This window comes from Vicugna pacos, chromosome 8 (genome assembly GCF_048564905.1).
Source record: "Vicugna pacos chromosome 8, VicPac4, whole genome shotgun sequence".
Taxonomy (NCBI): Eukaryota; Metazoa; Chordata; class Mammalia; order Artiodactyla; family Camelidae; genus Vicugna; species Vicugna pacos.
The window spans coordinates 78,600,195-78,740,181 of NC_132994.1; the positions used below are offsets into that span (position 1 = coordinate 78,600,195).

The 139,987-nt window shown below is 52.4% G+C and overlaps 4 protein-coding genes across 12 annotated transcripts; 2 read left to right on the top strand and 2 right to left on the bottom strand.

The window, feature by feature from the left end:
- Nucleotides 1-1,329: 1,329 nt before the first annotated feature.
- C8H6orf120 (chromosome 8 C6orf120 homolog) lies at nt 1,330-4,061 on the top strand. The gene is made up of 2 exons (XM_072966253.1): nt 1,330-1,410; nt 1,640-4,061. The coding sequence occupies exon 2, from the start codon at nt 1,682-1,684 to the stop codon at nt 2,237-2,239; it is 558 nt and encodes a 185-aa protein (XP_072822354.1). The 5' UTR covers nt 1,330-1,410; nt 1,640-1,681; the 3' UTR covers nt 2,240-4,061.
- On the bottom strand, nt 3,071-20,964 carry PHF10 (PHD finger protein 10). 4 transcript variants are annotated; one of them, XM_072966251.1, is made up of 13 exons: nt 20,659-20,832; nt 17,805-17,911; nt 15,521-15,651; nt 14,793-14,876; nt 13,759-13,892; nt 13,517-13,666; nt 12,623-12,732; nt 11,207-11,360; nt 9,264-9,419; nt 5,684-5,755; nt 4,775-4,883; nt 4,328-4,516; nt 3,071-3,256 (listed from the first exon to the last, which is right to left on the bottom strand). In XM_072966251.1, exons 1-13 carry the CDS (start codon nt 20,743-20,745, stop codon nt 3,171-3,173), a joined length of 1,569 nt encoding a protein of 522 aa, XP_072822352.1. In that variant the 5' UTR covers nt 20,746-20,832; the 3' UTR covers nt 3,071-3,170. The 4 variants fall into 4 exon arrangements, with proteins under 4 accessions (XP_072822352.1, XP_072822351.1, XP_072822350.1 ...); XM_072966250.1 differs by lacking the exon at nt 5,684-5,755 and having other exon boundaries at nt 14,793-14,870; nt 20,659-20,964; XM_072966249.1 differs by lacking the exon at nt 5,684-5,755 and having other exon boundaries at nt 20,659-20,964.
- An 8,556-nt stretch (nt 20,965-29,520) lies between these two features.
- On the bottom strand, nt 29,521-46,201 carry DYNLT2 (dynein light chain Tctex-type 2). The gene is made up of 4 exons (XM_072966258.1): nt 46,026-46,201; nt 34,303-34,509; nt 31,792-31,950; nt 29,521-29,801 (listed from the first exon to the last, which is right to left on the bottom strand). The coding sequence occupies exons 1-4, from the start codon at nt 46,137-46,139 to the stop codon at nt 29,691-29,693; spliced, it is 591 nt and encodes a 196-aa protein (XP_072822359.1). The 5' UTR covers nt 46,140-46,201; the 3' UTR covers nt 29,521-29,690.
- Nucleotides 32,302-68,585, top strand: ERMARD (ER membrane associated RNA degradation). 6 transcript variants are annotated; one of them, XM_072966255.1, is made up of 18 exons: nt 32,302-32,678; nt 48,287-48,455; nt 49,799-49,938; nt 50,918-51,019; nt 51,314-51,403; nt 53,231-53,328; nt 53,751-53,887; nt 54,644-54,758; nt 55,452-55,554; nt 58,491-58,520; nt 60,015-60,083; nt 62,053-62,226; nt 63,583-63,666; nt 64,867-64,943; nt 65,381-65,503; nt 65,851-66,069; nt 66,868-66,981; nt 68,395-68,585. In XM_072966255.1, exons 2-18 carry the CDS (start codon nt 48,338-48,340, stop codon nt 68,576-68,578), a joined length of 1,977 nt encoding a protein of 658 aa, XP_072822356.1. In that variant the 5' UTR covers nt 32,302-32,678; nt 48,287-48,337; the 3' UTR covers nt 68,579-68,585. The 6 variants fall into 6 exon arrangements, with proteins under 6 accessions (XP_072822356.1, XP_031529249.2, XP_031529245.2 ...); XM_031673389.2 differs by lacking the exon at nt 32,302-32,678 and adding an exon at nt 46,257-46,303; XM_031673385.2 differs by lacking the exon at nt 32,302-32,678 and adding an exon at nt 46,257-46,303 and having other exon boundaries at nt 65,911-66,069.
- Nucleotides 68,586-139,987: the final 71,402 nt, after the last annotated feature.

Consider the following 139,987-nt stretch of genomic DNA (forward strand, 5'->3'; position numbering starts at 1 on the left):
GCCACCTACCAGCCCAGCCCATAAAACTCTACTGCCCAACTCTCTTCTCTCCCCCAACTACTGGCTAAGTACAGAGGTTTGGGGGGGGCCCACTGAACAGGGAACCAAAGGATGGACGGGGTCTCTGATTGCAGCCAGCTCCAACAAGACCCAGCGGGCAGGACACATGCTAATCCGTCAGGGTCCTTCACTACAGCACTAGCCTACCCTCCCGGGCAGAAATCGTTTAACTTTTCTCATCTACAACAACAGCACAAAGCAAAATATTCAAATAATGCAGAAACAACACAGCTAGCCTTTACCCCTTGACCCCCTCTCCTTGCTGTGCCTTCCCCAGGGAAAGTCAATGCAAGAGTCTCCTGTGCGCATCACAGGAACAAGTCTGAAAGGACGCACTACAGGTATCTTTCAATGGGATTCTCGTGTGTCTCAGACGACATAAGCACTTTATGAGGACGTGAAGACAAGGGGCTGTGAAGGATCCCTGTGTCAAAGTTAAGTCAGTAAACACAAAGCAGACGGCGATCCCAGATAACTGGGGGCTGTGCATTCAAGCCCCCGTCACTGATACAGCAGTGCATGTCAACTGCACAAAATTAGAAGATCCACACAAGGAAAAAAACCTAACTATTCTCTCCTTCTCCAGAGGCACCACTGTAAAAACCATGTGCACCTCCTTCTGGTACTATTCCTTGTGTATGTGTGTAGTTTGAGAAAGAAAACTACGCCCTTCCGATTAGAAAAGATCACAATCTTCCTCTTTGAGCCGCTAAGCAAGGCAGGAACACGCCGCCTCACTCTTGAGTTCGGAAGGCGTGGGAGGCGGGCTCGGGCTCCAGCTCCGAGCACAGAACCGGTGTGAAATGGAGCACCGGCTGCAACAGGGGCGTGCGGACGCCACCCACTTATCCTCGGGCGTTTCCAGGTCCTTAAGTCCTTTCCCAAACTATTAAGTGTTTTAAAAGTTTCTACTACTATTTATATTTAGCTGCTTTAATTTTTTAAAAAATCGATACCCTCCTTCCGTTGATCCCCTTAAGAGCATTTCAAGACGTACCAAGTTCTTGAGAGAAACATAACAGGTGACAGGTGCCCGGACAACGGTGTCTCACCTGCGGACGCTCCGGGACCTCCCGCGAGCCGCCAGGTGGACGCGCAGCCCAGGTGAGCGCCGGGGCGCGGCGGCCCCACGCCCCGCCCCCGTCGCCCTGGTTACGAGCCGCCGCTGCCGAGCGCCCTCAGCACTAGCGCCATTCTCGCGAGAGCCCGGAGTCCCACCCCACCCCCACAACAACCCCACTTCCGGGCTTCGCCTCAGTTCCGGGCGCCGTCCCACTTCCGGGCGCACCTCATTTCCGGCGCGGCTGCGCGGCCCGGATGCTCCCGGAGCGGCACCCTGCGGGAGCGGAGGTGAGTCCGGCGGCGGAGGCCAGGCCTGCCTCCCGCGCTCGTCCCCGACGGAGCCCCGGGCCCGGCCCCGCCTCTCCCCTGGCAACGCCCTGCCTTTGCGCCTCGCCCCCCAGCGCGCTCCCCCGCCGGTTCCCCGCGGTGCCCCCCTGTCCCGGGCCGGGGCCCGCCGCGGTGTGCGGCTCCTGAGCGGGGGCCGGGCGCACTCAGCGGGCCTGCCGTCTGTCCGCAGGGCGCTCGCGGATGAGGGCGCTGCCGCGCTAGGCGCCGCGCCATGGCCGCCCCCTGGACGGGCGCGTTCCTGGTCCTTCTGGCGACCCAGGCCGCCTCCTGCGCCGACGGCCTTGCGGAGGAGGAGGAGGTCCCGGCGGAGTGGGTCCTGCTGCACGTCGTGCAGGGCCAGATCGGCGCCGGCAACTACAGCTACCTGCGGCTGAACCACGAGGGGAAGATCGTGCTGCAGATGCGCAGCCTGCGCGGCGACGCGGACCTGTACGTGTCCGACAGCACGCTGCACCCCAGCTTCGACGACTACGCGCTGCAGGCCGTCACCTGCGGCCCCGACGTGGTGCTCGTCCCCGCGCACTTCCGGCGGCCTGTGGGCATCGGCGTGTACGGGCACCCGTCCCACCGCGAGAGCGAGTTTGAGATGAAGGTGTACCTCGACACGACCGTGGAGCCGCCGCTGCCCGGCGCGGCCGCCCCCTCCGACGGCGCGGACGCGGGGCACGCGCGCGCTGACGCCCCGCAGGACGCGTCTCAGGAAGAGGAGTCTGTTCTGTGGACGATACTAATTAGCATTCTGAAATTGGTCCTGGAAATCCTTTTTTGATTCATTGAACATAGTCTGGAGAATGAGACCCTTAGTCTGTGAAGCTGACTGAGGTTCACCGCGAACCTGGCTACTTTGACCTGGTTGGAGTTCTGGTTAACTTTTCTAGTCGGAGATGGAAAAATAAAGCCATAGTTTTGTTACCTCAGTCACCCCAAAGTACGAAAAGCAGCAAGCACGGTGTTTTTACAGATCAGAAGTCCTGTGAAAGGAATATGCACAATACAATGTTTAAACCCCATTCTGATAAGTTTGTCAGGTAGCAAAACAGGTTATTACAGTGAGGTAGGCTTTTCCTCTAGTTAGTGACGCTAAATGCAGTTATATGGAATGTCTGAGCTTTTAAGAGTTGCTAAAAGCAAGTCTGAAATGTAATGGTTTCTCCGTACTTGACTGAGCACAGACAAGAGCCCCAAGCCTGCGCCCCTAGCGGGGACGGCTCCTCCTACCCACACAGGATTTCTGGTGGGCAGGCCTCTTCCCCTGCCAGTTAACGGCAGTTCTAAACCCTCCCCTGCATCACATCTCATCAGGCCATTAGTAATTTTACCATCTTGGGCTCCTATTAAAATTCTTCCATTATTAGATAACTTTGCTATGCTACCCATGGTAAGCCAGAAAGGACAAAGTAATAGTAACTTTTAGGCTAATGGAGAAACAGTTAAGCATTTCAAATTAAGTTGCCTAATACTACCATCAAATTTCTGGAGATAGCCAAAGTACTAAGAATAAAGACTTTCTGGAGGAGGGAACTATTTTCTACCTGAAACTGGTTTCAAAGGTAAGAGTAGCTTATAATAAATAATCAACTTGCAGATTTTAAGCACATAGTTAATTTCAAAAAACTTTTATTGGCATAAAAATGAGAATTGTAAATAAATTGGCACCAAATATCTCATTTAAGTGCGTATTACAGTACTGGGTCAAATTACTATCCCTCTTTGCTGTTTTTCCCCCTTCTGCCCACCTTCCTGGGTGTTGGGGGAGCTCGCTGACAACAGTCACAAATCCAGCGACCTAGGAGAAAAATTGTTAATTAATACAGAATGAAATTTAACTTTTTAGGGCTGAACTTTAAACCATTTAGCTGTCTGTCCTTAGCTATGGCTAATGATAATCCTCAGTGGCTACGTGGTGGGACGGGCACTAAGGAGCTCCTTCATTTAGGGAAAATGATGTAAACTTCCCTTTCAGTAGTCAGTGTCATCAGCGCCCTGTGGACACACGGGAGAGGGAGGGGTCACGGGAGGGGCAGAATAACCACAGGGACCTTCCAAAAACTGTCACGGTCCTTTCTGGAATTCAAACACTATCATAGTTTAAAAGTTCAGTCATACAAATCCTAACATAAAACCTGTTACTGCGTCTGGCTCATTTTCAGCCTTTTCCTCTCTTGCTCACTGGCAGCTGTGTGTCAGCACCCTCTCAAGTCCTGGGGTGCTGTGCTGACAGCACTTAAAGCTGATCAAGCATCTGACAGCAGTGACACGGTATATGACACCCCTGGTCTGAATCACTACAGAACTCTGGATGACTGGCGTTGCTCGCATCTCAGTGATTCCTAGGAAACCCAGTTCTAAGCATATATTTTATAAAGTACTATACAGTGTTAACTATGCAAATAAGTTCTAAAATTACACAGTTACGTGTGTAATGTTTCAGTCCAATTACTGTGATTTACTATTTGTTTATTCTGAAGTTGCCTGGAATTGTCATACTGCCTCAGTTTACAGAAATCTGGTTTAATGTGTATAAATGCGTAGCAGTTATTCTGTTAAGTGTCTAAATGACGCACACAAATAAAATCAAGGTATGAAGCAGACTGAGCTGCTGCTTTTCTGTTTCAGTGGAAAACATGCTACACATTGGGCTTTACTTCCAAAACTTCAGCGAGACAGTCTGCGTCTCACTTGTCCCTTAGTCAGCTTGTCTAGGGGTGAAAAGCAGGTGGACATGGTCACAGCTTTGGTCACTTCTTGTGAACAGAAGGGTCTACAGGCCTTCATGTCATTATGGTGTTCGTGCAGCCTTAAAAAAAAAAAAAGGTCAAGAGCCCCTTTGCTCAAACGCTCCTTTTTTAATCTTTACCTGATGGAATAGCACCAAGGCCCACACAAAAAGTATGATAACCTCTGTCACACACATCACAGAACATCATTTCTTCTTCGTGGTGGGGCTGTCCACAAATAATGCAAGTCTTACACTCCATACACTGCCATGGGTAGGTCTTAATCATAGAAACAAGCTCCAGGGTCATGTCCAGGCAAGAAGGGTGGCCTAAACCAAAACCAGTGTTAGTAGTGTGTCACACAAGGACGTTTAACTTAGCATGGCATAATGAGTGCTAGTCTGGGTTTCTCAAGAATGGCTATGATGTTTAACCGCCACAGAGGAACGAAAATACAACACAGAGGAAGATACATGGACTGTTGGGTATTTGATGATTCTTTGGTTCAAGCCTAGCTGACAACCCAGATCCTCGCGTCGGAAGCAACTGACAGGGTGGGAAAGGTGTTAGGATGCGCCAGTACTCACCGCTGTTATCACACTGGGAGCAGTGTATCAGTGACTCAGCCTTCCCTTTCTTGTTGGACTCCTTACCCTTCAGACAAATTCCACATAGAGCATTTGGAATGACCTTTGGCTGGAAGGGTAGAAGAGGGCTATGAATTCATGCCAGAAGAACTGACTCTGGGGTCAAGAGGAAGCACACTATCTTGCCTTACCTTTTTACTTGCAGCACCTTCCTAACCTTTATGAAAGACATAGCTTGACACGAGTCTCCTTCAACAAAGCCTACTGACTAAAGCTTTAGATTTCATCTTTAAATCCTGTCAATGGCGTGATCTCACTCTGGGATTAAATGTAGCATCTACGCTCCCTACGTGCCTGGTGGGATCTGTATCGTGAACCGGAGGGGAGGACCGACACCCCGTCCAACCACCCTGTTAACTGAGAGAAAATCCGAGTACCAAGCACCATTACATGGAAGTTATTGAGGCTCATTACAAAAGAGAAGACCCCATTTTAAGCAGCTTATATGCCAATTCTGTTTAGAAACCCCTATTTTCCAAAATTGTGAAACTAGATCTATAAAATCAATGTTTTAACATTTTTAATTGAAATGCCTCGTGCATACACTGTCATGTGCATAAATGTTTGTGGGACACAGAGTTGTGCGACACTCCCTTTGCAGACCCAATACATTCATAAAGGAGCCTACACTCAGGGAAAAGGCGCTCACTATGACGCAGGAAACATACAGGCGAAAAGCAGTTTCCAGATAAGCAAAAAAAATTACCACTTAACAAAAGGAGGCCAACCCTGTGCTTTAAGTACCATTCATCCTTCAGATTAAAAACTACAATCCAATAGAGGCACTCTAGGTTTTAAAAGAGCACTTGGCAACACAGAAAAGGATGAAGAAGAGGAGGTTCGCTGCACCTGAGACTCGGGGGTTGGGGAACACTCGGACATCACAGCCTGGACAAGAATGACACGATGTTCACCGTGAACCTGTGTGAATACGGAGCAGCAGACAGAAAAGAGAACAAGCAGGGGCCAAGGGTGAGGTGGGGCCGGAGCGACACCCATTCACTCACTCACTCGTTTACACAAAAACTGGGAGGAGAAGTATTTTAAGTAGAAATATTTCTGTTTTATTACAGCCTGGCCAAACACATCTTATTTCCCTTTCCTCAGGTACTGAACTAAAGAGGAGCCTAAACAAAATTCCAACCTTGTATACAGTATTACTCCAGCTTTGAAATATCTCACTGCCACCTTCCAAATCTGTTCAGCCAAACAATTTGTTCTTAATTCTTTAGGTTTTTTATTTTTTACTTATCTTTCTTTACAAAAGATGACAGAGGCATTCAAAAATAATTTTTGACTTATTTATTTTAAAAAGTCAACCTTATACATAAATATAATAAAAACAGTAACTCTAAACAATCACAAGTGTCTCCACAAAATAATAAATATCATGGAAGTTAAAACACACATATAAAGCTTTACCATCGACTAGTCTCCATCTCCTGTGTGCCTTTCCACCCTGCTACCCCAACAAAAGGACAGTGTCACATGCTGCGGCCCCTTATGCCTTGCAGTGTAGCCACCCTCTGCTGTTACTGCTACATTCTAATGCGTAAGTTCTCACTGTGTTTCCTGCACCTAAATAAAAACAGCTAGGAAGTGCACTTCTATGATCCAGATTTTCTGATTCGGTTATATCAAATCTGTAACTGCCATAATATGCTGCAGAAAGCTACCCCTCACTCCACCAAAATGAAGAACTTCCGGTTGTGGTACCGGCGCTAAACGGAAACGCTACGCTTACTCAATACTTATTACAGTTCGAGGGAAGACGCTGGCACACTACATACTTTAATATTTGTCAGGAAAGTCAAGGAAGTAACCACACGGCATTAAACTCTCAAATGAGAACTCCTCACGGGAGATTCTTTTACAGAAGTCAAAAGGAGTGAGACACAAAGCTAGTCATTCACATTCTAGTGCAGTTCAAGTTCTACAATTACTAAAAAATACATTGAACACCTATGATAAAAGGGACACCGAGAAAATCTTACGTTTACGTCTAAGCTTAAAACCATAATGTTTTGTTAAACCACTTAAAAGTTTTCTTACCCAATAGTCTTCATCTTCATGACAAGAGGGAGAGGTGAGGTGGAGAAGGGAGGGACGGGGTGGGGACGGAGACAGAGCCTTGTGGCATCTCCGACGATGACGATGACGCCACAGCTCGCCACAGCTCGTGCTCGCCAAGCACCCTGACCCCCTAAGGAGCCACACCACTCGCTCCCAGGACTGAACACACCACCCCCAGCTCCAATGCAGAGCTGGCAGAGGAGGAAGGGAGCGGGGTGTGGACTCCCCTGAGGTCAGCGGGACAGAACCCTACGTACGTCTGCTGGAGACAGTCAGCTCTACTTCGTAACAGCGAAAACATCCAAGTTTCACTACTGACAAGAAAATTAAATACTCTCCCTAAGAAGTCTCAGCAACTCAGAGAAAAGGCTCATAATACACTCACTTTCCTACTTGAAAAGTCACCAGAGACAGTGAGACTTTCATGGTAGCACTGTTATAGTACAGAATTTGATTACATACCTATAACATAGGCCTGAATCCTGATAATTATGCTTTAATTCCAGGTTAATGTAACCTAAACAATCCTGTCCTACACATTAAGAGCAAGCACTAGTGAATCTTACTACGCAAGACATCGGATACATTATATTTTTTCTTAGCTCCCATATTTTAAAACGTATTTATGTATCACCTTCAGCTTGAAGTACCCTAAGATTTAGGCACATCTTGGCTTATTCATACTTTTCATAGAGAGGTTAACTTTTAACAAACATGTTCACATTAATGTATTAAGTCTAGATACTGGTTGTTCCAAACTTTGAAATACCTGAAACATTTTTAGGTACTAAAAATGTTCACAGAAAATTATAAAATGTGCATTTTGCATGTCAGACCCCTTGAGGACTATCAATTTAGGTTAACCTGTATGATTTCTTCTATCTTAAGTCAACGATAGGACTGACTAGTTCTTCATTTTCAGCCTGTTAGAACATCTGTTTCAGCCCTCCTTCTCCGTTAAGCCAGGGGGGCCCAGGCCCGAGTCTGGAAGTCCAGCTCCCTAGCGGCACCACGCTCGGAGCCGCAGCTCCCCTGCGAGCCCTCCTCCGCCAGACGCGCGCTGCTCAGCACACACACAGGCTAACTTCCCAGAATGTCATCTTTGGAGTCCATCTGCTTTCAGTTATTAAGCAGTAATTCAAATCTTTAGTTTAAAAAGTAGATAAGCTACTTATGTGAGAACAAGAACAAAGGCCGGGTGGCTACGGCCTCCTGAAGCCGCCCCTGCTGAGTGAGGCCTCGCTCGCCACGGGCTGGTCAGCGGATGCTGGAGAGGCATCTTCTAATTAGGTGCGGAACACACTCCTCTGTTAAGCTGCTTTTTCACTTCGGGAAAAGAGAGGCAAGCGGACAGCTTGGAGGTTCTAGGAGAGGCTGAAGGGACACTGGCCAGGGCCCGCTGGGGCCTGCTCCGGGCCACCCGCCATGGCCCCGGTTCGGACATACTCGGGGTCAGGCAGCTCCACTTCACAAAGCTGTCTCATCACCTTGCTCTAGAACGCTCTTCCAAACACCTCCATGACCAGGTAACAAGCACACCTGATACACACTCACTTCCCTGTCACCACGGCCACTAATTCTGCTCCTTCAGTGACATTCTTCAGTCCCCGTAAGTGGGAAGGCTGCTCACCGCTCACCAGCCCTCTGAGGGGCGGGCAGACAGCGGAAGGAAGCAGTCACAGTGACAGTGCTGACAGCAGCCAACAGCCGGACTCTGAGAGCAACCAGACCAGTCGGCTAACAAGCACACCTACCCAGACCACCCTCCGAGCGGGGGGCCCCCGCCCTGGCGCTGCTCAGGCCCTCTGCCCGGGGGGGCAAGAAATCACCGCCGTGCAAACGACAAGCTGTACCATGTGCCATCACAGAGTTAGCTGAGTCTGCCACGTCAGTCAGATGGTCCCTAGAGCAAACCCAGGCCTTTCTAAACAAAAGGCACCTCGGGCGCGCAGCTCACGCCAGCAGGTCCCCTCCCTGCTTCTCAGCCAGCACCAAAGATCAGGGCACCTTCAGTGTCAGACAACCGGGATTTTCAGCCCGAGGAAACAAGCACAAAGTTCTGCCTGTGAGAGAATTTTTTAAAAACCCATACTTGCCTGGTTATTATTCAAAAGAAAAAAAATTCCCTTATAAATCGTACACATACAGGAAACAGAAGCTACACCATAGCCAGAGTGACAGAAAAGCCACCAGGAAGGTGAAGCGAAAGGAAGGAGGCTGTGACAGAGGACACACACCGCAAAGAACAGCGAGGGGGTGGCAGGCGGGGCTCCGCAACTCGGAGGCTCAAAGTGCAAGTATCTCAGGGAGAGAGGCTGTCGGGAAGGAGGCTGAGTCAGGGGCTTTTTTCTTCTACCTTGTACCCAGGAACTGACTTGGACAGTACAGAACGCTTGGAAGCATCTTTTCTTGGAGTAGTGGCCTTGTCCCTGGACCGCTGTCTTCCCGGCAGAGGCTCCTCCTGGCCGTCTGGAAGGCCTTCTCCCTCGGATGCGTTGCCGGAGGAGCTGTCCTGCAAGTCAGAGGCACAAACAAAGGTCCCTTGCAGCTCACACAGACTGGAGTCCGCTTTGAAGCACAGAAAATATCCCAAGAAGGTTTCAGAGTTCCATCCATTTAAAACTAAAAAGGTAATTCTAATTAAGAAAACATTGTCCAATGGAGACTAAAGCGAGTCATGTTAGAAGCAATTTATCCATCTTACAAATGTATTACAGCAGAAAGCCAGTTCCGTTTACACCAGCAAGGGCCTCAATCAACTTTGCTTTCTGGCTTCGGCAACAGGAACAGAATTACTACTTCCAGTACTGTTCACTACACCGCACGGCTTCGACACCATTTCACTGTGTCACGAGGGAGTGTATCTGCTCATACAAAATACTGTCTAGCACTACGTGGGGTTGCCCCATACGGCCAAGTATTCATAACAGAATCTGACATATTTTAGATGCTCAAAGTTGGGGAGTTCAATGATCGATCATTTAATTCTTCACTTTCTAATTTAAAATTTTCTGATTAGAATTAAAATTTTATGTTCACATAAATTGTGAAAACTGCAAATGGAAAACTTACGTTATCCACAACCACCCTGACGAGCACTGAGACAGCTGCGGGAACGTGCTGTATCGAGGTCTGTGTTTGTACTCACAGACCCCCGACTCGCGCGCTCACACAAACCCTACCCACGCGCGTGCCCTCGGTCTTGAAAACAAAACTGAGTTACGTTGTATGTATGTGTGCATGTGTGTCTGAGCATTTTTAACTACTGTGTGCACTTCATCACGTCATTAAATATTCTTTGACCTCCGTTTCAATCAGGTAAGTGTAACATACTACCCACTGTGGACGACAGATTTATTTCTCATTTCCATTATAGAAAACACTATTAACACTCCAATGGACTTGTTTTCCTCATTAAATTTGGTTGCCAGCTGGTTAGGTTCTTCTGATAAACTGTATTAGTGTATTTGCTAAGTTTCATGGAAGTTAAAAATCTTGGTAAATACTCTCTTTTGGCCCAAAATGAATTAATTTACATGCCTGCTAGTAGTGGGGGAGAAGGTTGACCTCATCACACCCTCACCATGCCAAAGCACTCCGTGCACCAAAGTGACAGGAGAAAAGCATGTCACCACTTGAATATCTGAAGAGCATCTTACTTTATGCAGCACATGCCATTAAACACTTGTCAAAAGCTGTTAGGAGCAAAGAAGTGCAGCACCCGCCTCATGGTTCAGACTGGCGATGGAAAAGTTAAAAACGGCAGCTGGAGAACAAGCAGCACCAAATGAAACCAGAACCCTGCACCGGGTCGCTCCCACACTCCTTCAGTTCCACAGAGCAACCAACTCACCCCCGTCCTGAACTGCACTTTGCTACCACAAAAGTCATGCAGGAAAACCCACCAAACAGCCCAACATACCGGTAACCTTAACGTTTTCCTAGAAGAAGCTGAAGACGATTAATTAAGCAGCAGGAACACAAGTTAATGTGCTCTCCCAACCCAAGATACTTATATATAAGATTATGAACTAATGTTGGGTCCCGTGCCTAACCCACTTATGAAAACTACAAAGAGGCAATTTTAAGTATAAAACTTACCAAAGGCGGCACACAGCTAGTCCATATCAACACACACGATAAATAACTTTTCTTGGTGAAAGCTTTCTGGAAATTACATGCAACCGCCCCTTTCCCAAAAGAGGGCAGTAATACGAACTCAATTTGACACTCCAGGAAAGCAATCAGCAAAAATTCAAAGGGAAAGGAAAGCCTCTGACTGAAGAAAACCGCCCTCACCGAAGTGCCTTTACTTCTCCGTTTCTCATCACCCCGACTGTCTTCCGCCTCGTCGGAGTCACCGTCACTGTCTAGAGCAGGGAGCTCGGGGTCCAGCGGGGGCTCGTAAAGCGCCGTGTTTAACGGCAAATACCGCAGTTCATCTGGTGAGTACCTGAAGTGCAGAGGGAGGAGGTTCAGTTTTCCTTTATTGTTAAATATAAAAAGACCGACTTCTGACTACAAAAATAGCCTGATCTTTTCAATTAACCCCAAATACTTCTGAAAAATAATCAGAGACAATAAATAATTTTTTTTTCATTTTGGTGATCAAATAGGGACAAGTAATAAATAAAAAAACCTAAACATTTTTCCAGCAGACTAAGGGTGTAAAATACACGTTTGATTCTTATCTCTCCTCTGCCCTCAACACCACCTCCTTCTCAAAAAATGTCATCGGACAAGATGAAGCCGTACATACAGAATCATGCACAGACTCCACGTGCCGACCACCTGCACCTCCCACCCTCCCCAGTAGCCAGGGCTTGGGCGCTGCCTCCCTCCCAAGCTCTGGTGTCCCTGAGCAGTGCCCGGGACATGGCATCACTTAAGAAACAGAATTTTCAGGAACAAATTATTTTAAACCAATTTGGGAAGCATATATTCTAACAAACTGAATCATCTGATTACTCTGAACCCGGGGACTGGCAACCCTCCCAGGCCGGCGGGCACTCTGCAACCTGGGCCAGCGGCCGCAGCCTAAGAACTCCCTCCCCAGGTGCCGCGCTGGAGAGCACAGGGCGGGCATGCCGTGGGTCACTCTTCACCACTTGCTTAGCCCAAAGTTCAAAAATTAAAATTTGCCAACCCGTGATTTAAATTTGACTTTCAAGTAGTCTGACCCCAGTCTTTTAAATCCTGTCGTCTAAGGAACACGAGGTTTCTTATGAAGGAAAAGCTGAGACATGACACCGGGATGCAGGGGCCGTTGGCAGCGACACCCAGGTTGGGAAGGGCAGAGGAGCAGCAGCCTGGCAACGGCAGCACCCAGTCCCTTGGAACCCTCGGCGCCCCCTGCGTGACCCCAGCCCCCCTTGGCATCTGTGAATGCAGAGCTCCAGGCACAGGTCGGCATGGGCCCCAAGAACCTGCACGTCCTGGTGGCCAGGCAATACCAGCACGCTTTCAGGGCATGGGCTGGGGAAGCCGGCACCTGGGCACAGACACACAGGTGTGCAGCTGGCTTGTTAGAGATGCTCACGTTCTGGTGAAGAGCATCTACCATCACCAAACCACGGAGGATGGAGACTAGTGACACAAATGTAACATGACATCTCAGGATGACACTTACAGAGCCAGAGACTGCCAGGAAGCAAACACAAGGCTTTGAAGTCCCTCACCCACAGCCAATACTAACAGAAAAAACCCACTACATACCTTTTGTAATACTCCTGGAACTGCCCTGGGATGAGAGCCACCGGGTAGGAACTGACCTTGGTCCGCTCTGTGGGCAACACTTTGTATTTGCCCTGAGGCACCTGAATAACCTGGGTCAACAGAAAGAGAAACACAACCTGATTCCACAGGGGGAACCAAGGCTTCAGGACACCATCCCCCCTCGCTCTTCCCCATGTCCCTCCCCCACAAGTGAAAGTATGGGAGATGCCAGGACGTAAGCCTGCCGGCACAGCTGGTGTTTCTCGTCCCTCAGGTGAGCCCATCTGGCTGGTCACCAGGGTCATCACCCCTGACGGAGGGCAGCGAGTCTGCTCCCCCCTCAACAGCAGGTGACCCGGGCTCTTTATTAACCCTCCAGAGCTCAACCTCCTCATCCATGAAATGGAAATAATTCTGGACTCAGCCCCACCGGGTAACCGTGAGAACTGCGTGATTACCATGGAAATCGCCTCCACCCGCCCACCCAGGACACACAGCAATAGTCCTGGAGCCAATAGGTTCCTTCAGGAGAATGTCAACCAAAAAGCAAGGAAGCACACACACACACGTGTACACACACACACACCACACACATACACACACATACCCCCCCACATATACACTCCACGCACATACCACACATAACATACATACACACACCACACACCCACACCACCCACACACCGTGCACATACACACACACCATACACACACAACACACCACACACACACCAAACACAAGTGAACTGAGCATTATCAGGCACATCACTGAAAGTGACATCTGCCATTCTGGGGAAGACAGGACACCAAGCGGACGAAACACCATCAGCAGTGTCAGGCATGCAGGGTAACGAGCAGCGGGCGGGTGCGGGGCTCCCGAGCCCAGGGCCCTACGTGTGTCTGCAGGTCAAAGTAAGCTCTTCTCTCCTCCAGACGCTCCCGGTTCAGGTTGCTGTTAAATTCAGCTGCTTTTTTGGCCGCTTTCTTAATGTACTCAGGCACTTTGCTGGCTTCAACTTTCTGAGTATTCTGCTGTTGCATTTGCTGAAATAAAAACATTACAGTGGGAAGTCACATAAAACTTTATAAAATGTCACTCTCCCCAAACCAAAGATGCTGGTCACTGCGGCACTTACCGAATACTCTTTATAGTGGTCTGTGATGCGCTGACGCTCTTTTTCTTGCAGAATGACAGAATATTCAGCATGTTTGGCTGGATATTCTTTTATCATTAAATCAATGACTTCATCACTGCGCAATGCTGTTAAACCTATTTCAGACAAAAAAAATAAAGGGTAAAGAAGCTCTTTTAAGGCTAAGTGACCATTCCACTTTTCAAAATCTGCTTTTCCATCAAACCACATTTAAGAGGTTTTCCAGTGGTCAGAGCAAAATATTCTAATACATTCGAAAATGGTAACAAAGAATATCCATAGTACAGTCAAAACTTAAAAAGACACAGCAAAGGCAAAGATCAACTTTTCAATGAAAATCTTAAGATTCTATGTACTACATATAAATACCCATCCCTTTATGAGAAACAATTTCTAAATAATGATGCACACGAACCACTGGTAATTCACAAAGGGCATCAGATGAGAAAGCAAAGTAATGCTTCAATATACTGCAGTTCTCAGTCCTCAAATCTGATACACTGGAGTCCATTCCAATGTCACCAGAAGTGTCAGCACACACGCACGTCACACACACACACACGTCACACAGGCGACTTTCAAACCCATAGTGTCAGGTTTGCACCCACTGCCGAGACGAGCTCCCACGGTTTTACATTAAAAAGTTGCACTGAAATATTCATGAAAGGAAAATTATAAAATACGGAGATAATTACATGTAGCTAAAAATTAAGTAAAATTTGTCTTTTAAGAGATAAGGACCAATACTTTTAAAAAGTACTATTCAAATTTTGCACACAAAATACACACACACCTTGACGCTTTTGTGAAAGTTATCAGAAAACAATACTGTTATAAAATATCAGTCTCCCTTACACTTTTACAATAATCAAAAACAAAGTTAACAATTCAGCATCTCAGTAATTCAATCTGTCCTACGAATTTTGTAAAATACTTTGGGAAAGAAGATAAATATTCATCCGACATCACCTCGTACATGTTCAGCTTTCAAAATGCACATTAAAAGCTTTCATTACCTAAAGTGCACTGAGTTTCTGTGATGACATTTAGCTCTCTCAGGTAGAGTTTCTCCTTATGAGACAAATCTCGTCGCTCTAAATCTCCAAACAAAAAGAACAAAAGACTATTAAAGCTATTAAAAATAGTCTTTTGCATTTGTAACATTATCCATTTGTAAAATTTTAAAAGTTTAAATTTTTTTTAAATTGTTAAAGTTAAAATCTTCATGGATTTTAACAAATAATTCATGTTACATATTTCAAATATTAAAAAGACTACACAAAAAATCTTACAAATTCAAGAAATAAAAGTTAAAGTAAAACTGAAAACAGAATAATCCAAAGCAAGAAGGTAAAACAAATCACTATATCAGAATCGTTGACGAAGTACAACCTTTCTCAAATTCAGATACAGGTTCTGTAGCCACCTCCACCCCTAAAGTCAAGGAGCAACAGTAAGAATCAAAACCCCTGGTTCATAATGCAGCTATAAAACAAAAGTGCCCTGTAATTTCCCAGAAGCCCCTCTTCCTCATTTGCTTGTAAATCAGTCTATAAAGCACAAGAACAAACAGAGCAGAGAGGGACGCTGTGGGACAGCCCAAAGCAGAGTCAGCCAGCAGAAAAGTGTGAAACATAAACCATCCACACTCAGATATTCAGAAGTCGACAACCATCAAAAAGGATTACTACCTAACATGAGCAGTCAGCTCAAAGCCAGACTTAACCCGCGGCGCGGGCGGTACCTGGGTACTTCCGCTTGAAGGAGGTCACGCCCAGGTATTCGCTGACTTGCTCCTGGAGCATGTAGTACTCTCCCGCTTCGTCGGGCGGCCACTTGTACTCGATCAGATTTTCCGCTGGATAGTAGCTGAAGCTGTGCACAGAAATATATATTATGCATTAAATGTGGCTTTTACTGAAGTTTAATCATTTTCATTTTAAAGGACATTCACTTTTAAATATTTTTGAGGATATTTATTTTTAAGGATTTGGAAAAAACTATTTCAATTATTTAAATTCTCAGTCTTCTGAGACTTTGCAATACAAAGAAGTTCCTACCACTTCATTTGCATCAAAGAAAATCACAAAGCAGGTGGAGGGGAAAGAAAGCACCATCTGAAGCACCCGCTCAGAAAGCACAACGGAGGTGACATCTCTGCGCCGCGAAGAGCCAGGGCTCACAGCCGCCAGGAGCAGGGGCAGAAGGCCGAGTTTCTGAAAGAGCGGGCAGTGAGACTAGCTTCGAGCTCCTTCTCCTGGGCTTAAGCTACCATGTCGTCCACCCAAAGTATAAGTCATCAACTTCTGCTTCCCATCTGCTGCTCAGGGAGTCACAGACCGCTGAGAAGGCTGAACTCTCAACGCCTATTCCCGATGAACCGCAGACCCACAAACCCAGGAGCAGAGCGTGAACCCGGTTTGATGGCACCAGTGCACTGCAGGCCAGGCCCAACCCTGAACAGCAAGGACGACACATTTCTGGACCTGGAACGATTCAACGTCCAGCTTTCATCACTGGGTAACACAAGCAGGAATGTAACACGATTTCATGCAGCAGTCCAGTTAAAAGTAACAGACAAAAAGAACAGCTTTGCCAAAAGTGGTGCTTGGAAACTGGACACCCAAACACAACAGTATGAAACTGAACCCGTACCTGACACCACAAAGAAAAGTTAATTCAAAAATGGGTCCATGACCTGAATGTAAAAATTAAAACTAGAAAACTCGTAGAAAAAAACTTAGCAGTAAATCTTCATCACCTTGGATTTGGCAACAGATTCTAGATATGACACCAAAAGCACGAGCAGGAAAGAAAGAATAAAAAATTCAGACTTCAGCAAAATTAAACCTTTTTTGTGAATCCAAGAACACTATCAATAGAGTAAAAAGTCACCCTATAGAATGGGAGAAAATATTTGCAAATCATGTATCTGATAAGAAATTAATACCTGAAACATATAAAGCACTCCTACAACTCAACAACAACAAAAAGTTAAGAATGGGCAGAAAACCTGAATGGACATTTCTCTGAAGAAGATATATAAATGGCTAATAAACGCATAAAAAGATGCTCAATACGACTAGTCGTTATGAAAATTCAAATCAAAATCACAGTAATATATCCCTTAGCACCTTTCAGAATGGCTATTATCAAAAAAAAAAAAGAAAAAACAGAGCTATAGCAAAGCCGTAAAGATGTGAAAGAATTAGAGACTTTGCACACTGCTGGTGGCAATACAAAACAGTGCCTCCATTGTGGAAAACAGTCCGACTGCTCCTCAGAAAGCTAAGTGGAGAGCTACCCTATGACCCACCTGTTCCCCTCCCAGGCATGTAGCCAAAGGGGCTGAAAACGGGGCTCTAAGCAGGCACTTACACACCAACGTCCACAGCAGCACTACTGACACCAGCTCAAAGGTGGAAATGGCCCCAGTGCGATCAACAGATGAACAGATAAACAAAACATGGTGGGTCCACACGATGGAGTGTAACTCAGCCTTAAAGAGGATGGAAGTTCTAGCACGGCCCACAAACTGGATGAACTCTGAAGAAAGTATGCTGACGAACAGAAGCCAGACACAGAGACAAACACCGTGTGACCCATTTACATGTGGCAGATCCATAAAGACCCAGTCGAATGGTGGCTGCCAGGGCTGCCGGAGGGGCGTTGGGGATTTTACTGCTAATGGTTATGCATTTTCTATCAGCAGTAGTGGAAAAGTTTTGGAAACGCGTGATGGTGACGGTTACGAAACACTGTGAATGTAGTTACTACTACCGAACTACACAACTTAAAAACAGTTAAAATGGTGAATTTTACATGTATTTTATCACAATAAAAATTTTTTTTGAATTGCACTGAGTAGTAAAAAGCAACTTTGGTGCCATTATAAAATACAATAAAAAATACTCCACAACCTCTAACAACCGGCTTTGCCAGAGCCAGAAGGAGGGAAGGAGGGAGCTGAGGCACAGAAGAGAGAAACAGACCACCGAAAATACGATTAAGCAATAAAGTGACAGTACCCGAGGTCTTGACTCGAAGTGTCACAGCTCCTGGAGCTGTCTCCTGAGCCCATCCGCCTCCTTTTGGATGGCTGGGTCCCATCGTTTGAATTGTCTTCGTTATCGTCCTACACATTTAAAAGATCCAGAAAATAACAAGACAAAGAATAAAACATAAGAAAAGATTATGTATCTTCCCAGACTTGCTACAAAGGCTTTCTGAGGACAATTGGTTGTACAACTGTTAGCTTTCTATTATATTTAAGAGGGGACAAGAGTTGGCATGGGCAAGACCTGGAAAAAACTAAATCCTAACCTTCAATACAAATCAAACTAAGAAAATCTTCAATAAACCTGTAAATCTCAATCTACTTTTGCTTTCTTCCCAACAGAGGTGAAAGTGCTTCTGCTTCAAATAAACAGAAAATAGCGGCAATACTCTGCAGTCAAAGCAAACCCTCCTACCCTAGCTAGGATAAAAACAGACAGATCATCTGCAGTTTAACTCAGCTCACAGGGGGCTTACTGCACTATCCTAGTTGGCTAGTTCAGGTACATTCCTGTGAAAAGAGGACACACAAAGACTAAACCCAACAATTACCAACCCTGTTAATCTTTTTCTTACATTGTAAAAATTTAGCAAAAATACATCCTAATAAGAATCATCCATCTACATAACCACATTATACCTCCTCAAAAAGAAGAGGCTTAAAAAAATTACGTGACATTTTCCATTATGTGACATCAAGGCTGTTAAGTTAGACTGTTTCATCAAGGAAATGAATGAGGTATCAAATGTTAGGAAACAGATTTAATCATATTAGCTAAAACTTACTGACATAAGGCTTAAAAAATAGCTTTAAAGAATCGAGGTAAAAAATGTGCAGTACACTGTATATATGTGTTTATATGCAATATAATGCATATGTGCAGTCAAACTGTAATAATTCTACTAAATATAAAACTGAAAAAGGAGAAAAAAAAAGGATCGAGGTAATGTAGCTTCTAGGACAAAGCAACTTTGTTAAATACCATGCTTCTAAGAACACAGAGGTGGTAAGGGTGCTGGTCAGGCAGGCCAAAGGTGGACTGCCCAGGGTAGTGCCACCACTGCCCTGCACGGGAAGAGCTGTCCTGACTCTCTCTGAACTGCTCCTCACCTGTAAAACCCAGACAGTAACAATGCCTCAGTTACTTGGCTAATGCGGGAATGAATAAGTGAAGGGGGAGGAGCACTTAGAGCAAGGCCTAGCAAATATGTAAGTGTCCAATAAAAGTTAGTTAATATAATTAAGATGGTGATAATCATAAAGTCTCAAATGGCTTCATCTGTTAGGAATCTGCTCAGATTCTTTACCAAATAGCAAAAGATGGGGCATATTCAGTTCTTACAAAACAAGCATTCAATTCAAAAGCTCTGTACATTCCTCTTAAGATAAGCAGCCAGGTAGCACATGGAGAACAGTCTAAATCCATTCTCCAAAAATTTACATTTAACAAGTCTCCCCAGCAAGGACCTACTGTTCAGCACAGGGAACTTTATTCAGTTTCTTGTAATGAGCCGCAATGTAAAAGGAACTGAAAATATGTATAGGTGTGCACGTATATGTGTAACTGAATTGCTTTGCTGTACACTTGAAACTCACTGACTACACTTCAATAAAAAAGAATTAAAAAAAAAACAAGTCTCCCAGTTGAAACATTTTATATTCAACAAGCATTCAAATATCATTCTTTTCTACTTACTTGCTTCTAAGCACTCTAAGGGTATCTATGTAGATTTGTTTAAGCACATTTCCCTTGGCTAAAAAATTTAGACAGTCGAAGAGACAAAAAATTAAAAATGCAAACTCCTCAGAAAAGCTCAAACCACACTTTCACAGTGTTTGAATCTGTTATTGCAAATCCCAGCAATTGCATTATTAAATAAAATGAACAGCAGAGAGGCATAAGCGCAGTATTGTTCCTAGTAACATGATGACACGCGATTGAGTGAAAAGAATCTGCCTGCAACCGCGATACCGACACTGAGGGCCAGGTTTTCGGGCTGAAGCAGACACTTGCGCCTCAGGGTCACAGGAGGCTCCCCTCTGGACTGACCCCGAGCACCCTCGGGGCGAGGCTCGCAGGCGGGCGGGCCCAGGAGGGCCGAGCGCGGAGACAGGTGCGCGCTGACACCTGCGGCCCCGCCGGCCTCCCGGGGGGGGGGGGGGGGTCCTGCACGGTCAGCGCCCCGGGGCCGGTGCAGCGCCAGCGCCACGTGCGCCACCGGGCTCCGATTTCAGCCTTTCAGTACAACCGAACTTCTCAGGTCCCGACCTCCCGTCAGCAGCCAGCGCACTGACTGAAAACAAAACGTCTTAATGCAGGACGTTGTGCTGCCCCCAGGTTCCCCCGCGGGCACCTCGGCCTGAACCCCGAGGCCGTCTTTCCAACTCAAAACAGCACACACTGCAAGCCGGACAGTTCGCTGGAAATACCAGAGCCGCTGCCGACTCACTTGCCCAAACTAAGTCCACTAACTGGCTGTCCTGTTTCCCCGGTTGTTTACATTTCCCTGTTTTCAGTTCGCGACTTCAGAGTCCGCAAATCAAGGCTCCTTCGGAAACAGGCTCAGGCCCGCGCCCGTCTCCGAGGAAAGTTTTCCGCCCCCCCGAACGCCGCGTCCCGGAACCTGCGGACACGCTCCCGGGGGCTCCGGCGCCTCCTGCGCCCAAACCGCCAAAAAGACTCCGGGCCGAGGCCGACCCGCCTCCGACCCGCCGGGGGACGAGGACTCGGGCTCCGGGGGCCGACCACCCCGCCCCGGGCCCGCCGTCCCGGCCTCCTCACCGCCCGGCCCGCCCCCCGGCCCCGGCCCGCCGCCGCTCCTCACCTTCGGGGACTGCGCTCCAGGGCTGGCCGGGTCGCTGTCGCACGGCCGCGGGGACAGCGCCGTCCCGGGGCCGCCCGCCGCCGCCATCAGCCCGAGCGCCCCGCGCCGCCGCCGCCGCCGCCGCCGCCGCCTCGTCCCGGCCGCCGCCGCCGCCGCCGCCGCCGCTGCCGCCGCCGCGCGGGCCGCCCGCCGCCCGGGCCCCGCCCCCTCCGCCCGCCCGCCGCCCGGGGGCCGGCCCCTACCCCCGCGCGCCCCGCGGCCCGCCAGCGCCGCCGCCACCGCCATGGCCGCCGCCAGCGCGCCGCCGCCGAGGACGCCTGCCGCCCGGCCCGCCCCGCCCCGCCCCGCCCCGGCCCGGCCGCCGAGCCCGCCGCCCTGCGCGCCTGCCCGGCCCTCAGCGCCCTGGGCCGCCGCCGCCGCGCCGCCGCTCCCGCCGCTGCTCCCGCCGCCGCCGCCGCCGCCGCCGCAGCCCCTCGGCCGCTGCCCTCCGCCCCACGCGGCCCTCAGCCGGCGCCACCCCCGCCTCCTGGCGCCGCAGCCCGGCGCGCTCCGCGGCCCCACCTCTCGCCGCTCCCCTCAGCCCCCGGCCCCGCCCCGGCCCGCCGCCCTGGGAGCGCTCGCCGCCGCCGCCGCCGCCGCCCCCTCCCCGCCGCCCCCGGCCCGGCCCGGCCCGGCCCGGCCCCTCACACGTCAGACCTCTCCTCCCACCGCGCCCCGCCCGGGGCTGCCGCCCCTCCCCCTCCCCTCCCTCTCCTCCCGGGGGTCCCTTCCCCCTCCGCCGCACCCTGCATCCCGGGGGTCCCTCCCTCCCCACCTCTCACCCTCCCAGGTGTCCCTCCCCCGTTCCCCCCCGCGCGGTCGGTCCCCGCTGCCCTGCCCCCTACGCCCTGCGCCCTCCTCCTCCTCCCTGGGGCTTCCCCCCTCTCCCCCCCTCCTCCCTCCACTCCTCCCGGGGGTCCCTCCCCTCCGCCCCTCCCTCCCAGGTGTCCCTCCTTCCCGTCCCCTCCCCCGCCCTCCGGAGGTCCCCACCCCCTGCCCCTCCTCCTTCCCGGGGGTCCCCTCCCCCGGCCCTGCCCGGAGCTCCCCGGGGCTGCGTCGCCGTGGGCTGTGAGGGCCCCGGGCTGTCTCCTCGGGTTCCCTGTTCCCAGTCGCCGCGTCGTCCGCCTTTGTTCTCCGTTCGCGGCCTCGAGCTCTCGGGGCTCCGGAACCACCTGCCGTGGAATGTGTTCTTTCCAAAGACATCCTCAGCTTGCTCTCGTTTGGAAAGTGTATCCACATCTGCCGCAGTGCGCGCCCAGATCCCAACACGCAGGAGCTCCCGGTCTGGCCTTGGAATGTAGCTGACGGAGCAGCCCCACCAAAGACGCGAGGGCTAGCGAGCGGGGACCGAGGCCGCGCGATCCGCGGGGCACGTTTGGGGACCCTACTGACCCGCGTCGGACGTGGCCGATCCTTCATTGACTCTTGAGGATTGCTGTGAAGGGCATGGTACAACGGTAGCCCCGTAAAAGGCACCGAGAAACCGAGAGCTGGTTTTATGAACTGAATTTACTACTGATTCTAGTTCCTAGGCTTCACCTGGTCACTTCCAGGACTTCACCAAAAATTAAAAGAAAAAAAGTAAACCTTAAAAGAACACATGCCAGACACCTGTGATAAGGTGACAAGGGAGACAAAAGTGTGTTCAAGTTGACCTCCCGGGAGACTCTTATCTGAGAGTGTAGACAGCGTGTTTCATGGCGACAGAGAATGTTCCTGGATTGAGAGTACACTCAGGCTTCCTTTTCCATCATTATTTCTGCTCACACTCAGCAAATCTGTAAAGATAAACAAAGCGATTTTCTCTAGCCCACCGCGGTGACAAAAACCGCCTCCTTTGACTCTCCCAGGCCACCCTTTCCTGACTCCCCCACTTGCATCACATCAGAGATGGCATCACCAACGACTTAAAACTCACAAAACTACTCCTATTCTAGACTTTGCTTTGTCTCACGACGTCAGTCAGATCAGATACCCATTTCCGTGCCAAAATCCCGCGGAAGAAAATGGCCTAATTGAGAGCGCCAGGAAAAATCAGCATCTATCCCTGTGTTCTCTCAGCTGATCGAGCCCTCAGTCAGATTCTCAGCAGAGTTGAACGTTAAAATATTTTTGTATTTTCAGTCACTTGGTTCTACTCCTGTCCCTCGGGCATTCTGTCTCTGGATCAAAAACAAATTTAAAACTCATCCTTCCAAGTCACTAAGTGCTGACTCTGCCTTTCACCACGCAAGGCAAAGAGAGAGTGGAGGAGGCTCTGCGCGGGCCCCAGGCCCCGCCCCTTGGCGGCTCCAACGCTGAGAGGACATGATACAGGTGGATAGCTGTACTAAAGGCGGTTTAGGTGAATAAACCTTACCTGTGACTAGAAAACTTAAGATTTTAAGGTTGACATCGAATTTGAAAAGTACTTTAAGAGACTGGTAGGACAACTACAGGTAAACGTACAGTTGGAAGTGGAAATATGGGTTCGAGTTTGAGAAAGAGAAGTGGGGAAATAAGAGGCACATTCAAGTATGTCAGTCATTCCAGTTCGGCTTGAGAATAAGGTAAACGAAGGCAGGTTCGTGGAGTTTGGGTGAAATACACAGAGAGGTAGTGTGATGTAATGGTGAGAACAAAGCTTTGGGGTTAAGACTTTGTTTTGAATACCAGCTGTGACACTTATTAGCTGTGTGATTGTGGGTAAATTATTTGATCTCTCTGACCCTCCATTTCCTGCAGGATTAGAATAACAATGTCCAATTATTTCACAAATATTTTATGGGAAACAACTAAGAACTATACAAGGTGATAGAAACATAAGTAATCATTTGTTCACTCACGCATCAGACACTGCCTCACTGTTTGTTAACCTAGGCCCTGAGTTAGGCCCCAGCAATGTGGTGGTGAAGGGGAAAAGCTGTATGAGCTCACTTAGGGTATGTGGATGCAGGACTGCAGAGGTTCCAAGAGCAAGGATTCTAGAGATACTGGTAGAAACAGAGGAGGAGGGGGAAGAAAACTGTCAAGTGTTGTAAGCTGAGAGACAGAAAAATGTCCATTATTTTTAGAAATTTGTTGGTAATTAGCAGTTTTAATTGTTTCAGGCTGATTTGATGGTGTGGCAGTTTTAGAAGCTAAACTGAAGTCAATTAAGGGACGAATGGAAGGCTAGGAACTGGAGTGAGTGCTGCAGAGAGAAGCCTGACTGTGAAGAGCAGTAGAGGAGGAGGTAGCTGGAGACTTGGGATGTGGTCATTTTCAGGATGGACGAGCATGTGTGCAGACTGAAAAGAATGGCTCCGTAGAGGGGGAAGTTCTGCTGCAGGAGAGAGAGGAGACAGATGGATGCTGGGAGGGGCAGCCCTGAGGACACTGGAAGGCAGCACAGATGCTGGGATGAGCCTTTGAGAGGAGGAAGCACCATCCACCTATGGCAGCAGACTGTGGCCGCAGATGCAAGCAGGTTCAGAGTTGGTGGTGGAAACCCGAGGGATTTTCCTGTGGCGCTTTTTCTTTCCTTGATGAAGTAGGTGAGATCCGCAGCTGAGGGCGCAGAGGAGAGGGATGTAGGAAGTCGGAGGAGAGCGGAGGTGTGGAGGGGAGGATCCCCAGTGGTTTGCCCCCTGGAGGTCTGTGGGGATGAATTTAAAGTGAAACCACTCAGTCTGGCTTTGCTGTGTTCTCAGTCAAGTGTACCTACTGCTGCTTGAGCTCAGACTTGGACAAAGCAGATAACAAGAGTTCACTGGGGAAAGGGTTTTCCCAGGTGAAGAAGGGGGCAAAGGAGCTCAGTGTGTGTTTGTAAAGGAGTGGTTGTACAGTGACTGTAAAAATGGGCCATGAAATCTAAAGATGAAAACAAGAAGAGAACTGTTAGAGTGGAAACGGTCAGTGAGTTGGAGATTGAATTGTGACTGTTCAGGGTGTGACAGTGGTGAGCTAGGACAGGAAATGACTGCATGAGAACAACCTGCTTGGAATTGAGATTCAGGGGTCATACTGACCTTGATGATAACAAGGTCTCCAGGAGCAGCCAGGGAGCAGATGACCAAGGTGTGCTAGAGGAAAGGCCTTGGAAGGTGAGTTGGTCAAGGAATTGAGAACCTGGAGCACAGACAGTCCCAGTGTCACCACAGGCAGACAGCTGGATATGAGCAGAGAAAGGGGGACACAGGCCAAAGGGCAGGAACTGGGCAGAAAGGAGGGGCCGGGCCAAATGCCGGAAACCACACATCATGTAAACAACAGGGGTCCCCGGGCAGAGAAAGAAAAGCAGGAACCTCGGGACCGATAAGCAGTCACACAATTTCTGGGTAACAAGCGGCCTGAAGGCCGACAAAGAAAGGTGGGAAAAGGCAGCAACCTCCAGGGTCTGAATGTAGCCTTTTGCTCATTACGCCCTAGTTACAATAAAACTAGCCTTGCAGATCAGAAGTACCCATCATGCACTGAGGCATGACACTTCTGATCCAGACTAAATAAGGACACAATCCCTCCTCCCCTCGGGAATGTGGAGCTGGGGTGGAGATCAGGGAACACAACCCCAACCCCCCCCTCAATGAATATTCCACCCATTCATTTTTACACCCTTTGTAACCAACTTGCCAAAGAAACCCAGAGCAGATGCTCACCTGAGTCTGCCCTCTCTCCCCTTGAGAGTGGACTATCCATCCCTCAGTAAATCCTCACTTTACTTTCTTGACCTCCACGTCTGGTCTCTGAATTCTTTCTGCGACGGGACAAGAACCTACTCACTGGCAACACTAGCTCTGCATGTTAGCACAAGACTATAAAAATGACCACAGAAGTGAAACCGTACAAAGTGATCTTACTAATCAGAGGGGAAAATTACTCTGTTCTATGACTTTAAAAAACTTCTGTTAAAACATTAAAAACTCCCTTACTGCCAATTATAAATGTACACAGAATTTTTAATTGTGAAACACATTTATTTAATACACTATAACTTAAAACAGGAGAAGCACTGAGACTCTTTGTAAAAACTTTACCAACAGAAGTCTGAATTGTGCTTGCCGCTTTTTCTCATCCTGTGACCTGTCTTTTCTAAGCCCTGATAAACTGTCATGCTTCTTTTCCAGTTTGGGTTGGCTTCCAGCATCTTACCGTTTTCATTTTCAGTGCTGTAAAATATCCCCACGAATTTCCTTGCCGTGAAGTCATCTCAGTCTTGCTTCCCAGGACATCTTCATTCTTTTGCCACACCACTGGCTGCCACAACCGACCTGTGACATCAGGGTGTGTACTTCACAGCAGCACAGCCGGAGAGCCCAACATGCAGCAGTTCATGTCAGCACCTAAAGTGGTGGGACCAGTCTCTGGCAGAAAATGGTTGTTTTCCAGTCCTTTGTAATCAACATGGTAACTAACTTCAACACTGGCATGAATTGATCTGGCCTCAAACTGACTGAGTTTTTTATTTATTATTATTCCCATTATTGCAGTTGACGCTTGAACAACACAGGTTTGAACTGCTCAGGTCCACTTCCACACGGGCTTTTCACGGAGTATGTACTACAGTGCTCCGCCTCCCGTGGTTGGCTGAGTCTGCAGATGCGGAACAGCGGATACAGCGCAGTCTTCTATCCAAAACCAAGAAAGGCTTTCTCAACCATACGCAGCTTCCTGTTCCCAGAGTAATTTAAACTAAAAGGAGGTGCCTCAACCTCACCTTGTTTCCAGCTTGTCAGACTCTCCCCTCGTGGTGCCTGCAGGACGCTCCTGCAGGCTTAGCTCCCGTCCCGTCGTGGCGCTGTTGTCATTCTCAGGTTTCATTTCTGGCATCATCACTTCTTATTTTTTGATGCACTTCTCGTCTTTTCGGGCCAGTTTCCTCTTTGGATGATCTATTTTGTACAACATGTTGTGGGTTTGTCCCTGGGAGACAAGGAGGCAACACAATCACGTGCTCTGCTGTCTTCTGACCTGAAGGGCTAAGTAGCAGGCGTGCGGTGACAGTGACTGCAGACTGAAAGAGTCCTGACGCCCATCTGTTACTCACGCAGGGGCCTGGGGACTGAAGACGCAGCTGTGAAGTTTGCCCTGCATGCCCTCCTCAGCTAAGGTACTGTGGTAATTAAATCTGGACCATGTTGTTGGGGACTGGTGTAATCCAACTGAACTGTAGTGGCTAAAATTTGTGCAAAGCAAAACAGCCTCATCAGATGATTACCTACATGATACTGAAGTCACAAAGGGTGATGGCAGGAGTCGAGTGGAGATGACTTTTGTGAGAGTGGCTCAAGTTTCCAGTAATCAGGAGGAGCAGGGACGTGGGGGCAACGACACATGCGCGAGGCACAGTGCATCCTGAGGGCATAGCTTCCAGGAGTTTTTCACGGGCAGAGGTGCCGACCATCCCTCCGGCTCCCAGGCATCAGGGATTAGAGGTAGGAGGCCGCAGGGGACTCTTCCTCTGGGACAAGCCAGGTTGTGGTTAAGGAAAGAAACTCAAAATGCATCTGGAGAAGAGGCTGGGAGTAGAGAGGAGTTCTATGAACCATGGGGAAAGGTCAGTAAAAAAACTTCGAGAAGCAGGGAATCGGATTAGGGGATATGCAGGTTTCTGTAGTGACTGAAGTAAACATTCATGTGACACTTGATGTGATGGATCCTGATGAGTCCTTAATGAGAGCAGGAAGTTGGTTCAAAAGTTACAGTCCTGACTATTTGGCACGACAGCTGGTGCACAGTCGTACAGGCTCCGGTGGAGTGGCTGCCCGCGTGAGGTGGAGGGGGAGTTGGACAGTAGAGGGGCAGAGGCTGTCCTGGTGCAGGCCTCAGGGGAGCATGGAGGAGAAGGGGCGCGAAGGAGCCTTGGTGGTGGGAGGAGGGAAGTGACAGGAATGTGCACAAGATCTCACAAGCGCACACAGGAGGGCCCCTAGTGCGGCCCAGATTAGAAGGGAGAGGAGGAGTGGGGTGGACAGTGAGCCGTGCTGCTGGCATGAGAGGTGTTTATAATGTGCCTGGAATCCACTAAACCTCAGGAAATAGCAGAGTATTATATTCTGGAGAGCCTGGAACCTCAAGAGTAGGCAGAAGGGTTTGTATAAACTCAAAAGGCAGCCAAGAAGGACTGAGGGGTCCTGAGGCAGGGAGCCATGTAACTGAGTTATGCTTCTGACATGGTTACACCTTCAGTCTCATGGCGAAGATGAGGCTTGAGGCCAAGGAAAGTAGGTCCACTGGGTTTTCTCCCTGGTTCATCCTTCGAAGCACCGGCCATCATTTATAGGGGTACAGTTACTTAAAACCAGCCCCTGACACAGGAGGGCTCCAGGAAGACAAGGGCCCTGCCCATTCTGTTCACGGGTCCACAATCTGCCTCTCACACAGGGCCTGGCACTTGGTAGACGCACAACACGTACGTTCAACAGAACAGTCAACAGATGAAAACACTGAAGAAAGCAACCACTGAAACTGATGTGAGAGAAGTGAGGACCTGGCGGGGGACACGGCAGTGATGGAAGGGGGGTGATTTTCAGTCACTTCAGAGTGTAGAGTTTCACAACTGTGGGGGGCGGGGGTTGGGAGAAGGGCAGGAGGAGGAGCAGCGCTAAGGCAGCTCTGGGCCTTGGGCGAGTACTGGGGCGCGACTCCAGGACCTGGGGTGCTCCAGCCACGCTCCGGCCGGCCAGAGGTGCCAGACAGCTGTTGGCTAACTTGATTCACACGTGGCCCTGGGAGGAGGCATGAGCATGCTCAGCAGCAGTCATTTATGGGACAGTCAGCGCAAACCCTAGCAAGGGCACTATCACGACAAGTTCACCAGGAAGGCGCGTCACTGAACAGGAGCTCTGTCCTAGGTTTGTTGTTACTGACTTCTTCTGTGGCCAAGGGTAGCGACTGGTAAGTCCCGTTTTGCAGACTCTTTGGGCTACAACTACCACGTCGACACCGTGTGGTGCGGAGTTCTGAGTCCTGGGCCGCCCAGCTCATCGTAACTCCTAAGTGAAAGGAAACTCTCCTGAATCTTCCTGTTCTCCTGTTTATAGACAGATTATTCAACTAATGGTATTTTTTACTGTCCATTAAGTCTGGCCTGGGTTTTCCAGTTCTGATTATAACTAGGAAAACTGTATGAATTATCACAGACTTGCTGGTTGCCTCCCCCAAGCCCCCCCCCCGCCACCTTGAGAGGAGCTTGGATTTATGGCTGTGTGCACGCCCGCTGCACACTTCAGGGAAGGTGAGCTCCAGCCCCTGCCCCAGGGGGCGAACTACCACCGATCTAGCCTTGGGGACGCGATCAAATTCTATCGAGTTAAACAAAGGTGTGCAGAAGTCTGAGCAGAGGGTGGGAAGACAGAAAAAGCCTGGATTCTTGATCAAATGCCTGAGAAATAAAAATTTCCTCCTTTTTTCTTTTTTAACAATTATGTTAGGTTTTTAGGGTCTTGCAGCTAACAAGAACCTAGCTAATACACTAACAAACGGTCTGCACACTTGTGTTTTGACTGGAGGGGGAGGTGCTCGTTAGGGAAGCATTAAATCTATCAACATCTTTCTTTCAAACTTGGTAAGTCCTTTCAAAAGAATGCATGCAGTATATTAAGATGCTGTTCAAAATACATCTGCTTTTGGAGGTTTTCCAAAATCTATCTTAACACTTACTTAAGTTGACACTTAATTTGTGTCATAATTTTCTGTAGCGAATTCTAACTTTCTTAACTCTAACAAGGATGATACTGTTTGCATATGATTCCACTACCAGCATTCACACATTCACATACATATATATATAAGCATGTAAGCATACCTCTTAGACTTCTATACTTTGGGTAATACAACATTAGTAAATATGATAACTAGTAAGTGTAAAGGGAAAAATCCAGCATTTACTTTGTTGTGAAAAAGAATACAATTAAGAAGCTGCAATTGGAGATAAAAATATAGCTTATCAAAACTACTATGAGGTTCACAAATCTACAGATTTCATGTATTTTTGAAAAGTTGAGAAGCAAATGTCCTTTAGCCCACGTAACAAGCTATTCACAATAAAGTGCGAACACCAAGGCCAGGGCTACGTAGGTTTCCGCTTCGTGTTTCACGGCCACCCAGCTGTCCCACGCGACATCCCAGATCCATCTACTGGCAACCTGCAGGACAAAGTTTTAGAAGGCCAACTTTAGATTGAACACGTTAAGAAGGAATTTTAAAATCTATACAAGTTTGATTTTTTATAAAGATGTGTCAGTATCTTAGAAAGTTACATTGGACAAGTAGTTTGTCCAAATTTCCCTTTCCTGAAAAGACTTAATTGTGATGCTTCCTGAGTCTGTCTTCTCTTTCACTGGAGCTGGTAGTTACCCGACGCAGGGAGAGAACACTAACACTCCCTTAGCAGAGTGTCCGGGCAGGTCCAGGAGGCACCCTGTAATTTGGGCCTGGATTTCCTGCATGCAGAGCCATTCTGCTGTGATAGTCCATAATAAGGAATTACTCCTCCCACCCTTGAAAGATTTTCAAACGAAAGTTTGCTGTGACCTTGTCTGGAAATGAAGAAATGGCACTGATTACACAGCAGGCTACAGAGAAAACCCTAAATCCTTTGCTTCACCTACATGGTCTGACTTTTCTGTGCTGGATCAGAAATGGTCAGAAATCCTCTGTGGCTTTGCCCATCAAGAGGCTGAGTCTATTTTCCACCCCTTGACTGTGAGCTGGCCTTGGGACTTGGTCTGAGCAGACGAACGTTAACACTGTGCAACCTCCAAGGAAGGCCTTGAGAGGCCCTCTGCTCTCACCTCCCAGCCTGCGGGGAGGAGCCCCCTGCGTGTAAGGAAGCCTGTTCAGTCCACGGGAGGATGTCAGCTCCTGTGCAGGAGAACCAGTGCCCAGCCAGCAGCAGCACCAACTGTCGGACGCACGAACGAGGCCGTCTTGGCCCTCTAGGCCCAGCCGAGTCACCGGACGGCTCAGGTGAACCCTCGAGACCAGCAAAAATCCCAACAGCTGATCCAGGCCAAGCGACTCACAGAATGATGGCCAGACAGATGGCTGGAGTTTTAGGCTGCTGAATTCTGGGGTGGGGCTGCCCACCTGCACCGCAGCCCCTCTGGCGGCAACCAGGCACTCCAATCGGCCCGGTCTCAGCATTTCGCACTGCGCCGGCCTGGATGCCCCCCGCCCTCTGGCCCAGCCGGCTCCCCGGGTCATTTAGACATCAGGGGCCTTCTCTGTCTGCAGACAGCCCCAAGGAGCCACTCTGTCTGGAGGGCACTTGTCACCGTCTGCAAGCGTCTCATCCCCGAGTGCATGTAGCCCACAGTGTAACCCTCTCCAGCCTTGGGGTCTGGCTGCCTGCCATGAGGCCAGCAGCCTCTGTGTCCAAGTCCCCCGCCTGCATCCATGTGCCGCCCACTCCTCCACGAAGCCCTGCCGGCTGTGTCCAGCCCCCACACACTCACTGTCCCTCACTAGAAGTGCACAGCCCTGGGGACGCTGCGCTCTCGTCTGTCTGTAACAGTGATGTACCTTTCTGCTGAGGGAGGCCTCTGGGCTGGAGACTACGTCAAGGGTTTTAACACAGATAAGCTCGTTAACTCTTCACAATAACCTAGCGAGTAGGTTTTATCACCCTTATTTTACAGAAGGAAAACCATGTCCCAGCCACGGGCAGGGTTCCAGTCCAGGCCAGGGGGGCCCTGGGCCCCAGGCCGCCACACACCCCCGCCATCTTATTGTCCTAACTCCAGACTGAGCTGGTGTCCACCCCCGGCCAGAGCAAGACTCCTGGGAGGCGTGGGCGACGGCTTGTCATTTTCTGTGTTTTCCTCGGAACCGTTACCCTTAGGTGCCTTCAGTACACTCGCTGGTTAGTTAGTAAATGACTTTAAATTGTCAAAACTGGAATGAGCACGGAACAGCACAGCCACACAGCTCAATAAATTAGTCATCGAAAATGGACATTTCGAGGTTAGTATTTTTCAAATAATTCACAATGAAAGGAAGTACAGTTCACAAAGGCAGCCTTCCATTCAAGAGGCTCCCCAGGATCTGGGAGTGCCTGCAGGACGTCACCATAAACCCTGTAACTACGGGGACCCGCACATGCGGACTTGGGAGACATGACAGTGAGGTACTTACGTTGATTGCCTGACCCGTCTTTTGAATAAATAAGATTTTTATAATGAACTTATAGCGGTAGTACCCAAATTCTTTGACCGCTGACAATATTCGGTCTGCTAATTCAAGCGACAAATGAGAGAAGACTTGATCATTATATTTGACATCTTTAAGGCTTTCCTTTAAAAAAATTAAGAAAAAAATTTTATAAATAAAAATTGAAGTAAAAATGTGTCTAATTATTAAATATAAGTTTTGGAAAAATACACATATTTCTAACCAAATAATACTACATGAATGATATGCTTAACAATTTATTTCAAGAATGCTTTTGAGGAAAATTTAGTTTGGTTTTTAAAGTATGTTCAGCTGCTCAATATTACCAGCCTTTAGGCTGTAAGTTTTCCTTCACTAGATTACTCTACCAGTTACTAGGGTGACACAAAAGGAACTTTAAAACAAAGCTTCCAGGAATTCTCATGTAGGGAATCTAAAATCTTTTTCAAGTGTGTAAATTTGCTAAAATTCAGATCTGGGTTTTCCTAAAACAAACCTTGGAACCAGAGCCTGCATAATGTTATTCTTGTCTTCCTAAATCATAAATCAAAGGCCATTTCTTCTTTCTAACCATCTCCCTGTGGCTTCTCACTCCACTGCTTTTTTCTGGGGCCTCCAGGAGTAACAAGGACATCAAAGCTTCTGATCGTGTTTGTCAGTAAATTAATGCACAGCTGGGGAAGACAGAGGGGGGCCAGGAAGCACTGCATTTTCCTACAGACCAAAAGCAGACCTGGACCTTCTGGTGAGCAGACAGCACCTGCCTCTGAATGGTTGACTTGGACCAGTGATAAATTAACTGACGTTCTGGGCTGTGGTGATAACAGATGGATGCCTGCTAGCTAACTGAGGTGAGTTTCTTTTGATTCTGGTTCCCTTCTTGGTGCTTCTGGATCCGAACTGGGACTAGAAGCGCTTAGCCCCTTCAGGCATTTGGCTGTGGTTCAGTCTTTGGACACACAGCAACATTCTTTCTCTCTTCTGAACTGATCCCAAGTTTTATCTACATATGAGTTCTTTTTTCATAAATACTGACCACTTGGTCTAGGCCAATCTGACACCCTATCAGTGCACACATTCTGTGCCTAGAACTGCATCCTAGGCTCCCTGAACCTGGAGGAAAACCCCTGGCCTCTTTGGGGGCCCAGGTTTCCACCTGCAAATCCAGTAGCTGTTTCAGGCCCCACTGTGCTCAATGCAATCCTGTAAATTATCATATGTAAATACAATGTAAAATTCTACTATATTCAATAAACTTGAACTCACTCTACGCGGTAGGGCTGAGTGAAAGACATACCAAAATACATACTCAAATCACAAATGCTTGCTATTAGTGTTTAGATCAGAGAAGGTATTTAGTAACTATTTTATTGTATTAATTGAGTTGAATTTCTTTATTTCCTAAAGCCATGAGCATTAACATCTTTACCAGGTATTATCTGATCAATATTAGTCCAGTTTAGAAATGTGTCTATGTCTGTGGTGGGGGAGGGAGATTGGAGGGTGGGCTTCCTAAATGGTCTTCTGTATTAATAAAGGCTAATTCAGCTAAGAATTAACTTTGATACAATTAAAGGGGTGTTAATCATTTATACAAAATGCCTTACACATGTATTTTTTCCCCAGAAGCTAGCTTACATCTGTTGTTGCTCAAGGAATGCATTTTGTAAACTGGAGGTGGGGGCAGGTAGTCTGAAGACGAGGATTTAAGACGATCCCTGGGGTGGGGTTAGGCTGGGAGGTCCCGCAAAGGGAACCAGGTCATCAGAAGCCCCAAGGTGCCAGTGCCTGAAGGCGAACTTGTGACCGGGGTGAAAAGGAGGCCCAGCAACAGTGGCCTCTTACACACACAGTCTCCAGTTGGAGATGTCTTACTTTGGTGCCCCGTGGGGAAGGGCGGTGAGGGGAGTTCTTTCTGCCCACATGAGGCAGCCATCAATACCAGAACTAGCGCAAGTAATACTGGTGTTAATAGGAATATTACAGAATCAGCTTTGTAAGACTGAAGAAGCTTTGTGGGGCGAGCCTGAAAACGTGTGCAAGTTTCCAACAACGGTCTTAAATGAACTTTAGGCTCCAGCGAGTTTAAGGGAGAAGAAAACCTATGCGTAACTTGGGGACGGCCCATTCTTAAGACGTTTTATAGTCTAGTCCTGAACCAGTTTTTCACACACATACATGTATTCAATTTGTTTTTTTTACTCATTTCTCCAAATATGGGAGAAACACGGAAGCTGAGAGATAACTTATGGATGATTAAGAGTTAAATAAAATAGCAAAAGAATATTCCCTTTAATCTAGCTTTAATCATGGTGTCAACGTGAAGATCACTGAGTGTGACTACAAAGTACTTTCATGTTTTCAGAGATAAATGGTAAAAAAATCTATCAGGGTAACTACCCCGCCATAAATCTCAACGCAGCTCCCAAGCCCTCAGCGCTAAGCTATTGCTATTGCACGTATCTGCCAACCTACCTTTAGTACCTGCTGGACTTTGGTTTCTACTGAATGAGCCTGGAATTTTTTCAATGGCTCCATTCGATACGAGTTAGCAAACTTTAACTTCGCCAGGGCGCTCTTCCATTCCTTCCCCACATCAGCAGCTGAGTCCTCAAACGGAGGCTCTACGTACTGAACATCATGAACGGATTCTCGCAGTCTTTCTCTTAAAATCTGTGCATACTGAAAGGCCAGGGCAGGGGAGAGAGAAGCAGAGGAGGGGCGAGAGGGGCACATATTACTCTTTTAACTGAAATTTCAGTTTTAAGAACCCTGGTGGCGTGGGACAGGGCTGACACAAGCTTGGAAACCCATTATAACAGACTTATGATTATGTGTTTGCTAAATCCTAGACTCTCTGATTCGCTCCTGGCTAACAATTTGGTAAAAGAAGAGAAAGAATATAGCTATCATCTGTCTATCTATAAACATAAACATAAACCCACATTTGAATGCATATATTCCGAACATCCATGGAAGATGCAAAAGAACTAGGCACTCAGTGGACTCCGAGAGGGCAACCAAGTGGCTAGATATCAGGTTGCGTAGAAAATCTCCCACGTTCCCTGTTCTGAGGTTATCCGTTATTATCTTCTTATAACTTGCTACGATGCTTATTTGTCTTTGAATAATACAATTATTCAGATAACACATTCATAAGTCTTGAACTGAAAAGATCACAAAAGTGCAAAGATTTGGCGTAGACCTCATCCCATGCTTTTGACGTTCCACATTTATTCTATGACATTCAACACTCCTTAAAGAACTATTTATTTAGTGCCTACTGTGGCTCAGTAAGCACTCGAGGCTCTGAAGTGACAGTGGTGAGCTTCACTGTAACAGCCAGGAATTAACTGCTTTAATCAAGATCTGCATTCCTGGAGTTACCCTTCCAATGGGGACACTAACAAGTACACAGGGAAATGAATAAGCCAATTTAAATAGTGATAATTGCTATAAAATAAAATCAGATGACTTAACAGAAAGTTATCATGAGGGACTAATTCAGACTGAATAATCGAAGTGCCCTCTCAAGTAAGGTTTGGGCTGGAGCCTAAAAGGACCAGAAAACAGGGAGGATGAAGACTTAGAAACAAGAGCTGAGCATGCTCTCAAAACAGGCGTGCTTGGTGTGTCTGAAGTGCCGAGCGAGGCAGAGTGGTCACAGGACGCAGGGCTATGCAGAGTTTGGGAAGGAATTTGGAATTTCTTCTCAGAACGGGAACAATGAAAGAATTTAAACGCGAATGTGGTATGTTCTAAATCACAGTTTTAAAAGATTATTCCGGCTGCTGTTTGGTGAATACAGGGAGATCAGGGACTGAATGAAGATAGTAATTTATGCTTTGTAAGACTTTTTACAAATATTGTTAACCATAAATAACTTCATAACTTTATGACAGTTTTTCAAAACAGGAACATGATTTGCTCCTGCATTTATAGAAGAATTTTTATTTCCAATTAATTTATGTTACAAAAATTTGTTTATTTTGAAGCACTTATTCTTTTGATATTTTTTGACATCCCATTTAAGGTGACTTAAAAACATGTTTTATGATTTTAGGTGTTGTTTTAATATAAATACTGCTGTGCCCAGCTATTAAAATTTTACTAATTTGAATGTTTACTATGTCTTGATTTTCCTATAGACATAATACAGTCCCGCATATTTCTATCACCCCTCTTCCTTATTCAGACCTTACTACGTAGGCCGTAGTAAGTTTGAAAATGTATCTACTAAAACCCGCATTCACAGGGAGCAGCATGGGAGAACAATCATCCTCTGCCACTGATGCTTCTGTGTGACAGAAACTGTCACTGGAGCAACAATTTCCCTTTCTTTGTCCTCTAATTTGTCCCTCTCTGAGGGAGTTAATCTGATTAGTGAGCTAGGAAGAAGGAGACCATCTTTAGTGCAGAATCTCCCTAGCTCTCCTCTTGGCATCTGATTACAAGATTATATGAATATAAGAATTATCTGTTTGCAGAGATAAGACGTCATCTTAGGTAAGTGTCATTGGCCAGTAGGCCCATGACTGGGTGAGCTGCTTTAATTCAGGTACAAATGTTACCATTTTCCAGCCTATCTTTCATCCCTAACGGTTTGTTAATATGGTGAGTTATATCAATTTTTGAATAGTAAACCAACATTGTGTTCTTGGAGTAAACCACACTTGGACATTTATTATTATTATTATTTGTTAATTAATTAATTTATTTTTACTAGAAGTTTGTACCTTTTAGCCCTCTTCACCCATTTGGCCTACCCTGCCCCCCATAGCCCCCGCTTCTGGCAAGCACCAGTCTATTTCTCTGTATCTGACCTCACTCTCTCTCTCTCTCTATATATATATTGCTGTAGTTCTGCTTGTTTACTTTTGCTTCTGGAGTCAAATACACATATGTGTTTCCATATATGACAGAGATCACATGGTATTTGTCTTTCTCTGTCTGACTTATTCAGCGTAATGCCCTTGAGGCCCATCTGTGTTGTGGCAAATGGCAAGGTTCCATTCCTTTTCATGACTAAATAGTACTCCATCATGTACATATGCCACAGCTTCTTTACCCATTCATCCATCAGTAGACATGTAGGTAGTTTCCATGTCTTGGCTATTGAAGATGGTGCTGTAATGAACATGGAGGTGCATTTATCTTTTTGAATTAGTGTTTTTGTTTTCTTCAGATAAATATCCAGAAGTAGAATTGCTGGATCATATGGTAGTTCTATTTTTAATTTTTTGAGGACCCTCCCTACTGTTTTCCATAGTGGCTGCATGAATTTCCTAACAACAGTGCACAAATGTTCTTTTGTCTCTACATCCTCATCAACACTTTTTTTTTTGGTAACAGCCATTCTAACAGGTGTCAGTTTTGATTTACAATTTTCCTGATGATTAATGATGTTAAGCATCTTTTCACGTAACTTTTGACCATTTGTATGTCTTCTCTGAAAAATACCTCTTCAGATCTTCGGCCCATTTTTAATCACATTGCTCATTGTTGCTGTTTTTGCTACTGAGTTGTATCAGTTCTTTATATATTTTGGATATTAACCCCTTATCTGATATATGACTTGCAAATAATTTCTCCCACTCCGTAGGTTGTCTTTTCAGTTTGTTGATAACCTTTGCTGTGCAGAAGCTTTTCAGTTTGCTGCAGTTCTACTCATTTATTTTTGCTTCTGCAGTCAAATCCAAAAATTAATCACCAAGGCCAAGGTCAATGGAATTATCGTCTACATTTTCTTCTAGGAGCTTTATGATTTCAGTTCTAGTCAAGTCTGTAGTCATTTTGAGTTTATTTTGTTTGTGGCATAAGATAGTGGTCCAGTTCTATTCTTTTGTATGTGGCTGTCCAGTTTTCCCAACATCATGCATCGAATAGACTGTCTTTCCCCTACTATATATATAGTCTTAGTTTCTTTGCCATAAATTAACTGACTATATATGCATGAACTTATCTCTGAACACTATATTGTGTTCCATTAATTTTCGTGTCTGTGTTAATGCCAATACCATATTGTTTTGATTACTACAGCTTTGCAATATAGTTTGAAATCAGGGAACATGTTGACACCAGCTTTGCTCAGAATTGCTTTGGCTATTTGGGGTCTTTAGTGGGTTTTAGGATTTCAAATTTTAGGATTGTTTGTCCTCTTTCTGTGAAAAAATGTCAGGAATTTTGATAGGAGTTGTATTGAATTTGGAGATTCTTTAGATACTATGAAAATTTTAACAATATTAATTCTTCCAATCCATGAACATGGAATATATTTCTATTTATTTACATCTTCTTCAATTTTTTCCTTTAACATACCAGTTTTCAGTGCGTAAGTTATTTCTAGATATTTCATTCTTTTTAATGCAATTATAAATGGGACTGTTTCCTTATTTCTTTTTTGTAGTTCACTATTGGTACACTATTAGTATTGATTTTGTATCCTGCCACTTTACTGAATTTATTAGTTCTAGGTTTTTGGTAGAATCTTTGGGGTTTTCTATGTATAATGTCATGTCATATAAATAGTGACAATTTACTTCTTACTTTCCAATTTGAATGCCTTCAATTTCTTTTTCTCACTTAATTTTTCTGTCTAGAGCTTGCAGTAATATGTTGAATAGGTGTCTCAAGTGGGCATCTTGTCTTGTTCCTGATCTTAGGGGAAAAGCTTTGAGCTTTTCACCACTGAGTATCATGTTAGTTGTAGGCTTCTCATATATGGCCTTTATTATGTTGATACATTACCTCTTCAGCCACTTTATTTAGATTTTTTTTAAAAATTATAAATGGGTGTTAATTTTTGTTGAAGCTTTTCCTGCATGTATTTCGATGACCATGTGATTTTTATCCTTCATTTTGTTAATGTGCTGTATCACATTGATGGATTTGCAGATGTTGAACCAACTTTGCATCCCTGGAACAAATTCCATGATCATGATGCATTATCTTTTAAATGTACTGTTAAATTCAATTTGGTAATATTTTGTTGAGGATTTTTGCATGTATGTTCAACAGGAATATTGGCCTATAATTTTCCTTTATTGTGGTATCCTTGACTGGTTTTGATATCAGGGTAATACTGACCTTGAAAATGAGCTTGGAAGTATTTCCTCATCTTCTATTTTTTGGAAGAGTCTAAGAAGTTTGAGTCCATTCTTCTTTGAATATTTGGTAGAATCCACCAGTGAAGACATCTGGTCCTGGACTTTTGGGGAGGTTTTCGATTTTGATTCAATCTCCTTCCTAGTAATTGGTCAATTCAGATTTTCTATTTCTTTATGATTCAGTCTTGGAAGTTTGTATGTTTCTAGGAATTTACCCATTTCTTGTAGGTTGTTGAAATTGTTGGTATAGTGATCTCTTACAATCTTTTGTATTTTTGCTATATCAGTTGTAATTTCTGATTTTATTTGAGTCTTCTCTCAGGTCTTGGTCAATTGAACAAAAGGTATGTCAATTTTGTTTATCTTTTTACAGAATCAGCTCTTAGTTTCACTGATCTTTTCTATTTTTCTTTAGTGTCTATTTCATTTATTTCCACTCTGATCTTCATTATTTCATTCCTTCTGCTAATGTTGGACTTTGTTCTTCTTTTTCTCATTCTTTGAGGTGTAGTTAGGTTGTTTGAGATTCTTCTTATTTCTTGAGATAGGCATTTATCATATGGATTTCCACCTTAGAATTGCTTTTGCTACAACATGTAAATTTTGTTATGTTGTATTTCCATTTTAATTTGTCTCAAGGTGTTTTTTTATTTCTCTTTTGATTTCTTCATTGACCCATTGGCTGCTCATTAGCATGCTGTTTAATCTCCACATACTTGGGAGTTTCCCAGTTTTCTTTTTGTATTTCTAGTTTCATATCATTTTGGTTGGTAAAAATACTTGATATTTCAATCCTCTTAAACTTATTAAGACTTGCTTTCTGGCCTAAAGTGTGATCTATCCTGGAGAATGTTCCAGGTGTACTTGAGAAAAAAGTGTATCCTGCTGCTTTTGAATGAAACATTCTTTCTATATATATCTGCTAAGTCCATCTGGTCTAGTGTCACTAAAGACCAATGTTTCCTTATTGATTTTATGTCCAGATGATCTACCCATTGATGCAAGTAGGGTATTAAAATCCTCTACTATTATTGTGCTGCTGTCTATTTCTCCCTTTAGGAATGTTAATATTTGCCTTACATATTTAGGTGTTCCTGTGTTGGGCACAGCATGTATATTCTATTCTTCCTGTATATTGTTGGATTTAATTAGCTGTAATTTTGGCAAAAACTTTTGCATCTATGTTCATGAATAATATTAGTCTGTTTTCTTGTTATGACTTTGGTTTCAATAGCAAAGTAATGCTGTCCTGTTAAGAATGATGGGGGAAAAGTCTTTTTTCAACTTTCCAGAACACTTTATAATATATGGTAGAAATTCACCAGGAAAGCCATCTGGGCCCAGAGTTTTCTTTATGGAAAGGTTTTAAACTACATTACAGATTCATTTTCTTTAACAGATATAGGGGCTATTCAGCGTATCTATTATTTCTTGAGTGAACTTCAGTAGCTTGTGACTATGTATTTCTTTTCTCTTAGAGCAGCCACAACAGAGTATCACAGACCAAACAAATTTATTTGCTCAACATTCTGGAGGCCAGAAGTCCAAGATCAAGGTGCCAACAGGACTTTTTCCTGAGGCTTCTCTTTTGCAGATGGCTGTTCTTTTCCTGCCCTTTCAGTCATCCCTACGTGCATACTTGGGCTTGGTCTGTCTGTGTCCTAACCTCCTCCTCTTATAAGGACACCGGCCAGATTGGTTAAAGGCATACCCTAACAGCTTCATTTTAACTTACTTCTTAAGGCCCTATCTCCACATACACTCACATTCTGAGGTGTTGGGGGGCTTAGGGTTTCAACATAAGCATTCTAGGGGAACACAAGTCAGCTCACAATAGTATCTTTCAAAGAATTTATGCATTTCATCCAAATTGTTGAATTTATGATCACAGTTGTTAATATTTCTTTCTGATCCATTTAAGTTCTTTTGGGTCCATAGTGATTCCCCCCTTTCAAATCTGGTATTAATGATGTCTTTTTTTTTTTCCCTTTCTGATTAGTCTGGGTTGAGCAAGAGTTGGCAAAGTTTTTCTGCAAAAGGCCAGCTAGTAACTTTCTTAGGCACTGTGGGCCAAATAATGTCCTTTTCCCATCTTCCATCCTCCATCACCCTCTAGTGCTTTTCAAATAACCCTTTAAAACATACAATTTTTAGCTCACAGGCTGTACAGAAATAGACTGCGAGCCAGATTTGACCCACCAATTTATTTGCCAACCTCTGGATTGGAGGTTTATCAACTATATTGATCTTTCCAAAATATCTTTGGTTTCATTAATTTTCTGTTTTGTTTTTCACTTTACTATTTCATTGGTTTCATTGATTTCCACTCATTTTTATGTCCTTTTTTGGCTTAGAGTTGTTTGCTTTTTAAAATTTGAGCTGATGGTTGAAATATTGATTTGAAATCTAATACAGGTATTTAGGACTATAAAATCCATGAGTACTGCTTTAGCTAGATACTACAATTTTTGAAATGTTGTATTTTCATTTTCATTCATTTTAAAATACTTTTTCTTCCTTTAGTCACGGGATACTTAGAAGTGTGTCATTTAGTTTTCAGGCAATTTGTGACTTTCCAAAAATCTTAGTTGATAATTTTAAATTTATTTCATTGTGGTCAGAGAACATACTTTGCATGATCTAAATTCCTCTAAAGTTATTGAGAATTGTTTTATGCCCCAGCACATATTCTTAGTGTTTCACGTGCACTTCTAAAGAACATTTATTCAGCTGTGGTTGCATTGAGTATTAGGTAAAAGTCCACTAACTTCAGTTGGATTTTGTATTTTTGTCTTTCGTATCCTTACTACCTTCTTGTCTACTTGTTTTTATCAATTATTGAAAGACAGACATAGGCAGAGAACAGATAGAGATCAAGACCTGTATTGAAATTGCCAACTGTAATTATTCATGTCTATTTCTGCAGGAACAAATACATGAAATTTTTGCTTCCTGTATTTCAAAGCTGATTTTTGGTGCATAAACATTTGGGATTTCTATGTCTTTTTGATGAATTGATCTCTTACTATTATGAAATGGACCTTCTTTATCTCTCATATTGCACAGAAATGTACTTTAACATTAATACATGCACTCCAGCTTTCTTCTGATGTGTGTTCACATGGTATATCTTTTTCCATCATTCTCATTTTAACCTATTTGAACCTTTATACTTAAATTGTGTTTCTTGTAGACAGTATATAGTTTCACCTTGCTTTTATAACCAATCTGACAATTTCAAACTTTACTGGCATGTTTATAACATTTAATGTGGTTGGCATGATTCTGTTTAAACCCATCATACTGGTTTTTGTTCCCTTTATTTTTAAAGCTTTCTTTTGAATTAAATGTTTATTTAATTTGTTGGCCTATTAGCTTTAATCTTTTCCACTGGTGGTTTTGGGGCATATAGTATATATCTTTCACTTATTGCAGTCTACCTTCAAATCATGAATCCTGTGCTTGAATTCCACTGATCTTGGATTTGTGGGTTTATAGTTTTCATCAAACTTGGAAACATCTCATTATTTCTTCAATTATTTTGTCTGTCCCCTCTCCTCACCTGGGTACTCCAAAGATTATAAATTTTTGCCTGAAATTTCCCCATAGCTCATTGATGTCTTTTTTTTTTTAGGTTTTCTACTGCTGTCTCTAAATTCAGCAATATTGTTACGCAGTGTCAAATCTGCTGTTAATTCCACTCAGTTTACTATTACTATTACATTTCTGACACTGTATTTTTCATCTGTAGAGGTTTGATTTGGATTTACCATGCCCATCTTTTCTTCTCACACTTGAACATATAGAATGTAATATTAACTGTTTTATAGTATTATTTTATAACTGCTTTAATGCGATTTTATATATATACATATATATATTATAAAAGTTTTATAATAACTGCTTCAGTGTTCTTTTATACTAGTTCTATGTTTGCATCATTCCTGGGTATTTTTTATTGTTTCTTCTCTCCATTGTGAGTTGTATCTTCCTGCTTCTTTGCAGGTATGCTATTTAAATACCAGATACTGTGAATTTTGCCTTCTTGTTTGCTGTCTATTTTTGTATTCCTGTAAGTATTCTTGAGCTTTCTTCTAGAATGTAGTAACTTGGAAACACTGTAATCTTCCTGAGGCTTGTCTTTACGCTTTGATAGGCCAGATTAGAGAAATCTTTAAATTTAGGGCTATTTGTGCCCCCCCCCCCATAGTGAGACAATACTTCTTAGCATGCTAACCAATGCCCTATGATTTACAAAGCTTTCCACTCTTACTGGTGGGGGGGAGAAGACTATTTTGTGTGAGTCCCAAGGATTTTTTTCTGCTCCTTTTGGGTGGTTCTTTCTCTAGCCATGGGTCACTTCCTCACTAGATGCACTAGTGCACTAAGCTGAAGACTTGAGGAAAATCCTCTGCAGATCTCTGGAGCTGTTTGTACAGTACTCTTCTCTTTAATACTTTACTCTATAGACTCATGTCACTTTGACCTACCCTGACTCCCAAATCACTCTCAGTTAAAGGAGACCTCTCTATAAAGTGTGGGCTGGAGTTTCTCACCAGGCAGTAAGTCAGAGGAAGTACTGGAGCTTACCTTTCCTGCTTTTCCTCACCCAGAGATCACTATCTTGTCTTGCCTTACACCCAGCCAGTGGAAACAATTAAATTTTGTGGGGGTTTTTTGTAGTTTCTGGTAGGAATTACTCCATGTTGGCTGTTGGTAGAAATCCTTAATTAGGTATAAACCTGCTGTTTTGATCATCTGTCAGACTGCTTTATGTTTTAGTTGGGAAGAGAGGCATTATTAGCCCCTAAAACTGTCAAAAACAAAACCTTTATTTTGTTCCTTGTGATTAACAGAACGCTTCCCTAGGGTAATTGCCGTCTTCTTCCCCCACCACAATATATGCAAGGAATACAGTCATATTGCACCATTAATGTGGCTCCCAACTGCAACGAACCTCTTGGCGATACAGCATGTGTTTGTGGTTTAAAAATAACAGATTCTAACATGCTGAAAACTCTCATCCATGCCATTTCTTTCTCATATATATTGGCCTTCTAATTTAGTAGCCTCTTTATTAAGAATATTTATTCCTTAAGAATCTTTTTAGAAGTAATCACTTCTAAAAATTAGAAATAGGTTTTATATATGGTCAACTTTTTGGTATCTACTAAAACAAGCTGAGTTTAATTATTTAACCTATTGATACGGTATTTCCTTATGTTGAGCCTATTTAAAATCCTAGGGGGAAAAAAAGAGCTTGGCCATGAGAAACCATTATATTAATGTATTTCTAAACGTTATTTGCTAGTATTGAAGATTTTCAAATGTATGCACACAATTGAGACTAATCAGACTTTCAATTTTTGGTGATCTGTTTAAGGTTTTGGAATCTTTGGTTGCAAGGAACAGAAACTGATTCTTGTTAGCCATATATGAAATTAATTGGAAAGATATGGAGTAGCTCACAGGATGGAAGAGAAGGCTAAACAATCAGACACATGAGGTATTTCAGTATGCCAACTTCAATTTAAATTAATCTCAACCACTTTCTTGCATTATTCTAGGAAGAGTTCATCTAATTAGCCTAATTTTGATCTTATCCTCACCACAAAGGAAGGTGACTGACAGTCCCAACAAAACTCTAGCCAGTGGGGAATGAATTACTTCTCCAAAGGAAAACTGAGGTGCTACTACTAAAGGAAAATAAATGGATGGAGAGATAAAATCAAAAGGCATTTATAACGATTAAATTGTGTCCCCTAATTTTTCCTCTGCTCAGGATCCTGGGAATTATCAGCTACCTAAAAGCTGGGAATGACTAATTAGTGACTCACTCCCCTCAGGCACATCTAGTGTGAAATCCTTTCTCAGTTTCTTCCCAATTACTGATTTATTCAAATTTCTAACCCGCCCCCCGTAGAAGCCCAGATTTTAAAGACAGCTATGACTGATCACATACATACCAAATATCCAAGAATTGCCTTTGTCTCCTATTCCCCAGATTTGGGTGACATACCAAGTGTACCTACATGTCCCCTCCTTTTGGATTCAGGCTTCCTCATTTTTCAATACTTCACAACTTCAGTAGGCAGTAAGTTTATATAAGGCACCTTTGCCCCCAGAGAGAAATATTCTTCATCACTGCTGGTGACCCATCTCTTACTCAGACTTATTACGAGGCAATACAACATAGTTTCTGGGAGCATGAATTTAAAGTCCAACATCTTAAGATTTCTAGCCTTGCTGTGTTTTTTCGTAGTTATGTAAAATTGGCCTGTTTGCTTTTCCTCCTTTAGTTTCTCTTTCCTCTGTAAAACGCAGACATCAAAAGAACAGTCATTAGAACCTGAAACGTTGTCATGACTTTTGGGGGGTGGAGAGGTTCTTTTTGTTACTTGAAATATTTCAGGATCTTCAACAATTAGTGTTTTGCCTGTTCTCTCTCCTTCATCCTGTTAATTGTGAGCCCCATGAAGTAGGTATGAAAAGAAACCGTTATAGGCAAGTGGACCAGAAGTCCCAGCTCCATCATTACAGTTTTGTATCCTTGGCAAATTATTTTCTCTCTTAAAGTCTCTATAATATTAAGATGGAGTATCGATCACCACAATGGTTTTCAGACTACAGCCCTGTAGAAATTCTTATGTTATACTACCAATAAAATTGAATGACACTTTTCCATTAATTTCAGACAGCAAGGAAAAGAATATTTGCAATTTAACTTTCTCGCTAGTTATATGTTCTTCAAATACTGAAACTGCTGTTTTTAAAACTCGAAGCATCTCATTTTTCTGCTTGGTGTATCAGTTTTTTGTTTTTTGGGGTTTTTTTGGCACAGCACACACTCATTTTGGCTGGTAAAACTGCCTCTGGGGTGTACAGCGGCACTAAACATTCTAAAAGTACGTATTTCTGGAAAGAGCAGCAATACTCCTCGGCTCCTTTCAGGAAATCCGCAAGCCGAACAAACCTAAAGAGAACCGAAGCAGCCCCCTCCATCCGTAACGCAGAGCCCTCGGGCCTGCACTGCCAACGCCGGAGCCCTGCTGCAGCCCAGGGGCGTCCCTCGTCCCGCGTCTCCGCACTCACTGCCTCCTTCTCGAACATGCTAGGCCTCCTCTCCCTCCGAGGCGTCACCGGCGGCTGCTGAGGCGCCGGGTTAGAGGGCGACTTCCCGCCCGGGGCCCTGCTCCGCTTCTCCATGTCGGCTGCTCTCCCGGAATCCCGCCGAGCCACCCCAACGCCTCGCCGCTTCCCGCGAGAGCGCCACTCTCGCGCCTGCGCCGGGCCAGCCGGAAGTGCGCCGCCGGGAGGGCGTGGCGTACGTCATCCCTGGGCGCCGCGGGCTGGAGCCGGAAGTCATGGAGGTAGAGTCGCGGGGAGCCGGTGTCCCGGGGCGCGCTTCTGTGGGTGGGGCGCGCGGAAACACCGTCCCGGCCCCAGCGGGTGCCCGGGCTGCGAGGCGTCTGCCCCCTGTGCCGCCACCAAGACTGTCGGCCGTGCCCGCCCCTGGCTGGGCCCCTGCCAGGACCCTTCCCACCCCGCCCTCGCGCCACCCGGCGCAGCCCGACCCGCGCCGGCCCGGGGAGGGAGCAGATGTGGAGCCCTGTTCGCGCCGAGGGGGCTCGCGGCCTGCGGTGCGGCAGCCACGGCGTCCGGAGCTGGGCGCCCAGGGCCAGGGGCGTGCAGGCAACGCGCCGCTGCTTGCAGCGTGATGCCGACTGTCGCCCTGGCCCCCGAGGACGCGTTATGTGGGGCGCGCGAAGCCGTGTGGGAAGGACTGCGGAGTAGCAGTCTCCCCGGGTTCACACTTGCACGTTGAAATTACATTGAACATTTTAAGGCCATTTTGATTAAAAAAAAAACACTAAATCGCAAAGGTGTCACTAGGTGGCTGTGTAGAGGGGATTCTATGGGGTCGCCTCACAATCAGGGTTTTACTCACTTTCCTCTCAGGGGATTAACCTTCAAACGTCTGTCACCAGTTTTAGCACTAGCCGCTGCTTTTTGAGTACTCTGTGCGAGCTGCTTTTCAAGTATATCTCTACTGTAAGCTAGGAGGTGGTAATATTTGGCACTGCGTTGCAGTTAAAGGCCTCAGCCATGTTAAGTAATTTCTTCAAGGCGAGGGGGAGAAAGTCTGAGGAAGGATTCAAATTCAGGTCTTTCTAGCGCTCAAGCCAGGCCGTGGCAGCACCGCGCTAGCACCGCGCTGCTCTGGGCTGGACCCTGAGGGACCAGAAGTGGCGGGAGGGGGCCGACGCGCACACTTGCCGGTTCCTAAGTGACACGCAGGACAATGTGTTTAACTGCCGTGGGTGGCAAAGCATTGCAGCACCTAATATTTGTTGATTTGAGGTTAGATTTTATTTCTTAATTAACAGCAGGGCCTTTTCTTGTCCAGGAGAGTATCGGCTTAAAGGTTAACCTAGAAGCCAACTTCTAGAGTGGTATGTCTGTTGGTAGAGAGTGGGACATAGTCATTCCCCAAACCTGACAATCTTGGAGACTTAACAGGAGGAGTGTATTTCAACGCAGGATAGGCGGAGCCCCTCTTTTATTTAACTCTCATTTTTCATTTAGTGTGTGCCAGGATTATAACACTGTGTAGGACCTGGTCTCTCTGTTCCAGGATCTTACTGTTTGGTTGATCCAGCGTCAACAATCACGAGAGATCTTTCTTACAACTTCAGTTGTCATATCCAGGGCCCGCTTTAGTAGTGGGGTAGATGGGCTTTTGTGCAAAAATATCATTTCTGCCTATCACCTGTAGCTCCAGGACTACAGCTCAGTTTTAGACCCGGAGTGTGATTTCTTGGCAGGTTTATAGTGTTATGTGGGGGAAATTACGGGAATTTGGTTTTATTTACTCCTTCATGGAAAAGCAGTGTGGTTTGCTGATTTTTACACCATACTTGGGGTTGGAGTTTTGCTTTTTTCTTCTGTTTTAATTCATTATGCTTGATTTTCTATTTTCCCACTCCCCATTAAAAAAATGCTTACTTAGATAACTTTGTGATGGGAAAGGAATGCTGAAAGGAATAATGCGCTCTCCATAAAGTGTACTGAGTGTCTGTAAACTCTTAATAAATATTATGATTTATAAAATAATTTTAAGTCTTTAAAAATTTACTTGAAAATATTTATGTAAACAATCTTTAGTTAATATTTAATCACAACGTTCTAATCATATGGTTCGCATGGCCTCTGGAGAGTGTGTTAACAGCAGCTAATACCTAAGTATATTCTGTACTTGAGATAGAATAGGATTTCTTGTGACTTACATATATAGTTAATATTCGTCTGTTTTTTGCTTCCTGTTAAACTGTGCTTTATGTTCTGTATTTCAGATATTAATAGAAGATCCTGTTACCACATGTCTTTCTCCCCCGGTGCATGATATGATCTGTAAACTTGGGTTTGAAGTCCAGGAAAATCGCGACATCAGCAGTATTGTAACTCAGGATGGTGAGGTGTGCTGGAAGACCATCACAGACTGTCTAACTTACACAGAATCAGGTTTGTGCCTTCTCTGCTGCCAAACATCCGTCAGTGCTGTTCCATTGAAAATGCTGTGGCCTGTAAAATTTCCCTTTCTGACCGTTGCTTTTTGGGTTAGAAGATGTTATAATACAAGCCTCACTCGAAAGAGAAAAGGAATCGGTGTGAAAAGGGAGGGAATGAGGCCACAGAGGCAGAGAAGAGTTAAAGGGAAGCTCGGCCCGACAGCCACGCAGGAGAAAGTGGGTAGCGGGGGGTAGCAAGGGGCTGAGGGTTGTGGACGACGGAGCTCTCAGCTCAAGGCCAGTAGTCCAGCTGGGAAAGGAAAGAAAGCATATCATGTGAATTGAGGTATGAAATGACCAGTGATATGTGCAGTTATTTTAAGTGTCTTCCAGGCATTCTTGTACGTTGTTTGAAGCAGGGATGTGGGTTGGGAGATTAAATAATGGTTATATAACTTACAAGCGAAGGTGCTCTGGCTCTGTAATTCTGCCCCAGAGCATACGGGACAGGCACACTCTCGGGTGTGGACAGGTGTCTGTACACAGCTGCTCCTTGCAGTGCTTTGTAATAGAAAAAAAATAAAAGAAGAAACACTGGAACTAGCCAACTGTTGAGCAGTAGAAGTTAAGTAAATTATGAGGGGAGAGGGAAAAAAAAAAAAGAGGCATGCAATGGAATATTATGCATTGGTGAAAAAGAGTGAGGAGGCCCATCTTTCTGATCCAGAAATCTCTCTGAGCTATGTGGCTGAGTGAAAGAACAGAAGGAGCACATGTCTCTGTTATTTGTTTGTGTGTCTATAAATATTTCTAAATCCAGCCAAGGAATTTGTAACAGCTGCTTCAGGAAGGAGAACGGTACGCAGGAGGGAGACTTGCACTGTTTTATAGTTTTGGTCTGAACCATGTGAAGTTTCAGCCAAACTTACCAAAAAAAAACAAGACCAAAAAAAATTCATATTAGAAATGTGTCTCAAGATAGTTAATGTCATTGGAAATCTCAGTCGAATAGTGTTACATTAAAAAAAATCAGGTTACAGGATTATATATATGGTATGAACCTGATTTTGTACAAATTGTACATATAAAGAAATTGAAAAAGTACGTTTTCTCTTATTGGAACTCTTCTGTATTTTCCAAACTCTATTGATAGTATGTTTTTCTTTTATAATCAGATAAACACTGTGTAACTTATTTCCAACAACCTCTGAACATCTGTATTGTAAGTTCAGTTATAAACTGGTTGTCAATTTTGTGGAGGTTTCATGATTAAAGCACTTTTTCTTTGATGATGTAGGCATTTTCCTCGCTGGATAGGGAGCTGTGGCGCTAACACTTGTTTTCTTATCCTTGAAGCCCGGGGTCTGGATCTCGGGGGCAGCGTGCAGCTGCTGGGCCCCGTGTGTGAGGCTGTCCACTTGCACTTCCTGTCTCTGAGCAAGGCGCAGTTTGAAGTTCGATACGCACCATGGTTCCAGTGGACGGGGGTTCCGGAGGTTTGGCTTTTGAACAACCTTTAGAAATAAAAGACTTTGCAGATTCCATGTAGAGGCCCTAATACTGATTTCAAAGGGGTGTCTTCCACCCTGCAGGCCCTCAACTGGGAGGAGGCTTGAGTGTTGCGAGGAAGGGTGGGGCTGCTGTGCAGAGTCCGCAAAGCCTGAGCTGAGAGACTTCCTTTGAGCAAAGGAAGTTTGAGGCAGTGTCAGGATTGGGGCTTCGGGAGGTAGTTGGTGCATGGGTGCTGGTCCTGGGACAGAGGAACATGGATGGCTCCGGAAAGAAGAGAAAGACCCTGCAGATGGATAGTAAGTTGTTCCTGAGACAGGGGACCTGGAGCCAGGAGGCGAGGATTCTTGGGTTTGCTGAGGGAGGTGGAAGTGGGGGGCAGCCTAGGGTCCCAGCCTACTTTCGGTTGATTTGATGGGTGGTTCAAATGAACCATTTCATTTGGCACATTGGATGCTTACAGTCGAGCAGTAGCTGTAAACAGTCAAACTGAGTTACTTGGGATTTCCTAATGCAGGGTGGTGGGACCTTCCCTTCTCCCTGTGTGTAGCTCTTTTAGGTGGCAGGGTGACCTACCTGATGTTTATCCAAGAACTAACCCGAATGGGAAAATAGATGTAAGTCAAAATACTTGACCTTTCAGTCTACAACTATGCCAGACTTATTGCTTTTAATAGACATTCAAAGGAGGAGAGAACTTTTGGAGGGTGGGTTTAGCTCGGTGGTAGAGCACGTGCTTAGCATGCATGAGGTCCTGGGTTCGATCCCCAGTAGTGCCATTAAAAAAAAAAGAAAGGAAGGAAGAACTTCCAAAAAACTCCTTAGATAGTGAAACATTTTCCTTGTTTTCTTACATTTTGTTATATTCTTGCAAAAAATTTGGTTTGAATTTCATTAGTAGTATTGTGACTTTGAGAAATAATACTTATGGAACACAAATTCTAACATATGTCTTACTCAAAACAGTTATTTCCTGAAATAATGGACACCCTGGAAAGTCTTGAGTCTCCTGCTGTGTCTCTGAGCTTGATGAAACTAACGTCATGTCTGGAACGAGCCCTGGGTGATGTGAGTGTGAGAGCGCGCTCCTTGCTGGTCCAGTCAGGTGTCCAAATGAACGTTGCGTTCTTTACAGTTGCACTCCGATTTCCTTATCTTAATTATTATTTTTCTATAAAATACAATCACTTAGCACAGACTTTTCATGTTTTTCTCTTTGAATGATTATGAAATCAAAACACCAGTGTCTTTGGTGCTTCCCTCCCCTCATGTGTACAAACGCTGCTTTATGGGTGCTGTTTTCCTTAGCATCACTGGGCCCACCGTCATGCAATTGTTGCACAACTTTTGTTTGAACTGCAGGTATTTTTACTGATCGGGAAGGAGTGCCCCTTTCTTCTGAGAGACCTGCTTGCGTCTGAGGAGCTGGCCCGAGTCTTCGGGCCGCCTGTGGTAAGCTCGTTCACCTAAAGACAGCTGAGCAGGTGCAGCACAGAACAGGCGCATCTGCTCTACTTTTGGTCTCAGAAGTGGATGCTGCGTTAGGAAAACAATAATTACGTCAGCAATTAAGGCAGATCTTCCTCTCCCACCTCCCCTTTCCAGACAAAACCGCCGCTCCTCCAGCCAGAGACGCAGCTCTCATCCTGCGTGTCAGTGTGGCGTCATCCCCTCTGGTGGGAACCTCTGACGTAGTAGCCTCTGGAGGGCCAGTCGCACGCACGGCTGGAAGTCTGCTAGCCTCACTAATTACATATTGCTAATTACAATACAACTTACTCTAGAGTAAAGACTTCACCCTTTAAAGAGTGACGTCACAGCTTTATCATAAATAATCAGCGTTTTTATCATGTGAGAAGTGATGCCTTTTGCAGCTGTTCAAACTGATGGTGAAAAAAATTGAGATGCCAGTTGAAAAACATGCAGAGCTCTGTACTTTTTAAAATCTTCTGAAGGTCACAAGATCGAGATTGTTTAAACCTAATGAATAACCGTTAACAACTGAATGAGGCAGGATCAGGTGGAAAGGAGAACCAGGGTCGTGTCATGCGGAAGGCTGGGCCTGCCGAGCCAGGAGGATGCACCAGCGGGACCCATTATTTGTGGATAAGAAATCTGTTTCCAGTGAAGCCTTCCCTCTCCGTGGCGGTCCCTTCCCCTTGTCAGCTTGCGGACTGCTGTCTCCAGTGGAGAGTGGAGGACCAGCTGCGGGCTGGGCGGACCCCCCTGTTCTGCTCTGTGCTTCCTGCTCACCGAGCCTCCTGCCCACCTGCAGCCGCTTTCACCTCCTGGATAGTTTCACTGGTTCATTGGCACGGATATTTCTGACTGCCTGGGTGGCATGAACAATTAATCAAAAATTAATCTTAAATTAAAACAAGTAATAATGCATTATTCACATTACTATAGTTATTAATATTTATTAAGTTCATATTAAAGTATTTAAAATTGCTGTGAGAGCCACGACTTCCTGGTGCTGCCCTGAGGACAGGCTGGTAGGCGTTCTGATACTGAGTGGAAACCCTTTAGAACCTCCACCCTCTGGCCTTGTCCTGCCCTTTGCGGGAAACCCAGAGTGTACCTGCCTCCTCAGCAAGTCTGGCAACGGGAGGAAGGCCGCTCTCGGTCCTGCCCCGACCCTGCCGTAGGCCCCACTGTTCTTTTATGTGTTGTGGCCTTGAGCCCTTTCAGGCTCTGAACAGCTTCCACTGTTGAGTCTCCTCTGAAGTGTGGTGTCCACCCCCAAGGGAGCCTGTGGACTGTGTGGTGGGTGCAGCTCGATAGGCAGGATCCTTATCCTGGGCAGCTTCGCTTTGTAGACGGAGGCACAGGGCAGGTGAACCATGAGCTTCAAGTCGCACAGCCAGGTGGTGCGGCTAGAGCCTGGTGGCCGGCCTCCTCCTCACTGCCGTCGGCGGTGCACACACAGGCACGTGCAGCCCACTGCGTTTCTGGTGCCGTTTCCTGCTCTGCTTTATGTGGACATTGGGCGTGTTTGATGCGGAGTCTGGGGAGGTCTCGGCCCCTGGGCAGCTCGTGTCTTTCTCATGTGCAGCGCAGGAGTAACAGTATCCTCCCCTTAGGTGGTTCTGAGGGTGAATGAGTAACACATGCGAGATGTGTCCGACCCGGGCTGGCCACTCAGCAGGGCTTGGGCTGTTGCCGTTACCGTGGACCAGACAAGCCGTTGGTTCCGTCAGTGCCAAGAAGGAAGCTGCCGCCAGCCCAGGGCTGTCTCGGTTTGTTCGGTAACTAAGCATGTGCTCTCCTGCCGGGCAGATGGACGTGCTGAAAGTCTTCGTTGGCTCTCCCCGTGGGCTGAACCTCCGCAACGTCTTGTGGCACGGCTTCGCAGCCCCCCAGGAGCTCCCCCCAAAGTAAGGTCTTCCACGATACCCTTAAGTTTGTTTTGTCTTGAATTTCACATCCGGGAAAGATGTGTTTCGAGAGAAAGGGGAGTTTGAGGACAGGCTTTTGAAGATAAAAGTGACTGTCAGCAGCAGAGTAGCTAGCGTGGTGGCGGGGTCATGATTTTGCTGACCGACACCCCAGGGCGGTCTGAGGTGAGAGCAGGCCGGAGGCTGCCCCGCGCACGGCCTGTGGGCGGGAGGCTGGGTGCCAGCTCCCAGATGGAGCTGTGGTTCCCCGTGACTGTTCCTCAGGGCCACCCCTGCCACCAAGGAGTTTTCTGCGATTTAATGCTATTTTGCTTTCTTTTAAACTTTTTTTTTTGAAAGTAGAGCTTTTTACATGTGTGCTGAGTTCCTGTTTCTAACAGTTCTCTGGTATTTTCCACCAGATACTGTGCGATGATGGTGCTGCTGACAGCGGGGCTGGGTCAGCTCCTGCAGGGGCACCTTCGGCAGACCGGGCGCACACTAGCCCACCGCCCCTTCGTGACTCTTACAAACTTGGAGGATCTGATCGTTTTCCCTGGCAAGTACCACATTGCACATTCTCCCGAGTGTGTCTTCGTAAAGATACTTATAAAGTCATTAAGTAGCATTTAGACTTGAACTCTGTAGGGAGAGTAGTTATTTCAGGGGCAAGACGCCTGTGAAGGTTTCATGAAGAACCTCTTAAATTTTGCCACATAAATCCTTACCTCCTACCACTGTGCCGAGACCCATGTGGGGCGTCAGAGGGTCATGGCTGTGGGAATCGGCGTGAGCAATGAGCCAGTTTACCCTACCGGTGTTTCGACATGCAGACGGCGTAGGGCCAGTGATCACATGTAGTCCCTCCTCCCTTAGCCCTATGCCTTTGTGCTCCGAGTCACTGAGCTGAAGGGCCCACCAGAGGGCACACGTTTTAGCCAAGGGAGAACCTACCTGGACACGGCACAGTCCCCTGAAGTCCACATTGCCATAGGTTCACTCTTGGTTCCTGTGTCTTCTGAAGACATGTTTTGTTTTCTCGGTCAGTGTGATCAACTGCTTGATCCTCACCTCCTCTGCTCCAACCTGGTGCCGCCTAAGTCACTAGAGATGCACCTGCCCATGCCCAGGGCACTGTGGTCACCTGCAGCCCCGGCCCTAGTTCAGGTGGCCTCACCTGTGGCTGGTATGCCCGGCTCTGGGCCTGTGGCTCCCCTCCTCGAGGAGGTCTGCTCGGGGCGTCCCCCTCGGTGTGCTCACATCTTGTCTTCGGTCGGTCAGTGTGATTGTGCTGAAAACCTTTGCTCTTTTACAGATGTCACTCACGAGGTGCTCGCTGTCCTAGAAGAAGTGATGAGGAAGTCCGCCTTCGTACTGAAACCCATGGTGCCGTGTTGGGAGGCTGTTCTCGTCAAGTTCAAGTCTCACAGGTACTGAAGGAGGTGTTACTGGTGGTGGCTCGGGGGCCAGACTGCTCCCTGCCTGGCTGCTGCTCAGAAGCACTAGGGGCAGGCGTTCCCAAGAGCAGGCCCAAGCGTGGTGAAGTGTGTAATTAACTAAAAGTTATCTTACGACTGTTTTAAACGCTATGCAACATCCTTTCGTACAGTTAATAATTACTTTTTTAGAATCAACTTTTTAATATAGTTTTGAGTTCTGACTGTGGCTGAAGCGTGTCCAGTGGTAGAGAATCATGGAACAGAGAGGAGGTAGTCTGTCCCTCTGTCCCCTCGAAGCAGAGCCTACAAAGATGGACGTCAGGAGGTCGGTGGCCTTGACGTCCCTTCAGGCTGCGTTGTCCTGACACGTATGTTTGCATACCTTGAGAACCCAGTGACATCCTGGTATCCGAGTGTTTTGTAGAAGCAGTGAAACACTTTGGCAGATCTTTGATGACATTTTATTCTCCTGCAGCTACATGTAACATTAAAACCCTGGGAAACAGTTCACAGTCGCCAGTCTTATTAGACTGTTCTGTGTTTGTTTCCCATGTTAGTGAGTAATGTCACCCCTCTGGCTCAGACACCCCTGGTAGCACCCGGGGCACAGCAGCCACACTGTAGTGTCAGGGCCGATGTTTACATTCAAAACGTGGGGTCCTGCTTATTTCCTTCAATTCACAGGTTTGCCGACTGTGCCATCCTGTTGCTGACGCAGCTGGAGGCGGGACTTAGGAAGGTCTTTGCTGCAGTTAACGCATGCCCGGGAAGACTGCGGACCGCCGAGGTGCGCGGGCACTGGAGGCTGGGCCGGTTGCTGGTGTGCTGACTGCTTACTGTGCCTAGTTGGAGTTTTTAATACCACACTTTTGTTCATCATTAAGTGAATTTTTTAGCTGAGAACTTTCTTCAGAAGGCTTGGCTGTCATTTTTTGTGGTTTTCTGTTATGTGGTTTTCAATATACTTATTTGTGATTGTTTTTGAGAGTCCTGTCACATTTCCAAGTAGTTGAATTATGGCACCAGTTTAAACAAGTAGCTGACACTTTCGTGTTACAGGCTACATCGTCACCCATGAGGTGGGCCGCGGTCTAAGGGCGCGTCCCTCTCTGAGGACACCGCTTCCTTTGGCCCAAACTTCCAGGGAGGCCCACGGAGTCTCCGGGTGGCTCTGCCTCGTTCACAGTGGGGGGCCCAGCAGGCAGAGGGGGACGCGCTCTGGGCCGGCAGCAGCGTCTCCCAGCCGGGGGGGTCTCCTCCCTTTCGCTGGCGCGCCTCCCTCTTCCTGCCCCTCCACGTCCGCGGTCCTCAGTGGTCGTCCCAGTCCTGTCCTCTGCGTTAGCTCCTTGGGAGACCCCACGTATCCCGTGCCTTCAGCTGGCACCCCTGTGGGAGCAGCACCGCATAGAAAGCACTTTGAACCTGGTGAAAACAAAAGCACGACGTAGCAGAAGTTGTTGATGCAGCCAGAGTGGTGCTGAGAGGGCGGCCTGTAGCGTTAAGTTCGGTGTGTCCGAGGCGTTGCCGCTGGCCCGCTGGCCCTCGGTCTCCCAGGTTAGGGTTGTGCCTGTTGATGAGGATCTTTGTGTGCGTTTTCCCCCGCGTCTCATACTTGACTTTGTTTTAAAAAAGCCTATTCTTCCCCACAAGCTTGTTCTGTGATTTCCTTATCATCCTCATCCCCTTGGTCGCTCCGCACCAGGCGTTCGCACCGTCTTAAGCTTTGCCTGTAGCTCGTCCTCCGCGTGCACCCGCCCTGCAGGCGGCTCCCAGTTTGCCGTGCGGGCCTCCCCTCAGCGCGAGGCCGCACCTGACGAGCCACCTCCCAGCCAGGCCTCCTGACTCTCCACCTTCTCGTCCATTCACGCACGGCTGCCTGGCATTTTCTAAACTCTTAACGATTCCGTGTCTTCTGTGGTCTCACGTTAAACGCCTTCAGTGGCCCTCAGCGCCTGCCAGCAGGGCTCACGCTTCTGCACAGCTGTCGGGGTCTCAGAGTCTGGGCCGGCCCTTGCCAGATTGTTTTCCCTCTGTTTCCTCCAGGGTAATTCAGGCCCCTCACCAGTTCCTTAACACGCGTGTCTTTCCTCACGCGTTGCCTGCAGTCCCGTGCCGACCATGCCGGCCACAGCAGTGACCTCCCAGGGCTGGTCTCCTCAGGCCTAACGGCTGCTCTTCCCCGCATCTGTTTCCGTCCTGTCTTTCTCAGGTGGTTCTGCTTTGCCTCACGTGCATTTTTTGTCAAGGTCTCTGGTGTGGGCTCTGGTGGGGCACCCGTGTCCGTGTCCCTGGCGTCCACTCCGGGGCCCTCCATGTGGCTGTGCCGTCCAGGCTGGTGAGTGAGGCGCTGATCCTCCAGCGGGAAGGGCTGGAGCCCCAGTTGCCACGAGGTTCGCTCGAGTACTCAGGATTGACCAGGTGGTAGCGTGGCCAGTCACTGCAGGGCCCCATGCTGTCACGAACTTGGCTGTGCACTGCCGTCTGACGGCGCAAGGAAGTAGTGTGACTGTTCCTACAGAGAAGGTCATCTATCAAAGAATCTCTACTTTTTAGCTGAAGCTTTTATCCAGAGTAACCATAGCATCAACTTACTTATAAGGCAGTACATAAATGAAAATACTTTGTAAGACTATAAAATGCGCAAATGCTGTGATTGTTTACTGAGCGCTTATTTCGGTCAAGGATCTGTTCAAGGCCAAGGGGCTTGTGAAGATGCCTAAGACTTCATGACTTTTAAGAAGCCTGTGATTAGGGGTGAGAGAGCAGATGTTTGCACCAATTCCACAGAACAAGGTAGAAGTTAATTCTCATAGTTTATGGAGATGAGAACATTCAGCTTCTCTGAGGAGGTGGTGGGGGTATTTAGGAGGCAATTGGATATTCAGAATAGAGCTCAGGAAATATTTTAGGGTCAGCAGTACTGGCTTGGGGGCCAAAGGTAAAAGCTTCGTTTTTATTTACTTACTGGTTTGTTTGTTTTAATGGAGGCGCTAGGGATGGAAGCCAGGGCCCCATGCAGCTGTGCCCGGCACCACTGCTGAGCGGCTCCCTGCCCCGTGGAGGTTCAGGCTTTAGCGCCGCATACCCAGGAGTAAATGTTGGAGAGTATTTGATAGTGTTCACATGAAACTGCGTTAATAAGCACTCATAAGGACGACAAGTTTCTCCAGTGCTTGGCTTCCATGAAACCCTGAGTGACTTCAGCGCGCTGTGTGTGAAATCTGGCTGAGCCCCCCAGCAGCCCGCTGGCCGAGCCTTCCTCACCTGCGGTTTCGCAGAGGAGCCTGGGCGTGTGGGGTGCGCGGTGCTCACCTGCAGGGGCCCCGTCTGTAAGCTCTGCACGCATTTCCCTGGGAGGCGTGACACACACAGGCTGCTGGTTGGAGGAAACACTTAGCTGCACTCGCTGCACACAGATCCCGCCGTCAGTAGAAGCACCTGTTGTGTGAGCAGTGGTTCGTGGGGCCATAAATGTTAGCGGGTTCTGCTCAGGCGCCTGTGAGGGCAGGGTCGCAGCGCGGCTGCACGCCACGGCCAGTGTTGCCATGTCTTTCATGCTACTTCTGTTGTCAGTGGCATCCTTCCCCAGGCGTCGCTGGAGAAAGGTTTCCTTGCAGGAGAGGCTTTCACGTCTGGGGCCCTGTACTGCCCTTTTCCTGCTTTGAATAGTGTTACACGACTTGTACGTTGTTTTAATTATGTCTTTTCTTTCTTTTCCTGAAGTCAACAGCTCTGTATACTACCTTTGATGAAGTAAGTAAACGTACAAGGTATCTTGAACCAAACAGAACACTGTATTATTTTAAAATAAAAATCAAAGTATAAAATTAAAGATCAGCCATAAATCTTACGCTTACAGGAAAATGCCAGTAGTCAAATGAGAAAAAATAAATCTAAAAAAAGCTGATTATAGATTTAAATACAGTTTTCAGGCTAACTGAGGCCCAGTCTTAACTAACCTACTTTCTAAAAGCTATGGGAAATGCCAAGAGATGTAACATTGCATGCTACAGTTATTCAGAGGCTTACATTTTAGTTACGGTTAACATTTCCTTGCACATGAAATTTACATCAACTACTGTTACGGGTCTGCCGTGTGCACTGATGCATTTAATCTGTGACTTGCAGCTGTGATTCTGAAGATGGAAATCTGGCATAGTACAGATTACCATTGAAAGTATCTCTTATCACTTGTAGAATGTAGAGGCTTCTGTGTGCGTGATCCTGGCTGGAATTCCATGTACTCTGAAGTGTGACACCTCAGAGCTAGCCTGGGGGAAGCAGAGCAGGGCTCTGTGTAGAGCTCTGGGCACTCAGATCACTCTGCCTTTGGGGTAACCGTTAGACTCCTGAGTGGGCGGGTGGTACCTGCTAACGTTCAGAGCTTGTTCCTCAGGCAAATAATTGCTGTCACTTGGGTATGTGCTTGATACTGTGAGGATTCAAGTAGCTGGTGTGGTCACATCCGTATGGAGCCAGGTGTATGGGACTGGATTAGGGGGTCAGATCCCCGAGAGTCCATGGTGAATTGAGAAGTGACTTCTGAGGTTACTCTGACGTGTACTTGGGTACACACACGCGCACACATGTGTGCATGCATATAAACACGCACACATGCAAATGCACGCAAATGTGTGTGCAATACATGTTCACTTAAATGCAGGCATGTGCGCACATACATACACACAACCCACACATGCACAAACATATACAACGCATACAAGCACACATGAACATGTGTATACATGTAACACAAGCACTGTGCACATGGATGCACACATGCATGCAAATATACACAAACAATACACAGACACGTGTGAACACGGGTACATGTAAATGCAGTGCACACATGTATACACATCAACATGCATAAAGATGTGTATACGTGCATGTGCACATAAATACATATAAACAGGGTACAAATACACGTACCTGTATACACACAAATATACATCAACACATAAATACATGTATACAAATAAATGTACACACATAAATGCATAGACACACATGCGCACTTGTGTACACACACACACACACACACACACACATAGTATCTTGTAAAAGTCATTGTGGTGGTTAAGAAAAGCTTTCCTGAACAGGTAGTTGCTATGTTTTTAAGTCTGTCCTTACTTTATTAATTGGTTTTACACTTAAACAGCCCAAGGTACAGTATCTTTTGACACTGAAAGTTTGTGTGTGTGTAGGTGTGGCAGTTAATCAGCTTATTTATTTTTCATGTTTTAGATATTGGCAAAACACTTGAATGATGGTAAAATCAATCAACTTCCTCTTTTCCTTGGAGAGCCCGCAATGGTAAAGTATTTGGCATTTCCAGTCTAATGTCTGTGTGTTTACATAAGGACAGGGTTAGCACTTCTGGGAACGGCATTAATTTGGCTTATGATGTGCTCACAAGAGGTGCTTCTGAGTCATTCCCATGTCTGAACTTGGCCGCCTGTGCAGCTGGCGTTTGCTGAGCTCAGACCCAGCTCGGCCACTGGGCTTTGGGCTAGTGGCTTACCGGCCTCTCCCGAGGCCTGCCTGTGCCCCGGCTCCTGAGCAGTGTCTGGGGGGGCTGTGGCTGTGGCCCCCACTCCTGAGCAGTGTCTGTTGGGGGGGTGTGGCTGTGGCCCCCACTCCTGAGCAGTGTCTGCTGGGGGGGTGGTGTGGCTGTGGCCCCCGCTCCTGAGCAGTGTCTGTTGGGGGGGTGTGGCTGTGGCCCCCGCTCCTGAGCAGTGTCTGGGGGGGTGTGGCTGTGGCCGCCGCTCCTGAGCAGTGTCTGTTGTGGGGGGGGTGTGGCTGTGGCCGCCGCTCCTGAGCAGTGTCTGTTGGGGGGGGTGTGGCTGTGGCCCCCGCTCCTGAGCAGTGTCTGCTGGGGGGGGGTGTGGCTGTGGCCCCCGCTCCTGAGCAGTGTCTGTTGGGGGGGTGTGTGGCTGTGGCCCCCGCTCCTGAGCAGTGTCTGGGGGGGTGTGACTGTGGCCCCCGCTCCTGAGCAGTGTCTGGGGGGGTGTGGCTGTGGCCCCCGCTCCTGAGCAGTGTCTGGGGGGGGTGTGGCTGTGGCCCCCGCTCCTGAGCAGTGTCTGGGGGGGTGTGGCTGTGGCCCCCGCTCCTGAGCAGTGTCTGGGGGGGGGTGTGGCTGTGGCCCCGGCTCCTGAGCAGTGTCTGTTGTGGGGGTTGTGGCTGTGGCCCCCGCTCCTGAGCAGTGTCTGGGGGGGTGTGCTGTGCTGGCAGAAGGGACCCCTGTGTTTTGTGAACCACAGCAGGCAGGTGGGGCTGGTGAGACGGTGTAGAGGAAAGGAGAATTAATTATTTAGAGCCGTTTCCCATTTATCCAACTTTTGTATTTTGTGGAGACACCAGGTGACCACTTTGGACTGTGAACAGAATGTTTGTGTGTGTTCCTTTGGACTGGGAGCTAGCACCCCGGCGTCCAGTCCCTGCCGGGTGATGTTGCTCGGATTCCGTGTGCTCCTTGGGCTCCTTCCTGCCGTAGGAGATGAGGGTGCCTCTGCGCGTCTGTCTCAGGCCCTTCTCCCCCGTGAGCCCGACTCTTCTGCTGGCGGCCTGCCTGGTCAGCAGGCCGGGCTTCCTGGCTTTCCCCTCACCCTGTGGACGAGGCCTCGGACGGGTGTCATGCAGAGGGGCAGAGTCTTCATGGCCTCAGACATGAACGTGTGTTTGGAGAAAGGCAGAGGTAGAGGGCCCATGGAGACGGGGGCACGAGGGCGGTGCCCAGCCCAGCACTGACTTCGTTCACTGATGGAGGCCGCTTCCAGACGTGGCCGGTCAGGGCTTGTTCCTCAGGGAGAGCGAGGACGAGAAACAGTACTTGTCCTCCGCGCGTGTTGTACCTGGTCCTCCGAGCATCTCGGGTTGTGTGGGCCCGGGAGCAGGTACAGGCCTGGGCTTCCCGGGAGACCTGAGCAGCCGGTGCAGTTACAGAGAGCGGGGTCCCCCGGGAGAACCCTGCCAGAGACAGTGGGGTGCAGTTACAGAGAGGGGGGTCCCTCAGAATCCTGCCTGAGGTGTTGGGGTGCAGTTGCAGGGAACGGGGTCCCCGGAGAACCTGCCTGGGACGGCAGGGTGCACTGATAAAGCCAGGAGAGCCCTGTGGCAGACCCAGCTTGGTGCTTCCTTGTCCGACTGAGGGGGCCCAGGCCCACGTTTTCATAGGCAACTTGCTGCTCCGTGCTTTTCAGGCCTCCCCTTTCTGGGCCTTGGCCCCTGCCTTCTTTCTGCTGAGGATACTGACAGAATGTCTTCTGTGTCCTTTCTTTGGCAGGAATTTCTCTGGGATTTCCTGAACCATCAGGAGGGTCCCCGTGTGAGAGACCGTTTAAGCCACGGGGAAGTCAGCTTGCCCGAGTTTCCAAGGGAGGCAGCAAACCAGCTGCTTGCCTTTTCCTTCGTGCTTTTACTGAGACTCACTGACGAAGACCTGCTGCCAGTTTTCAAGGTAGCGCATGGCGAGGGCGACGACCGCTGGTAGCGCACGGCGCAGGCTCCCTGCCATCCAGTTATGAGAGAATGCGCTTTGCTTCCAGATGTGATTAGCTCCTCATCGCCTTTTCAAAACCTGCTCTGTTGCGGTGTGCCTCCACGTGAACAATTCACACGCGTGCGTGCACTCTCTGTGACAGATCAGTCAGCACCACTGATCTAACCTAAAATAATTCAACTCATTTCTTAAGAATACATTTGCTTTTGTTTTTAATGGTGACAGGATATTGCATACCAAAGGACAAAGTATAAAACAGGATTAACTAAATAAATCGGAAACATTTACAGAAGACTTAAATTGAGGGGGCAGAATACTTGCATTTGTCAATAAACTGTAATTCTTTTATTATTTTAAAATAAATAAGGAGGTCAGAAAGTTAGTGGTACTTTAACCCTTCTCGCAGATTATACATGCAACAGTTATTGTAGCATGTGTGTCAGAGGTCAAGCAGGATGGAACAGTCACCACACAAGGCGGAAGTCCGGCGGTTCCTGCTGCTGGCGGCCGTGCGGCTCTGCGCCCACAGCCTCCGCGACAGCCCGGGCGGGTTCGCTGAGGACACGCTTTTCTTGTCTTAGCATTTTCGTTCACAGCGTGTTTTTGGCATCTTAGTTCTGCTTTACTCTTTCTCAGCCGCTTGACCCCCACTTTATTGACATCTCATTGTTCGTCGGAGCTGCCCCTCACTGATGGAGGATTTCTGATTTTCTCTGCAGTGGGGAGTCCCCGACTGTGATGCAGAGACAAACACCTGTGTTCATCTGGGCATTTGTGTCGGCGACTTTGTCAAAGTCCAGCTCTGACGCAAAGGCATCAGAAGCCCTTGTTTCCGCTTCACTTACTGATTTGTGTATGTCGCTGCCCTTTCTCAGGTTTGTCGGGAGGCTGCGGCTCTTGAGTGAGCTGCTTGTGCATGTATTTTCCCCGCCTCCCTCATTTTGCCTCCTCGCTGGTGTTCCGGCCTTGTTCGCCATGTCAGGGCACGTGTTGCTGCTTGTCCCTAGGTCTTGATGTCTCTTCTCTCCGGCACCTGCATCTGGAGTTGTTCTTGAGAGACCCCTTGTTCAAAATTATGAATATATTCCTATGTTTTCCCTCGGACTTTCAGAGCTTTTCTCCTTCCATTTACGTCTCTTGATCCAGGTGGAATTTACTTCATCTGAGAGTGAGAGAATCTAGCTTTGTTTTTTTACCGAAGTGCAAGTTGGCAGAACGCTGTTTAGAGAGTGGACGTCCCTGTACTGTGTGCAGCGGGCGGAAGCAGAAACCTGGTGGCGTGGTGGTCACAGCTGTCCATTTGTCTTAAACTAGGAGAGGGCCATGGTGAGATCGCTGATGGGTCTCGCAGAGGGCTACGTTGCTCGCTGCCATCCAGCATCTCGGCTTAAAAAACAGGTGCGTGTGGCGGGGCGGGGAGGTTGCGCCTGCAGGGGCCTAGGGGCCCAGCTGCCGTCCAGCCCGGCTTCGCCGCTGGATGCGTGGGAGGCGGCACAGGGGCAAAGCCAGGGTCGTCTTGAGGGAGGCCCCCTGAGAAACCCCAAAAGAAGCCGAAGGGTCAGTGCGGGGGCTGGGGCAAGACTGCAGCGGTGCGGGGAGCCGCCCGGCTGAGGGAAGAGCTGCCCCGGTGGGGTGACGGGCCGGACGCTGGGCAGGGAGCTGGTGGCCGCGCCAGGCAGGGTCGGCCAAGCTCTCGCATCCCCTAGTCCCGCGTCCGAGCTCCCACATCCATGGTCCTGCGTGGTGATGCTGCGTTGGCCGTGTCACCCCCTCGTGCCACACACCACATGCGTCCCTCACAATTCCAAGCTTCCAGAGTAAAGGCCATTGGAAGGGAGGTGAGGGGCACCTGTCAGAGGGACGGAGGCGAATGAGGTTGGCGGAGGAGGTATGATTCCGGAAGGCAGAGCCCTTTGGCCTCAGCGCTGCATCTCCCGCCCCCTTGGGTCTCTACGCTGTTCCCTGTCACTGCCCACCCTCCCATAGCGGACTCCCGGGGTCACCTGTCCTGTGACTCTGGCCCCTCCGCCATGGTGGACTCACGGTCTCTTCAGTGGGAGGCCATTGCTCCAGGGGTCACACTGTGTAACGAGCCAGCCTCCTTTAGCATCAGCAACAGCGCTCCGCATCCTGTGCTTCTGTGGGCCGGGGGCGGAGTCTGGGGGCAGAGGTCGAGGCGGGGGTGGGAAGCAGAGGCTGGGGTCGAGGATGGGGACGAGAGGCTGGGTCGAGGGTCAGGAGGAGAGGCCGGGTTGAGGGCTAGGAATGGAGGCCGATGTCAAGGGTCGAGAGTGGGGGCTGGGGTCAAGGGTCAGGAAGAGAGGCCGGGTCGAGGGCCTGGAGCGAGGGCCCGGGGTTGAGGGAGGGTGGGTGGTCTCATGGGGACAGCTCGTTTCCTGCAAGGAGGGATGGGCCCAGCGCTCCGCAGGGTGCCCAGCTGCCCCAGACGCCGGCCCCCATGATCCCCCTGTGCTTTCACCTCCTCCCTCATCTGCTCGTACCACGTGACCGAGACTCTCCACCTGGTTCTAAAACGTGGCGTCTCTAACAGTTTAGGAGCACGTTGTCTAGAACATTCTTTCAACATTTTCTTCTCAGGTTCTGAGCTGTGAGGAGAGCCTCAGGGCTTGGCCTCTGCTGCCTCTGCCCGAAGGAGCCGGAGGGGAAGCTGCCCAGTGAGTCTGTCCGGGCCCCACAGGCCTCGGCGGCCGGTGGGCGTCGGGACACAGCACAGCCATGAGATACAGCCAGGGACGGTGCCCAGGCCTGGTGACCGGGGGCCAAGATGGGGTGAGGGGGTGGTGACGACCCCCCCGGAGGCCGGGGGGCAGTGTTGTGGGGAGGCGGCTGGCCTCCACCAAGAGTCTGAGCGGACGGTTGGAAGAGGGTCTGCGGAGCAGGGGGACGGGCTCCTGCGGCAGGCGTGGTGCCCCCAGCGTATCATGTCCTGTTCCGCCTCCACTCCGAGGGCGGCCCTTCACTTCGTGTTTGGGGAAGCAAGTTGCAGACCAAGTGCTTTGCACAGGGAACCGTTAAAAGTACATGATTTTGCACAGGCACTGACGGGGCGTCTTGCTTGTTGCCATGCGTCTGTGCGTATTTTGTTTTTCAGGTTGGAAAGTAATTCTGAAACAAATGACTGCGAGTCTTTAATCACAGACATCATGGCCGAGCTGTGTCACCACCTCCCTGTGAAGCTCTGCGTCCCCCCTGACTTGGACAGCCCTCCTGGGAGGTGAGTTCAGGACACCTGGGAGTCGGGGTTGCAGACTTAGTCACAAGTCTGTGTTTTAAGTGTTATGGGCCTGGTGGCTGCGTTAGAAGCCCCCGTTGTCCCTTAAGAGGAATTGTCAGATAAGCTTTGATGGTCTCCGTGCATGTGTTGGTGTGGCTGGTGGACGTTAGAAATACGTGTTCTGTTCACCGTGGTCAGGTGTGCGTTCATCTGATGTCTGCCGTGTTAACAGCTGTATAGCAGACGGAGAACATGCCCGCAGGCCACCGCGGGTGGGCTGGCCGGTCAGGATGCCCTGGGGACGGGCAGTGGAGGGGCCCCACCAGAACCCATGCTCTGGTCTGCAGGTGGCCCCAGCTGCTCCGCGAACTCTGCGGCATCCCTGTCCCAACCCTGTTCTGCCCCAGAACCGTCCTGGAGGTGCTCACCGTCTTCCGGAAGATCAGTGCCTGCTGCTGCCGCGTGTCTGGCCAGGTCACCGCCTCTTGGGAGCGGAGGCACCAGCAGTGGGTGGACCGGAGCCTCCGCTCGCGGCAGAGGCGGAACTACCTGCGTATGGCGAGCAGGTGCGTGGCTGGCAGTCCGGTTGGGGGAGGTGGGTCGCGGCGGTGGTGACCACAGATGCGCTTCCAGTCCTTGCTTCGGAGAAGCACTAGTTTCAGGAAAGTCACGGTACGTGTTACCTTAAGATGCTGTTTATAATTTGGCCTGAGGAGTATGGGTCCCACCGACCCAGGGGTTAAAACATGATGGCAGACTAACCGGGGATGTGGCATCGGGCGTCCTCACCCACACCGTCCACCTTAGAATGTGCTGCGTCTCAGGAAGTTACCACTCTGGACAAATTCCTAGAGCTTTTGGGTTGAGGGGTATCTACTTTACAGAGCTTTAAGTAAGTATTCCTGGGTTGCTTCTGAATGGCTACACCTGATTTCCACACGTCCCGGCGGGTTGTAAGGCCTGCGTTGTGTCCTTTCCCAGATGGGATGTATGTCGCAGTCCCTGCCGGGTTCGTGGGAGAGCTGGAGTCCGTCTCTCGCTGACTTTGGGTCCTAGAGGCACTGAGTGCATTCTCATGCCTGCGCATTTGTGATCTTCCTCTCTCGAGGGTCCTTTCCTGAACGCGGAATTCAGGGAAGACGCAGGAGCCCAGGGAGGGACGGGCCCTCAGGGCAGGCTGCCGGCCCAGGGTCAGCGAGGTGCCCGGGCTCCACAGGGAGGGGACGCGCAGCACGGTCACCGGAAACACGGCCGTCCGCGCCGAGTGTTCTTGACAAGTCTGTGGTTAGGCGAGACGTCTTCCCCTTGTGAAGGTGAGAAATAGTTGTGTTTATCACACTTTAACTTACTTCTTCTATTTTTAGTGTTAAGGTTCTGTCTCCTGTGCTCTACCTGATTTTATTGCTGATCGCTCTGGAATTGGTCAACATTCACACAATTGGTGGGAAGAATACTTCAGAGCATCAGCAGTATCTGAGGTGAGTGTGCCGCCCTGAGCAGTGAAGCCGTGTTTTGTTCATTCTGGGTAATGTCTACGCCTGTCGGTTAGTCTCTCGGTGGGATTTTAAACCCCACAGTCTCTCCCATCACTGTTCTTGGGGATTTCAGAGCAAGTTTGTGTTAAAGCTGACACATTTCAAAAAGCTAACTGTGATTTACACGTGTACGTCTTCCGAATCCCTCCCTCGGGGGTGGGTGTGATGTCAGGGAGGAAGCTGGCGCGGTCCCTGTCTCGGCAGCTGTGTGGACGCCCTGAGTCAGGTTACGGCTCAGAGCCAGGCTGCTGTAACTAGTCCTTTCCAGTTGGGAAGCCGCTGTGCAGGACCTCAGACCTGGGGGTCCGGAGGGGGAGAACACTTCCCACCCAGAGAGTCCAGAACTGAGGCAGCCCCGCCCCACGGACGCCCCGACCGCCTCCCTGAGGAGGCCCTGAGGCTCTCGGTGGCTTTAAGCTAATACTTTACAGGTAGCAGGCACCTCAGTACGTGTTTAAATGAGCGTGACAGTATGACTGCGTTTTATCAGAACGCACATCACGAGAGCAAGGGGTAGCTGGTCATTCTTGCTGCCTCGGTCAGGGATTCTCAGCCTTGGCACTGACCTTGGGGCAGGGTCATCTCTGCTGCAGACCGTCCCATGCCCCGTGCCCCACAGCCTGTGGAGCAGTGTCCCAGGCCTCTGCCCACTAGACACTCCCCCAAGTTGTGACAACTGAGAATGGTTCAGATGTGGCCAGACGTCCCCTGGGGGCAGGATCGCCCCAGCTGAAAACCAGGCCTCTGGACTAAGTCTGTGCGTTTCCATCCTGTTAGTCTTTTAATTTCTCCCTCAGCACGAACACTTTCAAAAATTCAAAGTTGGAGAAAATTTTAGATTTCTTGGGAAATTTCGAGGAGAATGTAGAGTATGTAAAAACGGCATTTCTTCCCCTCAGCCCCAGCTAACCCCCGCGAACATTTTGGCAAATTAAGGAAAAACCTTTTAGCAGGAATAGCTACTCCAAGTGGGACGTGTCTCCTCTGAAGGGGGGGCCCTCGTCCGGGCGGTGGAGGTGCAGGTCCGAGGGGCACTGGTCGTCGAGTGTCCGCTGTGCGTGTTACGTGTCGGCGTCGCCCAGGCAGCTTCTGAGCGCCTTCCTGCAGTTGGGTGCCGTCACGTCAGCGTGGTGTGTGGGCCTGAGAGCAGGAGACAGACGCTGAGCCGGCCCCCTTCTGCTGTCTTTCTCTCTTCCACTCTGTGCTCTCTTATTTCTATTTTGTATGTATTTCTTTTCCTTAAGTCCTCAAACAGAATTAACTATTTAGTTGTAATTCCATAATGAAAGGAACATGTTTAAGTCATTCTGGCATTTCACAGTGGAATAGATAAGTTCATTTCTTTCTTTTAAACAGGTTCTTGAAGTCCGTCTTGCAGTACACGGAGAACCTGGCGGCTGCCACCAGCCAAGACCAGAACAAGTGGGATGAAGCTGTCAGTCTTACACACGCGGCCTTGTTGAAAATGTGGACTTTTAGTGAGAAGAAACAAATGCTAATACATTTAGCCAAGAAACCCACAAGTAAAGTGATCCAGTGAGTCAGGACACTTTGGGCTCTCTCAGGGAACCTGACTTGAGTGGACTTGACAGCATGTGGGTTGAAGATCCAAAGGGAGGGTAGCGTCCAGGTTCTGTTTGATGAGGGCGCATGGTCCGTTGCTCTGCAGTTCCCGACTTGCTTTCCCTGAGTGGTTGGTGTGGCCCTCAGGCTGGCTCCCTCGTGGTAACCAGTGGTCGCAGTGGCTTCAGGCCTCAGCTCCCCGAGCACACCATCCAGAGAGGAGAGGTTCTTTTCACCTGTTACCCAGAAATGGGCGGCTTCATCTTACTGGCCACAGGCCTAATCCTGAAATGTGGCTGTGGCCAGGACCCAGCTCTGTGCTCACGGGTTGGGCTGGGAGGACATCTCCTCCTGGACTGGCTGCCGGGGCCTGCAGGGAGGCCATGGGCCCGTCAGTGCCTCATCCCTGGCGCTGAGGTTCTCACAGGGGAGAACCGAGCAGCAGCAGCTCCTGGAAGGTGCCGGGCAGCGTGCGGCGGGGAAGCAGGAGCCTCGCAGGTCTCCAGCGTCTGGGGTTGGCAGGTTCAGGACGGGAGCTGGGTGGGCTGGGGAGTGAGGGCCAGGGCTGTGGCCACTCCAGGCAAGCACCGCGGTTCTCTGACGTTCAGGAAGCTTCTCGTCTGCTGTGTTGGAGCAGCAAGGCCGCTGGTTCTCAAGAAACCCCTTGCAAGGCTGTCCTGCCCCAGGTCTGGGTGCACTGGCCGCGCCCACCCTCTGTGAGGACGGCCCCTCCCACACCTCGCAGGGGGGTCTGGGCCCAGGATGGAGCCCCCGCAGGGGCGGTGACACGGGGAGACAGCAGACTCTGGGTCTGGCAGTGCCTCTGTCGACTCAACACCCCTCCCCTTTTAAACCGAACTCCTGGGTTCTGCCGAACGTGATGCAAAACCTCCTGCGTCGGTGTCTCCACCTCTGGACCATGTTCTTGCGGAACGGCCTCAGCCCTCCTCGGCTGTTCTCCAAAGTGCCGGCTGGTGCTCCTGGTGCTGGAGCTGGTCGGGGAGGGGAACCGGCCAAGAAACGGTCACCGAGCAGCGAGGAGACTGCAGGGCTGGCCGCGCTCCCTGGGCTCCACCCGGCCCTCTGCCCTCGGCCTCTGCCTGCTGTGGGTCCTCCCTGGGAGGAAGGGTCTTTCTAGCTTGGGTAACTAGTTCTGCACGTGGGAGCTAAGCGCTTTTCCACAGAACCCCCAAGTGCTGTCCGGGTCACAGCCCCAGCCCCAGGGGAGGGCAGTCACCCCCGCCATCACCGTCAGCCCTTCCTCATCCTGGGCTTCCCTGGCCTGTGACCAGCATGGCCAGGCGGGCTCTCAGGCCCCCTCTAGACACGTGTCCTTGGGAAAGAGACATCCAGAGACATCCACCCTGCCTGTGGTGTGGAGAGAGCCGCTGCCCTGCTGCCTCGCTCCCCGTGCGCCCAGCTGTGGGCAGAGTGGAAGGAGCCAGAGGCGGGCCCCAGCCACACCCTCCAGGTACTGCAACCTGGTGTGACACTCCCACCCCTGGCTGACCGCCCGCTGTGAGATGTGCCTGGGAGCGGCGCCCTGGAGACCCACCGTAGCGACAGGGCTCCCCGGGGATGGTGTGGGGTCACTGACATCCACAGTCGGGCCTCGTGTCACTTGATGCAGCACTTGGCCCTCGCGGGACAGACTGCACACACTCCGCTCACCCCGTCTCCCCACGCCCGTCCTCAGCTCTGATGCCCCAGCCAGGCCCCGGTCCGTTCCTTCTGGCCCAGCTCCATACACTTAGCCAGTCTCCTGCCCGGTAGGCCCAGCCTCGTGGACACTGATCCTTGCCGCCTAAATGAACACTAGGTGTGGCGCTTTCCTGGTGGTCTCCCTTGCCTGTCGGAGGAGCCCCTTGGGGCTGTGATGCCCCCGAGTTTCTCCTGTGGAGGGTGTTGGCATGTTTTGCAGAAATCAAGTTTGGGCAGCAGATGGGGGAAACGCTCCTGGAGACACCATGTGCGAGGAGGCAGCAGTGTGGCTGCCAGGAGGCTGAGCCGTTTGCTGGTGGGACTGTCCCCGAAGCGTGGCCAAGCCCCATCTCACCTGCAGTCAGTGGTGAGGCCTCTCATGCCCAACGTTAGGACGCAGTGGCTCCAGGTGTCCTGTGGTGAAGGCAGCGCCCTGGCTGCACCAGGCTCCAGAGGGAGCCGCGGCCCGTCTGTGGCAGGAGAATAACTGCCGTGCTTTGTCCCAGAATGGCAGGGTCTGAGCTGGTGGCCTGTGTGGCCCCTGTGGTCTCCCGTCTGGGGCAGAGTTCACGTCAGCCGGCAGGCCTCATTCTGGACGTCAGGCAAAGCTGGTGACATGGGCTCCCTGGTCAGTGGCCAGAGCATCGTGCAGTCTGTAAATGTCACCTCCGGAACCCGGAGGGCCTCTAAGTATCTGGTCTCTGTCTCAGTGGCTGTGGATGTAGGGTGCCCCAGGCTGTCCGTCTGTGGGAGGACACAGCAGCAAGTTTCCAGGTCACGGCACCTGCTCTTTGTGGGGTTATGCTCCACCCTTTGCTGTCGTACATTTTATGAAGGTGTCTAAGGTGTCTGGTTTCCTGTACATGTCACATCGGCAGTGATGTCCCATAGGTGGTGTGACAGGACAGGGATGTGCATCCTGGATTGTACTGAGCGCATGGAGAGGGGAGGGCCACATGAGACCATGAGGGGGGCCTGTCCCTGGCAGGCAAGACGCCACTCCGGCAGGTGCACAGGGGTGTCATCTGCCCCATCAGCATTCGCTGCCCTGACACTGGGCCGTCCAGGCCCGGGGCCGTTCCTGACGAGGGCTCATCCTGACGGGGGAGTCCTGATGCGTTCCAGGAAACGAACCCTGTCTGGAGCAGCGCCTGCAGTTGGGTGGGGTGGGGATGTCACTGACTGAGTTTGTGTGAATCCACTAATCCGGGCCCACTCACTGGGGTCTGTCGTGCTGCTCCACAGGCCACGTGGGCCCAGGTCACATGGCTCACCTCCGGGGCTGTCCCAGCTGTGCATTGTTGCCTGTGGCTCCCGTCTCGGAGGAGGGAGTTAACTCTACGTGTCCACTTTGCTCTTTGCCCTTTCTATCAACCTGGACCTTGCTCGAGGGTCTGGGGACCCCACCATCCCGTCTCGGAAGGTTCTGGGTCTGTAGACAGGCTCAGTCCTGGGAGCTGCAGGAGGCATGCGGGCTCTGCCCACCCGCCCTGGAGGCATTTCCGCTTCTCCAGGTCAGGGTGACCTTAGTGGCTGTCGCTGTGCCCATCCGAGGGCATGATGATGAATTAGCCACCAAGACCTCTGTCACTTGGTCGCTCTGGTCAGCGCGCTGACCTTGCAGCCTGTTATGGGGGCCGAGGGGGCAAGCACACTGTGGGAGGGGCAGGAGGCCGCTACCCTCTGAGTGCTGGGTGTCACGTCCCCCTTGCGTGTGGGTCGCGTCTGCCCGTAGGGTCCACGTTTCTGCTCCTTGGACCCCGTTTTCTCTCCCTTATTTGGCTTCTCACCCACTCTGCCCAGACTGTCCAAGGAGACGCAGAGTCTCTCACTTTGTTGTGCCAAGTCATCTCTTCTCCCGTTTGAGCTGTTCAGGAGGAAGTGTTACTTCTCTCAACCCAGTGGCTCCCCTCCGGGAACCCTTCCCCCGCACTGGTGAGAAACAAGGCCGCGACAGGCCCTCGCTTTCCTCACTTGGATGCCTAACTCAGGCCCCGAACGTAAGACCCAGGTCCCCCTCCATCTCCTGGACAGCCGAGGCCAGCACCGCGCAGGCCGCGGCCTCTCACCAGAGCTCTGTCTTGACACGAGGCAACACCAGCGCTCAGACCCGCCTGCTGGGAACCTCAGACTCACTTTCAGGCCTCGCCGCACCGTCCACCTGCCAGGACACTCCCCGTCCGGGTCTGGGCTCTGTCCTGTGACGCTGTGTCCCAGAAGCCTGCCTCCGTGGAGCGCTCCCCCGTGGGCTCCAGGACCCCATGTGTGTTCTGAGGGAGCAGCGTGGATTCCCGTGGTGCCGGGCTGCGTTCGCAGGCCTGTCCTGCGTCCCCCGGTGCAGGGAACGGCGGCGCAAGAGCCGTCCTTGCCCGGCAGGGACGCCCTCCCTGGGGAGGCCAGGCTGTTCCTGGACCGGCTTGTCTGGGCGCTGCCCGCGGCTATTTCCTGCACCTGGCTTTGTCCCTGCTGCTCCACCTGCTCCAGGCCGACACCTGCCTCAGCAGGTGCGTCATTGCATCGGGGGACAGCCATGTCACATGGGGCTGGAGTTTGCTGTTTCTCCCCAAATGGTGTTGCTCAGCCCTGCTCTGAGCCTCCTCACACTGGAGTCCACGCAGAGCCTCGCTCCGGGGGAGCAGTCCTGAGGGCTCCCACGCCACGCGTCACCAGGGACACGGGCTTCTGTGATGGATCATGACTCCGGCCGCTGTGACAGCTGAGGAGGCCCAGGACCTGAGAAACGGCCAGAGGACCCCGGGTGCCCGCAGGTCGGCCCCAGCGCCCCGCCCCGCCCCGCCTCTGCCGCCGAGCACTCAGCAGACGGCCATCGCGGCGAAGGGACGGAGTGACGGTCGCCGAATGTGTGCAAAGCAGCGACGCGCTTCCAAGAGCGAGCCCGCGGGTGGGGGTGGGGGTGCGGCTCTGCCGGCGTCAGGCGCGGGGCGGGGGGGGGACACCGAGCTCCAAGGCCGCGGGCCCGGAAGCCGGGCGCGCCCGGGTTGGGCCCCGGCCCGGGAATTCTCTTCTTACTAAAGTGCTTCGCTCCTCGCGACCCGAGTTTTCTCCTCGGCGCGGCCCGGAGGCCAGCCCCGCCCTGCCAGGCGGGGGAGGCGGGGGCGGGGACCCCCCACCCCCCACGGGGACGTCCAGCCGTGCGCGCCGGAAGCACGCGGCCGAGGTGCCCCCCGCGCCGGCTCGCGGTCTCCGCAGGGTCTTAGGAGACGCGACGGTGGGCGCGGCGGCGGCCGGGAGGCCCATGTCCACGCTGCTGAGCCCGCCGTGCCCGCGGCCGCGTCCTGGGCGTCCTGGCCGAGACGGGCGCCTCGGAAAGGCCGGGGAACTGCGGGCAGAGGCGTCCCGGGCTCCGTCTGACGCTAGCGCTGCCCGCGGACGCTCCCGCCGAGCTCGGCGGGGAGGCCGCCCGGCCCCAGGTGTGCTCCGGCGCCTGCGCTTCTCTGTCCGGACGCGCGGTGGCGCTCTTCCGCAGAGCAGCGGGGCCTCCGCGGCGAGGCCGTGGCTGTAACCCAGGCGAGAGCCGGGGCGAGGAGAGGGACGGGGTCTGGGCTGCCGCCGGCCCCTTCCTGCGCCCTTCAGGGCAGAGCGGACCTCGCCGGAGGGTGAGAAGGCGGCGTGGGCCGGGACTTGCGGACCAGGGCTGCGGCCCGGCCCTGTAAGTGATCCCGTCGGGGGGTGGGGGCGGCCCCGCTCGCCGGTGGCGGGAGTGAGGCCGCGGGTCCGGCCCCGCCCCGCCCAGAGTCGGTCCCGCAGGTCGGGACCGGTTGCAGGGAAAGCTCTTTGCTGAAAGAAAGCAGTTGAGGTCCTGCGGAGGAGAATGTCAGGTGCGGGCCTGCGGTGCATGCTGCCCTCTAACGAGTCACCTTCGTCGCCGGGGCAGAGAGGGGGCCCCATCCGGTGTTACCAGCCCCATGGCCGCAGGCTGATTTATAGCCACGCTAAATAACTTCAGTAAAATAAATCATGGTTCCTCCCCCCGCCCGAATATGTGCGTGAACCTTGACCTGCAGTGACACCCCTCTGGGTCCCTTAGGACCTGGGATAACGTGGCACCGTGTGAGTTACCTGGGGACTGTTCGCAGCCGCTCTAAGATCAGATCTCAAGTTCTTCCAAAGAAGACCCTGGACAGTGCAGGAAGTTCTTTTGACACATCGTTCAGTTCCTTTTAAAATAAATGTTTTCTGTTAAGTTCAAAAAAGCCAGTGGGAAAGCTAAGCCCTGAACCGCTCCCGACAGTCTGTGAAGCCCACGGGCGTGGACACATCTTCATAGATGCCACGTGAGTGCGGTCCCTCTCCAAGTATCTGGCGGCCCTCCGTTGTCGCTCCTGCGACACCCTGAGCAGGACAGCCCTTTGAGGAGTGTGGAGGCCCCGGAAGGGGAGCCCAGGGCAGAGGCTGGCTGTGGGGATGCGCGGCCAGTGCCACGCAACACCTGCCCGCAGTCTCACGGTAATCCCGCTTCCGTGAGCTTTACCGCACGAGAACGAGTTGTCCCCAGAATGAGTCCTCACCGCAAACCATGAAGGAGGAGCCCCACCCAGGTTGCGGGAGGGGAGACCCTGATGTGGACAGTGGGCCCAGGAGACTCGTCCCAAAGGAAACGAAGCCTGTCGGGTGGTGTCCTTGCCTGCCTTCGGCCTGCGACGTGCGCTGTCTCATCAGGACACTCGTGAAGCCCCTGGGAGTCTTCCTTGTGCCTCCCTGCAGCACAGCCGGGGACATTAACTTGAGGCAGCCCTTGTGTCAGTCTGTGTCACCAAACCCAGCCTCTGAGCTACCCCAACTCCCTGCCCATTTGTAAGACAAGAGGGGGCTCTGGGTGTTGACATGAGGAATCTCACGAGCCAGCCCGTGGCGAGGACGCGCGCTAGCGTCGTCAGCGCTCGGGGAGGCCCGGATCCACAGGATCAGAGTCCTGTGCTTCGGTCTCATTTCTTTTTCTTTTCTCACTAGAGTAGTTTGTAATTCCGACTTCTCTGGCTTGGTTGAAAGTTACGTAATAAATAGACGTAACTAATCAGAAAACATGGATTTCAAATTTCACCGTGGGCAAGGTGTTCTGCTAGGGAGGCTGGAAAGGCCTCAGCGGAGTGGACAAGGGAAGACAGAGGCCGTGGAGGGGAGGGGCCATCGCCGTGGCTGGCGGGGACTGACCCAGCAAGTGCCCTCCTAGGGCTCGGGTCTGTGGCCAGTGGGGAGGCCCTGGTGTCGTCAGGGCCCTGCTGTCCCCCTATCTCGGCCGTAGTGTGGGCCTCGGTGGTTGGTGCCATCAGGTTGGACCTGCGGGTCTGCCTGTGAAGGGTGAAGTGACCCTTGAAGGAATGGCAGTGGGAACAAAGAACGATGAGGGAGGCGGAGAAGGACCCACCGCGTCAGGAGGGAGGCCAGGGGTCCAAGGAAGATGTGACCCCAGAAATGGGGGGGAAGGGAAGCCCGGGAACCAGCGCTGACCATTGGAAGGTCACGCCCAGCCGTTTCCGAGGGCCAGGTGGGCGGGAGAGGGAGCCAGAGGCATGGACCACACAGTCTCCAAGGGAGTTGGGTCGGCGGGGCAGGGGGCCTGGCAGGGGCCCTGTGCCGGGGGTGGTGTGGGGTTGGGGGACCTGTGCGCATCTCTGGGACTCGTGTCTGGAGGGGAGAGCAGGTTAAAGGCGGGAGTCTAGGAGCAGGTGAGAGACACCATCGGGCCTCAGGGAAGAGGGAGGGAGAATGTGGTGCAGGTTGCAGGGAACTTAGAGGAAGGATTTGGAGAGAAGCACACGGAGTGCTAAACTCACTGGATAGAGCAGCAAGGACGGGTTCTCACAGAGTGAAGAGACTGGAGGAGGCGCTGGGGTGGGAACACAGCCGGGGACGGGACATGGAGAAGGTGAGGGCTGAAGCCGGGAGACCAGCCCTGCGCAGAGCCGGTGGGCCACTCTCCATCCATCTCAGGGCACATCTCGGGGGCTGTCTGGCCATCTCCTTGTCCATCTCCAGGGAGGACTGACCTTCAGCTGCTGTAATGGGTCAGAGCCATGTGGCTGGCCATGCTGATCGGAGCATCACGTCCCAGCGGGACTGGAGGGCCGGCCTGGTGGTCGGGGGCCTGGGGACCAGCAGGAGGCCCACTTGGCCTGTGCTGCTTGTGTGACACCAGCTGCGGGGCTGCGGCCGGAGCACAGGGAGGGGTGAGAGCCAGGAGGCCAGGGGACAAATGCTGAGGTGTCGTTCCCTTCAATGTGCGGTCCTGTCCAGATGGTCGCGGTGTGTTTACAACACGTCCTCGGAGCCCTCACCCTCCTCTTCCTCCCCCCCGGGCTGCCAGGCCCCCGTGCCAGGCTTGGCTTGGCACGGACCCCAGCGCTGTCTCCGCCTTCTGCCGCGGCCTAACGAGCAGACGCAGACCCTCCGGCATCTGAGGGCTGAGGCCCGGGCGATGGGAGGGCGGGTCTGAAGGTGCGTCTTCATTCCTGGGAGGGACATCCCCCGGGAGGCTCGGCTGTCGCCTGATTCCGTAGCTCTGCCACCAGGAGGGTTTTCCGGATCCTCCCCGCGTCACTTCTGCCAGAGCCAGCGGTCTGTGAGTCCGGTGGGTCCAGGGGCCGGTGGGGCAGTGCGTCCTCAGCCCACGAGAAAGTGCCATCGCCGTGGCCGCCAGGACGCTGCCCAGGTGGGGCTGGGAGGAAGCATTCCAGAACGTTCTGGAACATTTGAAACAGGCGGTCTGCTTCCTTTGGGATGTAGTGCAGGGACGGCTTTCACACCGGCTTCACTCCACGTGCCGGCAAAACAGCTACTCGCCGAGGCTTGTCTCCCTGACCCGTCCACCCACGGTCACCGGCCCCGCCCCACCTCAGGACCCCCACCTCCTAGGTCCAGGTGCATGTGTGTTCTCCAGGTGCCCGCTGAAGGGGAAAGGGGTAGGTCAGTCCCCACTGCTCCCTTGTGTTGGGGCCCCTGCAGGCGGAGGGAGAGCCAGCGGGCGGCAGCAGGAGTGGATGGAGGGCAGGGACACCCCGCCGGTGGCGGGTGGCCCAGAGCCAGGCTGGCTTCCAAGGCTCGGTTGTGTTTCAGCCCCAGAGAATGGAGTCAGCCTTACCCCAAAGTAGAGGACAAGGGATGAAGCCACTGCAGGTGCTGGAGGCCCCACCCAGGATGAAGGCGTGAGATGGGGATGGGGCCCAGGGACACAGGCTGCGGCACTGTCTCTGAGGCAGTGGGTGATGGCCTGTCCACACCCACGCTTGACACGCGTCACTCGACCTTAAATTCATCGTCATAGTTCACCTGGGGGTGATTGCAGCTTGAGGCGGCTCTGTGATCAGTCCTCACCAGAGGGCCAGGGGGCTCCAACCTGAGAGCTCATCCCTGGACTGGATGCTGGGGCCTGCAGGCCAACCTGAGGATGGAGGACTCCGAAGGCTGGGGGACACGGAACGTGGCCAGGCCGTGGGCTGCAGCCCATCAGCCCTGCAGGAGCTGCGACTCCACAAAGTCTGCTACCCCCTGGGTTTGATGGGCAGCTCAGGGGCCCCGAGGAGGACTGGGCAGGTGCGTCTGGGCCAGCGCTGCCCTGCTGGGTGAGGCGGGTCGGGCGGACGGCAGCGGCGGGGATGCACTCCCACTGGCAGAAATCGGCAGCCCCGCCGTTCCCACCGGCCACAATTCCCATGGGCTCAAGGCTCTCACTGCCATCTAGGAAGGCAGAGCGCAAAAGAGAAAATAGAAGATCGTGTTGTGAGGAAACGCACCATAACGTTGGAAAAGGCTGTTGCTGCTGACCTGACGCTTGGTAAGCGTGCGTCACGTAGTGTTCAAGCAGAGGTTTTTGTCGTGTTTAGCGCTGAACTATCTGGTCTATAAGTCAAGAGCCGTCTGTCCAGTTGGGAAAACAGTAATATTTATGATTTGGGGCCCAAGTGCAAAAGAAGTGTCGTTTGAATTAAAAAGATAATTTTAACCGCAAAATGCAGTGTTATATTTAAATGGCTGAATGGGCAATAATTCACAAGGGTTAGAAGAAAGAAGCCATGAAAAGTATTCAGTGCCAAGTGTGCTTTTCTCTTGTGTCCTCCTCTGCCCAGTTTCTCTGGGTAGGAAGTTTGTTCCTATTGATTTCCTGGGACTCTGTGTGAAGACCCGAGGTCTGATTAGCTTCCTGCATGCCCTTAGAGTTTCCTAACCAGCGTGCCAACGAACAAGAATCTGTGTGTCCATTTTCACCCTCCCTGGTTTTTACACAAGTAGCATAACGTGGGCACCATAATACATCTTGCTCTTTTGCTTAACAGTGTATTTGGAGAGTTAGTACATGAAGAACATATTGCTACATGAAGAACCTCCCCACTGCTCGGAGCTGCGTGGTATTCCACCGCGTGAGTGTTTCCTGCTGACGGGCACTGAAGTTGTCTCAAGTCTTTTGTTATAACAGATAATTCTGCACTAAAAGCCTCACCTGTATGTTGTTTTCGTGCATCTTCAGAATCAGTTCCTAGGAGCAAAGTTGTTAAAAGGATATACGTCTTTGTAGTTTTACAGATGTTGCCAGATCATCCTCTGTGTGGTTATAAAATTGACTCTCATTATGTATGAAAGTACCTCTTTCTCCACAGCCTTATTTACTGAGCATTATATAAATTTTCTTGAATTTTGCCAATTTAATAGCTTTTCTGTTATAACAAGGCTGAGTGTCTGTTCCTCGCTGGGCCAGCCTGTTACAGATGGTGCCCGTTTGTCTGTTGGGTTGCTGGTCTGTCTTTCTCACTGAGTTCTGGAAGCTCTTTATGTACTAAGGATGTAGCTTGTGATAGGAAGCAGATGTAGTTTTCTCATTGTCTTTGCTTAATTTTCTGATGGTAGCTTTGTATACAGAAGTTTTTATTTTTGTGTAGTTGAATTTATAAAGCCTTCTTTCACTGCATTTGGATTTTCAGTCTTAATTAGAAGAGTCTTCCTTGACTACAAAGTTATAAAGGAATTTGCCCATAATTTCTGTTAGTACATTTATGATTTTATGTTTAATGTTTAACTATTTGACCTGTTTAGAATTACTTTGCTACACAGTGTGAGGCGCAGGTGTGGTTTTTTTTTTACTATCTGTTTTGTCGGATGGCAGTAGTCACCCGTCGCTCCTGATCTGAGGGGTGGCCATGTTTTTGTGCCCTCGGCACGTTCTTTGTCTCCAGTTGTTCTGCGCGTATGTTCATGAGCCAGCACAGCAGTGTTCCCATGATTAACACTGGATTTTCTTGTTTTCTTTTTCTGTTTGAACTTTAGAATCGAATTGTCTAGTCGTCTTCCCAAAATAAAAAAATCAAAATCGAATATCTGGGAAAGCTTCAATGCATCCTTATTTTTGTTGTGGTTGCATTAATTCATAAAATAGTTCGGGGAGACTGCAGGTCTGTGCTGTTGAGTCTCTCCACTTGTTCCAGTTTTCTTATGTTTAAAAATGCTTCTTATCTAGATCCTAATTTCTTAGGTTTATTCCTAGAAACTTTATCTTCGGTTTTTTTTTTTTTTGGATAATTGGATTGGAGTACATCCATTACATCTTGTAAAGCTATTGTTTCTCTATTTCAGTTTTACACCCTGGTATCTTCTAAATCTTACGTGTAGAAGGTTTTCACTTCATACTGTCTTTGGACTGAGATAGATGTATCTTGCCATGTTAAGAAAATATTTGTCTAATCCTATTTTATTAAAGGTTTTAATGCTGAATTTTATCAAATACTTTTTCAGTTTCTCTGAAGGTGATCTTATTTTTAAAAATCTTTGGATCTGTTAAGAGATAAAACTAATTACGTGTAACCACTTTTGAAACCAGCTTTTAAAAAGGTTTTGAATTTTATTTTGACGTGTATTGATGTCCAGCTGAGCTCTGTATCATGCATTATTGAACACCCAATTTTCTTTTTTTGAACTGAAGCAGAGTTGATTTACAATGCCGTGTTGGTTTCCGGTGCACAGCACGGTGATTCAGTCGCACGTGTGTTTACACATGCTCTTTTTCATTGTGGGTGTTACAGGACACTGAATATAGCTCCCTGTGCTGCACCGTGGACCTAGTTGAGAATCCAGTTTTCTGTGAGGACGTACTATTTTCTCAACCATTTGTAGTTCAACAGCACCTTGAATTCATTTAACAAGACGTCACGGCAGGAGGACAGAGCAGTCATGCTGTTACTTAAAGCTGACGTTGGTTCTCTGAGTTTGAAAAAGAATAGGTCTGTTTATTTCAATGAAGCAAGTGACGTGCCCTGTACCTGTCTCAAGTTCTTCCCTAAACATGCATGTGTGTTGGGTGAGTGCCCAGAGACTGGAATGTAGGTGGTGGGAAGGATTAGATAAACATGGTCAATAAATTTAAATTGACGTGATGCGCACTTTAAAACCCTTTTTGAAAATAAAGTAAGAAATTAGTTAGAAGGCAAATAGGGAGAAAATCTAAGTTCATGGAAATGGACCTGCCTGCACGCTGGTCTCTATGGCAACAGCAGAGCAAGGGACCATGTCCACCTCCTCTCTGCACCTTCATTTCCAAGCTTGTTGACTGCTTTCAACTCAGCAGAATCACATTAGGTGGTTTTGTGGTGACTGGAAACCCAGTAGAAAATGTTTCTCCCTCCAAGGCGTGGAGCAGGCCCTCACCAGGAAAAGGAAGCAATCTTGAGGCCTTGTACAAAATAGTTCTCTCCTGGGACTTGGGTGGGGCGCAGGGACTCCGGAGTCTCTGGCATCACACGCAGGTCCTGGTGTTGGACACTCCGTGTGTCCCGAGGTGCCTGTAAATGGCCTACAGACGCTGACATGCTGGTTGTTCATTGGGCTCCCTGCAGGGAGGCTGGCAGTAAACATGTCGCCTGGGGCGGGGGAGGCGGGGAGGCCGCAAATGGAGAGCTGTTAAATAGATGGCCTCCCCCTTCCTCCCGAATCAAACTGTCTTCCATGAAACAGCGAGCGGGCTGCACCCGCCTCCCCGAGGGCCTGGCCCCGACGGCGGGTGGTGGCTTTGACGCTGCAGAGGCCAGCGGGGCGCGCCCGTGTTCGGTCCACCCGAGGCCCGAGGCTGGAACGCTTGTCTCTCCCCTGAGTCCACTTGTGTTCCGCCGGTCAGCGCTGCTCATGAGGCGTGGGAACGCTTCCAAGGGGAGACGGTGCTAGCGGGAGAGCCACGTTGGCACAAACCCCATCCCCACGTGCCAGGCCCACACGCCTCGTCTCCCCCACTGGGTTCTGAGAGCACCTCCCGGGGTCACGGGGTGAAAGCTGCCCATCGGAGGGACAGAAGGAAGACGCGGGGTCCCTGTTCTGCTGGGACAGCACCAGTAAGATGGGCCTGTGGCCCGGGCCTGGGTTCAGGGAACTTGGGACAGCGGTGAACAGTGGGAAGGCGTGGGCTTGGGCCAGGGTCCTGCAGAGCCGAGAGCGGAGGAGCAGAGTGGCTTCGAGGTTTTAAGGGCTGCTTAATAGAGGCCACTGGGAGGGCGAGCACCACCCGTGCGTGTCTGTGGGCCCCTCACCCGCTGGCCCCGGTGCTCGGCTCCGACCCCTGCCTGTAGGAAGCACGCATCCGGCCTGCAGCCCACGCACACGGCAGCACAGAGCAGACAGGGGCCGCGTGCCCTGGCCCCGCCCTGGTGCCTCCTTAACTGGGGACCAGGCCTCGGATAAGCAGAAAGGCCTAGTTATCAGCCAGGCCCATCCTGTGAGCCCAGCTCCGGGGTCACACGTAGCAGATCGGTCAAAAGCTCAGTCTGTCCCTGCCCTGGCTTCATTTCCCCCTGATCCAGACCAGACCGTCTGCACACAGGGAGGCCTGCGTCTGTCAGACGTACCTCCTGGCGAGCCCCGCGGGGTGGGCCGAGCAGTTGTGCGGAGTGGGTGTTGTTTGTTTATCCTCCCGGAAGACAGAAAACGCACTGCAGACACGCTTGCCGTTCCACTTGGCAGAGGCTGAGACGAGGTGGTGATGCGCTCATGTATAAGGAGGGAGTTTGAAAACATGCGTGGCAAATTAAAGCCAATCTCCCTGACGGATATGCCCGGCCTGGGCCTGCTGTGGCCGAGGCCGCGGGGGCCCAGCCAGACGCCAGCCGGCCGGGGGCGTGGAGCCCGGTGGGTACAGGGCCCCCCCAAGCAGGGGGAAGTGGCGGTCCTCCCTGTCCTGCCCTCCCTCTGCCTCACCCGGGAACGTTTGAACAAGATAACTGGCTCCCAGGAGCCCAGGTAAGGTCCCACAAGGAGAGCAGTCGTGTCTGCTTGGGAGGTAGGTGATTCCCGGAGCGACAGCCGGACGCATGACCCGACTCCTGCGATTTACTGAACGTCTCCCTCTTCCGCCTGCTGTGCACGTGGCTGGGCTGGCTCGACCCGGGTGTGTGCACCTGTGTGTGCATGGCGTCCCCTGCCCGCAGTCCCTTCCTCCGCCTGCAGTCCCAGCCAGGCAGCCTTTCCCACCACAGTCCCACCTCCACCTTCCTGCAGCCGCTCCCTCGACACCAAAGCACAGCCCCGACTCCCACTGGACACCTGACCGTGGACGGCAGTGTCTGGGGGCAGGTGTGTGCAGGAGTTAACCGGGCCAGGCCTGGCTCTGACATGGGGCAGAAGCCCAGCTGGTGCCTGGAGCCTTCCCGAGTTCATTTTCACGTCAGCCCCGATGCCAGGAGAGCGGTTCCTCGCACCCGCCGGGACAGGGGGGCGGGGGCCTCCTGTGCTGCCCACCCGCGTTGGGGCTGTATCTCTGGTTATCCAGCATCCCTGTCTCAGTCCTGGGTGAGGCCAACAGGGAAACAAAAGCCAGCCCCACGGGGCCCACGGAGGCAGAGGGCATGAATCGGCGGCAACCCTGGGCGTCCAGAGGGCAGGACGCTGGAGGCCCCCAGGAGCAGGCGGCAGTGGGGGCAGCAGAAGAGGCTTGTCCTGGGATGGGGCTTGCTCCTTGGCTCAGGGAAGTGTCTTTCCACAGGGCCCAGGGCGCAGGCGGCCCGCAGGCCAGTGTGTCCTCCAGTGGAAAAGCCACTGTCCCAGCCCACGAGGAGGGGCAGTTGTGGTGACGTGGGGACACTCAGGTTGACTTAAACATTTCCCACACACAAGAAAGACCTCAAGACTTCAGGCAAAGACCGTTCAGAATGGATCGCCGACTGTTTTCTCAAAGGATGGGAGGGGATCCCACGAGGCCACGGCTGTGGAACCTTTATCCGACCCGGGTAGTGTCCCAGCAGCAACCCAGGCAGCTCAGCCTCATTGTCCCACTTCGGCCCCAGGCTGCCTGCAGCGGGCTGTTCAGCCCCTGGGAGGAGGGACACAAGACCCTGGCCTCTGACTGCTGGCCTGAGTGGAGCCCCGGCCCGGGGACCACGGGCTGGACACTGGCTGCTCCAGGAACGCCAGCTGTAGGAGATTTAAGACACGCTTTGTTTGAGGCCGGCATTTGTGTTGGCAAAACTCTAAATTCTGGGCAGCCCCTTTTCACTCTAGGTCACGACTTTCTGTGATGCTCAGCCATCCTCCCGAGGACCGAGCAGACCCCTCCCGGGGCCACACGAAGGCTTCCCGCTTTGCAGCCCAGGTGTTTGCTGTCACAGCCTCGCCATCACGTCTGAACTTGTGCCCTGCTGCCACCTGGAGCTGCAGCTGGGCCCTCCTTCCCGCCACCACCCTCCCACCTGCGGCCCCCCTGCTGTCTGCGTCTGCAGAGTTTCCACGCTCCCCCCAGAGCTGTGGGCCCCTGGCACGTGGACATGGCGTCGCAGCCCCAGGGGACTGATCATCTTCTCGGTGAGCAGACCCTGCACCTCCTTAGCAGGCCCTGGAGGAGGCCGGGAGGAGCCCACACCTGCCCACCGCCACACGGACACCCTGAGACGCACACACTTCACAGGGCGACAGGGGCAGGTCGGTGCTGGTGGAGACGTGGTCTCGGAGTGCGGCCCTTGCTCACACGGCAGGTGACCTGCTTCCACGGCTGGTGAGCTCTGGGCCCGAAGCTGCCTCGTCCTCCCCTCCACTCTCATCAGGGGCAGGGCAAGTCCATCCTGAGGGCTCCTCTCTGCTTCTCCTGGGGGCTCAGCTGTCCCAGGGCACTGCTGGCCCTGGAGCAGGACCGAGGCTCTGCGGTGAGCGGCCGGCTGCTCTGCCCGGAAGGATGCCCTTGATTTTACGGACGAGGCCGCGCAGGCCCGGGAATCCTGCTGCGAGGGGAGGTCAGATTCAAGCCCCATCTGTCTGACCTTAAAGTCTGTGTTTGTCAGTCCAGGGCCTGTGAAGGAGCTGCGGGACCCAAGACAAGGCGCACATTCTCTGTGGGCAGGTTTTTATGTCTAGAAACATAGATTCTGCTCACCTTTCTCCAATGCTGAGCAGTCGCGGAATGCCCGGCTGGAACACAGCCTTGCAGTCAGTCTCAGTCCTCCAGCTGTAAGAGTGTTTGCTGCAAGAGACGCGCACCCCGTGGTACTTCTCAGCTAAGCGTTTGTATGCGTGCACCACCCAGTGGCATTAAATACGCTCACAGTATTCACTGCTATCTTTACGTAGAGCTCTTTCCTCATCCTCAGCACAACCTCTGTGCCCTTTAAACCACAGCTCCTCACCCCCAGCCCCGGCTCTGGACTCTCTGGGTCTGAACTGGCTCTTTCTAGGCCTCACGTAACTGGTACCGTGCCACAGCTGCCCTTCTGCATCGGGGCTACTTTACTAAGCATCATGTTTCCAGGGCCTCTACGTCGTAGCAAATACCAAATTTTCATTCCTTTTTTCAGGCTGAATAATGTTCCACGGTATGAACACAGCACATCTTGTTTATTCCTTCCTCTGCTGGTGGACACTCCTCTGCTTGTTGCTTCCAGCTCTCGGCGGCTGTGAATAGTGCTGCTCTGAACACGAGTGTGCAAATGCTCATTCGAGATCTTGCTTTCGATTCTTTTGGGTATAAACCTTGGATGGAAATTGCTGGCTCACACAATAATTCTACCTTTAACTTTCCGAGGAACGCTGAACCGCTTCCCACAACAGGGTCACTGTTTTCCACGCCCACCAGCTGTACATGAGGGCTCATTTCTTCACATCTTCACCAACATGCGTCATTTTGCATTTTTCAAACGTTATCACAGCATCCTATTATGTGCGAGGTGCTTTTGGTCTGTGTAACCTAATGACGAAGATGCTGAGTATCTCTTCACGTGCTTCCAAGCCCTTTGCGCGTCGTTTTTGGAGAAATGTCTACTCAAGTCATTAGCCCGTTTGTTCAGTTGGACTTCTCTGTTGTTCTGTTTAGCCGCCGGAGTTCTTTACGCACGCTGAGCATCAGTCCCTTGTGCGATGGCCTGCACGTGCTTTCTCCCGCTCTGTAGGCGGCCCTTTGCTTCCTTGATAATGTCCTCCACGCACAGTTCACTCACTTTGATGCAGGCTGATTTGTCTGCTTCTCCTGTCGTTGCCCGTTTTCACGTGCATTCTTTCCTTGCTCACCTGTGTCGCCACCTCCGACGCAGGTCAAGACTCCTGAAGTGGGGTGTCTGCTCCTGGTTCTGTATCCGCGGCCTCTGCCTCTCCCACTCCCCCGCCTCGTTGTAGCCTCGGGGGTGTCTTGATTCCCCACAGGGCAGGAACCGGCTCCTCTTTTGAGATGTTCTCTGCTATCCTTAGCTCTTTGCTTTAAAGAACTTTGTGATCAGCCTGTGAAGTTCCATGATAAATGGGGCAGGAATTCTGACGGCAGTGGCATGTGGCCCAGGGCGCTCACGGGGAGGTTCACCGCACCGGGGCTTCAGTCTTCACACCCGCTGACACGGTGTGCTTTCTGTTTGTTCAAACCTTCTTTTCATATTCTTCAGTACCTTAAATTTCCTCACGAAAGACTGTGCACATCTTGTTTAGACCTGTTACTGTAACCATGCTTTAAAGCAGCGTTTGTGCTGTTGTTTGTGTCTTTGTCCTGTTATTCATTTTTCCGATTACTGCTTACTGGATGTGGGAATGCTACTGGCTTCAGTAAACAGATCTGAATGACGTCTTCCTCTTTCCCTCTCTTTTATTTTTAATTTCTCATTTTAAGTTTACCCTCAAGTTTCAACACGTATGTCTTACTATAATTTTACTTTTAACACATTCAAAATTGTGCAGTATTTCTAGTCCTCCAAACAGGAAAAGGATCAGCACTTTAAACTAGCTGCATTAAGCATGGACTTAGTTAATGATTTTTCACAATGCAAGTTTCAGGCGAACAGCATCTGTGTCCACGGCCGAGTGACCCCACCGGCCTGGTTGCCACCTGTCCCTGTACAGCCGACCCCTTCACCCATTTCATCCACCGGCCAACCCCTGCCCCTCTGGGAACCACTCAGGGTTCTCCGTACCTATGAACTTGGATTGTTTGTTTGTTTGTTTAGATTCCACATACAAGTGCAATTTTACGGTATTCGTCTTTCTCCGTCTGACTTACTTCACTGAGCGTGATGCCCTCACGGTCCATCCATGCTGTCACAAGTGGCAGGATTTCACTTTCTAATGACTGAGTACTGTTTTGTTATTTTTACAATATGATATCGCACTGTGTGTATAGCGCACTTTCTCCATCTGCTCCTCCATGACGGACACCTGGATTGCTTCCAGATCTTGCTGCTGTATGCAGTGCCGCCGTGAGCGCGGATGCAGGTTCTCTGTGAGTCAGTGTTTCCATGCACCAGGCAGTGCGGTGTCTGGGTCGTGCAGTGGTTCGGCCATCAGTTTTCTGAGGAGCCTCTGTCCACCTACCTTCACTTTCAGTGTCTAACCAGACTTGCAGACGTCCCAGTCCCCCTGACGCCACTGGCACTCCAGGTTTTGCCGCTTCCTTTTGCCAAAATAATCCGTTTTATGGTAAAAGGATTATAGGGAGGTTTGGAAGTGGAAAACATTCTTAGACTTTCTATTATTTAGCCTTTTCATCTCTGAGTGTGTCTTTGCTCAAATGATGATTTGCTGAGTCTAATGTTTCAGGCGGCAGCCACTTCCTCTCAGCGCTGACAGCCCGCATCCCCGTTTTCCGAGTCTTCTTTGCAGGTGAGGTGTCCGCATGGCTCCTAAGGTGCCTGTCCCCCCTTGTTCAGTGCTCGGCGGAGCCACCAGGTGCCTCGATCCTGGCCTCCACTCACTTCTCCTCCTCAGGACTTGGAGGTCCCACTGGTCCCAGCGAGGATGCCTCTTGAATTCACGAATGTTCTCGGCTGTTAACTTTTACACTGGAACTTACCGTTCCCAAGACGCGTACTGGGCCTCTCACCGCTTACGTGCCCTCGGACTGCTCTTTCTTTCGTTGTTTTTAAAATGAAAACTCTCCCATGATTCTCAGTGCCGTTCTCCAGACGACAGCTTCTCTCTCTGTGTTTCACCTGACGTTCATTCTATTAGGTTGAAAAAGGCTACGTTTTTCGTTCTAAGATTTCTAATGGGTACTTTTTCATCTCCACCTGCTTTTAAAAAATTGTTTTCATTTAATAATTCTGCATTTTTAAACATGGGTGCCGTGCCTGCATTTCTGTGTTTGAGAACCCTACACACGCTCATTGTACAGCCTCTGTCAGATCCTCCCTACAGTCAGTTGACCTGGAGAGAGTTCTTGTTTTGATGATTGATTTTGTTGGCTTTCTTAGCGCTGTATTTCTTCATGCTGTTTGGAATGTAGATTTGAAGGGTTATGAATGGAATTTTTCGCTTTCCTCTCCCTGCGCCTCCTCCCACCCCTTTAGGCCAAGCAGCTTTGGAATTTGAGGTTGCTGCTTCCTCGGGAGCTCCTGCCTCTCCCTCCAGGCCAGTGCTCTGTGGTGACCCAAGACTTCAGACCCCAGTCCCGAAGCGAGAGGCACCCAGCTGTGTGCTCCATGGTTGGGGCAGCTCTCCCAGCTCCGGGCTCCACACCTGGCCCAGGACCCTGCCTCACACCCACTCGCCTCCCCACCTGCGGGCAGGTCTAGCACCTTCTGCTGCTGATTTCTGCCCATTTCTGGTTTCTGGAGAATCTTGTCTTGTTTTTGAGCCTGACTCTGTCTCTTTTCCTGTGTTTTTTTATTTTTATTTTTATTTTTATTTTTTAACTTTTTGTTCTTTTTATATGCCTTCTGTCACTGCTGAACCGTGGGGATGATGCGGCCAGTGTGACTGCAGGACCAGGATGGAGACCCTCCCGCAGCACAGAGAGCCTCTTCTTGCTGGTGTTAGTGGGGAGGGAACACCAGGGGAGGGGAGGGGATCTGGCTGCGATCACCACCTCCTGGCAGCCCTCAGGGTTTCCGCTTCAGATTGGACTCCTCCTTCTTTCCCTCCTAACCATGCCTGAGAGGTCCTCGCACTGGGCGCTGAGGTGGCTGGCTGCTGAGGTGGCTGGCTGCCTCACGATCCCTGGTGGGCCTGGCAGGGCCCTGGCTCCCCAGCCCTTGGCGGCTCCGAGTGTAGGCGGCTCCAAGTATCAGCGGCGACTGCTTTGCCCGACATCAGCTAAGGAGGTTGGTCTGCCTGCACCCTGCAGTGCAGGGAGGCTGCTGTGAGTGAGGTCTGGACTAATCCAGCCGGAACTAGTGTCCCCCACCGCCCAGGGGCCCTCAGAGGACGGGGCTGGAGTCCCACGGGACCCAATTTCAGCCTCCCTGTTCCCAGGGGCGTCTCCCTTCCTCTGTCTCTCAAAAGTGAACATTTCTGGAAGGGAAATATTTCCTGGCCTGTTCCCTGTCCCCATGGGTCTTTAGTTAGTTGGGTTACCTAACACTCACCTCCTTGGAGATCTTTAGGTTTTTGTTCTCATGAAGCGATCACGTAACTTTCCTGTTGAGGCCGTCAGGGGGTGGTTTACCGGGATTCTGACAATCACTCCTTTTCCTTCCAGTTGGCCCCATCCACTGATGATATTCTACCATTAGACATTCGTTACTTTGACTAGAGACATGATGTATCTGAGGTCACTTAAAATGCAAATAAACTCTGAAAGATTACTGTTTAGGTTATTAGTGCCACATCTCACGCAAACATTTGCATAATTGGTTCTGTGAGTGCCAAGCTATGCAGTAAATAGGACCGCGACAGCAGCTCTGATGTGGTACAGGGGAGGGGGACAGCTAAGCCCGCCAACATGGTGACCACTAGCCTCGTGTGGCTCACTGAAATCGAGATGTTCTGTGAATGTAAAATAAACACCAAATTTTGAAGACTTAGGTGAAAAAAACCCACTTAGGTGATTTAATGAAATATTGCTAAAGTTGATTCCTCTGTTTCTTCTTGGTTTGGGTGTGGCTTTCGTTACATCTCTGCTGGATGGTGTTGGTGTGCAGCGCAGGGCTATCCTGGGGCGCTGGTCTGGAACAGGTGTGGAGGACCCGCCTGGACAAAGTCTGGGTCCGCGGCATGTGCGAGGGCAGGAGGGGGCGGCTCTAGGGCACTTCACTTGCAGGCCCATCTCGTCTCAGGATGTCCGAGCAGGCTGCGCACCTGTGCCTTTAGGGGACGGCTTGTCAGCAGGCTGAGCAAGTGTGAGCCCAGCGGCCCGCCCACCGTCTGCACGCCACCGGACACGCCAGGCACTCTGGTTCCCTGGGTCTGGCTTTGGTTAGGAGCAGCCGCGGGAACCCTGCAGACCGTTAAACTCGCTTGTTCTGCTCCCCTTTCGCGGAACGGCGGCCACGGAATGCAGGGGTCCGGTCTCCGCCGTACGGGAGAAGGAGTGCGGTCGAGGGCGGCGTGGCCGCTGGGGCGCTGGGGCGCTGGGGACCGGTTCCCGCAGGGAATCAGTCCTGGGCCTCAGGCCCTGCCGTGGTTTACTCACCAGAGAGCTGAAAGGCCTGGATCCAAGGCCCAGTGCAAAGCTTTGCTCCTGGGAACAGAGGTGGAGATCAGTTCGGGCTGTCTGTCAGCCTTGTCACCTGCGGAACCCTCGGGAGTGACGCCGAAGGAGTGAAGTTCAGTTCCAGAAGGCCTTGTGTCTCCGCTCCCCCGGCCCTGAATTCCCTGTAAACGTGGCCTGGGTTAGAGCCTTCATGTGAAGAGCAGGGGCCTGTGCTCAGGGCTGGGGCACAGGGGGTCTCTGTGTTGTCCCCAGCGGTCCCTGGCACGTGGCGGGGGGAGCCAGCCCTGTGCTGCTGGACGCGCTCCTCAGACCCGCTGGGAAACCTCGGGTGGAGTGGCTGGGGCCCTGCTCTGGGATTTCTGTTGGGAAGGGAGGTTGAGCGCGAGTTGGAGGACAGGTGGGGACCCGGATATGCCTGGCGCCCGCGTTCAGAGCTACCGGGAGGGTCACCCGATCAGGCCGAGACTGCCTTTTTCCTGCTGCACGTGCGGTGGACGGCAGCCCTGCTGGGAAAGGAGGTGGGCAAAGTCCACAGAGAGGCCCTTCCGGGGCAGGAGTGAGGCTGTGGATGTGGGTGGAGGACCCGGGCCGGGCGGAGGGTCCGTGTCTCCCTGTGGGCCTTCACCTGCAGGTCTTTTCCGTCCTTACGCAGATTTAGCCCGAGGTACTTTACTGAGTCGGGTATGTGTCTTGCAGTGATGGTCAGGAGCCCTGTGTGCTGGCAGGCACCGAGGTGGCTCCAGACCTGCCGGGCATTCGGGGTGGATGGAAGGGCTGGCAGACCAGGAGTGTGTCCTCACTGCTGGGTTTTGTGCGGTGCGTCCATGCGTTGCCCAGTCTAGTGACTCTGCACAAGGTGAATGCGAGGAGGATGCTTTCAGCCTTCCTTTCAGGGGAGGGACTTTGAACATTGGGGTTCCCCTCTGGGGAAGTGAGTCCTGTGTCATCAGACCTCACTCGGCCAAATGCAGCCATTAAGTTCTGCAAAGTGCACAGCTGTCAGCGCAGGGCTGCTGGCCGGAGTCTGGGGGTCGGCTGTGCTCACAAGCACATCTGGCCAATCAGAGCCCAGCGTCCCGTCACAGCCCCTCCTGGGGTAGGGGGCATCTTCTCCTGCACCTGCTCCCAGAAGCTGTCGGCTGGCGGAGCAGCCGTTCACATGGCACCGTATGCAGAGCACGAGTCGAATGAAGTGAGCCTGACCTCCTGGGCAGAGTCACACGGGAAGACCCCACCAGCCCCAGAGTGTCTGAGTGGGCCCAGGACAGAGGTTAGCTTAAAGGGTGCACGTGGGAGCCTGGAAACCCCGTGGCCATGAGTGCTTTTCCCCCAAAGACCTGTTGACTAATTTGATGGCTGGCTTTGCTGTAGACAAAAGCTGCATGTTGTTCATTTTGGGCAGCTGTCTTGGGGATGATTAGATTAAAGATCTAGGTTTTCCTTGAATCTGTCAATTCGGGCCACATTTCTGCTGCAAGAAATAAATAATGACGGCAGGTCAAACGCACACCAGGTTCTGGCCACCCCGTTATTCTGAAGATGGTGGCAGACTGTGCACGGGGGCCCTGGTTCCTGGAACTTCTGCAGTGACTTATGGTGAGATGTGGACGGCTTTGAGCCTGGCCTGCCAGTCCGTTTTCATCAGAAGGAGGATAAAGTTGCCTCTCTTGGGCTCTACGCTGTGGAACAAAGTCTACAGGCTTCAGGCGTCTTTGTGGAAGAGAGGTGTTTAGCCAACCAGCACACAGTTGCTGTTAGGGGGAAATTTCTGCGACTGGTTTTCCCTTGAATTTCCTGATCGCCACTAAATTAAAAACTCATTTCCTCAGAAACCCTCCTACTTTCTTAGATTCGGAGCTGGTCTCAGAAGACTTCGACCTGCGTCCTGAACCAACCACCGCAGCTCTGTGCAAACACCTAAGGAAATTTGACAAGTTTTCTGGAATGAAATAAATTTATTGTCCTTTTTATTTTGCCGAAAGCAAAAGATAACGTGTTCAGTTTTGTTCAGCGAAGTGGGAGCTGCTCTGCTCCTTCTCTGACTGTGCAGATGGCCCTGGGGGCTCGAGGTCCTGAGAGCCGCCTCCCTGCTCTGCGGCGCCTCCCCTGGCGCCTCCCAGGGCATGCTGACCTGCTGGCGTGGGGGGGGGGCATTCGAGAGTCCCCGCCAGCACAGTCATGACACAGTGATGTAAACCTGCTCGGGAGGCCACAGGGTATTCAGGTCAGAGGCTCAAGGAACAAATGGAACGAATAGACTGTCATTGCTTGTTATGGGCCCCCTGGGGCCCACTGCTGAGGGAGGGACACGGGGCCTTGTCAACAGAAATAAGTAGCCGTGTACAGGATGAACAGAGCAGAGTTTCACCGGAGCCAGGCTGAGGACTGGAGCCCAGAAGACGGCCTCCCTCTCAGACGCCGCCGCGGAGCTGCTCTGGGGAATCAGGGTTCTCCGCGCACAGGTACGTCTTGTCAGAGCAAAACCATCAAACAAGTCAGGGAGACACTTCTTCAAGGTTAAAAACACAAAAACAGAAACAAAGACAGAAGCAGCGCAGCACGGGCACGTCCCGAGGTCCGGGAAGGCCTGACCGCGCAAGGGGGAGCGGCGCTGGCCGCCGGGGGTTGGGGGGCGTTTAATCCCTGCTTTCACCGCGGGCACCCTTTACTTCGGGCCTGCGTGCCCTTCTCTTTAGCGGTGAAGGCAGATGGGTAATGTCTGGTCGTCGGGCCGCAGACAGGCTGGTCTAATCGGCAGGCGAGTCAGCGATCCCGGCTGACTCAGGTACCAGCCAGAGCGCTCTCCCCGACTCGGGAGGGGAGCATCTTCTTACAGCCGTGGTGCCTTCCAGGCACAACCTTTGCTGTGTGACGTGCAGGCCACATCGTGCCATCCACCTGCGGCCCTCGGAGGGAGCTGCGGCCTCCTCGCCCCTCGAAGGGGCTATTCTCCCCCGTCAGCCCCGCACGTGGGCACTGTGTGCCCTGTGCCCCCCACGCCCCATCCCTCCCGCCTTCCTCGGGCGCCTGGTCCCTGGGCACCTGCAGCCGCTCTCACCTGAGTCAAACTGAGCCAGGGTACAGTCTTTGAGAGATGCTGTCTTCTGAGTGAAGCCTCTACTTTTGTCTAGATGTGGCCTGAATGACACAGAGTTAAGGTTTAAATCTTAACTGTACATTAAATTCTGAAACCGGTTTTGCAAGGAGCTCACGGGCTCCGTGATGAACACGCAGGGGAAGGGGCAGGGCGGGGGGACCACGCGAATCACCGTCTGGCCGCTTCTGTGCCATCGCGGTTGACTGAGAACTTTGTTAGCTGACGCCGGTGGTCCTCCTTCCCGTCCGACCCGTGAGGCCGAGGGTGCGGGACGGACAGGCCACTCTGGGCAGACAGGGTCTCCCGGAGCAGCTGGACTGCTTCTCCCCGCGGCTGAGCCCGCGCTGGGGGTGGAGGCGGAGGTCGAGGGGCCACAGACAAGGGTGCTGGGGGGCCTGAGAGGGGCTGAGGGTGGACACTGGTCTCCCCGGGCTGGTGCTGGTTCTGCTCACCCGGGCAGCTGTGGCCGTGGTCCCGCTGCCCTCTGCCCCAGCTCTCCTCTCCCCACTTCGCTGGGGGAGACCCTGACCCGTCCTGACCGGGCACCGCAGCCCAGAGTCTGTCCTGGACTCGTGTCGGAACCACCCGGCACCCAGACCCCGCTCCAGAAAGCCACGCACTTCATCTGGCCTCATCTGAGGCCCGACACCAGCGGGGCTGGCTTTGTTTTGACGTCAGTGGCATTTAAACCTCGCCAGTGACTGATGAGAGGCGCAGGGCACAGCTCACCGAGGACTCCAGGGTTTGAGGGGCCGGGCCTGGTCTGGGGCTGCACGTGTGCCTGGCCACCCCGCTGCCCCTCTTCCTGCAGGACAAGGGCTGAGGGCTGGCCAGACCCCTGCCTGGGCCTTGCCTGAGGGGGAGGGCTCTCCTGGGCGGCCCCGGCCCGGCAGCAGCCCAGTTGCACTTCCCTACAAACGTCCCTTAAAGGAGGAGCGCCTCTGCCTGCACCCTCGCGGCCCGGCCGTCAACCCCAGGAAGCGGGAGGGGGGCTGGAGGGCCCGGGTGCCGCCCGGAAGGCTGTTGGGAGCATCTAGAAATCTGGACTTCGTCATGAAATCCCCTGATTTCTAACATGCACATTGTTTTCAAAGAAACATTTAGCGGTGGGACAAAGCGCACCTGTGGCTGCAGCTTGCCCTCCCCCCTCCTCTGTGCTGCTTACGAGTCCAGCGCTGTTTTCTTATCTCGCACTGCAAGCCGTTCACTGCTCCTTGCTCTTGGAATAAAGCTGGGAGTGCAGTGGCCAGTCTGCTCCCAGACCCTTACGGACAGTAGACGGAACGGCTGCAGGACGTGAGCATTATAAGTGGACGAGGAATCGGATGGGGGGGTGCTGGCCCGACATGGTAGCAAGAAGGAGGCTGTCCCCAGGGAGAGCTGAAGTCAAATGAGGGGTGGCAAGTGCAAAGGCCCTGGGACAGGAGCGAGCGGCCCTCCTGGGGATGAGAAGGGGGCTGTGTCTTGGGACCCGGGAACATGGGGTCCACCCCACCTGGAGGAACAGCCAGCTCCGGCAGGACCTGCGGTGGCTCTGGGTGGGTCTTGGTGGCAGAGGAGGGGCAGAAGGTATCTGGGGTTAAAGCTGATGGAGTATGGTGGACTCTGGGGGAGGGTAAGGGAAACGCGGAGGCAAGGATGGCAGGAGGCGTGGGGGTGACCCTGCCGCACCTGTCCACAGATGGAGCCAGTGCCTGGGGGTGCGTCGGGGCTGCACTGGGGGTGGGGGCAGTGCAGAAGACGCCAGCCAGGGTGGGCAGACGGGTGGTGGCGAGATGGAGGGGGCCAGGAGGGGAGGCTGTCCTGCAGAGGCTGGAGCCAGACACCGCGAGAGAAGGGCCTGCCGGGCTCCGTGGGGCGAGGGCCTCTGGAGACTGGCTGGGTCCTCACGCTCGCTGGCAGGCCGGATGTAAACAGCCCCAGTACCGGGAAGGCCAGATGGCCCCTCTCACATGTAATTCAAATACAAGCAGGCTTTTGGAACAACACAAACTATGATGAAATTTTTAAAAATTCCCCTAGATTTTCCAAATGTGAAATTCTTGGTACTAGTGTCTAAAGGTTTTGTTGTTGCATTTCCTACCTGCCAGCTCTGCTGCTCTGAGCTGCGCCGCGTACCCACTGGGCCGTCAGTTCTAGCTCTGCTGCTTGGCCCCGGGCCGAGCCTGCCACCTCCCCCAGTGCCCGGGCTCGCTGGAAGAGGGATTGCGTTAAAAGAAATACAACCGCCCCCCAGCCCTGCCCCCAAGTGCCTCAGGGAGGTTCCCGGAACCAGAGGACCAAGTCCCACAGCCTCAAGGCCCCAGAGGCGCCCAGGACCGCAGCGTCCACCCCCAGGCACCCGGTCGGCAGCGCGAGGACCACGAGCCACAGCCTGGCGGCCCGGCCCCCTCGTCTGTGCTCCCTCCAGTGGTTCCACCTGAACATCTGCTCTCCAGCTGTGGAAATCCTGCCTTTATTGCTGGCGAGAGCTGTGATTGTGTCTGCTTGAATGTGTGTCTGTGGGTGTCTGTGCTGAGTTTTGTTCTGTTTGAGGGGTTTTTTTGGAGAAACACACCTGCTTATTAACGAGGCATCTTTGATGTTTGCCAAGGACGTGCCTGAGCCTCGGACCGACCCCCGCACTTGCTGGGCTCTGGAACTTTCTTGGAGGCGTTCTCTGGTCTCCCAGCTTTTCGGGTTGTTTACCCCAACAGTAAACCTTTAAAAATTATTTTGTTGAAGTGTAACTGACTTACCATAGTACATGGGTGGTGTCTCCCTGTGGTTTTGATCTGCATCCCTGATGGTCAGCGGTGAGGAGCGTCTTCTCACGTGCCTGCTGGCCGTCTGTGTGTCTCCTTTGGAAGTGTCTTTTCAGGTCCTCTGCCAGTTTCTAATTGGTTGGTTTCTTTTTGATGCATTTTATGAGCTCTTTGTATTTTTTGGATATTAACCCCTTATTGGACATGCCATTTGCAAACATCTTCTCCCATGCGGTCGGCGTCCTCCCGCTTTGTTGACAGTTTCCTTCATTGTGCAGAAGCCTTTTAGTCTGATGTTGCCCCACTTGTTAATTTTTGCTTTTCCTCCCTTGCCTGAGGAGACACAGCCAGAAAAAGATTGCTAAGGCCTCTGCCAAAGAGCATGCTGCCTGTGTTTTCTTCTGGAGTTTTATGGTTTCAGGTCTTCAAGTCAAGTCTTTGATTCGCTGTGAGCGTATTTTGGCACGTGGTAGAAGACAGTGGTCTGGTTTGAGTCTTTTTCCGTGTAGCTGCCCGGTTTTCCCAACACTATTTGCTGAAGAGACTGTCTTTTCCCCTTTGTAACTCATGCCTCCTTTGTTGTAGGTTAACCGACCATACAATCGTGGGTTTGCTTCTGGGCTCTCTGTTCTGTTCCATTGATCTTTGTGTCTGTTTCTGTGCCAGTGCCATGCTGCTTTGATTTCTGTAGCTTTGAAGTATAGTCTGATGTCAGAGAGCGTGATTCCTCCAGCTTTGTTCTCCCTTCTCAAGACGGCCTTCTCTTTTCAGCGTCCTTTGTGGTTCTGTACAATTTCAAATTTGTTCTAGTTCTGTGAAAAGCGCCATTTGTATTTTGAAGCAGGTTGCATTGAACCTGCAGACTGCCTTGAGGAATGTGGTCATTTTAACAATGTTAATTCTTCTAATCCTTGAACACCGAATATCTTTTTGTTTGTGTTGTCTTTAATTTCTTCCATCAATGCCTCCCAGCTTTCTGAGTGCAAGTCTTCTACCTCATTAGTTACATTTATTCTTAGGTATTTTATTCTTTTCGATGCAGTTGTAAATGGGATTTTTTTCTTAATTTCTCTTTCTAATAGTTTGTTCGTCTACAGAAATGCAACAGATTTTTATCAATTTTGTGTCCTGCAACTTTACTGAATTTATTTATTAGTTCTAATAGTTTTTTGGTGGAGTCTCTGGGGTTTTCTACTTACAGTATCAAGTCATCTGCAAATAGTGACAGTTTTACTTCTCCAATTTGGATGGCTTTTTTTCTTTTTCTTGTCTTATTGGTGAAGTTAGGATTTCCAGTAATCTGTGGAATAACCGTGGTGAGAGTGGGCGTCTTTGTCACGTTCCTGATCTTAAAAGGGAGGCTTTCAGCTTTCCCACTGGGTATGATGTCAGTGGTGGGCTGGGCACACATGGCCTTTGTTATGTTGAAGTATGTTCCCTCTATACTCACTTTGTTGAGAGATTTTTTTAAAAATCATAAATGGATGTTGAATTTTGTCAAAAGCTTTTTCTGCATCTATTGAGACAATTGTATGATTTTTATTCTTCCATTTGATAATGTGGTGTATGTATCATATTGATTTGTGGATATTGAACCATCCTTGCACTCCTGGGCTAAATCCCACTCCGTCATTGTATGATCCTTTTAATGTATCATTGAATTTGGTTTGCTAATATTTTGCTAAGGCTTACTGGATCTATGTGCATCAGTGATACTGGCCTGTAATTTTCTTTCTTTGTGGAATCTTTAGCTTTGGTATTGGAATGATACTGGTCTTGTAGAATCAGTTCAGAAGTGTTCCTTCCTTTGCAATTTTTAAGAATAGTTTGAGAAGAATAGATATTAACTCTTTTAAAAATGTTTAGTAGAGTCACCTGTAAATCTCTGGTCCTGAATTTTGTTTTTTGGTATTTTAAAAAATAACAGTAAATATTTTTGACCATGCACTGATAATATATGCCTATTTACTTATAAATGGTATCCATAAACATCTGTTCTAACATATCTACATCACAAAGAAAACTGTAGAGTTTTACATGGAGTTTCTCATCCCACGTGAAATAAAATCATTAATATTTCCTTCCATGTGCCATGAGTTTTCTTGCAAGTTCTCTGTAGTCTAAACACATGTGCTGGAGATTGGAGATGTTGAGATGGGGACGCCAGTGGCCAGAGGGTGGGACGGGGGGAAGGGACATCTTTCAGCCCTGGTGAGTTACACACTATCTGCACTTTGAAGCCCATTGGTGAAAATTAGAACTGTCTCTATTAAATCTAGATATCTCCATGGTCTGCTTACAGCTCGGGACAAGATCCCATTAATGCTGCCATTTGTGCATGTCAGTTTTTCTCATTGGACTGTCAGCTCCTCACAGCAAGGCCCTGTGTTGCTTGTTTCACAGAGCAATGAGCACTGGGCCTTGGCAGTACTTGAATGGCTTATTTCTGATAGACAATTGGGAAAGAATCCCAAGCAAGTATCAGGAAAAAGTGTAAGGAACAGTTTATTTTTCACAGTAAACTAGTTCCAGATATGACATTTCTTTTTGCTCCTCAAATAACAATAGACAAAATGAGTTACATTAAACAAATATGTATTATATGCTCATATGTATAAATATGTAAGAAAATAAAGTTGTCCGGGACTCTCATCATACTCAGGGCTAGTTACATAGTTTGTGGAACCTATTGCAAAATGAAGAAGTGAGACCATGTTCAGAAATCATGAATTACCTCAGGACAGCGCCATGGGAGCATTGATCCCAGACTGAGGGCTCCCTGAGCATGGACCCTCTCCTGAGTGTGGACCCCCTGAGTGTATACCTGTGAGCGTGTGGAGTGGAGAGGGTACTCGTGATTCAGAGCCCCCACTGACCACCAGGGTGCCCGCCATGGGGCTGGCCTGATCACACTGCTCTATTTCAGCTACGGTCACGTAGACAGAACTGTGCTGAATCTGCTGGAATCACCAAAGCTACAAGCTCTCACCCGTGTAGCTTGGGGCTGATCAAAAGCTCTGATCCAGGCCCAGACATTACACAGTGAACCAGCAGTTAAGCTGCCACCACCAGCTCCCAGTCCAGCCTCCCTGTTCATCTCTGTGATGCTGAGTCAGACCACACTTCTGTCTCCTTGGCCTTTCTGTTAGGCACTGGCGGTAGGACTGCCAGAGGAAGACTGAGGCTGGGAAGGGAGGAAGGGACCTGTGCTGCCTGCTCCTGTCTCTGTGCACTGCCCGGCAACACTTACCTAGCAACGCCACGCCAGCAGTCATCAGCCAGCATGTGTTCCCCCGGGGACCAGTCACCCAGCATGTGTCCCCCTGGTGCTGCGTCACCCAGCACGTGTCACCGCTGCAATGCTACTGGAACCACGTGGCCACAGCAGGTCCTTCCTAGAGCAGCTCCTTCTCCCCATTTTCAGCTTTCCATCACCTGCAGAATCAGCACCTCGCATGCTGCCCCCCTGAGACCCTGAGAGCAGCTGGCCGTGGGCCCTTCCTCCGTGGCCCTTCCTCTGTGGGCCCTTCCTCCCTGCCCAAGTTGGAACACTTCCAATCTCCCCTTTGTTCTGGCACCTTCCATCTAACAATTCTCAAACCAACAGCTCTTTGTATTAGACCCTTCTGGTCACAGCTGGTGCCACATCGATCTCCGACTGGGTTCTGAACACGCCCTGGAAGGCTCGCTGAAGGGATGGGCTTGGAAGCCCACGTTGTGTTAGGACTCTGCAGAACCAGCTGTTTCCTTTTCTCCTTCTGAGTGGCAAGGACAGCAGCCCGGCCAGAGGATGATGCAGAAGCCCCCGTTCCTCCCCATGCACCCGACTCTACCCGTTGAGGGAGGCGTCACAGGCTGGACCTTTGCAGCTAGAGGCGGAATGGCTTTGCTTTAATCATTCAAGGTCAGTGAAAGGAAGAAGGCCATGGCAGCCAGCCCCTCAGACTGCGTGTCTGGGGAGACCTCCCGGGTCGGGGCTGACTGGGCTTGCCCAGCATTCGGGTCCTGCCAGCTGCTGTGACGGGGGTGGGGGGACAGCAAGCGTGGGTCTCCTGCAGGGATGTCCCCACCCCACTGCAGTGGGGAGAGGGCTTCGTCATGAGCGGAATGCAGCACTTGCTCCCAGGACAGGAGCCGCTGCACAGCATGACTTGCTGTCTTGAGAAAGGAGATAGAAACTTGAAAACAGTAGCAGCTACGCTCAAAGATGGTCATTTCAGGGAAGGTGTGTGCAGAGATGAGAGAAGGACCTGACTCGGAATAACCAGCACCCGGGGAAACGCAGAGATGAAGGAGCCCACAGAAGAGGGGAGCCGACCGCATTCCAGTTTATCCACAGAAGGAGTCTGAGCAGCACCCGCTGCCGCCAGCTGTGAAGGTCCTGTTGCAAAAGGACCCCCGGAGGTGGAGACCAGGCTGTGCCAGAGCCTCTTGTTCCAGCAGAGTGGTCAGAGCAGGCTGTGCCTGTGCCTGTATCTGTCCCTGTATCCATACCTGTCCCTGTCCCTGTCCCTCTGCCTGTCTCCGTCCCCGTGTCCATACCTGTCCCTGTATCCATACCTGTCCCTGTCCCTGTACCTCTGCCTGTCTCTGTCCCCGTATCCATACCTGTCCCTGTACCTCTGCCTGTCTCTGTCCCTGTATCCATACCTGTCCCTGTATCCATACCTGTCCCTGTACCTGTAACCATACCTGTCCCTGTATCCATACCTGTCCCTGTCCCTGTACCTCTGCCTGTCTCTGTCCCCATGTCCATACCTGTCCCTGTCCCTGTACCTCTGCCTGTCTCTGTCCCCCTGTCCATACCTGTCCCTGTACCTCTGCCTGTCTCTGTCCCCGTGTCCATACCTGTCCCTGTAACCATACCTGTCCCTGTCCCTGTACCTCTGCCTGTCTCTGTCCCCGTATCCATACCTGTCCCTGTATCCATACCTGTCTCTGTCCCCGTGTCCATACCTGTCCCTGTATCCATACCTGTCTCTGTCCCCGTATCCATACCTGTCCCTGTATCCATACCTGTCCCTGTATCCATACCTGTCCCTGTCCCTGTACCTCTGCCTGTCTCTGTCCCCGTGTCCATACCTGTCCCTGTACCTCTGCCTGTCTCTGTCCCTGTATCCATACCTGTCCCTATACCTGTCCCTGTACCCATACCTGTCCCTGTACCTGTATCCATACTTGTCCCTGTATACATACCTGTCCCTGTCCCTGTCCCTCTGCCTGTCTCTGTCCCCGTATCCATACCTGTCCCTGTATCCATACCTGTCCCTGTCCCTGTACCTCTGCCTGTCTCTGTCCCCGTATCCATACCTGTCCCTGTATCCATACCTGTCTCTGTATCCATACCTGTCTCTGTCCCTGTATCCATACCTGTCCCTGTATCCATACCTGTCTCTGTCCCTGTGTCCATATCTGTCCCTGTATCCATACCTGTCTCTGTCCCCGTATCCATACCTGTCCCTGTATCCATACCTGTTCCTGTCCCTGTCCCTCTGCCTGTCTCTGTCCCTGTATCCATACCTGTCCCTGTCCCTGTACCTCTGCCTGTCTCTGTCCCCGTATCCATACCTGTCCCTGTACCTCTGCCTGTCTCTGTCCCTGTATCCATACCTGTCCCTGTATCCATACCTGTCCCTGTACCTGTAACCATACCTGTCCCTGTATCCATACCTGTCCCTGTCCCTGTACCTCTGCCTGTCTCTGTCCCCATGTCCATACCTGTCCCTGTCCCTGTACCTCTGCCTGTCTCTGTCCCCCTGTCCATACCTGTCCCTGTACCTCTGCCTGTCTCTGTCCCCGTGTCCATACCTGTCCCTGTATCCATACCTGTCCCTGTATCCATACCTGTCCCTGTCCCTGTACCTCTGCCTGTCTCTGTCCCCGTGTCCATACCTGTCCCTGTACCTCTGCCTGTCTCTGTCCCTGTATCCATACCTGTCCCTATACCTGTCCCTGTACCCATACCTGTCCCTGTACCTGTATCCATACCTGTCCCTGTATCCATACCTGTCTCTGTCCCCGTATCCATACCTGTCCCTGTATCCATACCTGTCCCTGTATCCATACCTGTCCCTGTCCCTGTACCTCTGCCTGTCTCTGTCCCCGTGTCCATACCTGTCCCTGTACCTCTGCCTGTCTCTGTCCCTGTATCCATACCTGTCCCTATACCTGTCCCTGTACCCATACTTGTCCCTGTACCTGTATCCATACCTGTCCCTGTATACATACCTGTCCCTGTCCCTGTCCCTCTGCCTGTCTCTGTCCCCGTATCCATACCTGTCCCTGTATCCATACCTGTCCCTGTCCCTGTCCCTCTGCCTGTCTCTGTCCCCGTATCCATACCTGTCCCTGTATCCATACCTGTCTCTGTATCCATACCTGTCTCTGTCCCTGTATCCATACCTGTCCCTGTATCCATACCTGTCTCTGTCCCTGTGTCCATATCTGTCCCTGTATCCATACCTGTCTCTGTCCCCGTATCCATACCTGTCCCTGTATCCATACCTGTTCCTGTCCCTGTCCCTCTGCCTGTCTCTGTCCCTGTATCCATACCTGTCCCTGTCCCTGTACCTCTGCCTGTCTCTGTCCCCGTATCCATACCTGTCCCTGTACCTCTGCCTGTCTCTGTCCCTGTATCCATACCTGTCCCTGTATCCATACCTGTCCCTGTACCTGTAACCATACCTGTCCCTGTATCCATACCTGTCCCTGTCCCTGTACCTCTGCCTGTCTCTGTCCCCATGTCCATACCTGTCCCTGTCCCTGTACCTCTGCCTGTCTCTGTCCCCCTGTCCATACCTGTCCCTGTACCTCTGCCTGTCTCTGTCCCCGTGTCCATACCTGTCCCTGTAACCATACCTGTCCCTGTCCCTGTACCTCTGCCTGTCTCTGTCCCCGTATCCATACCTGTCCCTGTATCCATACCTGTCTCTGTCCCCGTGTCCATACCTGTCCCTGTATCCATACCTGTCTCTGTCCCCGTATCCATACCTGTCCCTGTATCCATACCTGTCCCTGTATCCATACCTGTCCCTGTCCCTGTACCTCTGCCTGTCTCTGTCCCCGTGTCCATACCTGTCCCTGTACCTCTGCCTGTCTCTGTCCCTGTATCCATACCTGTCCCTATACCTGTCCCTGTACCCATACCTGTCCCTGTACCTGTATCCATACCTGTCCCTGTATACATACCTGTCCCTGTCCCTGTCCCTCTGCCTGTCTCTGTCCCCGTATCCATACCTGTCCCTGTATCCATACCTGTCCCTGTCCCTGTACCTCTGCCTGTCTCTGTCCCCGTATCCATACCTGTCCCTGTATCCATACCTGTCTCTGTATCCATACCTGTCTCTGTCCCTGTATCCATACCTGTCCCTGTATCCATACCTGTCTCTGTCCCTGTGTCCATATCTGTCCCTGTATCCATACCTGTCTCTGTCCCCGTATCCATACCTGTCCCTGTATCCATACCTGTTCCTGTCCCTGTCCCTCTGCCTGTCTCTGTCCCTGTATCCATACCTGTCCCTGTCCCTGTACCTCTGCCTGTCTCTGTCCCCGTATCCATACCTGTCCCTGTACCTCTGCCTGTCTCTGTCCCTGTATCCATACCTGTCCCTGTATCCATACCTGTCCCTGTACCTGTATCCATACCTGTCCCTGTATCCATACCTGTCCCTGTACCTGTATCCATACCTGTCCCTGTATCCATACCTGTCCCTGTATCCATACCTGTCCCTGTCCCTGTACCTCTGCCTGTCTCTGTCCCCGTATCCATACCTGTCCCTGTACCTCTGCCTGTCTCTGTCCCTGTATCCATACCTGTCCCTGTATCCATACCTGTCCCTGTACCTGTATCCATACCTGTCCCTGTATCCATACCTGTTCCTGTCCCTGTCCCTCTGCCTGTCTCTGTCCCTGTATCCATACCTGTCCCTGTATCCATACCTGTCTCTGTCCCCATGTCCATACCTGTCCCTGTATCCATACCTGTCCCTGTATCCATACCTGTACCTGTCCCTGTACCTCTGCCTGTCTCTGTCCCCGTATCCATACCTGTCCCTGTATCCATACCTGTCCCTGTATCCATACCTGTCCCTGTACCTGTATCCATACCTGTCCCTGTATCCATACCTGTTCCTGTCCCTGTCCCTCTGCCTGTCTCTGTCCCTGTATCCATACCTGTCCCTGTATCCATACCTGTCTCTGTCCCCATGTCCATACCTGTCCCTGTATCCATACCTGTCCCTGTATCCATACCTGTCCCTGTCCCTGTACCTCTGCCTGTCTCTGTCCCCGTATCCATACCTGTCCCTGTACCTCTGCCTGTCTCTGTCCCTGTATCCATACCTGTCCCTGTATCCATACCTGTCCCTGTACCTGTATCCATACCTGTCCCTGTATCCATACCTGTTCCTGTCCCTGTCCCTCTGCCTGTCTCTGTCCCTGTATCCATACCTGTCCCTGTATCCATACCTGTCTCTGTCCCCATGTCCATACCTGTCCCTGTATCCATACCTGTCCCTGTATCCATACCTGTCCCTGTCCCTGTACCTCTGCCTGTCTCTGTCCCCGTATCCATACCTGTCCCTGTATCCATACCTGTCCCTGTATCCATACCTGTCCCTGTACCTGTATCCATACCTGTCCCTGTATCCATACCTGTTCCTGTCCCTGTCCCTCTGCCTGTCTCTGTCCCTGTATCCATACCTGTCCCTGTATCCATACCTGTCTCTGTCCCCATGTCCATACCTGTCCCTGTATCCATACCTGTCCCTGTATCCATACCTGTCCCTGTCCCTGTACCTCTGCCTGTCTCTGTCCCCGTATCCATACCTGTCCCTGTATCCATATCTGTCCCTGTATCCATACCTGTCTCTGTCCCTGTATCCATACCTGTCCCCGTATCCATACCTGTCCCTGTCCCTGTATCCATACCTGTCCCTGTATCCATACCTGTCTATGTCCCTGTATCCATACCTGTCCCTGTATCCATACCTGTACGTGTCCCTGTATCCATACCTGTCCCTGTACCTCTGCCTGTCTCTGTCCCTGAATCCATACCTGTCCCTGTATCCATACCTGTCTCTGTCCCCGTATCCATACCTGTCCCTGTATCCATACCTGTCCCTGTCCCTGTACCTCTGCCTGTCTCTGTCCCCGTATCCATACCTGTCCCTGTATCCATATCTATCCCTGTATCCATACCTGTCTCTGTCCCTGTATCCATACCTGTCCCCGTATCCATACCTGTCCCTGTCCTTGTATCCATACCTGTCCCTGTATCCATACCTGTCTCTGTCCCTGTATCCATACCTGTCCCTGTATCCATACCTGTACGTGTCCCTGTATCCATACCTGTCCCTGTACCTCTGCCTGTCTCTGTCCCTGAATGCATAATTGTCCCTGTATCCATACCTGTCCCTGTCCCTGTACCTCTGCCTGTCTCTGTCCCCGTATCCATACCTGTCCCTGTATCCCTACCTATCTCTGTCCCTGTATCCATACCTGTCCCTGTATCCATACCTGTCCCTGTATCCATACCTATCCTTTTATCCATACCTGTACCTGTCCCTGTATCCATACCTGTACGTGTCCCTGTATCCATACCTGTCCCTGTATCCATACCTGTCCCTGTATCCCTACCTGTCCCTGTATCCCTACCTGCACCTGTCCCTTTACATCCACGTCCACATCCATACCCCTCTGTCACATCCACACCGATCCACACATGGACATGATGTGTACGTATGTTATCTATACACACATTTATATACATATATGCTGTTTTTCTTTTTTAAATTTAACTTCATTTTGATATTTGAAAACACGTGTGATGCAGAGAGAGCGGCACACTGCGCTGCATGCACGCACATGGCTTTGACAGTGGTCAGCTGCAGGGGGCGGTTCTCGCTTCATCAGCCACGCTGCCCCCTGCTCTTCTTCCGCAGCTCTCCGTCTCCCTCTCTTTCTTTACTGGGGCATTTTAAAGCTGTCCCAACACTTCATCATTTTATGAAAATGCCTTGGTTTGTATCTGTAACAGATGGGGACTTTTTTAAAGAAGCAGCGAGGATATGTTCAATGCATATTGACTGCATTTTAATGGTCTGGACCTTAAGGGAAGTTATTTTGGGACAGAAAACCACAGGAGGGGAGCTGTTTCCTAGAGCAACACAGAATGGGGGCACCAGTTTGATTCCATGTTGGTTTTATAAGTTTTGTTAAATACATGAAAATATAAGTGATGTTTATTCATCTAAAAAGTGTCTTTTAAGGTAGATTAGTTTAAACCACACACCTTCTTTTCCCAAATAAGAGGAAAAACACACACTGAGGTAAGGGCATGCCCCCTCCAGGGTCATTGTGTGGGTCTATGAGATAAATTATTTAACTTGCTTGACATGGAGCTTTCTCGGGATGTAAATAGACTCATGTTAGGATGGAAGGCCCTGACACTTCCTATATTTGTTTGTTGTGTGCTCTAATGGTTACTTATGCCTCAGTTTCTTCACCTGCAAATTGGGTCTAATAATACTTATCTCACAGGGTTCTTCTAGAATTACACGAGGGAGCACATGCAAAGTATGGTGCCTGACACATAACCCCTGCTCAGTAAACACAAGCTGTTGTTGTGACTGGTGAGGATGCCTCCCTGCTGCCTTCATCCTGGGAGCCTTCCATTGGCGCCACACACAATGGTCACACAGGACCCTTAGCTCTGCCATTACCCCCATTTTATAACATAAAAGTGCTCCAGAAGACCCAAGATCAAATGTAGACTGCCCTTTTTTACTGAAAGAATAAAGAGTAATGTTCTTCTTTCTTGTTTACCTCTAATGCACCTGTAGGTGTGTAAGACTGGCAAATCACTCTCAATTTTCTGATCCGTTACTTTAGAGTTCCCTTTAGCCCATTAAGACTCAACATGAACATTTGAGAAATACTGGGTAAGTAGCTTGTGAAATTTATTATGCCATCCCAAACACGATAAACTCAAAGAAATCCATGCACAGACACATCAGAATCAAACAGCTAAAACCCAAAGACAAAGAAAATTCCTGAAAGCAGAAAGCAACATATTACATTTAGGGGATAGCAGTTCAAATGACGGTGGATTCATCACCAGAAATCAGGGAGGCCAAAAAGGAGTGGGGCAATGGTTCAGAGGAATGAAGGAAAAGAGCTGTCAGCCTAGAATTTTATATCCAGCCAAAAATACCTTTCAACAGTTAAGGTGAAATGCAGACATCCTCAGGAACTAAGATGCAAAACTAAGATGACTTGTGGCCAGCAGGCCTTTGCTAAAAGAAATGCTAAAGGAAGCTCTGCAGGTGGAAATGATACTAGAGAGTAACTTGGAACTTCAGGAATGAGGGAAGAGCACAGAAATGGTAAATATTTGGGTAAATAAAATAGACTGTTTTCTTCAAAATGATGAATGAAGGCAAAGTCTGTAATGTTGTCTGTGGTGTTTCTAATCTATGCAGGTGTAATGCAATATAAAGGGGCAGGGAAAATGTCTTTATTCCACATGCAGTGGTGAGGTATTAACTCTAAGACTGTGAAGAGTTAAACTTGTAACAAATATCACGGCCACACACCTACATAGCTATATGAAGAGCTATAGACCAGACCCCATAGAGAAATTAACATGCAATATTAAAGAACATTCTAATAATTCTAAGGAGGACAGAAAAGGGGAAGTAGAGGAATGAAAAAACAGGAGACAGACAGAAAAACAAATAAGAAAATAGTAGACTTCAATCCAATAATTACATTAAATATAAACGGCTTAAACTATCAATTAAAAAACAGAGATTATTAGTTTGGATTTAAAAAAGAAAGACCCAACTATACTGCCTACAAGAAGCCTACGTTAAAAATAATGATGTAGAGAGGCGAAAAAGATGTACCATGCAGGCATCAATATCCTTTTTTGTCACGGCAGTGGTTACACCGAATCAGAAAAAGCAGGCTCCAGAGCAAGGAAAATTACTATTGACGAAGAAGGAGATGACTAATGATAAAACGGCTGATTCACCAAGGAGACATAACAACCCTAAACGAGTATGTAGAACTTTGAAGTACAGGAAACAGAAACTCATAGAACAAAAGGAGCAATGAATCAGTCATTACAGTGGGGATTTCAACATTCTTTTATGAGCAATTGATAGAAACTGCAAAACACCAATGAAAAAAATCAAGTATCTAAACAAATGAAGAGACATACTGTGTTCATGGATTGGAAGATATAACTTAAGATGCCAGCACTCTCCAAATTGAACAGTAGATTTAATGCAATTCCAATAAAAATCCCAGCAGGATTTTTATGTATATATAAATAAGCTTATTCTGATATTTACATGACAGGAAAATAAACGAGAATAGCTAAAATAATTTTGAAAAAGAACAAAATTGGAAGCCTCACGCTACCTGCTTTTAGGACTGAACCCAGGGCTTTGTTGGTCAAGACAGTGTGGTACTGACGAAGGAACAGCACGTATAGCAGTACTGGTGTGAGGATGTGGAGTAACAGGAATTCCCCTGCCTTGCTGGCGACAATGCCAGACGGTACAGCTGCTCTGGGAACCAGTTTGGTGTTTTCTTAAAACGTTAAACATACGCTTATTATAACCCCAAAGGGCTGTTACCAGGTGTATACCTTAGAGAAGGACAAACTCGTGTGACTGCAGAAACCTGTGCGCCCATGTTTATAGCAGCTTTATTCATAATCTTCAAAAACAGGAAATAAGCCCAATGTCCATCAAGAGGTGAATAAACAAGCTGAGGTACATCCACGTGACGGAAATGTGTCTCAGCAGTGAAGGCAGTGCCTGGGGACACAGCTGCACCGTGGGCATAAATCTCACAGGTACCAGGCTGGGGAAGGAAGCCAACTCACCCCGTCTGGTTCGATGCATATGACCCTCCAGGGAAGGCGAGACTTAGCGACGGAGGGCATGCCCGGGGTCTGGCTGTGGGCCGCGACGGGCAGGCGTGAGGCCGTTTCTGGAGGGGGTGGAACTGGTCCCTGTCTGTGGGTGTGGTGGTCACCTGAATCTGCAAATGGGTTAAAACTCATCAAACTCTACACTGAAACAGGGTCTATTTGATTGTATATGACGATTTTAAACAGCACACATAAATTGGGAAGAATCTACTTTTTTAAAAAAAGCTACAAACATGTGTTCTGATTATTATTAGCCGTGTTTACCTCGTCGCAGGCTGCAGTGGTTTTCCCGCACGGGAGACGCCGCCGTGCGCCGCGCAGGTGCCGGAGTCAGTCATCCAGGGAACGCAGTTGTTCTCGCTAGCTGCTGACAGAGCTTCTCCTCAGCAATTTAAAAAGATTTCATCTTGAAAGTCTCTTAGGGTGTCTGGCGGGAAAAATAATGCCTCCCGTGTCTTAATCCCAGATCCTGTGAATGTGTTAGTTTACGTGGCAAAGGGGAATCAGGCAGACAGTGCAAATGCTGCCGGTCAGCTAACCTGAAAATAGGGAGGTAATCTGGTGGGCCCGGTGTGGTCACCAGGGTCCTCAGACATGGAAGCGGAAGGTCAGAGGGACTGGACGTGGGAAGGACTCACTGGCCATCACGGCTTTGGAGGTGGAGGGGGTGCTGGGAGCTGCGTGCTGGGAGCCAGGCACGGAGGGCCGTCTCCAAGCTGGCAAAGATGGAAAAAGGAAAAGGGCAGCTCCTGGGAGCTGCTGGAAGACACACTGCTGCTGACGGTGTGTTTAGCTCAGTGAGGCTCGCCTAGGGCTTCTGACCTGTGGGGCTTTAAGATGCGCGTTTACGTTATTTTAAGCCACTAAACTGGTGTTATTTGTCACAGTGGCAAAAAGATGCTAACATGCTGTCTCACTGGCTGTCGGCTTCTCCCCGCTGGTCTGGTGCCCCAGACGTGAGGGGAAGCCCAGAGCCCTGGGCCCTGTCCAAGGGGGCCCCAGAGACTGAGGCTTCCAGAGGCTCCCCCCTGCGGGGGGGCACTGCCCTGCGGTCCCAGGCCAGTCTCTCCTGGAGCAGAAGCAATGGCCAGGGCTGTTTCCCCACGTGAAGGTGAGAAAGCCAGGCACAGGCCGACTATCCTGACGCCTCGCAGCTCCTGGGCTGAGACCGATGTCCAGGATCCCACCAGGGTTTGCAAGCACTTTGAACTTGAGCCAAGAGAGAGCCTGGCGGTCACACCCTGGGGTGTTGGCTCACAGCCACTGAGTCTGACCATGTGCAGGACACTCCCCGAGCCTTCCTCTGCGCTCGGACTGAGGCCTGCAGGGTACCGAGCGCGCTGGCAGATGGAAGGACCAATTACCACCCCACCCCCTTGGGGAGCTGATCAGATGTATCCTGGGGGCTCATGACAAATGAATTGGAAGGGAAAAATTGCACTCCAAACACCATACTCTGTGGACTCCTGTCAGCAGGTCGTAATTAGTTAATTAAATGCCGGGGCTGACAGAAGGGCCCCGTTGGGTAGCCGCGAGCCGGCTGCTCCTGAAAGCTGAGCGGGAAGCCTCCTGGAATCCTGGGGGGGGCGGGGGGCACGAAGCTCCCACTCCTGGAAGGTCACTGGAAAGCTTGGGAGGAGGACCTGGGAGATTCCACAGACAGGAAAGGAAACTGGTGGCCATACCTCTGCAACAGGAGTGGGCAGGGATGGAGAAGACAGAGGTGGGGGTGGGGGGGCCGGCGAGGCCGGAGGAGAAAAGGGGCATAGGAGCTGGTGGAGGAAGCCACCTGGATGAGCAGTTACCCAGACCTGCTCTCCAAACCCCACATTGTGCCGGAGCGCATGACCGGGCTCCAGGATGGTCAGTGATCTGGAGGTGCAGGTGTGACGTGGGCACCCGGGCCACAGGAAGGGAACCAGGGACTGCCCAGTCCCCACGGCTCCCTCCGCGGGGTCCCCTACCCAGGCCTCCTGCTCTTTTCAGAGGACGTCCATTATGCTTACATATGAGGTCTGACTGTCCCATAGCGGAGCTTGGAAATAAGATCTCCTGTGTCTTCCTGGCCCGTCCTCCACACCGACCCAGGGCAGGGGCTGCCGGCACCCCCGCCAAGTGCGCATGAGCCTGCCCGCCCCTCCTAAGGCGATGTCCGCGGTGGGACAGGCCGGGGGACTCCGCTCTGACACTGGGTGCGGCCTGACGTCAGAGAGTGTTCTGTACTTTGCCCTTTCCCGGTCACACCTGTGGTCCGCAGGGACCCTCCTGAGAACGGGGCGGGTCTTTCGTTTTGCTGATGGTCTACAGCTTTCCCTGTCAGAGTTTTGATAAATATTTGAAAACTTACCAGGAATTAATTTAGGGTGGTTTTTGTGACCTCACTGCCCATTCCCCTCTGCTGCCCTCAGTAACTCATTCCGCCCGTTCCGCTCATGTGACTGGCTGCTCTCTGCTCTGCTCCTTCCCTGAGACTCTGAGCCAGGAAACTGACACTCCTAGGGGTGATCTGAGGAAGGGCTGCAGGAGTTTCCCGCCGCCATTCCACCCGGTCACCGCTCGCTCTGACTGCACCGTGTCCTCCGACGCGGCCCACCAGCCCTGTCACCCACGGCCGCGCTGCTGGGGCATGCCCTCCTCCCAGGGCCACGGCGGCCATGGCGGTGCTTGCGCCCCTTGTGGAGGGAGGGGCGCCGCATCCGCCTGCTGGCACTGAGGGCCATCTGGAAGCTCCCGTAGCCCAGCCACCCCCGGCCTCTCTCCAGCTCTTGCAGAATGTCTGGGTTCTCGTCTTCTCAAATGCCACCCTGAGTGTCCGGGTCATGTTACTGGAGGGTCACTTCTGGGGAGATGCCCGAGGTGCTTCCTGATCACTCTTCTGGCAAACGAGGAACATCCCCTCTCCCGCCTGGAAAGCAGGACTTTCCCAACTGGGGCGCCATTTTGGCTGCGTGTGGGCTGTTGTCCGTGGAATGGCTACGTCCACATAGGCCACGCCAGGTGTGCAGTTGGGCTCTCTATTCCAACAAAACGATTACTTCAGTAGCAGTGAAAACAGTGATGCCTGCTCACCCTCTGACTTTTGAGGCTCCCCCCAAAGTCTGAGGAAGGCTGCGAGTGAAGCAAGTCTAACTTTTAGCCAGGGCGTTGCCTCACATGCAGGCACCCGACAAACATGGAAATAGAACGAGTGTCCTGGGACCAGCTGTGCACGGCTCAGTTTCTGGACAGAGAGCTGATGTCATTTAGCAAGAGGGTTAATTCCAGCTGAGTATTCAGGAGGCCACGGCGGTGCTTCTTACCGTCAACACCATCTTGACTTCGTATGTTAGTGGGAGGTTTGGGCTGTGTGACTGGATGGTGAGGTCACGTCGAGACAATGATTTTTCCTCTGAGAGCTGTCAGTCGATGCTTACCGTCTCACACGCCCCTCACTTTACTCAGCGGATGCATCGTTGACACTGAGTGTCACTGGGTTATTGTAAGTGGAATTATGTAAGAGACGCGGGGAGGCATTCGCTTTCGAGAGCTCTCTGTGGGTCAGAGATGCTTTGATCAGGGCCACACCTGTGGCGTCCTCTTTCCCAGACTCCACCCCTGCGCCTTCCCTGCAGGTGCCACGCGCATTCAGGCTTGCGGCAGCTGCAGCAAGAGGACCCTCTGCTCTGTGGTTTGGCTTCTTCTGCGTTGGGCTGACGTTTTCCACCAAGAAGAATGACCGTTCTTCCCTTCAATGATACTGTCAAGCAGGATTAGGATGACATTTGTATTTATTACCATGAACAACCAGGTAACACAAAACAATAAAGCAAGAGAGGACAACGGTGCCTGAATCATGTGTTTGTCGGATCAGCTCGGCAGAGGCAGCTGCCCGTGAGTCAAACAGAAAAAACAAGAAACATCACATTATGCAAATCTACACTTGGAACTTACTGGGGACAAGGCACAGAGGGAGAATTTTAATATGCAAATAAAAATCCGTTTGATAGAAAACATTTTCACATGCATTAAAAGCCCACAGATTTCTGGTGTGGTGATGGGGAAGCGGGCGGCAACCTTGCCTGTGCTCGGTCGGTGGGTGTCTTTCTGCTGAGCTGCGTGTCCGTGAGGACTGGGGCTGCAGGGCCTGTGGGAGACGAGCATTCCTGGCACAGAGGCCGGGCCCCTGGGGCAAGGTCCCCAAAGGCGTGGCAAGTTCCTTTGGCCCCTGAATGAAGACTCTTATCCAGAGGCACCTGCTCACCCAGAAATCGGTTGTCTGTCTGGTGGGGTCGGGGCCCCTCTCGTACAACCCTGCAAGCAGGGACCCGCCTCCACTTCGCTGGGCCCGGAGGCCAAAGGCTCGGCTCGGAGGGGAACTGCGGCTCTCACCAGGCGCCAGGAAGGCCGTGGGAAGAGCACAGGTGGGCACCCGCATTCCCGCTGGGGTCGGAAGTCTCCGCCCACGTCCCCTCTGCACTTGTTCCCTCTCGCCTGGCTCCTGAGCCCCCTTCCTGGGGCTGTTTGGCTGAGGATGTGAAGTCACATCGCTGCAGCCCCCGTAACCCCCAGGGTCTTGGGGGCCAGAGGGACCTGGGTGGAAATCCTGAAAGAAAATGGGTAGAGACTGGCCCGACAGATCAGGACGATACTGGGGCGATGCCTCAGAGGTGAGTGTGTGTGGCCCCAGCCCTGCACCAGGACAGGCACCAGGACTGGGGCCCCGGGCCGGCAGAGGCACCTGCTACATGGGCGGCCGGGGCAGGAGCGTCTCACGGGCTCTGGGCTCTGGGAATCTTGTCAGACAAGATGGATTCACATGCCTGACGTGAGGCTGACTGAGATTCTGCTGTCACCCGGAAACTGTCCCACGCTCCCACTCTTGCTGCGAGAAGGGTCCTGTCCCCCGGCGAGTGCGGCATGTCCCGTGATGCTGGGACCTGGTGATCCCCCCGTGGAGGCCCCGCGCCTCGGCCCAACGTGCTGTCTGGTGTCCCCACAGGAAGGCCGAGTCGGCCTCAGGGGGGAGCACGCGGGTGTGGGAGTCCCAGAGCCTGTGAGTGAGTCAGTGACCCGCAGGGAGTCAGGCGCCCCGAGGGGAACCCGCAGAGCAGCCCGCGGCTGCTGGTTGACCGATCGTGGCCGGAAGCTCTCAGGACCCCACCTGTGTCCCCCGAGTGATGCCTCTGCTGCCAGGGCGACTCTGAGGACCCGGAACCACAGGGGACGGGCCTCCACTGCTGCTGCGAAGCTCGTCCCATTGTTTTCTAACGTCTTCCCTTGTCCTCTTCTCTGCTTCATCCACTGACTACCCCCGACTCCCCGACTGACTGACCAAGTGACTCTCTAACTCACTGACTGACTGACTGACTGATGGTCCAGCCCCAAGCACACCACCTCCGGGCGGCCTCCAGGAGCCCCCATGGCCTCCTCTGAAAACACTGGATGACGGGCTGCCTGTGCCTCATCACTTTCACTTCCCGACTTCCTGCCCCGACGGCGCATTTCCCAGGAGCGGGGGTCCTGCCCCCATACCTGACCCTGAGCACCCCCACACCTGGCAGGCTACGGCTGTGGGAGGGGTGACCTGACGAGGACCCGCCTCCCCAAGAAAGCCCGGAGACGGAGCCGCCTCTCCCCCGGTGTCTGGGCCCAGGCTCGGAGGATGGGGCGGCCCCTTTCCTAGTCTGTGGTCTGACGGCCCCACGGCGTCCACACGCGCTTTCTGTGACGCACCAGACGGTGAGTGCTGCGGGTCTGTCGTAACTGCTGAGAAACCAGCCGGAGGCGACACTCAGGGAGGCAGCTGTGCCAGAGCCGCTCCTCTAGGAAACAGGCAGCAGGGCTTAAAGTCCTTCACCAGACGCAGGCGTGTTGAGCGGGCTCCCAAAGGTCCCTCTGAGGACGCGCTCAAGTCTGGCTCCCAAAGGGACTTCTTGCTCTTAGGGCTGGACTTACCCGGACCTGCATGCAGGCGGCCACGTGGCCGGAGGGTTTCTGTGTGGTTTATCTGGGCGCATCGTATCCTCCGATCTGGGCGTCTCGCAGGCGGCTTCCCGGGGGAGTCTCTGGGTCCTGAAGAGTCAGCGCACCTCCTGATCGACACGACCCTGGCCTACAAACGCCCCTCAGATGTCGTCCTGGCGAGCACGGGACGGCCACCACATGGGCTTGGGGGCGTCGTGTGGGTCTGGGCTGAGCAGGCTTCTGCGAGTGACCGACGGGAGTTGTCGCCCGTGTCCACGCAGCTGGTCCCCGCTGCGCGCAGGGTTTGCTCGGCTTCTTGGGGGCACCTGGGTTATCTCAGGGTCAAGTGCGGGCGGACGGCTTCCTTCCTGAGATCTCTGCTGTGAGCCCTGCCAGTTAGAAGTCACTCCGTCAGACCCCCCTCCCCGCCCCTGGCGCTCGGTGGAGGGAGTGGGCGGGCCGGAGGTGGTGGAGCGCCGCCCCCTCCTGTTCGTCGGGCGCTTTACCGGAGGTGTTTTAAATGCTCGCTGGCTTGTACCATCGGGCACACACTCAGAAGGAGCCGCCAGACTGCAGGTGGGCTTCTCCGTGTTTCCTGCAGAATCTCCATGGCAGGTGCTGAGGGCTCTTCAAGCTGGAGGTTTGCTGAAGAGGAGATAAAGAGAATCCTAAAGTCATCTCTAGAGATTCCACATTGTTTCTTGACCAAATCCATGAGAAATACCATCAGATCCTCTGGCTCTGCGTTGTGCTTTGGAATGATGTTTTGTTTGCTTTGTTAAAGTAACACCAGAGTTAAAAGAGTTGACTCGGGAGGAAATTCTGCGCACTGAGACCTGGTCAGGCAAACCTGGGTCAAGACAGGGCTCTGTGAGGGCCCCCGCTACCCACTTCTGTGCTCCCGGGGCCGCCCGCCATGTGTGGGATAATCAGACACAGGGATGTTGGTTCAATGAGTGGGGCAGACAAGGGGTCTCCTCACGGGACGGATGTGGCCACTGCCCGGCAGGACGGAGCCTGTACGCTGGGGCGGGGCTCCCGCAGGGCGTCTGGGCCTTCGCTCACTCAGCTCGCGTCCACTCACCCCAGCACCAACAGGCAGGACCTGGGCGGGGAGTCAGCGAGCAGCTCCGTGCTCGAGAAGGCAGGGCGGGTCCGGGGCTGGGGACAGTGATGGAGCGTGATGGGATTTGGAGGCCACAAGGAACTTTCTTATGGACACGAACTCAGTCGCTTATTTTAAAAGTAGGTGATGTGTCCCCTGAACTTGGAGAGAAGTTAAAACCAGGGACCAGATGGTGTGAGAAGTCACAAGCACTGTGGTACCAGACATCAAGACAGACACCAGTGCCCCTGACCCCGTGTTTCCCCCTCCATATTTCCATCGGGGAGTGGTCTGTGGGGCCAGTAGAATATGGTGGGTGATGGTGAGTGACTTCCAGCCCAGGTCCCAAAGGCCAACCTGGATTCCCGCTCACTCTTACTCCAGATATCTTGCTCCCGGGGACGCCAGCTACCACTTTGTGAGGACGCCTTGTAGCCAGCGCAGAGGCCTGTGTGCTGAGAGCTCTGACCTCTTGCCAACAGCCATGGCAGTGCGCCATCTTGGAAGTGGGTCCTGTGCCCCAGTCCAGCTCCCCAGTGACTGTAGCCTTGAGAGAACCAGAACCCCCAGCAGAGCCAGGAACAACTTGTGGTGTAAGCTGCTGAGTTTGGGGGCAGTTTGTTATGCAGCAGTAGCTAACTTGTACAGTCTTGATTAGCTGAGAGTGAATGGTCTAGTGATCTTGCCAGGTCCTTCCCGGCTCCCTGAGCCTGTTGTGCTGGGCAGACCCAGTTGGTGTGTTTCGCTTGGGAGCCTGGCCCTTGGCCCCATCAACTGCAATGTGTCTGGGATGAGGAGGGGCAGCTGTTCACTAGAACACTTAGATAATTAGAAGACATTTATTTCTCTGTGGTCTAGCACGCAGTCGCACTTCCTAGGAATTCTCAGTTTTCAGAATTCTGGGGGCAACTAAACAGAAGATTGAGATTTTAATGAGTATTGTGCCAAATATAACAAAAGTAAAAACACCACGTGTGTAATGTAAAATCTTACAACTTCATTTTTCCTTCGTTAGCCTCTTGCAGGGAAGGTTTCTAGCTTGGGCAGTGTAATCTTTCCCTATCACCTTAGACGCTATCAGATAAGCCTTTTGGACCTGAGAGTCTGTAAATAAAACAAGGGTCACAGGGGCAGGCTGTGTTGTCCAGCGTGGTAGCCGCAAGACACACGTGGCTATTTAAGTTTAATTAAAATTAAATACAGTTTAAAATTCAGGTCCTCAGTCTCCCCAGACATGTAGCTCTCAGCCACCACAGAGGACAGTGCAGGTTAGAGAACGTGTCCGCCGTCAGAGACAGTTCTGCTGGACAGTGACGGTCGAAGGACAGGCGTTGAGCTCTGTTTCTGAACGGCTGCCCCTCGACACACAGTGGGGCTACGACCTGGCACCCTGGGACCTCAGCTCCCCTCGTCTCAGAGGCTGAACTGGCTGAAGGCCCGGGGGAGGTTGCGTGCAGACCCCCGGGCGGCAGGAGAGGCCACCCCAGTTCTCTTCCTGGGTCCTGCCGGGCAGGGGCGGTCCTTGGTGACGTGCCTCATGGAAAGGTGACCAAGGTGAGAGGGCTGAGCAGGGCGTCCTCATGGATTTACATCACCTGGCTCACTGTTCTGGAGAACTCCCCCTCTGGCACGGAGGCTGGCCTGAGCAACAGTCTCTGTAGAACTGACCGGGTCCAGGCCTCCCCCAGCAGCGCCTTCCTCCGTGGCTTGGGCTCAGCCAGGCCTGGATTGTTCTCAGCACTGCCGCCTCCCTGGGTGGGATGGGAAGCCTTCAGCTGGTTTGGGGACAGGGCCCCGCCTTTACCTGGAGGAAAGCCTCGTCCTGCCGCAATGGCCCACGATGTCACTGTTGTGTGGGACGAGTCCCTGACAGCAGCCAGCGCACCCCAAACCCAGGCTCGCTGGGGCCCCACCCCAACAGACAGCTGGGCCCTGCTCGTGACGGCCCTTCACCCTGCTGTGGTGCGTCTCAGGCACAAAAGGCACCTGAGCTGGATAAAGCTTGTCAGTCCCGGAGCACAGTCCTCCGCCTGGACCTTCCCGCCCCGGTCCTCCTCTTCTCGCCTCCCGGCCCCCTCTCTTCGCAAACCTCCCGTAAACAACGACTTCCTTTCTGTCAAAGTGTCGGGATCGGGGTGGGGGGCACTCACGCTCAGGCCCCGGGGGGCAGTGGAGGCACAGTCCCCCCCGACGTGGAGGACACCCTCCAGGGTCTGCAGCCCCCTTCCATCCCCTGCGCCCGGGCGGGGAGAGGCTGTGCCAGGACAGCTGTCTGCCTGGTGGAGGCCTCCTTCCCGCCGTGCTGGTCCCAGGACTGCGCTCGGGAAGGGGCCGTGGGGTGCGGGTTGTCTGTGTGGGGGACACGGGGACGCTGGGGTGAGAACCGCACGGCGGTCGGGCGCGGTGGCGACAGCAAGCCCGCTCTCTCTGGGCTTCCGTCCTGAGTGTTTTCACAGCTGCCCGAGTGTGCCCTGCAGTGGCCCCCCCGCCCCCGCTGTCCCCACGGACTTCGGTGCCACGTTTCCAGGCTAACCTCACACAACGTCCCTGGCAAATACAGGCTGCTTTACCTCGTCACAGCAGCACCGCCGCACGCGAACACTGGCAGTCATCCGAGGCGCCGCGGCTCCACGTGGGCCCGTGCCCCTGGGGCCCTGGGAGCGTTCCCGACTCAGACGCTACACCCTGCACGTTGCGCCGGGTCGCCTGGCCCCGGTCCTCGGCAGCTTCCTGCCCCTTTGTGAATGCCTTTCTGGAAGAGGCCGGGCCATTTCTCCGGTTGGAGCGTCTCCATTCTGGACTCTGCTGCCTGATCCACATGCATTTCCCTCCTTTTCCAGTTTCCTGCAAACTGAGTTGGATCAGGGGCAGCGAGGCGATAACGCCGCAGGAGCACCTGGGCTGGACATAGGCACACTGTGCAGGAGGGAAGGAGGTGCCCGTGGCACTGAGCCCCGCCCGAGGGCCGCTCTGGCCACACCTGCGCTCACCTGGCTTTCTGCTGAGAAGCTGGAACAGGAGCAGGTGCCCCTACACCTGCGCCCTCCAGCCTGGTGCCTCCTGGAGGTTGGAGCTGGGGAGCCTCCGGGCGCCAGCTGGGATTTGCCACCTGCCAGAAGGCACTTCACCCACCACAGAGGCTGGAGAAGGGGCTCTTCTAAGCACTAGGCATTTATTAAGTGCCCACTGTGTGCGACTGGACAGAAAGGCACCTGGGACCAGATGGGCCACCGTCTCTCTGAGACTTTATGCCCTCCAGCTCCCGACCCCATCCCGGCAGCTGACCACCTCCCTGGTCACAGAGGCGGGGCGGGGGAGGTCCAAGTTATGACAGAAAGGCTCAGACAGGCTAATTGCTCCGTGCTCCCCCGAAAGCTGAGGTTCAGGAAAATACTCTCGGGGTCCCCTGCCCTGAGGAGTCGGAGAAGTCTGGCATCGTCAGGGAAGCAGAAATCCTGCTGGACAAGGTGGCAGCGGCAGCCGCCTGGGCTGTCTGGTGCCAGGGAGCTCTGCGTCTCTCACAGCTTCCCGCTGGATGCTGGGCCGCAAAGGGGCGGGAAGAAGACCTGGGCCACGTGGTCGAACACAGTTCTGGCCGGCGAGCTTGCTGCGGCCTGGGGCCTGAGGATCTCTCTCTGGACCCCAGGGCACAGCGTAGCCGCACGCTTTCCGGTAAGCGTGCAGACGGTAACGTTTCCCGGCTTCCTGGGCCCCGCAGCCCCGGACAGGGAGGACCGGACAGGGCTCAGGCACGCGGCCGACACCCCCGGCCGGCTGCCTTTCCCGCCACTCCTCCCCCGCAGAAAGAACAGCCTCTTTCTTTGTGTTTGGAAGCTTGGTCGCAGCCTCACGTCCTCGGGACAAAGTGAGGCCTTGAGAGAGTCTCACACGACTTCACCAGCACGTGGGCTTGGGAGCTGGACTCGGGGTGTGGGGTCGTTTCTCACTGTTAATTGAAATTCCATTCACAGACGTTCCATTTGCAGCAGAGAGCAGCACAACACGGCACCACCCAGCCCACAGCCCCCACAGAGCCGCACGCCACCCCCACCCCACTCAGCCCCGCGGCTCCCTACCCCCACAGACACCAGGGCCGGGCTCCCGGGGCGGTGGGGGCTGGGGGGGCATGCCGCCCACGCTGTTGGAGGAGGAAACAAATGTTTGTTTGGACAATTTGCATCCGCTCCTTCCAGCTCCTTCTCCAAACCGGATAAAAGGGAGCTCCGTGTAATGTACACAGAAACTCCTGTTACTGGCAAAATCTTAAAATATTTATACGGCATACAAACAACGCCAGGGAATTCCCTACAAGCCATATATTGACTCCATAAACATGGGGCCATTATGCGGCGTTTGTCTTGGTTACATGTGACAAGTTATTGATCACAGCGGGGAATCTGACGGCCGGGACGCGAGACCCAGACTGCTACACATGCGGCGCTCTCGAGTTTGGTCCCCAGGACGAGGCTGAGCCGGACCCGCCCCGCGTGCATCCCGGGACCGCAGATGCGCAGATTCGTGCTCCAGGGCCTCCCTGGCAGCTCGGCCGTGCAGGAGGTTAGCACCCAGAGGGCCGGGGCCTCTGCCGGGCCTGACACCCGGAGTCCCCACGCTCCCGTCCAGCTCCCCACGCCTGTCAGGGACTTCCCAGACCCTCACAGCATGTCACCCCCTTGTCTCATCCCAGCTGTGCCCGCAGCGCCACCCCGTCCAGTTTCCTTTACCAGCAAAAGGGAAGCAAATGGAGCCCAGCTCTTCCCACAACAACCTTCGGACATTTCTGAAGCACACGTTTCATTTTAACACCATTTATCTCTGGAATCAAGAATAGGCCCCAAGAAGCCGAGAGAAAGAGCAGAAAACAAATCTCCCCAGCTCTCACAGCCGCCTCGGAGAGGTGCTGGGGAGGTGGTAACGTGGCGGGGAGAGACCCGCTGGGCCACAGGGCAGCAGGAGGCGCCTGAGGACAAAGCGGGGTTGGACGGTCTGCGCGGACTGGCCTCCCTGTGCTCCTGTGCCGAACCCCAGAACTTCGGCGGGGAGGCCGCCACGCTCCCGCCAGAGGGGGAGGCCTGCGGGCAGGCAGCCTGGACGCGGCCACGCCGTGATTTCCTTCCGTTGTTTCCCCATGACCTTTCCCTGCAGGTCCCAAGAACGTGCGCCTGCGTCCCTGGCTGTCCCCGGCTGTCCCCGTCTGATGGGGGTGTGGTTGTGGCCGCCCCTGCTCTCCAGGCTTGACCATGCTCGGGTCTCCCTGACCCCTTGCCTGGACACCTCATGTTGGTGGCTTGAAACTGGCTGTGATGCAACCGCTGACACCACGGAAATTGGCAAATGCTGTAAATCAGGGCTTCCCTCTTCTCAGAGAGCAGCTGGTGGAACGTTCACCAGCTCATCACTGTGTCCACCCATCCGTGTAATCCGACCACCACGGCGAGACGGGGTCACCGGAAAAAGGCCAGGGAGAGCCGGGGGGCAGAGCCGACCCCCACGCAGACACTTGGCTTGTGACTGTCTCCGTGTGTCTACAGCCGCCTGCCCACGCCCGCACTGACGTGAATTCTTTCTCACTGAAGTGAGGTCAATTCACAGCGTTGTCTATTTCCAGGGTACGGCACGTCTCAGTCATACGTATACGTACATATATTCATTTCAGAGTCTTTCCCAAGTTACTACAAGGTGTTGAATAGAGTTCCCTGTGCTGTACAGAATAAACTTGTTTTTTACTGACATAAATTTTTGGCAGATTTTCTCTGTGGGGCCTTTCCGATTAAGATTTCAGGGACATACGCCTCTGCATTTCCACTACAGAACCCACCAGAGTGAGGCTTACCTGCAAAGTCTGCGATCGCCGTGGCGAGTCCTTGGTGAGCCAGTGAGCCTGACTGTCGCTGTGCATGCGTTGGGGTGAGGCCCCGGGAGCGAGGGATTGGCGCCTCTGCTCCACTGTCTGTGCCGACCACCTGCTCCAGGTCGAGGGGAGCCTCGCCCTCCACTGCACCTCAGTCTCCCAAGCCCCTGCTTTCTACAGAACTTGAAAGGAACAGAGGGAGCGGGGGGTGTGTGTGTGAGCTGCGGGAGCCCCTGCCGGCTCCAGCTCCCAGTGTTAAAAGGCACCTCCGTGGACCAAGGGCCCCACCTGCCCCCACCGAGGGCCGGGACGACCCAGGCTCCACGGTGGGAGAGGAGAGGAGCCCGGACTCGATGGAACGACACCAGGAGGGACCGGATTTACCCTGAAGCCTGGCGTGGGCCCAGAGCAGAGCGGAGGCCCGAGCAGCACGTGTGAGTCCTGGAAAGTCATACCTGGGTTAACAAGCTGACAGATAGGCCCTTTCCGGACTTGCACGTGGAGACTAGAGATGCACAGGAAGACGCTGCTGCTGATTACTTACGCCGGAAACTGCAAAGCACCAGAGACGCCCGGGCTCAGCCTCTGCCGTAGTGAGCCTCCGGCGGCCTGCCCACGGGCTGCTCGCGCTCAGACGGCACCGACCAAAGGCGCACAGTGGTCATAAGTTCTCGTGTGCTTTGCAAAAACTATGTTGCTAAAAACCAAGATTTTCAAGGTATTTATATTTTATTGACATTAAAGATCTAAAGTTGGTGGTAGAAAACCAGGTTTCTACCTTGTTTCAATTTGTTGTGCCCTTTAGAAAAGTGCAATGAAAATGAGTCTAGAAAGATGAGGTGGAAACAGAGACGTGTGAAGCACTAGCCCTGCTGTCTGCTCCTGGTTCACAGAGTATCGCCCCCCCAGACGTCCCTCCGCGTCAGGGCACTTCTGTCGTGAACCAGTGCATGGCAGCCACCCTGCGGCAGGACGCGGCCGGCCTGGTTCTGGGCTGCAGGGCAGAGGGGTGGTGCCGCCCAGGCCTGCAGCAACTTCCCTGGGGCAGGTGTCAGGGTTTGGACGGGGCTGGGCTGGTGCCGAGGGCCAGACCCACGGAGACAGGACGCCTCGTGTGTCCAACGCAGGGATTAATCCCCTCGCGCTGAGGACGCTGGGGCCCTGCGCATCCCACGCGGGAGTGTGCAGCTCTCACCGTCCTTTTCGAAGCCTTGCCCACTGGCCATCCCTTCATCTCTAAGAAGTGAGTTTTCTGTGTCTGTGCACTGAATGTAGCTGAGACCTTCACTGAAGGTCTCCAACAAAGAACACTGAACCCAAATGGGCCCTGCGGCGTGGTCTGGGGGCGGCACGGCTGGGTGCCCTCCAGGCTGCCCTGTGAGGCTGCCTCGGGGACAGGACCCAGACCGCGGGGACTCCTGCGGCCGTCTGGACCTTCAGTGCTTCTCCAGCAGGAAGGACCCCCTGCAGCAGCTTTAGTAAGAGAGGAGGGCTCCTTCACGGGGAGCGGCCCGGGCCCCCCAGGACCAGGGAGGCGCGTTTGTTCCCCTCCGCCTGACAGATCTCATCGGGAAAGGCAGCTCACTGCCTGGAGACACCCTCCTGAGTGATAGTGCAAAGTGAGAAAGTCAGGATTTGCAGTCATCTGTCGAGTGAGTGCTGTGATCCGTGCGCTGGGGAACAAGCCGCTGCTCCCGTGATCAGGACGGCGACTGCGGGCACCACAGGGCACGTGGACACCTCCGGAGCCCTGCGGGGACCATAGCGCTTATCTTTGGACTCAGTCTGCCCTGGCCAGGGGGTGTGGTCTGGGGCCCAACTTGCTCGGAACCCTGCGGAGCAGATGGTTTTCATAAAGCATGTGGTCGCAGGACTGAGCTCTGTGCTCAGCGGCTGGGGCTGGGCTCCCCGGGCAGAGCCGGCCCCACGCGCCCCGCACACACGCTGCGTCTGCTCGGTGGACGAGGGGCTGGGCAGGGGAGAAAGGGAGGGGAGGCCAGGATGTCCCAGCACGAGGCTCAGCACCTCGGGTCCTCAGCCTCTCTCCAGCAGCCCGGCTCAGCCCCAGTGGTGGCACGTAAGACAGAGACCTCACGTCTCTGCTTCTGCGCCCTTCCGTGCACATGCATGGGAAGTGGCACTTCCCTGGTGACTAATTTGAAGGAAACAGTGATTTAAAATAAAAGAAGAGTTCCTTCTCAGAACTGCAAAAAAGCTCCCCAAACAACACTGCTGATATGCACACATTTTCTTACCTACACTAAGCCTGCTAGCTGGTGTATTTTGCTGGAAACAGTGTGCTTCGGTGCCAAGCAGACCGGGGTCGGAGTCCTGGAGCCTCCACTGTGCGGTCTGCTCTGTGTCTGGAGTCTCTCCTCCTCGGCCTCCCTGGGGCCCCGCGGCCCCACCTCTCGTCAGCCGAGCAGCCCTGCCGGCTACCCTCCCCGCCCGGGCCCCGCGTTTCTCTCCGCGGATTGGGCGTCTGGAGGGCTTCCGGGAGGAGGCGTGCGTGGAGCACCGAGGTAGCACGTGCTGGGGCCTTAACTTCTTTATGGTGGCGGGGAAGCACTGGGCACACGGCGGGCCTTCAGCAAACACCTGCTTGTCCCTTCTCTCCAACGTGGCTCCGCGCCCCGCTTGCAGATGGAGAAGGACCCCTAGCCGGATGCGCTCAGAAACAACCTGCAAATCCGTCTCGGTGCTGCCACGTTCAGCCGTTGCTGCTTGTTCTGTGTGGCTCATGAGCCTACGTGCTAGGGGCATGAAGACAGGCAGCTGTCTGAGCCGTGTCGGAGAAGTGACCCCGGCCACGCGACCCCCGCCTCCCGGTCTCTCTTGCGGGGGCGGTGCTGTCACAGCGTGTGGGCGGGGCGGGCTCTGGGCAGGCTGTTGGGAGCCCAGGAATCGCGGGTGGCCGGACAGGTGAGCCACGGGGCAGCACTCGGGGGCGGCCAGGGGGCCGTGGGGCCAGAGCACGGACACTTCTGGAAGTTTTACGCTCCCCGGGTGCCTCAGAAGGATGGATTTTGGAAGCTAAACGGTTCATTCTTTTAATGAATGATCTGTTTTACGGAGCTTAGACGCATGTCCAGCCTGCCTGCGGTAAATCCTCCCTGGCTGTCGTGGAAAGTAAGCAACGAGGGCCGTGTACACAGTCCTGGGCGGCACGGCCTCCCCGCGTGAGACGCCCCTGCCGTTCTAAACAGAAGCAGATGTTGGAACAGCAGAGCCGTGCAGAAGTCGCCCCGCGCGCAGTAGATTAAAACATCTGTCAGGACAGCCTGCAGGGCCAGACCTGCAGTGGCCATCCCAGCTGGACCTGCCAATCACGGTGTTTCCCGGGGCCACTGGCGCCGGACAGAGGACCAGGAGGAAGCAAGGGATGCCCTGTCCTCTTCTGGTTCCTCATGATTTCACTACCAGGTTCACAATGTCCTGCTGGCCTGACCCTGTCCTGCTGGCCTGTCCTCTGTCCTGTGGCCTGACCCTATCCTGTGGCCTGACCCTGTCCTGTGGCCTGTCCCCTGTCCTGTGGCCTGTCCCCTGTCCTGTGGCCTGACCCTTTCCTGTGGCCTGTCCCCTGTCCTGTGGCCTGACCCTTTCCTGTGGCCTGACCCTGTCCTGTGGCCTGACCCTATCCTGTGGCCTGTCCCCTGTCCTGTGGCCTGTCCCCTGTCCTGTGGCCTGACCCCTGTCCTGTGGCCTGACCCTGTCCTGTGGCCTGTCCCCTGTCCTGTGGCCTGACCCTTTCCTGTGGCCTGTCCCCTGTCCTGTGGCCTGACCCTGTCCTGTGGATTGACCCTGTCTTGTGGATTGACCCTATCCTGTGGCCTGACCCTATCCTGTGGCCTGTCCTCTGTCCTGTGGCCTGTCCCCTGTCCTGTGGCCTGACCCCTGTCCTGTGGCCTGTCCCCTGTCCTGTGGCCTGACCCCGTCCTGTGGCCTGACCCTGTCCTGTGGCCTGTCCCCTGTCCTGTGGCCTGACCCTATCCTGTGGCCTGTCCTCTGTCCTGTGGCCTGTCCCCTGTCCTGTGGATTGACCCTGTCCTGTGGCCTGACCCTGTCCTGTGGATTGACCCTGTCCTGTGGCCTGTCCCCTGTCCTGTGGCCTGTCCCCTGTCCTGTGGCCTGACCCTGTCCTGTGGCCTGTCCTCTGTCCTGTGGCCTGTCCCCTGTCCTGTGGCCTGACCCCTGTCCTGTGGCCTGTCCCCTGTCCTGTGGCCTGACCCCGTCCTGTGGCCTGACCCTGTCCTGTGGCCTGTCCCCTGTCCTGTGGCCTGACCCTATCCTGTGGCCTGTCCTCTGTCCTGTGGCCTGTCCCCTGTCCTGTGGATTGACCCTGTCCTGTGGCCTGACCCTGTCCTGTGGATTGACCCTGTCCTGTGGCCTGTCCCCTGTCCTGTGGCCTGTCCCCTGTCCTGTGGCCTGACCCTGTCCTGTGGATTGACCCTGTCCTGTGGCCCGTCCCTGTCCTGTGGCCTGACCCTGTCCTGTGGCCTGTCCCCTGTCCTGTGGCCTGACCCTGTCCTGTGGATTGACCCTGTCCTGTGGCCTGACCCCGTCCTGTGGCCTGACCCTGTCCTGTGGATTGACCCTGTCCTGTGGCCTGTCCCCTGTCCTGTGGCCTGACCCTGTCCTGTGGCCTGACCCTGTCCTGTGGATTGACCCTGTCCTGTGGCCCGTCCCTGTCCTGTGGCCTTCTTGAATGTGCTCTTTCTGTCCCCTCAGTGCCATTTGTTGCTGAGAATGCATGGATGGCACTCCTGGCTGGTCTCTGTGTCTCCAGCAAAGTCATGGAACCCAGGGGCCCTTTCTCCTCCAGGCCGATATTCAGCATTTGCCCCTCTGGAAGTGTCCAGTGGGTGCCCGGGCCACACTGCACACAGGTTGCCTGAATTCACCGCTGATCTTAGCACCCCCGGGAGGAGACAGCACAAGGGTCCCGGCTTGTGGCCTGGCATGATGGCCAAGCCTCAGTGGTCAGGAAGGGGGTATGTCGTGGACACGCAGAGCTGAAGGTTCCCTCGACCCCTGTCTCTCACCCCAGCCCCAGACGGGTCCGTTCACAGGACAGAGGTTTGTTGTGCTGGGTTAGTACAAGCCTGAGAGCAGGTGGGCACCTGTGACCTGGAGATGGACCCTAAACTCACCATGCAGGAAGGATGCAGGGAGGGTGACAGAGGGGGAGAGGGAGGGGTAGACAGCAGTGTCTTTGTGAGTGTGCGCCATGTGGATCGTGTATGTGTGTGAGCGTGCGCCGTGTGGATCGTGTGCGTGTGAGCGTGTGCCGTGTGGATCGTGTGTGTGAGCGTGCGCTGTGTCGATTTGTGTGTGACTGTGCGCCGTGTGGATCGTGTATGTGTGTGAGCGTGCGCCGTGTGGATCGTGTGTGTGTGAGCGTGCGCCGTGTGGATCGTGCGTGTGTGAGCGTGCGCTGTGTGGATCGTGTGTGTGCATGAGTGTGCGCTGTGTGGATCGTGTGTGTGAGCGTGCGCTGTGTCGATTTGTGTGTGACTGTGCGCCGTGTGGATCGTGTGCGTGTGAGCGTGTGCTGTGCGGATCGTGTGCGTGTGAGCGTGCGCCGTGTGGATCGTGTGTGTGTGAGCGTGCGCCGTGTGGATCGTGTGTGTGTGAGCGTGTGCTGTGTGGATCGTGTGTGTGCATGAGTGTGCGCTGTGTGGATCGTGTGTGTGAGCGTGCGCTGTGTCGATTTGTGTGTGACTGTGCGCCGTGTGGATCGTGTGTGTGTGAGTGTGTGCTGTGTCGATTTGTGTGTGTGAGCGTGCGCCATGTGGATCGTGCGTGTGTGAGCGTGCACCGTGTGGATCGTGCGCGTGTGAGCATGAGCTGTGTGGATCGTGCACGTGTGAGTGTGCGCCGTGTGGATCATGTGCGCGTGTGAGTGTGTGCCGTGCGGATCGTGCACGTGTGAGCGTGTGCCGTGTGGATCATGTGCAGCATGGCGGGGGACAGGTGTCAGTGCTTGTGCAGGGATCGCTGAGCCGGGAAGCAGACGTGTGGCGGCGAGTCAGAGCTGAGAGGGGCCTGAGCCATGACTTCGGGATGGGAAGGAGAAAGCGGGGGCGGCATCTGGCCTTGTCCCGCCAGCAGGCTGGGGCTGGGGGTGGCGGCTTTGCGTGCAGGCCCCTCCTCCGGTCCTGGGGTGCTGTTTGCGGCCCCCCGCCTTCCTTCCTCCTTAGCTGTGGCTCATTGGCACCCACTGTTGGAAACCGCAGCCTAGGTGCCGGGGTGAATGTGGTGTGGGGTCTCGGAACCGCCCAGCCCGAGGGGGAGGGGGCTCAGGCCTCGGAGACTGGATGTCTGGTCTCCCGGCTCGGCATCAGCTGCTCGCGGCAGCAACGTGGGCAGTGCCCAGCCTTGTGGGGACAGCAGAGTCCCAGGTGCTCCGAGGGCTGAGAGAGAGCACAGTGGCCCCAGGCTGGGAGCCCCTTCCTCTCAGAGCACGGCCAGCACCACCTTGCACCCCCAGCCCTGGGGTGACCACAGCCCTAACGGGACCGTTCTCGGAAGTCGTGCTGGGAGAGGAGAGGAAGAAATGCTCTGCTCTTGTCCGCTGTGGGCTGCGTGCTGCTCTGACGCGTCCCAGGGTCTGTCCCCAGGAGAGGCAGCCCCGCCAGGGAGCACTTCTGTCCAGTGGCTTCCAAGCTGCAGGTTCTGTGATTCCCAGAGCAGCGCCGGCCTGCAGGGAGCCCCTGCTGCGTGGCTGAATGGCTGAAGGGGCGAGGGCACAGACGCCTTAAAGAAGAGATGTGACAATGGCCACCAAGGTGTGGGGGACATGGACGAGGCCGCCTGGACGGCAGGTCCTGCCCCAGTGTGGGGGGCGTCTTAACATATCATGTCTGCCTTCCGAGTTTACAGTTCCCCAGAGCTACCGGGGACCCCTGGGACGTGTGAGCTTCTGAAAGTGCTTCTTAAACGGTGCGGGAGAGGAGCCTGATGGCCCGAGACTCACACTAGGCCAGGTGCTCCTGGAATGGAATCTGCAGGTGATTAACATCCAAGCCAGCTGACCCTGACACAGTGGGACTGTCTGGCTGGGCCTGACGCACCCGTCAGAGGCTCTCAGAGCCCGGCCTCCTCTGGCTGGTGGCTGCCGAGGAGCCTGAGGCTCTCCCGCTGGCTGGATGAAGGCAGCCGTCCAAGCTGTGGACAGGGCCACGTGGCAGGGAGCTGCAGGCAGTCCCGCCAACAGCGGAGAGGAACGTGGGCCCCTCAGCCCTGCAGGGCGAGGAGATGAGTGTGCGGCAAGCCAGGCCCGGGGGGGCAGCAGGGTGAGAGGTGCTGTCAGACTGGGGGCCGCGGGAGCTGGGGTGGCCTCGCTGTGCAGACAGCAGCCTGCAGACCCTGACGTGGTGAGTTCTGGGGGATTCCGCTGGTCCAGCACGCAGCCTGGCTTGGGGGTCAGGGTGCCTTCCCCTGGCCACTGAGAGGCTCCTGGGCTGGGCTGGGATGGTAGGCATGGTTGCCAGGCCGAGCTCAGACAGGAATGCCCGCCCTGAGAACGTGTGAGGCTGGTGCCCAGCAGTGCGACAGCATGGTTTTTCCATCAGCAATTTGCTGAATAAGGAAGGACAGGATAGGGTGGTGGGCTGAGCCTGAGCACCGCGCATTCCTCAGCAGAAGTGACTGAAAATGTGCGTGTTCGCCAGTGCTTCAGCCAATTTGCAATTTATCTTGGTTTGAACCCAAACAGGCTGCAAACCAAGACAAACACTCTTTGATGTAATCAGCATATGACTCAGGCCTTCTGCACGATGGTTCCTGTGCTGAGGAAACAAGAAAAGGCCTTGAAACGCTGCCAGTGGAAAGTGTGTGTCTGCAGCCCAAGGGAGATCGGTGGTCTCCAGAGCCCTGTCCAGAGCAGCCCTGGGGGGCCGTGTGTGCTGGCCACTCAGTGTGCAGGCAGCCCGTCAGGGGACAGCTGTGCTGGTCACTCAGTGTCCGGGCAGCCCACTGGGGGAACGTGTGTTCTGGTCACTCAGCGGCAGGAAGCTCCTGCCCCCAGCGTTCTGGAAGCTCACTGGAAGCTCAGGCTGAGTAAGAGGAGGCCTTGAGAACTTGGAGGAGCCAGTGGGCCCCAGACGTGAGGTGGAACTTCTCAGGGGACACCCTCACACCTCCCTTGTCACCTGTGATCTCTGATCCCTTTGCTCTGAGCAAGTCCTGAAGCTCCTCCAATCGACCTTTCCTTTGGTGACTGGACATTATCTCTTTTCTGCTCAGACTAAGCCAGCTGGAGCCCACAGGTCTGTGAAGCCCTGGACGCACGGGGGTCCACGTGTCCCCACTCCACCCTGCGTGGGTCTTCACGCTGGGCGTGCAGAGCTGCCCTCCCGGGGCTGTGGTCTGGGCTGACAGACAGGTATAGCTCTGGGACACTTTACCGGGAAAGAGCCGAGCCCACGCGCTTTGGAAGCCAAGCTCAGAAGCACAGGACAAGGGCAGCGCTGCCGAGGGGCCACGCCCGCCATCCCGGGCTCTGGTGTCCGCGGCTCAGCCGCTGGTTCAGAGGCCCAGGTCCCTTCAGGTGCCAGGAACTTTCCCAGGTATTGGAAAGATAGTGCTCAGATAGACAGCCCCTTCCTTCCTGGAGCTGAATGTCCAGTTGGAGAGACAGATGAGAGACCAACGTACACAGAGTAACTGCTGAGCTTAAGTTACCGTCAGGAAAGCCCAGGCAGGCTCCAGCGAGCAGCCTGGGAACGCGGCGCGCGGTTAGGACGTGCATCGTTAGCGCTTGTCTCGTTAGCACAGACACACAAGCCCCGGAAGAGGCGACGCGCCTGAGCATCAAAACGACAGCGCCAGCAGGAGTCGGGACCCTGGGAAAGCGGGGTGACTCCGCGTGCGGTGCGGGTGGCGGGGGTGAGAGAGCTCGTCCCCGAGGGGGCGCGGTGCCCGCCAGGCCGCATGTCACGTGCCTCCGCCTCTCAGACGAGGTGACCGAGGCTTCGAGAGGGTAGCTGGGGCGGGTCCGGCCCGTTGGAATCCAGCCTGCTGGGTCTGGGCACCTTGTGTTTCAGCAACAGCCTCATGGACAGGTTTCTGCCTAACTGCCCATACCTGTCCGAGGGTGTTGTCGACTGTGCGGACCCTGCAAGGCCACGTCGCGCCCGTCCACGCCTGCGCTGGTAGCGCTGCGCTGAGACTCCCTGGGGGGAACCTCAGGGGCTCCTGGGAGCGCGCTCAGGGCCCGGGCGTGGGGCCTGCCGCATCGGGGCCCCCAGCCCACCACAGGGAGGCCCTCGCCAGTGCAGCCCTGCACGGCCACTGGTCCCACAGTGAGGACCAGGCCGCCCCACTGTTGGTCCAGGGGGATCAGGGTCATCGGAGAGGGTCTCCGGGCCTGGGCGGGAGACCGTCCTCCTCGGAGCTTGAACTGGGAGTCAGGACTCCGTGAGATGAAGTCACATGCGTGACTGGAAGGGGAGAGGCGGAGTCACAAGTAGGTGCTATGGCTGGTTTCTGAGGCCCAGAGCCTTAGTCCTGTCATCTGTGAAATGGGGCATCTGTGCCCACTTCACGGTTTTGTCTTGAAAAGCAAGTGAGAAGGTAAAATGTGACGTGTGGGGCTGAGAGCCGCTCATGGCACCGTGTCCTCCCAGGGCACCCTGACCCCTCGGGGGAAGGACCCGCCACATGGTGTCCCTGCCGGGGGGAGGACGCCCAGGGTACGTGGGGACATGTCAGGACCTGCAGACACATGGTGCTGAGACAGAGGAAGGAGCTCAGAAGCAGACTCCGACGTGCCTGGAGGGAAACGCTCTGCCAGGTGCGCCTCCAGCTCCGGTGGAAGTGCAGCGCAGTGCGGCCCTGGAGCGGAGACGGGCGCTGTGGAAGACGTGCGAGGGCCTCTGCCGGCACCGGTGCCGGAGTGTCGGTGCTGGGTGTGCAAATGCACACACGTTCCTTAGCGAAGTCAACGGACGTGCGCGAGAAGATACCGCGAAGCTGTGAGAGAAGAAAGCTAACATGCATGATCGAGGAAGACGTTTAGCAAATGATTAGCTAAAGGGAACCCATTAGGGAAAAAGCAGAAGAAATGAACAGCGATTGAGGGGAAGGCAGATCGCGGAAGGTGTAGCTCAGGGGTGGGATGCACCTCAGCGTGCACGAGGTTCTGGGTCCAGTCCAGGACCGTCTCTAAAAATGAATAAGTAAGTGAACAAACCTAATTACCCCCCAAAAAACTAAAACATAAGGCGAATTTAGAGGAACACTAATCCGACTCAGAAATGCCAATTAAGGCGACAGTGAGATCTCCAGCCACACAAGTCAATGAAAAATACAGACAGTGGTTGTCACCACTGGGAGGGAGTGGGAACGAGGGAGCCTGTGTGTCGCCGGTAGAGACGTGCACAGTCACAGCCTCTGGGGAAGGGGGTCGGACTCCAGCGTTAACGCACTCAGCCCCGCCGGGAGTCGACGTCTGGGTTCCGTCAACATTGAGTTGTGTGCACACGACCGGCACGCGGGAAGCCTCCTGCCCCCCGCTAAGGAAGCAGCCTGGAAGCTGACCGTGCGGTGTCCACGCTGCGGACTGCCCTGCAGCCGCTATGGGAAGGGTGGGCGTCCCGCGTTCACAGTAACAGCCATGCCACTCCGTTCCACCTTCAAACAACGCTGTTCACACCCTGGACTTGCAAGTGGCACACGTTCGTGCACACGGTGATTGCGTGGCTAACTGGAAAGGGGGATCAGGAGGGTGCACCCCCGCGGGGCATATCGACGATCTGGACCTTCCGGGATGGGGGTGGGGAAGCCGGAGGAGAAAGGCAGGAAGCCCAAAACGGCCTCTTTGCAAAAAGACTTCGTCCACGATAGAAACTTCACACGTGAGACTATTCTGTTTACACAGAAACATGTGTGCGTGCACGCCTGCAGAGGTACGAATGGCGGTCGCTCACTCACTACCTGTAGTTGCCTCAGGGGTGGGGGTTTCTGGTGACTTCCTTTCTTTTTTTTTTAGTACCTTTAAAGCTTTGCTAGAATTTTTATGCCGAAACACTTCCAAAATGACTCATTAGGAAAAGAGCAACAAGGCTGCTTCACTGCGGGAAGAGCAGAGACGCGCAGGGGCCGGGGCTTGCAAGGTGCTGGCCCAGCTGGTCAGGCCACGCCCAGCGCGGGGGGCCCGGGCCGCCGGCGGACAGGCAGGTGGGTGTGCGGGCTGCCGGCCTGGTCCACCGCCAGCGGGGACGAGGCTGGGGCGTTTCAGGAGGTTTGCCCCGAGTCGCTGCAGAGTGGACATGGGGCAGGGCAAGCCGTGCCCGCCCCCTCCTGTGCGGGACGTGCCTTGTGCCTCTGGTGTCTCCCCACCTGGCTGGGGCGGGAGAGGGGCGTGAGGCTGTCCGTCTCCTCGGACCTTCGGCTGGGAAGCGTCTTCCTGCCCTCCAGGTATGCACCGGGGAGCTTTTCAGCCGCTGCGTTACCTCGCCCTCCAGACTCCCTGACGTTCGAGCTTCTGTCCAAAACGGGGACGCTGCTACCATGTTATATCAGAACTTCCTGGGCATTGCAAAGTTTTTAAAATCCCGCTTTCTGTGTGTCATTATTAGTATTGAAAACCACCACTGAACACTTTACAAACCTGAAGATTGCTTAATCCAGGTGAAAAATAAGAATGCCAGTGTTTTTCGCTTTATTTCCGGGGGCTCAGCGGAGAACGGGAAGGTGCCAGCCTGCAGGGGGGGTCACTGCGCAACGCTGGTCTCGACGCCAGCTACCGCTGGCGCTGTCATCGGGGAGCGGGACTTCACGAGCAGGTGTCCCGGATGCGTGCCCTAAGAGGGCCTGCTCACCTGCCCCGACCCCGTCTGGTGGGCTGTCGGTCGGGTGAGGGACATTTGCCCTCTATTCACACACCAGCAAACCAGGTCAGGGGGATTAAATGACACGTCTAAGGATGCACAGCTAATAAGGACCAGAGCTGGATCCATGGAAACTCCTTCATGTAAATAACTGTCTCCACCAGAATAGACTGCTTTTCATTTATTTAACCAAAAAGCTTTGGTTTGAGCGCATCTCGTTCTAAGACTGTGGATGGTGCAGAACGTGCGCGTTACGGAATTCTGTTGGCGGTCCCACCTTCCTTCCTAGACTTTGTTTTCCTTCTGTGGTCGGGTGTGTTAGCTGCAACTAAACCTTGTCTCCCTGATGTCAGCTGTAAGCAGCCGTGTCTCACGAGCAGGGCCGCAGGGCGAGCTGCCAGCCAGGACTTCTCAGCGGTGTTCTCAGCAGTGTGCTCGCGCGGCGGGCTCTCTGGTCAGCCCGGCGCCCTCCACGTAGAGGTGCCCAGTGCAATCCGTCATGAAATCCTGGCACGGCCACATTTTCCTTCCTTGCCTTACATGTGAGTATTTATGCTGAGTTTGGAAAGTAACCATAGTTTATTCCAGCAGGAGTCAGCCAGGTCAATCCCTGTGAAGGCGAGATAAAGCCTTCTGCCTTGTACAAAGAGCAATCTGGAAGATAATGGGTTTGCCTGACATCGCTGGGCCTGTGAGTCATAACAAGACTTCGGGAGCTGGAGGAAGGCCAGGAACCGGTGGCTTTCCTATTGTTCATTATCACTTTCTAAAGCTCAGGGTGGACATTGCTTGAAATTATAATAGGAGCCAATTCTTAACCCATGAAAATCACCCCCCTTTTACCGCTCTTCAGAAGAACAGGAAAGAAAAAAATTTCAAAACTCAAATACACAAAGAGCATAAAACACAGGACTTGAACTACGTCTCCCGAGGCAGAGCAGCAATGGCTTGAGGCGGCCAGTGTCCGTCTCCCTGGGACAGCCCACGCCTCACAGGCTGGTTGTCAGTGGAGCCGTAAGTTCTTGCCTCGGCACGGCAGTCTCTCCACTTCTTAAGAAGACACTCCAGGTTATTTTAAACTCCAGACCCAGGTCCCTGGTGAAAACGCTGAGTGGTCGCCGAGGTGGGGTACATGGGGGAGGCAAAAGCCAACAAGGAGCAGGAGGGGTGGAGAGGGAGCTGTGTGTGCACACGTGTGTGCACGTGCGTGTGTGCACGCCTGGCAGGCAGCCTGCTTTCCGGCCTCTCCTGCACCGGCCAGCAGAGGGTGCCCTGGCTCGGGGCCCAGGGTGGGGCTGTCCCCAGCAGGGGCCGGAACAAAGTCCTGGGGTCCACACGGCCGTCCCGTGCTCGGGTTCAGGCAGCCAGAGTGCAGTGTCTAAGCGGACCCTGAGCAGACGCAGACCCGGCGTGGGGCTGGTAGCAGTCAATCTGCACACTCGTCTCCCATTTGCACTTTATAAGGTGATTTTGCACATGTACCTCGTCTCCTCGTTACCAGGAGGTGGACACCACGGCGTGAGGCTCGGTCTCTCTGGGAGACTGAGCACGACGCTGAGGGTACCGTGGGCTTCCAGGGAAGCCGGGTTGCGTGTGTCCTCCGTGTGACGAGTGATGGACTCTCCGGGCTGGGAGGGAGAGCTCCCTGACCAGGCGTCAGGAGGGCTCCGGAAGACCCTGTGGTCAGTTCTGTGGTCAGAGCCAGACCCTTGGCGACGGCTACCTCCCTACCACTTGGCCAGCAAGTGGCTGAATGATGGACGTGCAACTGGAGCCCGCACCGTGGACTCGGAGGCAGAAGCCCACCCCTGTCCTAAACAGGCAGCTCGTGGGCAGGGAGGCTGGCCCGGTGACGGCCCACGTCGCGGCGATGGCACTGCCACCGTGAGTCGGGGTCAGAGGGGGTCTGGCGCCCCGAGGTCATGCCGGAAAGTGGACTCAACACCAGAGAAATGCCCAGGGCGGAGCAGTTCCCAGACACCCCGCGGAGTGTGTGCGTGAGGACGAGGAGCGTGTGCGGGAGCACGTGGCGGTGAACGAGGCGTGCGTGCTCGCGTGCCCGCGTGCAGGTAGGTCTGTGCTCTGTAAGCAGATGTCTTTTGCAGTTAGGAGCCCTGGCCAGGTTTAGGAGGCAGTCCGCTGGGAGACGGCAGTTTTCCTTGCGTCTCCTCTTTGGTGCTTAGCGCACCGTGGCTGCCGACCCCGTGCTAGTGGGATGCGCGTGTCGGGGGCACGTGTACTCGGGGGCAGTCCGGAGTCCTCTCAAACTAGCAAGCTTCTAAAAACACTCAGTATTTTCCTCAGCACCTGTGGTCACACTGACTCTGCCTTTGGAGGGGCATGGAGGGGCGGGGCGCGGGGTCAGCTGACCGTGACCCCTCTTTACACACACGCTGCTTGGCCGTGTCCTCCTGGTCAGTCACGACCTGGGGGGGTGTCGCTAAGCGTGTGGACCCTATTTCTCTCCTCCTGTTAAATTCTAAGCTCGTCATCTGGAGACTTTTTCTTAACGTCTTCATCCCACGGCAGCAGTGCTAGAAGACACGGCAAACTCAGTAGTTCTCGTCGTGAACTGAATTACACCATTTCCTGGTTTAAGAAGAGAATGAACTCGGGATTTTAAGGCTGTAAGTTTGGCTTTGTAATAAACACTGAACATAAGCTAAACATTCTGTTCTTGTTGTTGGAATTCCCCAGCTACCAAGACGAGAACAGTGCCAACAGAATACTTGGAAAGCATCCCTGACTTTTTTTCTTACATGGACCCAGCAAGCGGACGGACACCACAGAGTCAAGCGAGAAAGCCCCAACACGTGGACATGAGGCTGGTCTGTCTTGCAATAACCTAGCTCGGGTTGAATGAAATTTCTGTGGTTTCTTCCCTACACGTTTCTAGCTTTTGTTATCAGAGTCAGCAGCTGTCCTCAGAAACCTTTGTCCCGGGCTCCAGAACGACACAGAGGTGGAGAACACCGAAGACCCCGCCAGTCACTTGGACGTCCATCCACAAAGTCACGACAGCAGACGCTACATGCCAAGCCTGGCTGCCACCCTCTCGTGGCTTTGACTCAGCCAGCACTGGCAAGGCTTTGCAGCAGGCAGCTCTGTCCAGGATTTGAGAAGGAGTACGTCCCTGCACGGAGGTCTGTCACACCTGGTCCAAAAGGGAATCAATTCAGTAGCCAAGACACGGAAGCAACAGAAGTGTCCATTGACACGTGAGTCGAGAAAGAAGGCTGGTGCATATACACATACAACGGAATGTTATTCCTCCGTAAAAGAGAGCGCAGTCATGCCACTTGCAGCAACGTGGATGGACCCAGAGGCATCACACCGAGTGAAGGGAGTCAGACAGAGAAAGACAGGTTCTGTATTGCATCACTTATACGTGGAATCTAAGAGAACAATATAAATGAATTTATTGATCAAGCAGAAACGGACTCACAGAGATAGAAAACAGTCTCACTGTTACCAGAAGGGAAAGGGGTCGGGGAGAGATGAATTAGGAGTTTCAGGTTAACAGACACGCACTGCCAGACCAAGATGGGCTAACAGCAAGGTCCTACTGCACAGCACAGGGAACTGTATTCAGTACCTTGTAATAACCTATAATGGAAGAGAACCTGAAAGAACGCGTACAACTGAACCACTTTGCTCTACACAATATTGTAGATCATATACTTCAACTTCTAAAAAGAAAAAACAGGCAGCTGATGTGTGCAAGTAAGTCACATCAGCGAGAACACCAGGCGCCAGCGAAAAGTCAGGAGGAAAGGGATCCATTCGGCCTTGTGAACGCACTTCGCGCCTAAGTGGAGGCCGGTGGCTGTGGCCGCCGATGGTCTTTGTGTCATAGCAGTTGCCAGGCGGGGACCACGTCCTCCTCGCCTGCACGTGCTGGGGCCAGCTGTGGTGCCCCCCACAGGGAAGGTGGACGTGGGTGGCGTTGCATAAACGAGTCGTAAGGGAGCATGAGTGTCTGAGGGCCTTCGTGGATCCGAGGACCTAATGAACACATGTTTAGAGCGTGTGTGTGCGTGTGGGCCGGCTGCGGGCCTGCACCCTTAGAAACGGAGACGTGGGGCGTGCCTCCACCGGTCACTGCTGTGCCAAGCAGCGGAAGTGTCCGGCGGGGCAGCGGAAGTGTCCGGCGGGGAAGCGGAAGGGAAGAGCCTGGTGGCCCACGCTTCCTCCGGGCCCTGGGAACAGCCACCCCCAGCAGCGTCCGGGAGCAGGACCCCAGATGAGAGCAGCTAGTTCCACGGGGCACGGGCCCTCCCGCCCGGGCTTCTCCTGCGACGTCAGATTTACAGCCCTGTGAAAGCCCCCCGGGAGCGCCCCCGCAGTCAGAGGAGGGGGCGGACGGCCCTTCACGCCTGGAAGGGCTGCAGAGTGCCGGTGTCAGTGTCGACGTGAGCCCAGGCCGCCCCCAGCTGTGCGGCTTCCTGGACCGACTCGGAGCAAGGGTGAGGCCCGTGCCGTCGGCCAGCCTGTGGGAGTTTGGAAGCTGAGACCAGTGAGGAGGCCGCCGTTCACCGGCTGGACAGCGTGATGGAAAATGCGTCAGCTGAAGCTGGGGTGTGCTGCTCAGCAGACGTACCACGGGCTCATCGCACAACACACACAAGTGCCGGTCATTGCACCGCAGGCCTGGAAGTAATGTAGTGTGTCACTTACACGGCACTTTAAAAGAAATTACAAAACAAAACGCAGACCTCCATCGGTTCCTACTTCAGCCAGTGGCGGTTGTGGAAACAGCCTAGAGCTAGGGCTGGGTTCACACCCCCGATCCGCCACCCGGTCTTTGGTCGCGTAGCGACCAGCTATGTTTCTCTGAGGCCTGGTGAGAGAACGGAACTGGGACGTTTATGTGACGTGCTCAGCAGGGCCCCTGGTGAGTTCTGGGCACCACGGAGGAAGGGGCGTGAGACGGTTCTCACAGGGGAAAACCACCTTCGTGGCTTCCAAACCATTGGTGACAGCGGCCAGAGTGGACGACAGCGTTGCCGAGGGAGCACGGGGTGCATCTGGCCTCACCACAGCCGGTGCGTCCAGGCATCATCTCAGCCGGGCCCGAGGGAGGAGGCCCACAGCCCCGCATGCAGACGAGGAGCGAGGCTTGGGGCTCAAGCCACTGAGCAAGTCGGGGAGGCAGGCCTGGGGGAGGCCACGGAGCCCAGGGCCTCAGAGGCCCGCCGCCGCCGGGAAGGCTCGGCACAGCCGGGAGGAGCCGCAGCAGGACGGCCGCTGTGCGGATCTTCACCTGCCCGTCCTGGACGGGGAAGTGCCAGGGGAGGGGGTGGGAGGGGCGGAGCCAGGGCCCAGGAAGTTTAATTCACGGCTGGTTTTCCAAGTTTGTTTAATCTGTTACCAAGGGTCGCTGGCCAGGCTGGGGCCCCTCTCCAGCCGGCCGGTTCCCAGCGACTGTGCTTGGGAAGCGGGAGGAGTGCGCTTTCCAAGACTCCCAAGGATGAAGAGCTGCCGACGCGCGGCCTAGAGCTGCTCCCAGGACTCGGCTGTCTGCTCGCGGCCAGGGCTCCGGAAATTGCTCGCCCTGTGGCAGCTCTGCTCAGGGGGCCGTGTCCCTGGCCCAGCACTGCAGCCCTGGCGACGTCCCTGCACCTGCCGCACCATGTTTTGTGCTGGGATTTGATTCTAGTTGGTCAGTAAGAGGGAAGGTCCTTAACCCCACAGGAGGGGTCTTTGGTGGTCCCGTTGCTGAAGAAGTCAGTTTAAGCTTTAAGGAAGCTCTGACACATGTCGTGGAACGTTTCAATTTCTCTGAAAGCAAAATGCTGATTTTCAAGTCTTTCAAGAGAGGCTCAGTACATGCCCTCCACACACAAGCCACTGCAGCAGTGGGCTGTCCCGGACCCAGCCTTGCTCTCACTGAGGTGGGTGGCCGGGGAGGGGCACTCGTGGGGCCACCAGGGCCCCCGGCTTATGATCTCTCAACCACAACTGGTTGGACAACTTTTTTACACAATCACTTTTAAACGGTCATCCAAAAAACATTCCTGTTAGCTTTTACAGAAACAATTCTTTCTTCTTTTTACACTCATATAGCAAGTTTTGTGTGATTTGTTAATTCAAAAAATATTTAGCACCTCTCAAGTGTCTGACGCATTATGGTTAATTTACGTAATTACAACAGGCATGGATTGACTTGGGACAAACAAGCACACATGACTCTTGGTGAGCATGACTCTCCGGGGGGCCAGCACGGGCACTAGAGGGATGCCCACAAGATGTGAGGGTCCCAGAGCGCCACCTGCAGTGGGTGCTGGATGCCACAGAGGAGCCGGAGAGCCCACGTGAACGGCTCTGGCGAGGGGACACCAGTTACAGG

What these genes read in the sequence shown, in the direction of transcription:
- DYNLT2 (XM_072966258.1), bottom strand. Translation starts at nt 46,139, where the DNA reads ATGGAGAAGCGGAGCAGGGCCCCGGGCGGGAAGTCGCCCTCTAACCCG. An exon ending in AAGTCCAGCAGGTACTAAAG is followed by an intron (nt 31,951 to 34,302) that starts GTAGGTTGGCAG and finishes ATTTTTTTAAAG; the next exon opens with GAAAGCCTTAAAGATGTCAA. An exon ending in AGACGGGTCAGGCAATCAAC is followed by an intron (nt 29,802 to 31,791) that starts GTAAGTACCTCA and finishes TTTGTCCTGCAG; the next exon opens with GTTGCCAGTAGATGGATCTG.
- C8H6orf120 (XM_072966253.1), top strand. Translation starts at nt 1,682, where the DNA reads ATGGCCGCCCCCTGGACGGGCGCGTTCCTGGTCCTTCTGGCGACCCAG.
- PHF10 (XM_072966249.1), bottom strand. Translation starts at nt 20,943, where the DNA reads ATGGCGGTGGCGGCGGCGCTGGCGGGCCGCGGGGCGCGCGGGGGTAGG. An exon ending in ACCACTATAAAGAGTATTCG is followed by an intron (nt 13,667 to 13,758) that starts GTAAGTGCCGCA and finishes TTTTTATTTCAG; the next exon opens with CAAATGCAACAGCAGAATAC. An exon ending in AGTCAGTTCCTGGGTACAAG is followed by an intron (nt 4,884 to 9,263) that starts GTAGAAGAAAAA and finishes CTACCCTTCCAG; the next exon opens with CCAAAGGTCATTCCAAATGC.
- ERMARD (XM_031673389.2), top strand. An exon ending in ACCTGCTGCCAGTTTTCAAG is followed by an intron (nt 62,227 to 63,582) that starts GTAGCGCATGGC and finishes GTCTTAAACTAG; the next exon opens with GAGAGGGCCATGGTGAGATC. An exon ending in TACCTGCGTATGGCGAGCAG is followed by an intron (nt 66,070 to 66,867) that starts GTGCGTGGCTGG and finishes TTCTATTTTTAG; the next exon opens with TGTTAAGGTTCTGTCTCCTG.